The sequence below is a fragment of the Peromyscus maniculatus genome, chromosome 18 (genome assembly GCF_049852395.1).
Source record: "Peromyscus maniculatus bairdii isolate BWxNUB_F1_BW_parent chromosome 18, HU_Pman_BW_mat_3.1, whole genome shotgun sequence".
Taxonomy (NCBI): Eukaryota; Metazoa; Chordata; class Mammalia; order Rodentia; family Cricetidae; genus Peromyscus; species Peromyscus maniculatus.
The window spans coordinates 52,331,028-52,475,206 of record NC_134869.1 but is presented as its reverse complement, the minus strand read 5'-3'; the positions used below and the strand labels follow the sequence as shown (position 1 = coordinate 52,475,206).

General features: G+C 45.9%; 1 protein-coding gene and 1 non-coding gene across 5 annotated transcripts; both read left to right on the top strand.

Annotated features, from left to right (window-relative positions):
* Positions 1 to 65,243: 65,243 nt before the first annotated feature.
* Positions 65,244 to 65,444, top strand: LOC121823858 (small nucleolar RNA SNORA73 family). The gene has a single exon (XR_006065495.1). It is a non-coding gene; the product is annotated as a small nucleolar RNA SNORA73 family (small nucleolar RNA).
* A 26,444-nt stretch (positions 65,445 to 91,888) lies between these two features.
* Positions 91,889 to 121,680, top strand: Mdm1 (Mdm1 nuclear protein). 4 transcript variants are annotated; one of them, XM_042263211.2, is made up of 15 exons: positions 91,889 to 92,199; positions 93,344 to 93,458; positions 96,759 to 97,129; positions 98,175 to 98,309; positions 100,450 to 100,614; positions 102,167 to 102,261; positions 102,340 to 102,439; positions 107,719 to 107,748; positions 108,074 to 108,249; positions 109,436 to 109,735; positions 110,609 to 110,718; positions 110,802 to 110,911; positions 117,271 to 117,523; positions 119,340 to 119,399; positions 120,838 to 121,680. In XM_042263211.2, the coding sequence occupies exons 1-15, from the start codon at positions 91,906 to 91,908 to the stop codon at positions 120,948 to 120,950; spliced, it is 2,427 nt and encodes an 808-aa protein (XP_042119145.2). In that variant the 5' UTR covers positions 91,889 to 91,905; the 3' UTR covers positions 120,951 to 121,680. The 4 variants fall into 4 exon arrangements, with proteins under 4 accessions (XP_042119145.2, XP_076410307.1, XP_006973421.1 ...); XM_006973358.4 differs by lacking the exon at positions 91,889 to 92,199 and adding an exon at positions 92,237 to 92,425; XM_076554192.1 differs by lacking the exon at positions 107,719 to 107,748 and having other exon boundaries at positions 91,909 to 92,199.
* The last annotated feature ends 22,499 nt before the right edge of the window (positions 121,681 to 144,179 follow it).

Below are 144,179 nucleotides of genomic sequence, written 5' to 3'. Positions count from 1 at the left end.
TTTTGGATGGGAATACCAGCTGTTTCAGTCTGTCCAGGCAGCTCCATCAGCACGTCAGAGCAGTCAGCTGACGAACAACAGAACTTCATTTCCCCATCTTTCTGGAGGCTAGAAGTCCCAGGATGAAGGATTTACAGACACACATCTGGTGCTCCCCCAGTCTCCAGCCACGGACGAACTACCTTCAGCTCTCTGGGGTTGCATTTATCAGGACCAGCACGTTCAGGACGGCCCTGTCTCGAGAACTTATCACCTTCCAGAGGTCTCACCTTCGAATCCCACCACACGCTGGCAAATAGGTGTTGATGTGCGGGTTTTGACTTCACAAACACTCTGCTAAGGGTGGGTAAATTGACCAAGTTCGTATAGTTCATAATTTGCAGAGCTAGGGTTTGATTTCATGTCCAGTGGTTTTTCAATATGTCTGTTAGTTCGTCCTGTTTCTCCCTGCTGTAATACTTCTGCTGGGAATCTAAAAGTATTCAAAATAAAGCTAAACATATTCTTTTTGTTTTTTTTTTCCCCCAAGACAGGGTTTCTCTGTGTAGCTTTGCGCCTTTCCTGGAACTCACTTGGTAGCCCAGGCTGGCCTCAAACTCACAGAGATCTGCTTGGCTCTGCCTTCCGAGTACTGGGATTAAAGGCGTGTGCCACCACCGCCTGGCTCTAAATATATTCTTTAGAAAACAAAATATCACCTGTTCAGAAGATTTAGGATGCACACACACACACACACACACACACACACACACACACACACGATATTTACATATAATATTTATTTAGGATACGTTCAGTCAGTATCATAGGAAGTATATACCTGCGCCATTATAGACTCCCAAAAGATTTATGGAGAGATCGTGCTTGCTGAGAGATTAATCAACTCAACTTTCTCGTCTCATTGATAAGAAAAGGAGTCCAACAGATGTCTGTATTGTCAAGCAGTACTGAAGTTACTCTGTGCAGATAATGAGGTTTAGATCCAAACCAATTTAGCTTAGTCACAAGACAGGTGGGACTGGTAAGTTTACACAGCTCAATTAAGCCTCCAGGTTTCCTATAATAACGCATCCATCTGCCTCTCTCGGGTCGAGTTTAGACAGTTTGAACGGCTTGTCTGTCTTTACAGCTTACGGAGAAGGAACACCACCTCCTTTGTGAAACACAGAGCGTCATTCACACTTCAACCTAATGACACTTTTCCCATGCAAATGTAGAGCATTTTAGTTGTCTGTTGAAAAAAAAAACTAATCTAGTTAAAGGCATTTCAAACTGTTATTTGGAAACCCGAAGCCACCTTACAAGCAAGCTGAAACACTTGGAGGTGAGTGAGAGGGGTGTCATATGTGACCCTGGGAGTATTTTCACAGTTAGAAATAATGCCAGCCCTGGGCTTCAGAAATGAACACACTGTGTGAAAGATGGTTGGGTGGTGGGGATGTTGTCTTTAACTAACTGGGAGAGTGGTTGGGGGGGGGGGGTCCAAAACAATGGGCTTGTTAGGTTCAGTTCGGGGGTTTTTCCACAGTGGAACTCAACGCAGCACATTTTGCTTTTGTTTTTCAAGATAGTGTTTCTCTGTATAGCCCTGGCCTTTCTGGAACTCACTCTGTAGACCAGCTTGACCTCGAACTCACAGAGATCCAGCTGCCTCTGCCTCCCGAGTGCTGGGATTAAAAGGTGTGCACCACCACGCCATGATAACACTGCAAATATTGATCAAAAGTTTCCTGTGTGTGACCTTGAAGAATAAAGCTGCCCTGCAGTAATTTGTAAGGGATTAGTTTCTGGACCCTTCAAGAATCCCCAAATCTATACACGCACAAGACCCTTATATAAAATGATATTTCTATCTAGTCTGTGCACATTTCTCCTACAGTATAAATCATCCCTCAATTAAGTATAATACATAATACATTGGAAATACTGTGTAACTAGGTGCTATGTGATAGTTCGGGGAGTGATAACAAAGGAAAAATCTGAACATGGTTAGTATAATTTTTTTCAAATAATTAAAATTAAAATAAATTAAAATTTTTCAAATTTTTTTTCATTCCATAGTTTTTTTTTTCTTTTGTGTCTTCTTATGCCCTCTGAAGCATCCTAGGCCAAAATGTTTAAGCTGTTATTAAGTGTGTTATTCTCCATTTACCCTTATCAACGCATTTGGTGTCTGTTTGGGTCCAGCCCTGGCTGCTGGAGACTTCCCCTATAGACTATGATCATCACTTCACAACCTTTGCAGTTTACGGATTGGATCTGACTCGAGCGAGGGGGCGGGGCTCCAACAGAAATGCTGAGGATGCAAGGGAGGGCTGGTACCTAAGCTCCACGGACTCCTTCCCTCCCTGGGTGCCTACTAGGAGATGGCTGCGTTCCTTTTAGATCTAGGACTCATTGTGGGGTCTTCCTTCCAAAACGGCAGTCTCCACAGTGCTTCTGTGGATCAGCCCAGTCCTCGGCTTGAGGACACGGTCCCAGGAGCTCCTTCAGCCGCGCATCCTTTGCCTGCCACACAGCTCTTTCATTTAACTTCCTTCTATGAAACTCTTCCAATGTGCAATCTGCTTCTACTCAGGACCCTTGACAAACTCAACCCGAATCTAATCAGTCCTGTCTTTTAACCAGACACCCAAACTAGAAAAACAAGTTAAAGAATGCCTTGGGGATTAAAGTCAGCCGGTCAAGAAGTTGGGACTTTTTTTTTTTTTTGGGGGGGGGGGGTGTCAGTGTAATGTTTTCAAAGATCATCATTTTAAAAAAGAAAACTCTTCTCGATTAAAATAAGCTAAGGGATACAGGCGTTAGAGTCACCATGGAAACACTCGAAGGTGTTTCCAGAAAGGCTTTACAGAGTGGGGAAGGCTCATCCCAGATGAGGTTGGCTCTGTCCCACGGGCTGGGGGCCCAGACTGAGTCAAAAGGAGGAAGCTAACAGAGCGTCAGCTTTCACCTCTGCTTCCTGACAGAAGACACAGTGTGACCAGTGGCCTTAGCTTCTTGCTACTGTGACTTCCTCCCACGATGGACTGTACCCTCAAACTATGTGCCCAAATAAACTCTTCCTTTCTTAAGTTGCCTTTGGCAAGGATTTGATTACATCTGCTGGAAAAATAACCAATGCGCGCGCGCGCGCACCCCCCCCCCCCCCCACCCCTTATTTGGAAAAACCCAGTGCGCTCTCTCTCTCTCTCTCTCTCTCTCTCTCTCTCTCTCTCTCTCTCTCTCTCTCTCTCCCTCTCTCAATATATATTACTGTGGTGGGAGAAATGCTAGGAAAGTTTAATATTGACTAGATTTTAGATTATGTTACATTTTTAAAGATCTGATAAACACATTGTGATGTTAGGCAAATGTCCTTTTTATTTATTTATTTATTTTAAATTTATTTATTTATTTATTTTGTTTTTTTGAGACAGTGTTTCTCTGTGTAGCTTTGGAGCCTGTCCTGGAGCTCGCTCTGTAGCTCAGGCTGGCCTCGAACTCACAGAGATCCACCTGCCTCTGCCTCCCGAGTGCTGGGATCAAAGGCGTGCGCCACCACCGCCCTACCCTTTTTTTTAAATATAATTTATTTCTATCTTATGTGTATTGGTGTTTTGCCTGCATGAGGGTGTCAGGTCCGCTGGAACTGGAGTTACAGACAGGTGTGAGCTGCCATGTGGGTTCTGGGAATTGAACCCGGGAACCCCTGGAAGAGCAGTGAGTACGCTCAACTGCTGAGCCATCTCTCCAGCCCCGCCAATGTCCTTTTTAAAGAGGTACATATCAAAGGCATCCAAGTGTGACTCCACCTCCCTTTGAAGTGTCTAGCAAAGGGGCTGGAGAGATGGCTCAGCGGTTGAGAGCAGGGGCCGCTCTTCCAGAGGACTGGAATTCTATTTGCAGTGTCCACACGGCAGCTCAAAACTGTAACTCCACTTCCAGGGGACCCAACATCTTCTTTGAGCCCCAAACCCTGGGTTGCCCAGACGTGCATGTAGGTCGAACACCCGTCCACATAGACTAGAATAAAAACAGGTAGTAAAATATTTAGAAGGCTAATGTGGTGGGCTTAGCAGGTGTTTAATGTAACTGACAGGGATATGTCATTTATTGTGTTAGCCTTTCAGCTTTTGTGTGGTCATCCTAAAATTAAATGGTAGAAAGCATTAATAAAGAAAAGAAACTTCAGACATACCCGAGGATGACGTCTCTGTTCCCCGAATGACTGTTGTTTTCCCTCAGGCCCTGTTTATCTGCTCCTCCCGTGTGCATCTCTGGACAGCGGTTGCTCAGGGCAACAGCAGCCAAGCCTGGACTCTGAAGTATCTTTTATGGCTATAAAATCTTGCATAAATTTTTTTTTTGGATATTTAAGCTTGCTTAGCTCTTCGTGCTGAACATAGGCATATGTGGGCAAAAGGTTTATTCTCATTGATGGAAGAGAAAGGTCTGTGAAGCCAGGGTACAGAGAAGGGCGATTTAGATGCCATCTTGAAGTGATCAGAGCCGTCTTGAGGTTCCTTCCTGTGAGCAAGCCAGTGTGGACAGATGGCCTGGGCTCCAACACTTCTCGGTACCCTGCTAACTGCGTGACCTGGGCTCCCCTCACAGAGCAGTGCCCCCAAGAAAAAGCCTGAGATACATTTGCGCTCACAGACAGAATCCTTGCTGGAGAGAAGATCAGGTTAAGCCTGGATGGAGAAAAATTAATTCTGAGTCAACCGCTTCATGAGCCCCGGACTTGTATTTAGCTTAATTTAAACAGTACACGAACACATAAAAATTAAAATAATTTTCTTCCTGGATAACATTTAATCCTTTTCAATATTTTATCATTTGAAGAAAGGCAAGGAAAAAGTCTGTACATATTTCATACAAATTGCTTTTCTGAATGTTTTTAATTTGTGTTTTTTTTTTTTTTTTTTTTGTGGAGAATTTTCAAACATGAGTACTCTGTTACTTCATTTTCCCCTTTTTCTCTCTGTACCTGTGACTCCTTGTACCGTTTCTGATGTTTTTGTTCCTCAGGTGAGGGTGCCTTACAGAGAGCTCAGCTGTCATAACCCACTCAGTTTAGGAGCCCGCCAGGACATCCAGAAGGCTCTACGCAGAAAGGCTATCTCCTACCGGTCTCTAGCTAAGGGTACATGACAGTCAGGCATCACATGCTCGTATACTTCAGGGACCCTGCCATTCTAGCCATTTGACAGCCTGCAGCTGAAGCATTACCACGAGACACAATCAGGCCAAGGCGGCAGGAGTATGTGGCAGTCTGTGAGGCTTTGAGAAAAATCTCTTCTTGGGCTAGAGGGATGGCTCAGTGGTTAAGAGCACTGGTTGCTCTTCGAGAGACCCTGGGTTCAGTTCCCAGCACCCACACTGTGGCTCCCAACAGTTCTGCAACTCCAGTTCCAGGGGATTCGACACCCTCACACAGACACACATGCAGGCAAAACACCAGTGCACATAAAATAAAAGATGTTTGAGAAAATCTCTTTCCGTCTCTGGATGTTATCGTGCCGAGATGCCAGTCAACAGTGGCCTGCCGGAGACCCGCTTCTCCGAACCCCAAGCCCCAAAGCCCCGACTGCGTTTGCCTGTTTCCATTCCTGTGGTGTCTCCTCTCTCACTATGGCCAAGAACACCTGACTGGCCAGACTCCGGAGTTAGGCAATTGCTCTTAGGATCCCGTGGAGACATCCCAGCCCACGGCGGCTCTATTAGGACTCTTGTGCTCCCTCTCTGAAGAGTAGGCAACCCGGAAGAGCAGAGCTAGAAAGGGAAAGCCGAGGGTTCTTCATCACACCTGCAAGCTGCAGAATTAACCAAACCTGGAGTCTTTGTACCTCTGGCTTCCTTATTTTAAATACATAAATAAATAAATAAATAAATAAATAAATAAATAAATAAATAAATAAATAAATAAATAAATACACTTTCTGTTGAAAGTGGGTGGAGTTTGTGTGAGGGGAAATCTGGACTTGGTTTTGCTTATTCGGAATCCGTGAGTTCCCACATAGGGGAGGAAGGGAAATCTCTACACAAGGACCAAACGGGACACTGGGAAATGGAAATATTCCATTGTTGGTCAGGAAGAGAGGAGTGGCAGCATGGGAGCCCGAAGTACCATCCGGGTCGGAAGAGGACTCTGTCCCGTCCCCGAGAGGAACAGGATGGTGGCTGGGGGCCAGCTGGACTGCTGCTGCCCTTGCCAAGGAGGCTGAAGTTCAGGGCGGTGCTCCAGCAGGAACGGGCGCTGGCCTGACCGTGCGTGGGTCAGGAAGCCAGGCAGAAGCCAAGGCGTGGGGGAAGACTGCTCCTCGGCTTGGGCTACGAGGCCCAGCACAGAAGTTCCAGAGCGAGGGGCTCATGGGAGAAAGAGGAAGTACGGAGAGAGGCAAGAATGCATCTCCAGAGGTCCAGATTAGGTAGGGAACAAGGACACGGCTCCCAGGATCCTATAAGGCAGAGGTAGAATTGACTCAGACGGAGACTGTTGAAAGTTTTCAGGAACCACAGATCTGGCTGAGAAATGAAGGAGACATTCTTTGCGGAAGCAGCCTTAGCCCATTTCTTGGTAGTGTTTATAGAATTACTTAGTTTTCTATCTAAGCCTTTAACAGAAGCGCTGCTCCCCCCGCCCCCCACCGCATCTGTATTGCGTCAGTCTCCAGTGTCCATAAATGCCCTGATGCTCGAGCCTCTGAAATGGGCTCCCTCCTCCCTCGTTCCGGAAAGGTTTCTTGCTTGTCTGAGGCAGAATCAGTCTGGGTCTCATGTGGACGATCCTTCACTTGCAGTGTGCCTTCTATTACTCATTGTGCCCTGTCTTTATTTTCTTTCCTCGTGTGTTGACCAGGTCATCTGGAGGCTGACTCGTTGGACTCTTAGAATTGGATTGTCTGGAGGAGGCAGCTTCAGAGAGAAGAAAAACTGATGTGGCAGCCGCACTCTCTGGGGGGCCTCAGAACATTCATTTCTCTGATTCAGCCAGGAAGCCAACCAGCAGGAAGCCTGTCTTCCTTCGGACTCTGTGACTGCTGAAGTCAGGAAGAATGAGTTTAATTCGTGCAGGGGGCTGAGGTCTGTGGCGGTACCAGCACCAGAGAGGAGTGAGTGCTGATGTCAAAGAGGAGAAGAAAGCTCAAAGTGAAGTCCTCCGAGGTCGCGCTTCATCCCTCCCTGTCTAATAAAGCTTGGCTGGTTTCGCTAGCACCCTGATTCGGTGTGATGTTCCAGAAAGTGAAGAGGGGGAATGCTTTTCTGCAATGCAAACAGAAACACGGGCTGGAGAGATGATGCAGTTGCTCAGGGTGTTTCCTGCTCTGGTAGAGGATCCTGTTTTGGTTCTCAGCATCCACATCAGTGGGCTCACAACCACCTGATACTTCCGTTGCAGGGGACCTGACACCCTCTTTTGGCCTCTGTGGACACGCACACATATGTGCAGTTCACGAACACGCAAACACAAACACACACAAATAATAAAGTATGTTGTTTTTTTTAAGTACCATTACAAAGTCGTAAGAAAATATTCACAGTTCATTTAATGAACAAGGTCTCATCTCCTTTATGTATAGAATGTTCTCATAAATCAATAAGAAAAAGACCACCAGCCCAAAGAAAAATGTGTAAAATAAAATTCACAGAAAGAGGATGTATTTGTTAAGCATATTAAAAGATAGCTAGCTTTATAATACTGTAGATAAGAATTGAGTTGCTACAGAGAGCCATTTTTAAGGCTGTAGGGCAATCAGCGGTTCTCAACCTTCCTAATGCTACAGCCCTTTAATATAGCTCCTCATATTGTGGTGACCCCCAATCATAAAATTATTTTCATTGTTACTTCATAATTAATTTTGCTGCTGTGATAAATCATAATGTAAATATCTGATATGCGATCTCTGTAAAAGGGTCAGTTGGCTCCCAAAGGGGATGTGACCCACATGTTGAGAACCATCTTTGTTGGGTGATAAGGAAGTCAAGAGTGCACAAATGTGAGAAGGATCCTCTCACACATTACCAGTGGGACAATGCGTTTGTATAACTTTATGAAGGTTTATTTGGAAATGTCCTTCAAAATTGCAAATCATCTTCAGCGCTTTACCTTATGAAAGCCAATGGTAAGGATTTATTCTATTGATTTATTTATGTAAGATTGAAATGCTCATGGTGTTACAGTAAGAGCAGAAGACTAGAACCGATGTAAATATTTGTCAACAGGGATTAATTAACTAAATTATGGCACCTATACAATGAAGTATGATGTAGCCATAAAAATGACAGCACTCTTTATGTATACATATCTAAAGATCACTAAGATATTTTATTAAGTTAAAAAAAAAAAACAAACAAACCAGGGGTTTGGGATTTAGCTCAGTGGTAGAGCGCTTGCCTAGCAAGCATAAGGCCCTGGGTTTGGTCCTCAGCTGGGGTTGGGGGAGACACATACACACACGACAGACAGACATGGGATGACAAAAACAACAACAACAACAACAAAAAACAGGGTGCAGAAAAAGAGATAGCAAAAGGAAAGAATGGATTTATTTCTATACGTGTAATGGTCAAGGAAGATGGCCAAGAGATTGATACTATTTGACACCTTGGTGGAGAGGAATTTTGTGTCTGGGACTTAGGATAGGAAAGCGGAGTCTATGCCCCCGACCCAGGGGTGCACTGCCAATTCAAATCAGTCAACAGTTTTTTCAAAAGATCCAAATTCATTCTATCTGTACAATGCCTCACTTTCCCTTTTCTGCCTGTTTTATTGTTGACTTTAGTGACTGTATCTCCTCTTTCTTTAGGCTGCACTGTTTCTATTTCTAACCTTGTTCTCCCTCTTGACCATTCTGTAGGTGTGCGGTAGCAACCCTTCCATCTTCCTGTGACCACCCTGGTTGGTCAGGTTGGAGGTGTTCAATCCCTGATTCAGCAGTCATCCCTAGGAGCAGAAAAGGGTCGTGGTTGAAAGTTGGGTGGGCAGCTCATTATCTATTTGCAGGTGTGGGAATCTGAATGTATTTGCCCCCTGTCTCTCATAGGGAGTGGCACTATCAGGAGGTGTGGCTTTGTTGGAGTGGGTGTGGCCTTGTTAGAGGAAGTGTGTCACTGTGGGGGTGGGCTTTGATTTTCCTTATGCTCAAGATACCGCCCAGTTGGCTTCCTGTTGCCTCTGAGTCAAGATGTTGGACTCTCAGCTCCAGAGTTACATCTGCCTGCATGCCGCCATGCTCCCCTTCATGATCATCATGGATTGAACCTGTGAAACTGCAAGCGAGCCACCCTCAATTAAACGTTTTCTTTATAAGAGTTGCCGTGGTCATGGTATATCTTCACAGCAATAAAACCCCAAAGACAGGAGGGTCTGAGCAGGCTTTAGCAACCTGTGACACGCATGTTGACAATGGTGTCCAACATCATTTTAGGACTGGAATTGTGAGGAAGGGGGGCACATACATGGAGCAATGAGAAGAACTAATGAGTTGGCTTCACACCTTTGCTCTACAACTTACTGGGCATGTGATTTAGGCAAGTTTTCCTAGTGTAGCCTCTCTATAAGACGGGCTCCATGACAGTAGCTGTGGCTCACTTTCCTCTTGTGGCACTACATATGGAGTTAGGCACATGGCCACTGACATTTCCTAGTCATTCTTGCTGCCGTGTGTTGCCAGATGTGAGCAGAAGTCTTGTGTGTCAGTAACATTTGGCTCTGAGACACGAGACTCTTCCATGGTCCTTCCTTTGACTATGACTTAGGACTGAAAACAGCACACACCCGACCATGGAGACGAGGGCTGGACCACTGGGTTAGCACAGCAATCAATGGGAAGGAGCAGGGGTCTAAATGCACGCAAAGAGCAGCATGACATGCCTGATCACCCACCCACTCCTGAACACCCACCCACTCCTGAACACCCACCCACTGATGAACACCCACCCACTCCTGAACACCCACCCTCAGTTCCACAAAAGAGGAATGAAGTCTGACCTTGTGTACTTATGGCTGGATGTCACTGTTGTGGCTGCCTAGCCTTACCAGAGCCTAGAGAGCTTGGGTAATAAAACCTCACTGTGATTGAGATGTGATTTGCTCCCTCAGGGTCTTTGTGCTGGGAGCATGGTCTTCCGTGTGGTGATGTGCGAGGTAGTGGGACCTTTAAGAGGTGGAGACTTTTGGGAGGTTATTAGGTCATAGAGGCATGTGTCCTTGGAAGGGATTAATAGTTCTCATAGGATCCCAGTGTCTTTTTAGCTTCCCATTTCTCCATGTGACCTCTGCCTCATGCTTATGACACTGTGAAAAGGATTCACCAGAGCTGAGCCAGTACTAGAACTACACATGCTGTTGAACTTCCCAAGCAGTGAGCTAAATGAACCTTTGTTCTTTTTAAGACACCTAGCCTCAGGTGTGCTGTTACAGTCACAGAAAATGGGCATGCTATATGCCAAACTCACAGCCAGGGCATGGAGAAGCAATATTACTTTCAGCTCCCATGTAAGAGAAAATTCAAGGATCAAGAGAAAAACTTCAGGGTCACTCGATTCCATGTTTAGTGACATCTTCAAAGAATCCGTTTCTCCTTAACCCTTTGCTTTGCCCTTCATGAAGTTAGCTTTAACCTAAAGCCGCTTCAACCCTAAAGGTGAAAAAATGGCTGGGCATTTCCTGGCTTGCTGGTGCAGCTTGCCGCACCTTCGAGGAGAGTGAGGGAGAGTTGGTTCCGTTACCCCCAGGACACTGATTGGACCCGTTCTCCTTTAGTTCTTTTAATTGTGACCAGAAAATGGGCTTACATTGAGCAGTTTTAACCCAAGGCGTGTATCCTACCCCAGCACAAAATCAGAGTAGCTCTTACAGATCGTGTGTGTGTGTGTGTGTGTGTGTGTGTGTGTGTGTGTGTGTGTGTAGGAAGATGTGGGCGTTTTTTAATAAAAACTGGAATGGATGTCAGAAAAGCGTACCCTATCCAGGGGATGAGGGGATTGTCTGAAGGATTCAGTGGAATTAAATAACATATAAACAGGCTCTGCACAATGCTGGCATGTCGCAGGTAGCAATCATTGCTAATCTGTTCTTTCTTGTTGGATGTCGTCAGCTGAGCTACATTGTGCTGTGGTGCCAGAGAGCTCTCCTCTAGCTGTCTCAAGGCTCTGTCTTTGCAGGATGAGTAAAACAGGATTGAGATGTGAACACAGAAGCCACCTCTCAATTTCACGATTCGTCTCACCCGCAGCAATCGTTGGTGCGAGTGGCCCACGGAGGACTCGGCACCTTACACTCCGCTTCCAGGAGAACAGCTGAAAGAAGACTCGACCCCAGCTTACCAAAGGCTCCCTTCCTTAGTCATAGAGCCCTGTGAGCCAGTTACTGTTTAAACACTCCAAGTTTAGAGGTCCAGAAGGGGTTGCCTGCGAGGGATCTATGTTTCCCAGGTGGCTTCATACACGATGTTTGCAGTCACGAGGTGTGCTGGCTCGGCTGCGTCCAGTCACTTGCTAGAAGCTGTAAAAATGCAATGAAAAAGTTCTGCCTTTGAGCCTGAGCCCACACATTACTGTCATTATGATCTTACACAGATGATTTAATTCTTATATAGGTATCTGTGAAAATGTGTGTATGGCAGGTATATATGCTTGAGTGTGTAAACATGTGCGCACAGACGCACAAGTGTGTACACGAGTGTGAAGGCCAGGGGTCAACATCAGGTGTTTTCCTCTATGACTTCTGAACCTTACCTTTTGAGACAAGGTCTCTCCTTGAGGCCGGAGCACACCAAATGGCTAGACTGGGTGGCTAGGGGGCTCTGAGGTTCCACCCGTCTCTGTTGCTGCCCCCTCTCCCACCACTAGACTTCTAGACCCTTGTCGCCACTCCTGGCCTTTTAGGTGGGTGCTGGGTATCAGAACTCATAGCCTCCCGCTTTCACTGGCAGACATTTCCCCACTATTCTGTCTTCCCAGACCCAGGAATTTAATTGTTTATACATCAAGCTCTTTATCTGTAAAACAGGTCTTGAGTCTGCTACCAACCATTTTAGCATCCTTCGAAGTACTTTGGGAATGGAAAATAAACTTGAACTAAAAGGGGTTCGCTGACAGAAGAACGCAAGTGGGTCGAGTCTCTCCACGTTTCATTTGGGGTATATGAGACAAGACCGACCAAGAGAGCAAGGTCATGTGGATGCTTCTTGTTTATGACAGAACACATATCTAGCTTTTGTAAGCGATTATGTACCGATGGCCCATGGGCATTAGTTCCTGGTACTTTAAGGCAGCTAATTTGATTCTTTTAATCAGCCGATGAAATTTATGATGTTGGCTTGACAATTGACGAAACCGAGCAGGAGAATGAATGAACAGTCAAGCAGCTGGACCCACGCCGTGCGTTGAAGAAGTGACTGGCCGGGATTTGACCATCATAGCCATTCACCCTCAAGGCAGTGGAAGCCCAGGAGGTGATTCAGTAAAGCGGTGACCACCCAGGATGGAGCAGCTCGTAGGACGAGGAACCCTTCACCCAGGAGCTTGTAACAACTCTTTCATTTGCCTATTCATCCTTCTAATCCGCACGTATCCACAGAGTGCCTCTCGTATAACAGGAACCATACCTGGTGTAGAATAAGACAATAAGTGGAGCAGAGTCCCCGCAGGGCTTAGGAAATAACTGTATATGGCAGAGTGGCTTGTCAGACATCTCGTTTGTCCTCAGCTAAATCCCGTTAGGAAAATGGCCCCTATTGCTTGGCCACTATTAAGGTTTTAAACATTATTGTTCTGCAGAAATGATCTGCTTACACAGCTTCCTGCCAGAGAATGGCACGGGTCCATAATAGCCGACGATCATCTACCCGACGATTTCATTTCAGCAGCAACCACACAGTGACTCTGAAACAGCAATAATTGCCAATTGCTCCGGGGATTATCTTATTGTCTGGCTACCGCAATGGAGACGGCGGGGCTTTAAGAGGCCATTCAGTAAGAGTGGCAGACGAACTAATTTTTATTTTTCTCTGAATGGCTCTCAAAGTGAGCATCTCATTCAGAGCCCATAAAGGTCCGAAAGAACCTCTGTGATAAAAATCTACGCCTTTAATGCTAAAGAGAGATGGAGTTAAGGAACAATTCGGGAGGGGCAAAGGTGGGGTGCCTGCTGAAGTGGGGTTGTGCGTGTGTTTAGGCGATGAGCGTCATGAGACCTAAAATGTAAACAGCCACTGAAATGCCACTTGCACCTGAATTTAAACAAGCCGTACCTCTTTGCCTTGCCAAGTATTGTGAAAATAACTATTTGAACATTGCACTCTTCTATACCAATGTTGTTTGATCTAAGTTTCTCCTGGGGGGATGGGGGTGGTTGTTGGGGGGGGGCACACTTGGTTAAGAACCTGCTAAAGATCAGACAAACTGTCTGCTTTGTTCATGCAACAGGAGCCAAGACCTTCCGCGTGAAGCTGGGTTTTCTTCAGTTTGCAAAGCTTTTCTCTCTCTTCATATACAGCTGTTTTCAAAGGCGCTACCCTGCGCCAGGTGTGCTGTGAGTGCTAAGATACAGCAATGAGCAAACATGTAAACGTCTCTGACCCGTGGAAACAGTGTGTGTGTGTGTGTGTGTGTGTGTGTGTGTGTGTGTGTGTGTGTGTGTGTGTGTGTGTGTGGTGGCGGCTAGTGTTGTTATCTCGGCAGATTCTAGAACCATCTTGGGACACGGGCCTTTGGACATCCCTGTGAGAGATTGTCTTTTTTTTTTTTTTTTTTTTGGTTTTTCGAGACAGGGTTTCTCTGTGTAGCTTTGTGCCTTTCCTGGAGAGATTGTCTTATGAGGATAATTACAAGTGGGACCATCTTAATTATAGGTGGGGCCCTTCCCAGGACAGGGGATCCTGGACTGGACGAAGTGGAAAAGGCAAGCAGAGCACTAACATGCCTCCATTCCCTGCTCCCTTTCCCCTGACTGCGGATGCAATGTGACCAGCCTCTTCAAGCTTTTGCTGTGACGTCCTCACCCTAAACATCTGCACCTTGAACTGTGGAGACAAAATAACCCCTTTTTCCCCCTCTTATGTTGTTTTTGTCAGGGTATTTTCTCACAGCAACAGGAGAGGAACCAAGCGAGGTGGGGATGGCACTAAACCAACAACCATAGCATGCTATAGTTTGGAGATGGGCCAGGGACTCAGTAATGGGAGTAAGGGGGATGAGTCTATGCTGATAACAACGGACATTTAATTATGGGATTGTTTCTTTGTGCCAGGAATGGGGTGTGGTTTAACTAATGTCTCTGCTTCAAGTTTTCTCAAGAAGTTGCATTTGGTGTGGAAGAGTTGGCAGGATCCAGTCGTGGCTGACTGTTGGGTAAAGAGAACTCAACACCTTCTTGACTATTGATTGGTTGGGTGCTTTCACCATCTCTAGCCATGCTGATCTCTATATGGCCACATGGTGTGATAGTTGGTGTCCCTCAGAGTCAGAAAGCAAGGGAAAAGAAGAAAGAATGTGCCTAAGGTGGAAAACACAGCATTCTTGAAACCTAATTTACAAAGCGGCGCTCCATCACGGTTGCCTCCTTTATTTACTAGAAGCAACCCACTCAGCTTGCATTCAAGAGTTGGGGACTGCATGATGGTGTGAGAACCAGGAGGGAGGGGCTGTTGGGGATCATCTGAGATGAAGTCCTACTGTAGTCAGTAAGCTCTTTGATGAGACGACATTTAGCCAGAAGCCTAAAAGGAAAAAAAGGGAGTATGAAGACTGTGGGCAGCCAAGGATGCAGCCAATTCAAAGACTAAAGGGAGCCCAGCCCAGGAGGTGGTCAAAGAGGCAGCTCTGGATGAGGCTGGGTGGATGTGGGTCAGCGTGGGCATTTGGATATTTTACTTTTGGTGAGATGTGAGGGCTCTGGAAGGTTGTTAGTAGAAGCATGGTCTGACTCGACTTTTGCTTTGAGAGGAGAATGGATTGAAGGAGTGCAAGCTAGCAGAAGCAATGGGAGTTGGGAGTCTTCTTGCGGCAATCCGTCTGAGGGACGACCAGAAAGGGCCAAAGTAGCAGAAGAGAAGAGGAGTGGATGGACTTTGGAACTATTTCCTCCAAGAGCTGACAGGCTGTGTGATGGTTTCTGTGTGGATTGTATAGCTACCAATAAGTCGCTGATGATACTTGGGTTCAGGGACTTAGCAAGCAGAACAACACATTGGCCCTTATTAGACTGGGAGATACCTGCTGGAGGACAAAGTTTCGAGAAGATACAGATGAGAGGTTTTATATGTGTGAGTCTTCTCAGTAGATGTTGTTGGTCATGACGTCTTGGTTTCCCAAGCCTTTCGGCTCCTAGAGATGGCGGGCCTCTTCTTCCCTGTCTGCTTGGGTGTCGAGTCAGCTGGCTGTCTATTCCCCGGAGCAACAGCTCCCTGTTGAGGAGGATCTGGAGACTGCTCCCTTCCAGCCCTTGGCTTCAGTTCTAGGAACAGAAGATCAGTAGTGTGGGAGGAACAGGAGCATCAGAAATGTAAACCTCCTGTCCCTGTGAACTACGCAGAAGAAAGACCTCACAGGGCTTAGGAGGCATTTGTCCTTCTCTTCTCTGCCCCCTTTTCTTTTCTTTCATATCTTTTGTAAGATGTATGGATGGATACTTGCGCCTTCTCTGCTGAAATAGCTACCATTTCTTACAAGCTCTGACTTTACCCCATGGACCATTACCTCCTGTACCTTGCATCCCCGGGGGATCCCGATGTCAATGGAGAGTCTCTCTGCTGAGGGATTTTGGTCTGAACAGGGAGTGGGATGGAGTAGGATCTAATCTCATTAGCAAAGGTACCAATTCCAATCTTCTCTGCATGGAGTCTGGCTCCTGCTTGCTCCCTAGTGTACTTAAGTGGCAAGAGAAATTGGCCATGCTTTGCTTGATAGGCTAACAAAGAATGGATTGGAGCTATACGCCAATTACTCTCATGTGTATATATACATTACCAGTTGTGGCTAAGGAATGTAAAATAAGGAAAAGGCTGATGAGACATATTGTGAAAATATTGCCTGTGACCCTCCTTGTGGGTGTATGTCTAAATACAAATTCTCCAAAATGACCGCAACGGGCCAAAGCTCTGTTTTAACCAGATAACTAGCTAACAAAAATAAACATAAGTTGGAAACCTACCCCTCCCCCACAAACCCAGCAGTTCCCAGGCAGACGACATTAGCAGTTGTTCACCGGCCTAAAATCATATCCATGAAACAAACAAACAAACAAACAAACAACAACTACTACAACAACAACAAAAAACGTGAGGGAGAGAAAGGCGGAAGGGTTTCTTTGTGTTCGGTGAAGACAGACCAGCATCCGGGAAGTCCCAGCATCAGAAGATTAGGAGGGCACAGACAAGAGCAGGGTACCCCACAAAGATGTCTTCCGGAGAGCTGCAAGTGGCCAGCCGAGCAGAACCGCTCAGGTCATCATGTTGGGTGTGGGAACTGGTGGCCCAAGCCTGCGGGTGATGGGTGGGAGTGTTGAAGTGGGAGCCACTTGTGGACAGGTGTGCATCCTTGTTTAGAGGAGGTGTGCATGTAGACTGAAAGGCAGTCTGTAATTCACCATCTTTCTCCCAACTTTGGGCCATTTCTCCCCCCCCCCCCCCCATAACACTTGTTCCTCCTTCCTTTGGGAAACTTTCCAGGAAGATCTATGATCTCTGAGGTTGATCTTAGTGTACCATGTAACAGCGGATGGTATCAGTGGGTAGTTTGTACACACACACACACACACACACACACACACACACACACACACACACACCGTTTCAAAGAACAACAAGCAACAACAAACTCTTACATGGGCCCAGGTTGGCCTTGAATTCATGATCCTCCTATTTCATTGTCTTGAGTGCTGGGGTGATGGGTGACCACTGCAAGCTTTAGTTTGCACTATGAACTGCATGTCTGCTTTACATTCACCGTAGTTTAGATCTGAAATCTCTGACATAGGTGTGTGTCTGAAGGGCTCGGTTCTCAGCCCGGTGTTTTCGGTAGGAAGTAGAACCTTTAAGAGGCGAGGCCTAGCGGGGTGGGGTTTCCCAAGTCGCTGTGAGTGGGTACTTGAAGGGGATTGTGGGAATCCAGCACCCCACCCTCTCTTTGTCTATCTCAGAGGATCTTGCTGTGTAGCCCAGGTTGGCGCTAGAACCCTTGTTCTTCCTGCCTCAGTTTCCTCCGTGCTGCAAGCACCGTGCTCAGCTTTTCTCCCCCTCCCGTTTGCTTGCCGGCTGGGACTTCTGCCACGTGCTCCTGCCGCGATGGCCGGCGTCGCCCTAGGCCAAGGAGCAACAGGGCCGATCTGTCACGGACTATAAACTATAAACCCAAACGAACCTTCTCTCTCTGTAAGGTGATCGTCGGAGGTCTTTGTTACAGGATGGGACGCTGACTGACACGGTGTTGGAACCAGGTGACGCCTCCATGCAACGTGCAGATTCGTGCAAACACGGCGTCACTTAACCTGGGGGCTTATCGGCCCTCGCCAGGCAGGACTCGGATGCTGGCGCCACCCAGTGAAGAGCTGAGAGATCTCGGAGGGATTTCTTCTCTTGATAATTATTCAGTGCACGTGTTGATCTCAAGTGAGTTCAATCGGTTTCTTTTTCTTTCCTTTTCTTTCTTTCTTTCTTTTTTTTTTTTTTTTTTGTTTGTTTGTTTGTTTGTTTTTTTCAAGATAGGGTTTCTCTGTGTAGCTTTGCGCCTTTCCTGGAACTCGCTTGGTAGTCCAGGCTGGCCTCGAACTCACAGAGATCCGCCTGTCTCTGCCTCCCGAGTGCTGGGATACGTGATTAAAAAGCAACCTCGGACAAGCTACGGTACAGAGGGCAAAAGTACTTGCTGTACAGTCTGACTACCAGGGTTCAATCCCAGAACCTCCGACGGAAGGAGAGATCTGACTCCTTAATGTGTCTTCCGATCTACACAGATGCCCCGTGGCACACCCCTGCCACTCCAGTATCGTACACACACATATTCCCCACCTGCCAGCAGCAGCAGCAACAACAACAAATTGACAATTAAAAAAAAAAAAGAGCGAAAAATGCTCCACAAATTCAGCCAGATGTAGTGGCTTACACTTAATAATGGTAAAACCTAGCTGTTGGAAGTCTGATGCAAGGGGATCAACACCAATTCAAGGCCAACCTGGTCTACCTATCAAGTCCCAGGCCAGCCTGGGCTACAGAGGGAGACCATGTCCCAAAACTCCACCAAACCGGGGCTGGAGAAATGGATTAGCAGTTAAGAACACTTAATTGCTCTGACGGAGGCTCTGGGTTCAGTCCCCGGCATCCACATGGGGCTCACAACCATCTGTAACTCCAATTCCGAGGCATCCCAGTGTCCTCTTCTGGACTCCTTGAACACAAGACTCACACGTGGTGCAGAGAAACATGCAGGCAAATCACCCATCCAAATTAAAAAAAAAAAAGCCACAAAAACATAGAAAACCACAAAAATTCTAAACTTTAATTTTTTGGTTGTGAGCCTACCCTTTAACGGCTGAGCTGCCCCTCCAGCCTTAAACTTTAATTTTTTAAGTGAGGTGTGGCAACTGTTTCCCAAATGTGCTCTTTTCTCTTAAAAGCCGGCAGCAACTGGGTGTAAGGAATCCATAGCAGGTGGATCTCCACTCAAGTTCCTGTTTCTTTCTCCTCAACTACCTTGCCCTTGTCACGCTCCCACCCACCCACAACACAGTAGACACGAGCTGATTCGCCCTTGAGGGCTGAGGCAGAAGCCGGGCCCTGCTGGCTAAATGGATGTTCCCTACATTCTCCTCTAAACCTCGTCCTCGAAGCTGTTGACCTCTGCATCCCAACACTTTCTTTAGACCCTGCACCTACCCAACACTCGCGGTTTATCTCACTCAACCTGGAGCTGGTTTTCAGGCCACTGAGGGCACCCCGGTCAATGGATATCAAAGACTTCTTCTTTTTCCCCTCCCGACCCTTCCCTGGCACTAATCTCATACTTCCCATATGTTTTCCAAGATACCAGTGGCTACCCTTTGGGCAACTTCTCTGGGTATCTCCCAAGCTCAGAGTTTCCGCTGTTTGCTCCAGACAATACCGCAGGGTAGGGATGCGATGATAGGGACCAGCAGCTGGAAGCAATGCTTCCTGCTTCCCAGGGAGGGCCCCTCACTCAGCTTGCTGATGCAGACAGGGGTGCAGGCCGCAGCTGACTCTTCCATCAAGTCGCACCTTAGTTTGGAGGGCTTCTTGGTGGCGTCCCAACTTCTTAAGTATTTTTCCATCTCACGGCACCAACTTTTTTTTTTTTTTTAGATTGCAAGTCAATTATTTGCCTGTAACTGGCTAAAAAAATAGCTCCAGGCAACTTACATAATACACGAGTGTGCTTTCTATCTCTCTCTCTCTCATTGGTCAGAGAGTTATATTGTAAAGATAGGGTCTCAGGACATAGCCTCAAACTCACAAATTTTCCTTCTGCCTCAGCCTCCTGAATGCTGGGATTCTAGGCTTGTACCAACACTCTAGACTAAAATAAATGTCAGTGTTCCAGTCACCACTGATGTCCCCCGACAGAAGGAAGTGGGAAAATGATTCAGGAGAAGGATCTGGGTGGACTCTGAACATTGTCTTTATTCAGCAGTACGTGGACACGAATGCCTGCTCAAACAGCCACTGATTGGCAAGCACCACTGTATACGTGGGCATTCTGATTGGCGAGCACCACTCTATACGTGGGTGTTCTTTCAGTTGTTTCCATAGGTGACCTTTGATGCGTTCCCAAAGCAATTCCCGGAGTTAGACATTGGTTATCACTAAGCCCATTTCACAGAGGAAGATGCTAGGCTCAGAGACCGTTAGTAGCTCTTGAAAGACACAAGGTAATCAGAACACCTGGACTTGGCTCACCCGGCTCATGCTCTTCATCACTCTGCTGTCCTACTCCCCAAATTACTGGCTGTGACCTCCATAGCTGCCATCTTGGAACCAGAATATGTGAGGCCCATTCTCTCCTCTGTTTAATAGTCTTTAGCCAAGTTGTGTTACCCCTTTGGGCCTCAGTCTTCTTGTCTGCAAAAGGGGGTCTCACCTGTCTGCCGTAGTCCGAATGTCTGTGTTCCTCTCGCAGTCACCGGTGGAAGTATTTATTCCCATGGCAGTGGGAGGTCGTAATCATGGGGCCCTCAGGAGTAGGATTAACGCTCCTGTAAGAGAGCCTGGAGAAACCCCCACCCCTTCCTCCGTGTGAAGTTAGACTGAGGTGTCAGCTGCGTATGAGAACGTGGGCCCTTATCGCAGACGGCATCTGCTGCCGCCTCCGTCTTGCATGAGAAACACATTTCTGTGACTTAGAAGTTCCCCGCGCTATGGTCTATTGCTACAGCAGCTCTAGCAGCCTGAGACACCAACTCAGTAGCTCTGTAGTGAAGGCGAAAAGACGTGAGATGAGAGTGGTCTGGTCCCATTCTGCTTTGGGTCTGGGTGGCCATCCTCTAACTGCTGCCGACAGCCTTAGCTGGTCCCAAGATGGCAGCTATGGAGGTCACAGCCAGTGATTTGGGGAGGTAGGGCAGCAGAGTGATGAAGAGTATGAGCTGGGTGAGCCAAGTGCATCCCCCACCCCCCAGCTCAGTTCCATCCTTAGCTCCCAGCCTCCAGCCCCCAGCCCCCAGCCTCCAGCCCCCAGCCCCCAGCCCCCAGCCCCCAGCCTCCAGCCCCTGGCCCCCAGCTCCCAGCCCCCAGCTCCCAGCCCCCAGGCTCCAGCCCCCAGCCCCCAGCCCCCAGCCCCCAGCCTCCAGCCCCCAGCCCCCAGCCCCCAGCCCCCAGCCCCCAGCCCCCAGCCCCCAGCTCCCAGCCCCCAGCCCCCAGCCCCCAGCCCCCAGCTCCCAGCCCCCAGCCCCCAGCCCCCAGCCCCCAGCCCCCAGCCCCCAGCCCCCAGCCCCCAGCCCCCAGCCCCCAGCCCCCGGCCTCCAGCCCCTGGCCCCCAGCCCCCGGCCTCCAGCCCCTGGCCCCCAGCTCCCAGCCCCCAGCTCCCAGCCCCCAGCCTCCAGCCCCCAGCCCCCAGCCCCCAGCCCCCAGCCTCCAGCCCCCAGCCCCCAGCCCCCAGCCCCCAGCCCCAGCCCCAGGCTCCAGCCCCAGCCTCCAGCCCCCAGCCCCCAGCCCCAGCCTCTGGCCCCCAGCCCCCAGCCCCCAGCCCCCAGCCCCCAGCCCCCAGCCTCCAGCCCCAGCCTCCACAGCCAGTAGTTAAGGAAGGGCGTTAAAGACCTTTGCTCAGAGCTATTCGGCATTAGCCCTGGCTCCAGCTGGTGATAATGCCTCTGTGGTCCCAAGTAGTCTGTCTGCTGCCCTAAATCCAGCCTGGAAAGCTGTTGATAGACACTGGCACCCTGCCATCTGGGTTTTAATCCAAGCTCTGCCCTTTTTTTAACTCCCCAAGGTTTGATTGCTTATTTGTTACTTTTAAAGACTCTTATTTTTGTCTGGACTCAGACTTGCAGAAGCTCTCAGCGAGGACCGCGCTATGTGTCCTGGCAATCTGTTCCTTGTGTTTTACTTTGCCTTCCTTCATTCGCTTGCCCAAAAGTTTAGCATATTTCTGCAGCCTCCTCATTTTTTCTTAGTGTGTTGTTTGTTCAGAACAGTATGTTGGTGTTTGTGTTGCAGGACACACGGAGGGCTAAAGCCTGGATGCTTTGGTCTCGGGGCTTCTTACCTTCAGTGGTTCTCAACCTGTGGGTCACGACCCCTTCGCGGGTCAAAGGACCCTTTCACAGGGGTCGCCTAAGATCATAGGGGAAAACAGATATTTACATTATGATTCATAGCATTAGCAAAATTACAGTTATGAAGAAGCAACGAAAATAATTTTATGGGTTTTTTTGGGGGGGTCACCATAACATGAGGAACCATATTAAAGGGTCACAGCATTAGGAAGGTTGAGAATCTTAAACTTTAAGGGCTTTCTGACTGCTTTCAAAGTTTCTCATCCTGCTGGCTCTTTTGAGTCCCAACCACGGAGGCACAGTGGTATATGTCAGCTCAGGACTATCCTTCTCTCTCTTTTTTCTTCTAATAACCAAGCTGGGATTAGCATCCACAATGCAACCTTGAACAGGCTTGCACATCCCCTTTCCTCTTCTCCTTGGTCCTCCACTTTTCATCCAGAGCATCCAGCTACTTCTATGGTCATGCAATGTAGCAAGCTTTCTTACTGGACTATCTTTAGATCGCCAGTCCCAAATAATGACAAAGAGACTTACTATTAATTATGAAAGCTTAGCCTTTAGCTTAGGCTTGTTTCCAACTAGCTCTTATAGCTTAATTAACCCTATTTTATTTTATTTTTTTATTTATTATTTATTTATTTGGTTTTTTGAGACAGGGTTTCTCTGTGTAGCTTTGAGCCTTTTCCTGGAACTCACTTGGTAGTCCAGGCTGGCCTCGAACTCACAGAGATCCGCTTGGCTCTGCCTCCCGAGTGCTGGGATTAAAGGCATGTGCCACCACCACCCGGCCTAATTAACCTTATTTTAAAAATCTACATTCTACCACGTGGCTTGGTTACCCCTCCTCAGTATGACACGTCCGACTTGCTCTCAGTCTGCTGGCAAAATCCACATGCCTAGATTCCTTCTCCTCTTCCTCTCTCTTCCCGGAAGTTTTGCCTATCCTCTCCTGCCTAGCTATTGGCCATTCAGCTCTTTATTAAACCAATCAGAAGGTGCCTTAGGCAGAGATGCATCTTTACAGTGTAAGCAAATATTCCGTAACAATGTACTTCTTGCAGGAAGTGTGAGATTTGCCTCCATGTCCACTCCAATGAGTTTCTGACAGCGGATGCTGGGCAGGAGCTATTCATCCTCATCCTGGTGCAGTTGCCCTGGGGGGGGGCACGACAAAGAGCAGCTCTGCCCCTTGTTAATGACGTAGATGAGTTGCTTCATCTTTTTTTCACTTAGTCCCCATTCACAAAAATGAAGAGAATAAGAGTAGCTGTTATATATATATATTGTTGTGTTATTGTGCAGGCACCAGAAGTTTAAAATATAAACTATGGATAACAGTGAGAAGTAGCACTTGTGAACTGTGATGGAAATGACCCAGATTCCACATTATCCTGTGAATTGTAAGCGACATCATTCCATATGAATTATCAGCGCTAATCTCATCCCTGTGCAGCGGCTGTAGATCCTTCTTAGAAGGTGTCCAGTATTTCTGAGGAGCAGTCTTCATTTCAGTCAGGCAATGGGTGTGGGACCCCTGCCATTGAGCCCCTCCCCCCCAGGTGGAGCTTTGCAGTGTGTGGAGGTCTTTCATGTTGGCCCCCTTACCGTATCTCTGAAGGACACTCACTCTGGTCTTCTCAAGGTGGTGCTCTGCTGGTGTGTGTCATTCTGAGGGGTGCAGAGTCCTTGTCTAGGCCACCAGTCACTCATCATCGTTATGTTGAGCCTGTGTCCGGCCTCTCCTGCATCTTTCACGTTGCTGGTACCCTGGACTTGTCTACCAAGTTCCTAACTGCCAAAGTGTGCATTTTTAGAAGTGTCTACCCTGACATAACTTTAGAATAACTTTGTAAGCCTTTGCTCATGTAAAGTGAGTGTGGATATCTATACACTTCAGATGTGGGGGGAGTTAAAACATCTCTACATTTTTTTTTGGTAATAGCTTTATTGAGATATAATTCACACATCATACATGTCACTCATGTAGAATGTAATTGCCTTACAGAGTTGTATTACCATCACTATAATGAATTCCAGAATCTTCCCACACCACCTTTCCCCCTCAAATCTTTACTTTCTAGCAGTTGCTTCTCATTTCTCTAGCCCCATGTCCCCACAAATCTACGTTCTTCCTGTGATTGCCTACTCAGGACATCTCCTCCACAGGGACACTATGTGGCCTTTTGTAACCTACATCTTTCATTTAGCATGAGTTGAAGGTTCATCCTTGTCCTAGCCTGCGTCAGTATTTCGTTGTTTTTCAATGCCAAGTGATTTTCACACTTTTCTACTTGAATAGTTGATTCAGCGTCTCATGTCCCTATATCACAGAGCTGTCTAGAAATTCACCTTCAGCCATTCAAGTGCTCACGGATGTGGTGTCAAGGGTTTGGGCTTTCAAGTAGAGCTGCAATGTCAGAGTCAGGAAGGCAGTCATCTAATGACCATGTGGGCTAGGAGATGTCTCTGCTCCCTTTCATGAGGTTCTTCAATTGTCAACCCTCAGGCCATTTTGCTAATCTTTAGAATATGGGAACTATTGCGGTTGGAGAAGCCAGGGCTAATGTTCTACTTTTTAAAAAAAAAGTCAGGTATGGTGTCACAGGCCTCTAATGCCAGCACTTAGGAGGTACAGTGTATGTGTGTTGGTGGTGGTGGTAGGATCCTCCTGTCTTTGCCTCCCCATTACTGAGATTAGGAATACACAGTCTGTGTCCCAATGGCCAGCTTTTATGTGGGTGCAGGTGGCTGAAGTCAGGTCCTCACTCTTGTGTGGTGAACCACTTTGCCAATGGGGCATCTTTCTAGCTCCCAATGTTTCACCCCAAGGTGCAGCAGTGGCCAGCATCTCTGAGGTCCTGCTGTGTCCTCAGGACCACGAGAGAATACATGAGACCTTGGATTCCGAGTCCTCCATCAACTCTGAGTTTTATTTTAGAAAAGGGGTGTTCTTCCCTCAGGTGGAACTGGAGTCTACTGTTATTTTAGTCTTCTGAAAACAAAAGGCAGGAATTCCAATTTTCAGTTTTCCTAGAGTGAGAAGATATCGCAAGAGGGAAAAACAGATGGGGAATGATGTTAATGCAAAAAAAATTATCTTGCTTTGGAGTTCATTTCTCATCGTTCAAATCTCAACACCAGTGTGGTTTCATAATGTAGTTGAGCATTTTTATATCTATCTATCTATCTATCTATCTATCTATCTATCTATCTATCTATCTATCATCTATCTATCTATCTATCTATCTATCTATCTATCTATCTATCATCTATCTATCTATCTATCTATCTATCATCTATCTATCTATCATCTATCTATCTATCTATCTATTATTCTAGGACAGTGACTGTAACTCTTTCCTGAGTCACAAGTACTCTTAATGGCTTTAAAATTCTGGTTACTGTGTGGCTGAGCAGGCAGATTCCTACAGACACATTGAGTTTGGCCTGGCGTGATATGTTGGCTTTGTTGAAGTATATGGTGGAAATCTGGCATTACAGGGTTGTTTTGGAAAGGGCACACTGTGTTAATGACCGCCCCGTTGGGTAATTCTGTCCACTATCCAAACCTCAGCTAGAAGTAGTTTCACAAACATGAGTCCACATGTTTTTTTTTTTTTTTTTTTTTTGTAGTGACAAACCCAGCTTGTTTTTTTTTCAAGCAGACGCCTGGTAAATTAGAACTAGATTTCTCTAAAGCAAAAGAAACATTTCATGCTGCAACATAAATCACAACACAATTATTTCACCGGGAACACCTGTAATACTTCTGCATGCAGGAGAAGTGCTTTTGACACTCTCCCCAGCTAGTCACCTAAGGACATGGTAAAGAGCCATACCGGCATGCTGAGATTTAGTGACTGGTGGGTTAATGCTTCATCAGGAGCAGGCTCCAGTGAATCTGTGTGTAGGAAAACGCTCAGGTTGGTGAACAGTCCCTTTAAACTCCCCCCCTTCTCTGTCTCAGCAGGGTCTTGCTATGTAGGACTTCAAACTCATGATCTTCCTGCCTCAGCATCCGGAGGGCTGGGATCACAGAAGTGTGTTACAACACAGAAGAGTGTTACAACACAGTGCTCCCTTCCATCCTCTCCTTCTCTTCTCGCCTCTCTTCTTTTCTTTCATTCACTTACCGTGAACACAATGGTGAAAAAATACATTGACCTTTGGGTGCAGGTTGGGGTCATTGCCTTGCCTTGACTTAAGATGCTGACAATTTGACCCAGTATTACATTTCATTATCAGTGTGAATGCCCATACAGCGAGAAAGGCAAATTATGTCTTTAATGTTGTTGTGAATACTTTTGCTCTCACAGATTCCCTAAAACTGTTCCCAGGACATTGTAGACCACCTTCAGGAAGGTGAAAACAGAGGGAATGAAAGGCTCCATGTGACGAGAGTGATGCTTCCTGACATTGATAAGATGCTGTGTCCTACAAGTGTCCTGGCATGTGCCCACTGTCCTCCTCTTTTGTCTTGACCACCCACGGTGCCCCCAGAGAATGTCTTTGGGAGCCCCCAGCACTGAGAAGGCATCTTTTCTTGTTCTGCCACTGGCTCCTGTAGATGGTTCCTGTTTTTTCTTGCAACTGTAATGATTTGGTAATGAAAACACTGGTATATGCTTCAGAATGCTGAAGAAATATGGCTGACCGGAAGTAGATATGCTTCTGCTTATGGTCCAAAAGGATCTCTTCCTTAATGGGGCTGTATTAGTTACTTTGAACTGTAGCTAGAGTTTTCCTGCCTTGCCCACAGTCAGGACAAATCTCCGTCACCCGCCAATTCCACAGCTGCTCAGACCCAACCAAGTAAACAAAGAGACATATTGCTTACAAACTGTATGGCCATGACAGGCTTCTTGCTAACTGTTCTTATAGCTTAAATTAATCCATTTCCATAAATCTATACCTTGCCACGTGGCTCGCGGCTTACCGGCATCTTCACATGCTGCTTGTCATGGTGGCGGCTGGCAGTGTCTCCTCCTGCCTTCCTGTTCTTTCTTTTCTCCTCTCTGTTAGTCCCACCTGTACTTCCTGCCTAGCCACTGGCTAATCAGTGTTTTGTTTATTGACCAATCAGAGTAATTTGACATACAGACCGTCCCACAGCATTGAACCTTTTTCCTACACTTCGTTTTCTTTGACTGGGAACTGGGAAGTTGGGGGAAGTTCCTGATGTTCTAGGTTGGCCACGGAAACAGCCTGCAGGACAGCCTTCCCTTAGCCCTGCCATGGGCAAACCTGTAAGGAATCTTTGAACTGTGAGTCTAGGGGGCTCCCTTCCAAACTCCTGAGGGCTTGTTTGTACAAACACATAGCACATGTCAGCCTGAGTTGAGTGTCCAATTTCTTGTCATGCTCATCTGTTGAGGCCCAAGACTCTGTATGGTAAGAAAAACTACTTACCTTTGAGAATGGGTAACTAACAGGACTAAATATACTTGGTGAATTGTGAGTTAACCATGCTACAATAAGCCTTTATTCACATCTAAAGTTCTGTTTGGGTTCTGCAGGTTTTAGAAGAATTGTATCAGACCCATAAACTTTGGCAGGCTCCTAAGACTGTCCAAGACTGGTTGTTGTTGTCTTTAAGTTTATCTGTTTATTAACAACACTATTTACCAAGGGCCTCCAATGAGCTAGTGTTGTTCTAGACCTGGGGATGGAGCAGTGAATAAAATAGACACAGTCTCTGGATTCATGAAGCTTCTAGTCGAAAAGGAAAAAAAAAACATGATGAAAATCCAAGCATACGCACTAATTTTAGATAAGAGAATGGCTGGCAGAGAAAGCACAGTATGCTGAGACCATGACAGTGAGAAGGAGTCAGAAGAACTGGGTAGTGGATAATCTGAAGCAGAGCGGCGGTAAAGCCCAGAGACCCAAGGTGGAAAGGCTTGCCGCTGCAGTTCTGAAGAACAGAAGGAGGGTGACGTGGCATAATGGCAGTGAGTGAGAGAAAGCTAGCTGACGGTGACAACTGAAGCCATGTGTGGTCTCTTTATCTTGTTCGGACACTGTGACAAAGTAATCATAGACTAGGGTGGCTTAAGCAAAGGATTTTATTTTTCGTAGTTCTAGAGGCTGGAGGTTCAAATACAGTCTCTGAGGAGGACTTTATTCTTGCTCTGTAAATGGATGCCATTTATTGTATACACACATGGCCAATGGAGGGATAGGTTAGGGGCCAGGGAGAGGGAGAGGGGAAGGGATGGGGAGAGGAAAATTTTCACAATGATTCCTTTCTTCTCCTTCTCTTCCTTCCTCTTCTTCTTCTCTTCCTCCTCCTCCTCTACCTCCTCTTTATTTTTCTCTTTGAGATAGGGTCTCTTGCAGCCAAGGCTAGCTTCAAATTCACTATGTAGTCAAGGGTGACCTTGAACTTCTGATCTTCTTGACTCTATATCTCAAGTACTGGTATTACCTGTGCGACCCCTGCCCCCACTGGGTTTGGTGTCTCTTTGACTCCTCATTAATTCCATAACTGATGGTTTCATGCCATGACCTAATTATTAACCCCAATGTCTATCTCCAAATAGCCCCATGCTGATGTTTCAAATTCTGGGAAGAAAACATTTGATCTATAGCAGTCAGATATTTGGATTATATCTTAAACAAGACAGGAAACAGTTGGAAGGATTACAATAAATCACAACATGGCATGGTATGAGTTTCCACTTGACTCGGGGTGTGTGTGGGGGATGGATTAGAGGGAGAGAAATGGTGGTAGGAGGTGCAATTGAGAGCTATGGTGTTGGGTTGCTAGGTGGCCGGATGTCAGAAATGGAGAGAGGAAACATTTGAAGACATGGTTCAGAGGGAGAGTCAAAATTCCGGCATTGGAGATGAGACCCATTTTCCCTCCTCAGTGCTGCTGAATGGACAACAAAAGTGTAAGCTAAGTTGTCTGTGACTAGAGAATGGGTCTGAGAGATGGCGGGCAGGCCGTCCTCCGATACTCCTTGATCATGGAACTCAAAACCATTGTTTTGTATGTTGTGTCGTGGACAACAGTGTTCAGCTGTAGGGAACAAAACCGAACAAACCATATCTTACATAAGCAAGCTATTTGACTAATCAAGTCATTTTTTGCACAAAAAAAAAAAAAACAAAACAAAACAAAAAAAAACGTTCCAAAGATAGACCCAGCCAGGATGGCGGCCTGTGAACGGCACAGAGATCCCAGGCATATGACCTCTTCTCCTTGGCTATTCTTCATGTGTCTTTCACTCTCTTGAATGTGAGCAGAACGCAGCAGCACTGGGCATCAATGATGTCAGCACTCGAGGTTAAAAATGGGATAGGAGAAAGAAGGAGGGGGAACATATACGTGAGGAAAGCAAAAGCTTTTCCAGAAACTTGCAGCAGAATTCTAAAAACTCATGGACCAGAATTACACGTGTACAACTCTGGAACCAAGGGGGCTCAGGTTTTATTTGGAACACATTGGCCCTCTAGACCAAGACTGGAGCACCTTCATCAGGAAGCATTGAGTGGACATTGTCCATCCAGGCGACCAGCAGTGTCACCAAGGACTCATTGAGTTTCCTGGTGAACATTCCGATGTCATGTTAAGTGAGGTCAGAAAAACAGGCATCGGGTGTGGAGGGAGAGCAGAAGGGATGGTAAGAGCTTGGGCGTGAATTAGTTATTTCTCTCCTCACTGCCGCAAAACACCCGGCGAGGACAATGTGAGGAAAGTGTGATGGCTAATCTTCACTGTGGACTTGACAGGATTTAGAATCGCCATGGAAACCAGTCTCCGGGCATAGCCTGTAAGGAGTCGGTCAACTGAGGAGGGAAGAGCCACATTAAATGTAGGTAGCACAGCCCCACAGGTTGAGGTCCTGGACTGAATAGAGGGGAGAGTGCAAGCTGAGCACTACAGTGCATGTACCACTCTGCTTCCTGACCGTGGATGCGATGTGACCTGCGGCCTCATGCTCCTCCGCTGTGCCTTTCCCACCTTCCAATTCTGGGCCCAAATAAACCCTCTTTTCTTAAGTTGCTTCTACAGTGACAAGAACCATATGAACCAAATGAACCCAGTCTAGAAACTCCCTTCCAGACATACCAAAAGGTTTGTCTCCGAGGTCATTCCAGATCCTGTCAAGCAGACAATTTATATTAACCATCACAGGAAGTTATTAGCATGCAGCTACATTAAAATCCAAGAGGAAATATGACGTATATTAGGGAGAGAGTACAGTTTGGAACTTGTCAATTTTGGATTTATTACTGTGTCTTGCCTCAATTAATTTTATTACCTCAATAAAATTTTAATATATACTTTTCCTATGTCAGAAACTGTTTTGGACTCTCAGGGCTCTCAAAGATGTCTCTTTTTTCCCAAGAGGCTTACAGACAAAAAGAAAGCAAATTACTTTTACATGCTTTAAAAACAAAAAAACAAAAAAAAAAACAACACATCCTAAAGTTAATTCATTATTCTTGCTTCCTTTCTGTTGCTGTGATAAACACCCCCATCAAAAGCAACTTTGGGAGCAGAGGTTTATTTTCACTCACAGCTCCAGAGTACAGTCCGTTATTGAAGGAAGTCAAGATAAGAACTCAAGGCAGGGACTTGAAGGCAGGGCTGTCTGTCTGCCTTTCCATACCACATTGCCTTCAACCATGGGATTCATTTCATAGCCCGGGAGTACAGCAGGCATGGAGAATGCATTTGTTGTTTCCTTACTAGCTGGCAGGCAGGCTTATACTCAGCCAGCCTTTGTTTACAGTTCAGGAGCATCTGCCTAGGGATTGTCCCGCCCACAGTGGCCTGGGCCCTCCTGTATCAATTAAACAAGGAAGACGCTCCCCGACAGACACACACCCACTGGCCAACCTGACATAGGCAATTCCTCACTTCAGTTTCTCCTCCCAGATGTGTCTTAGGCTGTGTGAAGCTGACAGTGTGAAGCAACTGTCATTTACATAGACTTGTTACAATGTATCTGAATTATTGCGACAGCTTCCCAGCAGGTTCACTTTTTAGAGAATCTAAGTGACGTACTGTAAGCAATGCGCCTGCCTGTGTATGAGGGTATGCACATTTTCATTTGGAGATTTAGTAAGAAAAGTCCAAGTTTGAAATATAGTTAAATAATAATCTTGGTAGTAAGCTGGTCATTAAAATTAATGGAATGCATTATGGAACGTTAAATTAAGCTTAATATTTTGAGGAAAAAGAGCTGAGAATTACTTGTCATGTGACTCCAGTTTAGATTAAGGCTGAAGAATTTTTCCTGGAGTTAATTTCTACCTGTGATTTCACTTGGGAGTCCCAAGGATGCTCAACGTTCTTGTGGTCCAAACTAAGTCCTTCATCTCATCCACCTCCAGGTTCTTCCCCGGAACCACATTTTCCTGGATTCTTTTTGTAATGAGTGACACTGTTACTCCTCTAGCTTACGCAAGAACTCAAGGTGCTGTTCTGGAGAATTTTGTCACCTTCGCTTTACTTTTTATTAACGACACTTAGTGACTTCCCTTTTTGGATCTGTTCTGTCTCCTTTGTGCAGGGTCATTAGCATCTCACCTCTGTTCTCAGGCCCTGCTTCTTAAAATCCCATCCCTGTAGCTGGAGTGAGAGAGTCTCCTAAGCTGAACTGTCCAGTTCCTTATTCAGATGAAGACCTGCGGACTCTTCCAGTGTTCCAATCCCAATGATGTCCTGCAGTTGAATCTGTTTTAAGAGTCCTAGGCTGAGCTGACATACACAAGACTCTTTATTCAGGAATTCACAGAGCCTACAGTATGTAAATGTGTGCGTGCAGAGCATTGGGGTGTGGGGGGTGGTAATTTAAGATTTTCTTTCTTTCTTTCTTTTTTTTTTTCCTGGTTTTTCGAGACAGGGTTTCTCTGTGTAGCTTTGTGCCTTTCCTGGAACTCACTTGGTAGTCCAGGCTGGCCTTGAACTCACAGAGATCCGCCTGCCTCTGCCTCCCGAGTGCTGGGATTAAAGGCGTGCGCCACCACTGCCCGGCAATTTAAGATATTTCTAAACACAAGTCACAGATGAAGCTATTATTTTGAGGAATGCTAAGGAACAGCTCATGACATATCTCTATAAAGTACTTCTTAAAGACCTAGTTTGTGAAATTTGATCTGCAGAGAGGAATCGGTTGCTCACGCCATGACCTATCAGGCCTTCTATGACCCGGTCCTCACCTTCCTTAGAAACCTCAAATGACCTTTTCCCATGGTGAACTTCATGTTTCAAAACAGAAAGCCACATCCTGTTCCTTCGTGCAGTGCGCCCCTCCTCCTGATTCTTCGCGAGCTGTTTCCTCTCTAATACTTCTCTCCATCTGGGTAGCTCTGCTCATTACTCAACTCAGGCTCAAGGACCTAGAATTCCCTGTTGAGCTAAATGCACGTCTTCTGAGGTCCAGCTCCAAGGGCACAAAAATGACCATAATCTGTGTACGTGCCTTTTCACCTTATTTTACCCGCGGGGGGTGGGGGGGGGGGAAGCCCAAGCAACCCTGTGTGGTGGTGGTGGTAGTCGTGGTACTGATGGTAGCGGTGATTGCTAAGGTACTGTGGAGGAAGCAGGTGGGGCGGAGGGAGGCCGAGGGACCTGGAGGATGAGGGACACTTGGTAAGTGCTCACTGGTCTAAACGCAGTGGAGGTTCCCTGCAGTTTCCCAGAACCTCTAGCATTAAGGAAGTTGAGCATGATGTAGCAAAGAGAATCGTTGGTTGGTAAGTTTTACTTCCGGCACAACTGGGCATGTAGGAACTGGAAGTGCTGAGGGATGACGGGATCCTTTACCAAGTCAGCAAGCTTGTTCTCATTGAGGTGTGCCCCAGGGGTGGGCAACCCTTGCTGTACATCCATGTTAGCCTCTGCCGAACACAAACAAACTGGTGTTTCATGGGGACTCTCTGTCTTGCCACCTATCTTTTCATTCAAAGCCCAGTGGGACTCTCTTGTTGGAAATGAACGTGAGACGTTTTCTACCTAAAAGATACTTTCATATACAAAAGGGTATATAGGTTCGTGAGTGACATTAGCAGTCACATCAGTAAAATGTCGTGTGAGCTGAGTGCTGGTCTCTAGGCCTACAGAGGCTGATTTTCAGAGTTACCGATGAGTTCATGATCATTTCTGTACTTTAAAATATGGCTAGGCGGCTCGGGAATAATTGAAGTGTCTTCAAGTAGGTCTCTAAATTGGTATTTTTAATTAAAAAAAAAGTTCAAATATATTATTTCTGTTATGGTCTGTGAAGATATCAGAAAAAGTCATCATGACCTGATTATACTTTTGAATTATAAATGAGGGATGTGGGGTCATGATCTCCAGAAGCCTTTTCTCTGCTTCTTAATTAAAATTCTCTGATGAAAGAAAACACTGAAAACAGAGTATGGGCTTATAAATGGTATTATAAATGATAAAAAAAAATGGTAACTTCCATGGCATGTCCTAAAGGAATTTGTTCTAGAGTCTATTTTTATTAGATCAAATAATCCATTGTTTAGAATAAAGACCTGTATAGCTTTCTATTCCAAACCAAACAAACAATGGAAATTCTTGCAAGTGCGTGGATGCTTGCTGATTGTTTAAGGATGAGCAGCTGGGTCACGTGGAATCAATTATTTCATCCCCCGCCTTACAACTCTTTCAACTTAAAGGGGAATGTTCACTGGTTCCTACTTTTCTCTCTCACATACATGCAAGACATAGCCTGGGACTGTCCTTCCTTCTCGTGGGGGCCACATGCTTTCTTCACTTTGACCTGAGATGGTTCCAGACGTCACCCAAGTGGGCAAACCCAGTTATCTCCTCTTTCACTTCCTCTATTGTTGGGCTGATCTGCGAGCACTTGTTTGAACTACATCTTTAGGAAAAAACGCCCGCAGAAGTGAGCTTTCTTCATCCTTGAGCGTCTACTGTGTGAAGGATGGACATGGGCAAGAGAAAAACATTTTGATTTTTTTTTTTTTTTTTTTTTTTAAGCTCACTATGATAAAACCTTAAAGCCGAACTTGGAACGCTCGCCGAAAACGGGTTACATAACATCCACCAACTCACAGTATTTTCCGTTTAGTAGTAAACTACAGACGCCCCCAAAGGGAGTGCTCCAAGCTCCGGCAGGAAATCTGGGTGAGGTTTACAAGGCAACCGTTCCTTTTTCACTCCTCTCCAGAGTATTTTTAGGCCCCGGGTCTCTGAACCCAAGGTGATCTGCTCTGTTGTTTCCTCCGAAGGCAGTGGTCTGGCTCCTTGCCCTCCCTGCCTTGTGGGCATAGGTCCACGCAGCGGAGCAATTCTGCTCTCGGTTGAAGCTGTGCGAAGGAGCCGTCTAGTTCTGGATCCAGCTCTTGTAAGTATCTGGTTGGAAGAGGTTCTCCTCATTAGCGGGTGGACATCCCATCTGCTGACCACACTGGGTCCTCTCGTTGACCTTGGCTGTGGAAGAGAAGCGGCTTACGGAGGTTCCGCTTCCCCGCGAGTGCGTGGGTCTGACGTCCTCCTATGTGGAGCACGTGGAGCTTGGGAGGGGCGGAAGTGTGGGGCTTAGGTGAGCCGCCGCTGCCCGTTCCTGGCCCTTTGCTGACCTTTGCGATACCAAATGAGGAAGCTGAGCTAACAGGGTTCCGGTCTCTCCTAGAGCAAAGTATGACTTTGCAACAGCTTTCCGGCCAACGGACAAATGCCAAGTTCTGCTTTGGAGTGTTTAAAGGGGCTTTTTTATTTCCTGATGCAAGGGGCTGGGAGGTGTTGGCACTGTTCTCTCCACCCCCTTTAGTCCTGGACATGGCTATGCCATCTGCAGCTATGGTACTCATCCTGCACCTTTGAGACAACAGAGTCATCTGAAAATGGTAGCACACACAAACTGTGTGTGGTGGCTTATGCCTGTCATCCCGGTACTTACAAGACTGGGGCAGGAGGATCCCAAGTTCTAGGTCCAGCTGGGCTACATAAGGAGACACTTGTCTTAAAACCAGACAAAATAAAAACCCTCAAAGCAAACAACAGATAATTACAGAAGACCACTCTCTTCATATTATGGGGTCCCACACGCTCCAGGACCACTTTCCCCTTTGGTAGCTTTATTGCATTGCCACAAATAATCTGGTTCTCTCTTGTCAGAAGTGTCTTCTCTGGAACATAGGCCAGCTTTCCTGGCTTTCACTCAGCAAATAGAACCCCGTGGAAGCAACAGCCAATGAGTCCAGCGCTGGGTCTTCCCAGGTGATACAGTCTGCCTCATTCTTTTCTGTGACATGTGTCCTGGGATCCTTGATCTGACATGCTAGAAGTTAGACTACGTGGAAGCTGGAGGCTGGAGAAATGGGGGTCATGAGAGGTAGAGGGGTGATAGAGGAGCCCCGGCCATACCAGTATCCACCCCTCTGAGGCTTCCCAGTGAGAACTGCCGAATGGGCATGTGCTAGCCTGCAGAGGATGCCAATGCCGGTCTTCAGAGTGCCCCCACCAATGTGAAGGGAAACAGAAACGCTGCCTTCCTCTAAGCTCATCCCAAACTGCAGACCCATGGACAGAATAAATGTTATTTCAAGCCGTCAAGTTTCAGCGGTTGTTTGTTGTACAATAAAAGACCTGGACCCCCGACTTTTTAATGCCACAGTTCATTGGATGTTTTTGTTACTTGCGGTCCGAAGCATCCCTACCTGGACTATTTAGCAGAGATGAAAAGAAATAACTTCACTGGCCCATTTGAGTCCTGTGTGCTGATTGTCTATCCTGTCCCCCTCATCCTGGATGAAGGGACCGGTATTCGGCATAAGACACCCCAAGACCAAGTTCTCAGCACAAAGGAGATTTATTTGCCCCAGAGGGACAGAGGGTGGGGAATAAGAGGCAAAGCCAGGAGACAGAGCACAAGAGAGGGAGGAAGGATCTTTGTCCCAGAGGGGTACAAAGGACTGCCTCTGAATAGAGAGGAGACAGATGTGGCCCACAGGTAAGTAGTGGTTTATAAAGGTAAAAGGGGAAACCCCTTGTTAGGATGAGGTGTTTATTTTGATTGGACAGGTTAATTAGGGTATCCACAAGGGGGGCTTTTGATTGCTAGACTTCAATACTTTTAGCTGGACCTTGGAAGTCAGGCTCAGGGGGAGGAAGGGGTCAGATAGGGAGCAGACCCTGGTGGCTAGCTTTAGGGATGTCATCTAATGTTTTTAGGAAGGAAGAAAAAATGGGCAGAAGGGCAAGGTCTGCCAGAGCCATGTTTGCCATGCTCGGGCCAGCTAGGATCCCTTCACCAGTTATGTGAATCAGCTTTGCCATAGGACCGATATTCCAATTCCCCACCGAAGATGACACTAATTCAGTTACATAAACGTTTTATTTATAATAGGTCTGGGCTGCCAAGGATGTGGTGATCTTTAATCTCAGCACTCGGGAGGCAGAGGCAAGCAGATCTCTGATTTCAAAGCCAGCTTGGTCTACCTAGTGAGTTCCAGGCTAGCCAGGAACAGCGTGATGAGATCTGTCCAGATATAAAATAAAATAAAAGTAAAAATCAAGGCAAGAATTCATGAGCACCGTACTCTTTCTGACTGACCCCTTTGGTATTTTAGTAACAACAAGCTGTAATCATTACCCATAGGCAAAGTTTGGGAGTCGGCTTCTTCCGATTCACCTCAGCGTTTGAAGCCATTTCCTTTGCAAAGCCCTCCTGGCATTTGAAGGCTTTGTTCTTTCCTTGACATTTTCGGCTTTTTAAATAGATGAATATTTAATGTCGTGTTCCATAGGCCAGATTCTTTGAAGCCAAATATCATGAGTCAGTTCTCCCTTTTTAAAGAACCAATGGCCACCAGTAGGATTTATCTGAGGCCTTTGCATGTGATTTTAATAATGAAGTTTGTTGATGAGCCTAGCATTCATACACTACCAAGTCTGTTTTCGATGAAATAATAATGCCATCCTTACATGGGAGCTGCAGTATACATGAGCAATTCTTTCAAATAACATAAAGCTGCCTAGTGACGGAAATCCATGAAACAGCTGTGCAATACAGTGTGGGCAATTCTCCCCTTGTGTTGAAGTTTTAAGAATGAACAGAGCTGTGACTCCCAAGAGATAGTCCCACAAAGGGCAACTGTATTTTAGGGTGTCTATTCACTCCATGTCCACATCCTCAAATCTACACAGGGGTGGAGTAAAGTCAGTGTCTGATGATCTGGAAAGGGATGAGGATGGGGGGTGGGGGTGGAGGTCAGGTTGGGACAGAGAGGGCTCTTGCAAAGAGATGTTCCACAAATGCGATCACATGCAGAAGCCTTTGGGATTGAAAAGCAGCTGGGCAGGGAGCGTCAACCTCACTTGGATCTGACTGTCTTTAAGATCACACTTATGCTAGTCGGTGGTGGCGCACGCCTTTAATCCCAGCACTCAGGAGGTAGAGGCAGGAGGATCTCTGTGAGTTCAAGGCCAGCCTGGGCTACAGAGCGAGATCCAGGACAGGCACCAAAACTACACAGAGAAACCCTGTCTTGAAAAACAAAACAAAACAAAACACAAAACAAACAAACAAAAAAATCACACTTACATTCCTGGGTGGGCTGGGAAATCTGTTTGAGTGCACTAATTTTTAAGAGAAACCCTGCATGGTAATTTAAAAAGCCTGAGAATGTCTTTTTTTTTTTTTTTTGGTCATAAGCAAGAAGGTGCCATATGCAAAAGCTGAGCTCATGTCTCACTGAGCTGCCAAAGCAGGGCAGCTGTTCCTTGCTGGGCCTCAAATGAGGTTGCTTCCAGCAGGATTTCCTTCAATGATCAGGAAACACAAAGACACAGGAGAGACACTTGCTTTTCCACCGCAGCCGCGAGAGCTGATGAAAACAAGCGCTCATTTCTCAGCCCGTCCTTCTAGCCACCCATCTCTTTTCAGGAAACGGAATTACGGCGGCACGAGACAGCGCTCCGGTATCAATGCTACCTGATACTTTTATCTCTGTAACCCGTGGAAATAAGCTGTCCCTGCACCTCCATCTCGCTGTCAGAGACTCCTTGGGATTGGTGTCCTGCTTTGATTCGGCACCAAGTCCCCTTTCAGCTCCTGGGGAGGGGGAATTATCTCCGGCAGTCACGGAGTGTTGTAGTGGTGGTGGAGGAAGGGATGAGCGTTAACTAAGTTCAGAAACAACAGATACATGTGCCTAGGACGACTCTATTCCCGAGCCTCCGTATCGGTCCAATATCACTTGAGGACATCATGGGCTCTGGATCTGACTTGGGGACATTCTTTGAATTAGAGCTCTTATCCTTAGTCTGAGCCTTCCTGATGCACGCTCTCCCCTCTTTTCCCTCTCTCCCCCTCCTTCCCCTCGTTCTTTCCTCTCCATTTCTCCTCTCTTCTTCTTCCTTCTCCTCTCTCTCCTTCTCCTCTCTCTCTCTCTCTCTCTCTCTCTCTCTCTCTCTCTCTCTCTCTCTCTCTCTCTTTCTCTCTCTCTCTCTCTCCCCCTCCCTCCTCCCTCCCTTTCTCCCTCCCTCCCTCTCAGCTGATGCACATACAGGAGGAGTTCAGAGAGCCATCTAATTTTATTCCTAAAACATGTAAGTTTAGGGTTCCCTTTTAGGCATGAAAATTCCTTTTCACACTCACAGTCGGAAGCCTTAGAAAAAGGTCCACCCATTCTAGCTACTTGAACATCACTGGACCCTTCATCTTGCATTAATCTCAAAACGAATGCAACTGTGATTCCCACCCGAAAGCCAAGGCCGAAAGCACTACCCTCAACTTTAGCAAGCCTTCTCCACACACAGCAAGGGCTGTATCGGCATGTGCGCACTGTTGAGCTCTCCCATTTCTCTGTCCACGAGTTTCCTCTTCCTGTTCACAGGGCCCGTTCTTACACCCATTCCCGCTATCTTCTGAGTTTCCGGGAACTCCAGGCCTCTGCTGAGCATGGGCTCTCATTGAGGATGCTATTTTCCCTTTGTCCTCACAAAAGCCAGCTTCCCCTAATCACTTTTCACAGACCCAGGTGGTAAGGGACACAGTAAAGATGGGGGTGGCAAACGTTTTCTGTAACCATCTTAACCGCGGGTTATGGATGTAACCAACTGTTTTATTAAATAAGAAACACAGAAATAATGCAAAAGAGAAAGCCGAGAGGTCAGAGCTCAGAGCCAAAATCTCACCCTTCCGCCTGCGGTGTCCCAGCTTCCCGAATGAGAGCTTCTTTTCCTGTCTGTTAGTCTATTTAAAGAGACAGAACAAGCCACAGCTATCTCACCTCACCAGTTCCTCAGCTGGTCTTGTTTCCTCAGACTGGAAGCTTCTGTGTCCTCATCCCAATAGCTCTCAGCTGAACTGTGTTGCTCCAAAGCCTGAAAGCTTAACCAGCCAAATGCTTCTAGTTTCTGGTCCTCACGCCTTATATACCTTTTTGCTTTCTACCACCACTCCCTGGGATTAAAGGCTGGCTTTCTGGGATTAAAGGCGTGTGCCACCACCGCCACACTCTTGCTATGGCTCTAATAGCTCTGACCCCCGGACAACTTTATTTATTAACATACAATCAAAATCATATTTCAGTATAATTAGATTACCACCACATTTCCCCTTTTCTATTTTAATAAAAAAAAGCAAAAGGTTATGACTAACAAAAGAAAAACTATACACAAAAGTACAATAACTATATACAATATATACAAATAATAAATACCTAAACAGGTATTTGACAAGTCAGAGAAAATAATTCCATTATCTATCCTATTTTGGTAATTCCAAGATGTATCTAATGCACTTTCTATCCTAATTAATTTTTCAACTATAAGTAACTAATCTTCAACCATAACTAACTAATCTTCAACTCCCTCAGAGACCCAAGAAGGAAATAATATTAGCTAACAAAAATAAAAAACAGGAAGTGCATACAAGCAACTTCCAAAAAATTTGTAAGTTGACAGAAACAGCCAGCTGCCTGGGCAGTCACCTGAGGTTTCTCCACAGTGTTGGGGCATCATCTTCAGCCTATAGGCTTAGTGTATCTGACAGACTCATTTGTGAAGTAGGTTGTACACAAGGTCAACAGTTCAATCTCACATTGGGTGAGAGCAGTCCATGTACCAGAAACACCTGAATTCCACTAGTGTCCTGTCATGATTCAGGATTTTAATTTCTGGAAATTGTTGACAGTTTTTTAATTCAGCTGTCCATTCTTCTTGGCTGTGTATATATGGCTTCATCTCAGCATCCTCTTCTTCTCCACATCCCTCTATTAAATGCCAGTCTACTTTTGAGAGGCATGAGCTTTCAGCTGCTGTTCCATTGTACAACAGAATCCATCGGCCCTCTGCCTGTTAAGCTGCCTTCGAAGAAAAGGGCACCGTACCTTTTCCGGATGCGAAGGCCACTTCAGGGATGGGGCCATATTGTCCTGGCCTCAGAAGATGCCTTTTGATAAAGCCATAACCACACTTGTTTTGGCAAGAATCAGTAGTCCCTTGTTTCGTGATCTGTCTGTCCATTTTGTCCTGTTGATTCGAGGATACTTTGTTGTCCAGTGGCTAACTTTTGCCAGAATGAAAGTTGACTCCATATGCAGTTTCTTCAATGCCCATATTTTCTCTAAAGTAGATTGGTACTGCCAGGAGCCGACATGTCTCAAAAAAGAAAAATTTTCTAAGTTATTAAAACATTTTAAATGCCATATTCTGTAGATCTCTGAAGGGTTTGAAGATGACCTGTGTTAATTGGATAAATTAAGGGTGTCTGTGTGAAAACAGGCTTTCTTTCTACAACCTTATGATCCCAATTTGAAACAACTTCACTGTTAATTGGATAAATTAAGGGTGTCTGTGTGAAAACAGGCTTTCTTTCTACAACCTTATGATCGCAACTTGAAACAACATCTTCTAAAGTTGTTATCCTGGCACTTAAATTGACTATCTTTTTAAATATTAAAATGTGGATTAGCATAGTGATAAGGTGCATAATTCCACCAATACTAATATTATATAGTTGTTCCATTGTCAGACTGCCTAATATTTCGAACAAAAACCAATTTTCTTCCAATGTACACATAAAGCCCATTTTTTTTTTTTAAATGTGGAAAAAAATTGTCTTTTAAATAGTTTCCTTTATGACTTACCAAATCTGCGTAGAACAGTAGAAATCCCAGTGAATTAAATCTGCGTAGAACAGTAGAAATCCGAGGGGATATTCAAAACAACCACCTAGTGTCCCAGGTGTAAATCCAAAGAGAAAGAGAGAGAGAGAGAGAGAGAGAGAGAGAGAGAGAGAGAGAGAGAGAGAGAGAAAGAGAGAGAGAACAAGAAGGCGTAGCTGGCTAAAGTTTAAATGCAGCCACGTTTTCCCTCTTGTGCCGAGTCAAGGCTTGGGTCTGGCTTCCTTAAACTTTGACCACTTGCGTTGACTTTACAGGCAGGGCCCTGTTCGGCAGGGCAGGTCTGAGTTGTTTGTAGCACCGGCTTTAAGCAAGTTGCTCACAGACCTAGGCCCGGGCCAGAAGCTGCCGCTCGAACGAGGAAGCCGGCAGCTCGGACTAGGTAACCGGCAGCTCGAACTAGGAAGCCGGCCGCCCGGTCTGCCGCCCTTGCGGGAAAGCGGACCCGCCGCCAAGCCAAGTGGTTTTCAATGGATTCTTGTCACGTTGGGCGCCAGATATGGATGTAACCAACTGTTTTATTAAATAAGAAACACAGAAATAATGCAAAAGAGAAAGCCGAGAGGTCAGAGCTCAGAGCCAAAATCTCACCCTTCCGCCTGCGGTGTCCCAGCTTCCCGAATGAGAGCTTCTTTTCCTGTCTGTTAGTCTATTTAAAGAGACAGAACAAGCCACAGCTATCTCACCTCACCAGTTCCTCAGCTGGTCTTGTTTCCTCAGACTGGAAGCTTCTGTGTCCTCATCCCAATAGCTCTCAGCTGAACTGTGTTGCTCCAAAGCCTGAAAGCTTAACCAGCCAAATGCTTCTAGTTTCTGGTCCTCACGCCTTATATATCTTTTTGCTTTCTACCACCACTCCCTGGGATTAAAGGCTGGCTTTCTGGGATTAAAGGCGTGTGCCACCACCGCCACACTCTTGCTATGGCTCTAATAGCTCTGACCCCCGGACAACTTTATTTATTAACATACAATCAAAATCATATTTCAGTATAATTAGATTACCACCACAGCGGGTGACTGAATGTGGGACTCAAAAGTAAGTTGGGCAGTAGTAAAAATTTTCTGAATGAGCAACAACTGAAAACCTGATTCAGTACTAAGCGCATAATGAACCCAAGTGACTTTTGGTAGCACTCACCCAAGTCAAATAACTTAACGGCCGAGCAACCTTGCCCTTGAACTCAGAACCCTCACTTGCACACGCGTGCATGATGTCACACCGGAAACACCAAGTGCTGCCTGAGACATCTCGGCTCAGGGCCGAGACTGTTTTGTGTTATGGATTGCAGTGTTTTTGCTGCACATAAAGTTTTCTGCTCTCGCAGGAACATATTGGTTTAATTACGGAAAACAAAGACCTTAGTGTCTTTCTTACCTTCATTCCTTAGCGTATAAGATAAATGAAGGTTTGGATTGTTTGTTCGATTTTAAAAATTGCTGCGTGTGGAGTTGCTGACCCGAAATTTTATTTAAAAAGTGTTAAATGAAAAAAAAAATGGCTTTGGAATTAGGACAGATTCCCAAGAATTTTGGACCGGCCCTAAACATACTCCTGTCATTTTTTTCACTACATATTTATGTGCAGTGGCAGTGTCCTCAGTACTGGTGAAATAAAAACTCCAGCCAACCCAGAGAAACATTGCCGAGGCTCTGCGTTCCTCACTATCAATATCCAGCCAGTATTTAATTATCTATGTAAAAATGAAGAGGCACATCATCTCCCTAGCATTGCATATCTGCTTCTGACTTTAGCAAATGGTGAAATTATATGTCTGCCAAAGAATTAGTCTCACTGTCTTGGACCGTCAAGAAAGCTCAGCAGGTAAAGGCGCTTGCTCTGTAATCACGGTGACCTGAGTTCAATCCCCAGAATCCACCCACATATAGACAGAGAGAACCAACCCCACAACATTGTCCTCTGACTGCCATACATACTCTGTGGGCCCAGTCACACATATATCATACTTCCAGATGTGTACACACACACACACACACACACACACACACACACACACACACATGCACACACGCACACGCACATACACACATTTTAAAAAAGTCTTTATGATCATTATCAGTGAATGTTTGATATATGATATGTGTGTATGTGTTAATGTAAAACTTTCTCAGGAAAAAAAGAGGTCACAAATAGAAAAAGTTTAAGACACCCCAATGTAGCAGACACTAAACACCTCACCTCTGTGGGCTGTACAGTTCGTTGTTTTGACTTGGGCCTGGTGTCGGAGTGCAAATGCAACCACAGATAATGAATGGGTACCTCAGGGCATGTGTTTGAATAATACTTTATGCACATTGAACTGCGAATTTCATGTAATTTCTTGCATGTCATCAAAGAGTATTGTTTTATTGGAAAATGCCTAGTGATTTAAGAATTCAAAAACCTTTTTTTTTTTTTTTTTAATCTTTTAAGCCATTCAAGAATATGGGGCGAATTGGATTTGGCTTGGGTTGTGGTGTGGAGACTTCTGGTCTAAACTGGTGTTCTCTAACTTTACTAGATATGTACAACACCACCTGTCTGGTTAAGATGTTGTCAGCCAGGTGTGGTGACACAGATCTATTATCCTATCACTTGGGAGGCTGATACAAGACTGTGAGTCCAGGGCCATTCTGGGCTACAGAGTAAGATCCTGTATTTGACCCCCAAAAGTACATCCAAATCAAAAAAGATGCATGCTCACTTGGGGCCTCTGGGATAGAAAGCTGAGAGCTTGCATTTTGAACACGCTTCCATCGTTCTGGGTGAGGGCTCCTGCTAGTCTGGGTAGCAAGCACTACAGCTGTGAGGACCTGAACGACAGGTTAATGACATAGGAAAGTGCTCTGCTGTAACTCACGTGTGGAAAAGCCAGGCTGTGGGGAGAGCAGGTATGCAAGCCAAATAAACTCCTTCTTCCCAGAGATGTGATCAGGACATGTGTCTTAACCCTTTTCAGTTTCTGTCCGTTCAGCTGTGAAACAAGGTAATCCTCTCTGCCTCAGATGGTGATACTGGAACTTAACACAGTCACATGAGCCTTAGCAGGTGCTCAGCCTGAGCTCCGATTTTTAAATGAAAAGGCGAGACATGAACCTGTGTATGGCAAATTAAGGTAAACTTTAATTTCCAGTGCATCAGGGGATTTCCTTTCGTTCTTCCCTAGATCCTGTTTGCAAGGGTCATACCCATTCATTCATTCATTCATTCATTCATTCATTCAGGAAGCATTTGCTGAACTCTCTGCTTCAGTCAGGTAACCTGCTGCTTTGTCAGACAGGCTAAACTGAGTGAAATGTAAGCTGGTGTAAGCTGGGGGTGGGGTGGGTGGTGGAAACGGAAAATCCTGACTCAGCATAGAACAAGAGGACTTGCAGAATGTTGGGGCCTTCACCCTGCTGTGAGGAGAGGCCAGAAGGATACCACATAGAAGCGGACTTAGCCAGCCTTCCAATCAGGAATGTGGGTCTGTCTGAAGGAAATGGGAGCAGTTTGCAACAGCCATGGAAAACCCAGGGGAGGCCGAGAACCTAGATCCTCAGTGTGTAGCTGTGACCAGGGCAGGGTTTCAACAAGTCAGGAAGATGGGGAGACCTTTGGGTATCAGCCCTGGGTGGACCATCATCCCTTCCTAGGAAATACCTCAACAATAACTGTAAATGATGCCACCAGGGGCTCAGAACAGACGGTGCCAGAAAACCTGAAACGGTTTCCCATTTGTATAAGGAGCCTTCCAGCTGGGCCTGGGGGTGCCACAACCTATATAATCTTGATATTCAGGAGGTTGAGACAAAGAAGGTCACAAGTTCAAGGCCAGCCTGGGGTGCAGAGTGAGTTCAAGGCCAGCCTGGTCAACAATTTCAAAATAAAAAGTACAGAGAAGGCTGGACATAGAGGTTAGCTAGAGAATATGGGCCTTAAGAGTTTAATGCCTGGTACTGTTGAAAGAAGGGAGGGAGGGAGGGAGGGAGGGAGGGAGGGAGGGAGGGAGGGAAGGAGGAAGGGAGAGAGAGACACACAGAGAGAATATATCTCTGCAACTCTGCTTGGCTCATCTGTTGCCCCCTTAGTGTTTTGTGATATAAAGCTTGCCTGAACATCAGAGGGTGGAACTAGCCACTAGTTAACCATAGAGGCCAGGCAGTGGTGACACACACCTTTGATCCCAGCACTTGGGATGCTCATGCCTTTGATCCCAGCACTTGGGAGGCTCAAGCCTTTAATCTCAGCACAATTAAGAGGTGGAGACAGGACTATAAAGTGAGTGGAGAAGGGCCTCGGACCCATTTGGTCTGAGGATTCATAGAGGTAAGAAGCTGCTGCTCAGCTTCTCCAATCTTTCAGGTTATTACCCCATATCTGACTCCTGGTTTTAAATGATAAGACTAATTAGGATCACGCTTCACCTTAGTGTCTGTTACCAGAGGGAAAAATGTGAGAATGGACTGCTCAGGCTACTGAGATAAACCTTGGCATTTGCCATGGAGTGCTTACATTCCAGTGCAAGCAATGGGTGCCCCATCATTGAACCACAGGGTTTGAAGGCAGGTGTCAACAGTCTTGTGGAACTCTATAGGAAGGCAGAACAGTGCTGGGGCGGGGGTGCGTTGCATGCTGGGATAGAAGCTGTAAAAGAGATTTATGGTGGGACTGACCTAGTACGGAAAAGGTCCTATCTGAAGGGTTCCTGGCAGCATATCTCTTCTTTCCTCCACGGCCTTGCCACTGAATGGCAGGTGTGTTGGAGATGTATTCAGAAGCAAGAGAATGGGAGAGGAGGTGTACCTCATCTGTGGCCTCCACATTGCATACTGACCTCACTCCTCTCCTAATGGTGCATTCCTTCTCACTCAGTGGTGTGGGGTGGATTTTTTCCATGTCTCATCTTTTATTATTGTTTTATTATTATTATTATTATTGTTTTATGTGGTGTTTTCTTGCCTGTATGCCTGTATACCATGTGCCTGCCTAACAACCACAGAGGTCGGAAGAGACTGTTGGATTCCCCGGAACCAGAGTTACAAGTAGTAGTTGAGCCACCCTGTGGGTGCTGGGAACAGAACCTGGGTCCTCGGCAAAAGCAGCCAGTGCCGCTTTCCTCATTCTGTGTCCCCTGACCCGACAGAGCCCCACTGAAGTGCTTGGTCCCAGCATATTAATGTATGATGTATGCTCCAAGTCTTGGAGCTGCTGAGAGGATGGGGGGGGGCATGACTGCTAGCTGTTCCCAGCTTAGCCTGGAGCCTAGCTTAGAGCTCCGTGAAGAGCGGAGCTGTCTGCACACAGACGCAGAACAGGGCTTTATTTACTGTTATACGGGTGTTTTTCTCAGAGACAAAGATCTCAAAGCAGTGCTGCTTGGGGCCCCAGGTGAGGAAGTGATACTCGGAGTGAACCCAGGCACCATTAATCACTTCCAGAACTCCCGCTACAGCTTCCGGAATATTCCATCGGCATTGGCCCAGCTCAGATCTGCCCACGGGGAGAGGGACCTTTTTCTTCGTAGAAGAGTTTGCTATCTCAACTGTCACTGTTTAGGGATCTTTGTATCTCATCCCCCGGAAAGAAAGTAGAATCCTCACAGGGCCGAGTACGATGAATCTCTTAGTTCTGCAGCGTGGACCTGTAGCCGCTGAGGCTGGAGAGTGGGAGAGGAAAAAGGCAAGAACTTAAGGAGTTTGTGGATGAACACACAACAAGTGCCCTTGGAGGCTGCCAAATGTGGGAGAAAAGATTGCTGGGGTCTCCTTGTGTGGTTTGGGGGTCTGGTGAAGGCTGAGTTATATTTGGAAACGTGCATATATTCCCATGAAATTAATGCTAAAAAAAAAAGCCCTATTTTGATCACAAAGATGTGGTAGTCATAGGATTCTGAGACTGAGTACCATATTTAGTGCACATGCGAGAGAGCAAACCTTCAATCATTTCTCCATATTTTCTAAACACCCACCCCAGTAAATAGTAGAACAGTTCGCAGTTCGCCCTCACTGAACAGGGGGGACACGGTTAGCTGGACTTGAATTTGTTTCTGTTTTGCCGTGGTTTTGTGAGTGTGTGGGTGCATATGTGTGTGTGTATATGTGTGTTTGAGTATGTGTGTTGTGGGTACATGTGCAAGTGTATATGTAAATGTGTGTGGGGGGGCAGGGGTTGATGTCTGGCATCTTTCTTAGCGGATCTCCACCTTGAGTCTTTGTAGAAAACACATCTTAGTGCAGAGGCTGTGGGTGGCCTTTTGGGGCCTTGTGGGGTCAGCACGTGGGTGTGATCTCTCTTTCAGAGACAGACTTAGCAGAGACTCCCAAAAGGCTCTGAGCGGCTTCCAGGCAGAGTTCTGTGAAGTTCATCTTCCTTAATACACGTTATTTTTTGTCCTATTATGGAAATAACACTGGCCTGTTAAAGATGGGAAGCTAGGAATTTTATGAAGGTGACGAACTGCCCGTCACCCAGACCCAGAATTGTCACTCTCTCCTGGGTTAACAACTCTCCAACTTTGCCACTCTCCACGCCAGTTGCAGAGAGCTGGGAGAGGGCTTCCTAAAGCGCAGGGCTCTGCCAAGCTTCAAAGGCTTCCTGTTATCTCTTGTGTCCAAACGGGGTCGGCTCGGCTCGTCTCTTCAGTTTCCTGTTCCTCTGAACCTCATCCTCTCTCTCCTGTGCCAAATGGAATTTCCTTTGCCTCTTCACACGGGCTTCACCTCCTCTTGTTCCTTTGATGGAGCCTTCTCTGTCTTGGTCTGGTCTCTCAGTTTCATGGTGTTATCCCCTCCACCCCCACCCCTGCCTTCACTTCCCGTCACAGTGCTTCACTATCTAGAGACGACTTTCCTTGAAAAACTGTTGCTGGAGGCCCCTTTTCTTTTTCCCAAGCGACCTGAGTTTAGAAGGCTTCCTGGGTGCCTTGGAAATCCACAGATTTCTCCCGCTGTGAGATTCACCATGCAGTATCTTAGTGGTTCTTGGAGAAGACACCTCTCCATCCTCAGCACTCAGCCCCTGGGTCACCTCACACTGATTAGGAAATGTTTGTCACATTAGAGCGAACCATTGTTTATCTGCCCGGTCCTCACTCCCTCCCAGGGTGGTATCTCAGCTCCTGTTTGTGGTTCTCACCCTGCCAGGGTAGACAACCTTGAAAGACATGTTTAATCACTCCGAGCAACTGTTTCCTCCCGCGAGAGGTCAAGGCAGCCCTGAGATTGCAGTGTTGAGTCTATTTCGAATGCTTTAGGTGGTCCAGGGCACCTCCTCCCATGATTCCCAGTCTTAGATCAACTTAGATCACTTGTATATGTGCATACACACACACACACACACACACACACACACACACACACACACACACACACACACACACCCCTACCTCCGGGTTAACATCCCCTGACATCATCTTCTCACTCACTATGACTGTCTCCTGGCTCCATGGTTCCTCTGCTCTTCCCTTTAGTTCCCTGGTCTTTACATACCTCTCTCTTTCTGTCCATCCGTCTGTCTGTCCGTCCATCCGTCCCTCCCTTCCCCTCCCTCCTTCCTTCCTTCCCTCCCTCCCTCCTTCCTTCCTTCCATCTTTCCTTCTTCCTCCCTCCCTCCCTCCCTCCCTCCTTCCTTCCTCCTTTTCTTTCTTCCTCCCTTGACTCCCCATTCCCACTTCTTGTTTCTTTACTTCCCCCCCTCTTCCACGGAACCATTTATTCAACGAAGTTATCCAGCACTTACTAGCCCAGGGATAAGTGATACACAGATGTTCGGAGGTTCCTGCTTTTGTGGACTTAACATTCAAGCAGAGAAGACAGATTAGAACAAAAAGCAAATGCTGCAGATGTGTCATAATGGATATTTTGGACTGAGAGAGAGAGGAGAGAGAGAGAGGGAGAGAGAGAGAGAGAGAGAGAGAGAGAGAGAGAGAGAGAGAGAGAGAGGGGATCATCGGGGCAGGGGCAAGTTCTTTGGATAGAGTGACTGCGCCTTCTCCTTAAATTAACTCCTCTCATACCTGACAGGCAAGCATACTGTTTCCTGGTGTCTTTGGTTATCCTCTGTCTCCCCAGGTCAGGGCTTTGCTCCTCCTGCTGTGCCCTGCGGTGCCTGTCCCAACAAGTTCAATGAGCACAATTTCTCAGGGAGCGTTTGTTGTCTGAATGTGTGAATGGAAGGTCTTGGGAGGCGTGTGTATGTGAAACTGGGCAGACAGAAAGAGTGGAAAGAGCCTGGGTCTCAGATCCAGGTGGAGGAAAATGTGCGCAGCGGTTCCCAAGTGTGGGATTGAGCAAAAAGAAGCCGGAGTGGCAGACGTGAGATGGGAACGTGCAAAAATCCCAGGTGCGGTTTGCCAGGGCCTTCAGGCCACAGCGGGAGTTTGGATTCCACGAAGGACCAGAAACTATGTCGTTCTTGGAAGGTTTGGTTGCTGCTGTTTGAAGCTTTGTCTTGACTGGGTGTGGGACTGTGACTTCCTGCAGTGGCAGGGTATGGATAAGGTGTCATTATGGAGGTGGGTGGGCCGAGGAATCTGGCACATACCGAGTTCTTGATTTCTCTCTACCCCGTGACCCGTCTTCTCTCTTTTGTGTTTCAGGGACTAAGCTCCTTTCCAACCTGTTGCTTTAGGACCTTATACTTATCAGGTAGCCTTGCTCTTAGTTGCCTACCAGAGCTGGACGATAAGACCCCGTGGTTGAACACGCCACACACAATCACAGGTCATGGAGGGACCAGTTGGAAGCTTCCTTCCTGCTCGCTAGCTTTCATAGTCCTGGGAGAGGCTATGAAGGCTGCTGAGGGAAAAAGTCACACACAGTGTCATCCAGCTGTGCGTCCTGCTAAAGGCAGTGATGACCAGCATGGCAAGCTAGCCCCGTGAGTGTGATAGTGGCATGGATGTTATGGGAGTAACCAGCTGCTTCCTGCTTGGCTTTGAGGAAACACATGCCTGGTATTAAGAACCCATGGTGTAGGAGCTCACAGGCCCCAGGGGGTGAATCTATTACTGCTATTCTGCTAAATGAACAATGTATGAAACCATCCTCTAAATTCTTATCTCCCTACTGTTAGATGAACATACTTCTCAGGCCTCATCAAAGAAGTTTGTCTGTGCAGCGCATGATGGTTAATATTAAAAACTCACAACTGATGAAAATGCAGAGAATAAGTCCATGGAGTACTCTGCCTCAAAAAGGGCACATCTGTACCCTGCCGCCACTAAGGCTCAGGGGCCACTGTGGAAGAAGGGACAGAAAGACTGGAAGGCAGAAAGCAAGCATACCACACAGCACACCCTCGTGACTTCCCTAGTCCTTGTATACAGCTTCCTCTGGGGACCATTTGGGAACTCATTCCTGAAGAGGGTCCAGAGCTGCTATGGAATCCAGAACTGCAATGGATTCAACTCAGACTCAGCAGATTGAGATCTTAACCTCACATGCGAAAGAAGTCAGGGATTCCCCTTTGGCCTGCTGATACGGATTTGGTATAGCCTGGATTATTTTTCTGCCAAGGGTCTAGAGGGGAGGCTAACGATGGGACCCAGCTTCTGAAGAGCAGCCAAAAATCCACACAAGGGAGATTTCTGAAGCACTGGCTGATGAAAAGCTGCATGGTCGGGTCCCAGGCCCTTGAGACTCAGAGGTCAGCTCTGGGAGTTCCCTTCCTTCTGCTTCTGACTCTGGCAGTTTCAGTGCCCCTCATCAGCAGCCCCTGTGAGTGACCACAGCTTCCTCTCATCCCACAGCTGTCTCTTCTGGGTTCTAACTAGTTCAGTGGAGACAGCTTCCTTCTTATTCCCCAGCCTGGACCCTCCGGTTGGCCTTGACTTCCCCACTAGTCAGGATGCTAACATTTGTCAATTCCCCTTGGCTCAGAAACTTAGTATCTGATCTGGAGGAGCCCAGTTCCTTCTGCCTAGTTCTGGGCCCTGAGAAAACGGGGAAATTCACAGGCTCTATAGAGCCAGAAGGTGTATGAGGAACACAGGCATGCTGACTACCTTTATGTCAATGACACAAGCTAGAATCATTTGGCAAGAAGTAACCGCAACTGAGAAAATGCTCCCTACTAAGAAGGGCTGGGGACAAGCTTATGGTGAATTTTCTTGGTTGATGGTTGATGGGGAAAGGCCTCGTGGGCTGGTGGTCCTGGGTTCTATAAGAAAGCAGGCTGAGCGAGCCAGGGAAAGCAAGCCTTAGTAAGCAGCACCGCTCCATGACCTCTGCACCAGCTCCTGCCTCTGGGTTCCGGCCCTGACTTCTCTGGATGATCGACAACGATGTGTTTATGTAAGCTAAAATAAACCCTTTCCCCCACATGTTGGTCATGGTGTTTTATCACAGCGATAGAAACCCAAATGAAGACATTAGGGTGAAACCAAGAGTGAAGAGGAAGGCAGCAACCCAGGAAGCTACCAGATTGATCCCCTGTTCCTGAGCCCGTGATCCAGATCTTACGTAGCCTCCATTGTTGCGTTAAAGCCACAGCAAAGTTAATCAGGCACATGTTTAATAGAACCCGGGTTGTTATTGAGTTACATGGTGATTTAGCTGACACCATGAGTGATTTACCAGCATACTAGTTCTTTGATTCAATTCAATGACACTTTGTTTTTCTCTACTCTCTTTATTTACTTTGCCGGGGTCTACAGTTGGGACCAATGGCACTCCCTCGTCATGCTGTCTGTATGTCACACGGGCACACAGTGAACTCTACAGTGACTGTTATCCTGAAGAGGGAAATGTAGAGCCCATCCATGTCACAGATGAGGGGAAGGGTCAGTGCTGTGTTCCCAGCTCCTTGTTCTTTCAAGAACAACAGACACCATTCCTCAATGACTCCCACTGAGCACAGGGAAGGTCTCAGAGTCTCACCTGGCGACAGGGAAGGAGGAGTGGCCGTGCATTCATGAAGCAAAGTGGAGAGGAGCCCTCTGAACCTAGGGATGGAGGTCTTAAGACTGGGGTAGTGATGTCATAGGCAAGGGGAGGGGCAGCTTCCTCTCTGCATGTTACAGAAAGAATCATCAACCCCTGTCGGCTGTCACCCTACGTTTTAAAGTGACACATTGATTTTTCTGGGAATCGGGGGTGCCACTACTGATTTCCACCATTACCTTCCAGGGATTGGCTTTCCCGTTGTTTCAATGGCATCTGTACTGGATAGTTTTCTGTCAACTTGACACAAGTTAAAGTCACCTGAGAGGAGGAAACGTCAATTAAGAAAATGCCTCCATAAGACCAGGCTGTAGGCAAGCCTATAGACATTTTCTCAATTGGTGATTGATGTGAGAAGACCCAGCCTATGGTGGGTGGTGCCACCCCTGGGCTGGTGGTCCCTGGGTTCTATAAGAAAACAGGCTAAGCAAGCCATGGGCAGCAAGCCTGTCAGCAGCTCCCCTCCATGGCCTCTGCATCAGCTCCTGCCTCCAGGTTCCTGCCCTGTTTGAGTTCCTGTCCTGACTTCCATTGATGATGAACAATGATATGGAAGCATAAGCCAAATAAACTCTTTCCTCCCTGACTTGCTTTTGGGCACAATGTTTCAGCACAGCAATAGAAACCCTAAGACAACATCAGAACTGATGAGCAGCCTGTGGAGAAGCAGTTTACTTCAGACAGATGAAGTGGCAGAGGAAATGTGTGCTCTCTTTGTGGCCTTTACAGGAACACTTCCTTTTTTTCTGGACACCGAACCTGTGTGTGACTGTGGAGGAAGCCACAGGGAAGTGCGAGAAGATGCTGAAGCCAGTTGAGTGGTCTGGTCTTTACAGTCTTGAAAGTCCCTAAGAAAAGCTACCTCAGAGTAGCAACATCAGAGAGATGTTGATGGTTCGTGGTTGTTATGGTAACCAGCAAACATGTTTGGCCTCCGGAAGCCCTGCCCCTGAAGAGCACACAGGCTTTCTCGTTATGAAACTTGGGGACTTCATCTGTTTCATCATTATTTATTTTCAAAGTTGTCAACCATAACAAATTCCTCATTACCCTGTGGCCTTCTGTGTTAAGGTTCTGGGCTAACCCCGCCCCTCCTGTTACCTCCCCAAAACACACACACACACACACACACACACACACACACTTCCACCTATAATGTAGCGTGTGGTTCTAACATCTCTCAGAGCCTCCACACCTTTACCGGAATCACAAGGAGTGTGGCAATGAGGTGACTGTCATGCTGTAGTGTGACTTTGATCTTTGTACCATTTAACAGGGGAATAAAAATACCCATTATGTCTATTTCAAAGAGAACACAATCATTTGCCTTTGCAACCCTCACATAGAATTCTAACTCTAGATGACAAATAGGTTTCCTTTTACATGTTAATTCTAAGTGAACGATAGCGGCTTCACCTCTGACAAGAAGGATCTGAGGTCCAGCTCTGTGGACAGGGATGAGACAGAAAGGTTTACAGTGCTGTGCATTCTAGGCAAGGTCAGGGAACCCCCACAGAAGGTGGGGGGGGAGGATGTAGCAGCCAGAGAAGTTGAGAAAACCTGGAGAACACAGCCCACAGAATCAGCTTAGGGCTCATAGGGGCTCCTAGAGACTGAACGGTCACGGACCCTGCATGGGTCTGAGCTAGATCCTCTGCCTATGTTCTGGCTGTGTAGCTTGGTGTGCTCGTGGGACTCCTAACGGTGGGAGTAGGGGCTGTCTCCGACTCTTGCCTGTGCTTGGGACCCTTTTCCTCCTACTGGATTGCCTCATCCAGCCTTGATATGAGGGTTTGTGCCCAGGCTTATTGGAACTTGTTATGCCGTGTTCAGTGGAAATCCCTGGGAGGCCTGCTCTTTTCTGAAGGGAAACGGAGGAGGAGGAGCGGCCCTGGGGAAGAGGGGAGGTTGGGGAAGGACCGGGAGGGGGGAGGGGAAACTGCAGTTGGGATGTAACATATGAGAGAAGACTAACTAACTAACTAACTAACTAACTAACTAACTAACTAACTAAACAAAGTACTGTGTATTTGCTTCCTTGATTTGGGACATTCCTCCATTGTCCCCTGCAATGGCTTTTGGGGGTTGGAATTTTTTCCTCCCTCTAGCTTATTGGACGTTAGTTTGCCAGTGCTGACCCATGGAAGACAAACTTCTTATATGCCAGGCTAAAAACTATGTTTTAATTCTTTTAAAACATTTCAGTATTTTACTGGCAGAAGTGAGATGCATTTATTCTTAGACATTTGATAAATCCTGGAGAAGAATCTAGCATAAAATAAGGATCGTCTCATCCAACATGTCATCACTCCCACATAACTTCACACAGTGGTCAGAGGTTTCGAGTCGTTTCGTCTGATTTATCTTATTTTTTAAAATGATTATTAGTTGCTGTGTAGACTGGGCTGTGGACAGCCACTGTGGATTCTGGAGACTCATTCCGGAAGCTCATGTAGAAGCCAAGTTGGGGGAGAGGCTGATACAAGGGCGGATTTGGTGTACATCTTGAATGTAGGGACCAGGAGACTTGTTCATGGATGGCTGGAAGCTATGAGGGAGGAAAGCCAGGAAAAGATAGAATCCTAGCTGCTGGTCCCACACACATCTGGTTCTAAGCAACCAGGCGCTCCACCAGTCTGCCCTCAGGGACCTAGGTGACAATCGGCCGCCAAGGTTCAACACGTTCCCACTGTCACCACAAATCTTCTGTTCTCCCCTTGTGCATGAGCTCTGTCCCCTTTATAAAATGCCAGTGCCTTCGCTCCCTGCTCTTTTCCCCTTCCATGCTTGCTCAGAGGCAGCCTCTGAATCCCCCCCCCCCAAATAAACCTCTCTCGTGAGATCTTTTGCATGGTGTGACTTTGTGGCGTTCCTTGGCTTCAACCCACCAAGATAACTTTCGCTGCTAAATCATAACACCAGTGAAGTGACCATCCATTTACTGAGGTGGGGTGCAATGAGAAAGAAGTGAGTGTGTGGTGTTTGTGCAGGTGGGGGTGGCGGAAGGCAGTGTCAATTAAATTTGGATACGAGAAACCGAGTAAGTAAAGGTTTCATGTCTGAGGGAGCATGTCTAGTAGCTGCGTGGATATATGCTGGGGGCCCAGGAGAAGAGGACGGAGAGAGAGATTTTAATCTCGGGATCATCAGCATAGCAAGGATGTAAAAGAGATGAGGTGGGCGTAGTGAGCTAAGGGTGGATGGGGAGGAGCCATAAGGACAAAGACTGGGAAGAGGAGGAGGTTAGAGCCTGGAGGGAGAAGAAGCAGCCAGGGACCAGGGAGGAGAAAGGAAGTGCTTGCCCCTCTTTTTGCACACATACGTGTGGCACGAATCCTAATTGGTCTTAATAAAAAACTGGAGCCAGATATCGGGGTCGATGCTGAAAGATCAGAGGAAACAAGCCACAGCCACTTCTCACCTCGCCAACTCCTCAGCCGAAAGGACTGAGCGTCTGCCTCCTCCCGCCTTATATTCCTCTCTCTGCCCAGCCACGTCACTTCCTGTCTCCACCTCCCTAGTGCTGGGATTAAAGGCGTGTGCCACCACTGCCTGGCCTCTATGGCTAACTGGTGGCTGGCTTTGCCCTCTGATCTTCAGGCAAGCTTTATTTGTTAGAGCATTCACAAAGTATCACCACACACACACACACACACACACACACACACACACACACACATTATATTTTCCATATGCACATGCATATTTTATGTGAGACTATGTATTTCTGCATATGATGTATTGGGCTTTCATTGGACTTTACCAGGAACACTGCTTTGGGGGGTGGGTGGGTCCTGTGTAGTTGGACTCTCTTTGGACCACCAGCTCCCAGATAATGACTTCTTATTCATTGTGAAAGTTTGGCCTTAGCTTAGGCTGGTTCCCAACTAGCTCTTATAAAAACATTAACCCCTTATAAAATAAAATTAAAAAAAAATTAACCTGTTTTTATTAATCTACATTCTGCCACGTGGCTTGTCACTGCCCCTCTTGTCACTGTATGTCCCCCCGCCCCCCCATTTCTCTCGCTCTCCCCAGAAGTCCCGCCTATCCTCTCCCGCCTAGCTATTGGACATTCAGCTCTTTATTAAACCAATCAGAAGGTGCCTTGGCAGAGACACATCTTCCCAGTGCACTGGGACTTGAAGCTTGGGCCTTGCACATGGCAGGCAAGTGATTCGTTGTTGAGCTGTCTGTCCCCTTAGGTTTTTATTTTGAGGTAGTGTCTCGCTAAGTTGTGCTTGAACTCATAATTCTAGAACTCATGTTGTAGCCCCTTCCTTCTGAGGAGCTAGGATTACAGGTTCAAGCCTGACTTTTTTTTTTTTTTTTTGAATGTCCTTCTGAGGTACTATTTTGAAAGACACCCAAGTATTCTATCCTGGTTAATATGATCTTGGGAACAACAGTCTTTAGGTGTACCTGGTGTTTCTTTAGACTAAATTCCGAAATTGGGTTTACTGGTAGACAAGAAAACCTTTAAGGCTTTTTAATATATTTTTGTTGTTGTTATTGGTGATGGTGATTTTGGAGACAGAGTCTCACTATGTAGCTCCGGTTGTCCTGGAACTTGCTCTGTAGACCAGGCTGGCCTCAAACTCACAGAGATCCGCCTGCCTCTGCCTCCTGAGTGCGGGGATTAAAGGTGTGCGCCGCCGCCGCCGCCGCCGCCGCCGCCGCCGCCGCCGCCGCCGCCACTACCACCACCGCCTGACTTTGATAAATGTTTTAAAATTGCCTGTCTAAGAAGTTTTAGCAAGGTTGTACCCTCCACCAACAATTAATTGAAACTGTGTATTCTGATCATCTCTGCCACAATTAAAATTGTGCGGGGGAGGGGAGAAGGAGGTGCTGTCTAGTTTATTTCCACTTGCATGACTTGATTAACAAAAGCTGAACGTCTTATATGCTAGGGTTCCTTGTGTGCAATGTGGGCTGCGAGCAGTTAACTCCTACACCCAACCTCCCATGAGTCATGAGTATGAAAACATGACTGTATAAACATCATGCCACTCAGTCAGGTGGAGGGCTGGTGTGAGGGGGACCAGCTCCCTCTTATTGTTATAAAAGGTGAGTGGATTGAAAGAAGAACTTCAAACAAATCAGTGTCAGGAGGGAGAGGGCAGACATCACCAGACCAACCAGGCCTGCTAGGCCAGGGTTTGGGGTTCAGGTCTCTACACCTGCTCCTCTGTCCCCCCTGCTGACTTTAAGAAAGCGGATCACAACACTCTGTAACAACTCACCCCAATGCCATACACACACACACACACACACACACACACACACACACACACACACACACACACGTGTCATTGTGCAGACATACACTCTTACAGGGACTCCCACGCACAGCTCTGCTGAATGAACATGGTTGTCTTAAGGTCAGCATAGGAGTGAGCAGAAAGTGCATGGGAGAGCAGAAAGCTGGAGGAAAAGGCCTGGAAAGCCTTGAACAGGGAGAAATGAGGAATTTGTAGATAGACGGATATATAGAGAGACAGTTAGAAACACAGGACAGCCTCGGGAGGGCCTGGGTTTTCCAAACCCACCAGCCCCTTCTGGCTCTACTAAAGGGCTTTTTAAAGGAAATGCCAAGGGGTGGAGCAAAGGACCTCCCCCCAGCACAGCCAAGTGCAGACCATCCCAAACACCTGGTGACCATGAACATGGTCCAGCCATCCTCTAATGCAGCCCTGCTGGGTAAAGCAAGCTCAGATCTCACCAGGAAACCCTTGTGGGCTCCCACACTGGTGAGGAAGAAGAAAACACGTTCTGAGCTAGTCTTTTAGGTGAGGGGGTGGGACAGATCTTTGTCACCCCCACATGGTGTATTTCTCACAGCTCAGTGCCTCCTCCCACCCAGCCGGCCAGCCGACTTCCTGTGCTGCCCAGCCTAGGAAAGGGCGTGCTCACTGAGAAGCCGAGCATCTCTCAGCAGCCAGCCCCTCGGCTCACATGCCAAGGGTGGAGGATGTGTTGCCTTGTGAACCACTGTCCACATTGCCCAATTGAACAACAAACATGGGCCGGGGCCCAGGGGCAGCAGGCCCCACATTCTGCGTCCTTTCCTCACAGGATAGAGCATTTCAGCTCCTGAGAATGCGCCATACTGTCTTGCTGGGCATCCGCCCAGCAGAAGGGGAAAGACTGTGTTGTGAAACTGTAGGAAGGATGACAGAGCATCTCTGCTGGTCTGCAGCCTGTCAAGGGGCGGTGGCATCCTGTTGGTAGGATGTGATGTGGAAATCCCAGATGCCAAGGAGATAGGAATCTTAAGAATGTGTGGGACACAAAGATAGGCCCCCAAATGGGGGACTCTGACCATCTTTTATGCAATATTTCTTATTTCATAACTGTATCGGTTGGAACAAGAAACCTTAAAAATGCAACCCAGAGTTGTCGGGACAGCACAGACATCTGAGACGGTTTCTGTGAGAACCAAGAATGATTCCCAAGAAGACAAGGCGCTCAGGCAATCCAGGTTCCAAATCTGAGGAAACCATTCTGTGAGAAGTGAAACAAAAATGGAGGACGTTCAATAGAAACCACATCGTTGTACAGTGTGTGTGTGTGTGTGTGTGTGTGCATATGCATATGCATGTGTGTGTGTGTATGTGTGTGCGTGCATGTGTGTGCTTGTATGCGTGTGTGTATGCGTGTGTGTGTGTGTGTGTGTGTGTGTGTGTGTGTGTGTGTGTGTGTTATTTTGAGACAGGGTCATGCGGTGTAGCTCTGACTATTCTGGAACTCACTATGTAGATCAGGCTGGCCTTGAATTCAGAGACCTTCCTGCCTCTGTCTTCTCTGCCGAGATTAAAGGCGTGCACCACCACACCTGGAGCCCTTTTTAAATTATAAAATAGTGTACTGTCATGTAAAATTTGTCCTACTTACAGGAGTGAGAGCTCAGCCAGGTGAAGCAAAAGCTAGTTTCCCCCATTTCCTTACCTCACTACCACCCTCTAGTAATTGAGTGTGTATTTTCTAGAGATTTTACTATGCAATTAAAATATTTGTAATTATAATTTATGAATATTATACATTATTATATATGTGATATAGGTAATAATAGTACTTATAATTGTAGTTCATAGATGGTATTCAATAAATTCAAACGTACTTTTGCTTTGATTTACTTATTTTTTCGCATTAATTAGTTTATTGTGTGCGTGAGAAAGAGACTGTGTGTGCCACAGTTCTTGGTTGGTGGCCAGAGGACAGCTTGCAGGGGTCAGGTCTCTTCTTTGACCACGTGGTTCTGGTGATGTAACCCAGGCTCGCAGGTCTGTGGCAACTCCTTTACCTGTTAAGCTGTCTCTCTGGCCCCAAACGTGATTTTTAAAATTTGAGAGATAATGTTTTGGAAATTCTGCAGCTGTTTCACTATTTTTTTTCCTCTTAGTTTTGCTTCATCTGTCCTTAGTGAAGAACAAAAAACAAAACGAAAAAAACACCACCACCACCACCACCAAACAATAACAACAAAACCTCCAACCACCAATAAACAAACAAGCAAAAAAAAAAAAAAAAAGGCAAGGAAAAGAAAAACTTCTTTGAACCAAAGTTATCATATGGCTCCCCCCTCACCAGTTTTGCCTCGGGCATCATCTGAAGTGCTGGCAGTGAAGGAAACCCATCCTGCCTCATGCAATCAACACTTTAGTGGAAGGAGGTGGACGATCACCACGTGTAACGCACAGTAAGCATGGCTGGCTTGGCAGGATGGATTGGAACAGCCCCGTTGAAAAAGCCACTTTTGAGCTGTGACCTGGAAGGGAGAGAGGAGGGTAGCATCACATGACTGTCTGAGGGAGGGCACCCCAGGGAAAGAGAGTAGAAAGCCCAGTCATCCCGAGGAAAGGAAACGTATCGGCTCAGGGTCCCCAAGACCAAGTTCTCAGCACCAAGGAGATTTATTTGCTTCAGAGGGGACAGAGGGTCGGGAATAAGGGACAAAAAAAGACAGGAGATGGAGGATGAGGGAGAAGGGGAAGGGAGCAAGAGAGAGGGGGCAGGGGTATTTATCCCAGAAGACAAAGGACTGCCTCTGGATAGAGAGGAGACAGATGTGGTCCGTAGGAAAATGGCGGTTTATAAAGGTAAAAGGGAAAGCCTGTGTTAGGATGAGGTGTTTAATTTTAAATTGGGAATGTTAATTAGGTGAGCCAAAGGGGGCTTCTGATTGCTGGACTTCAATACTTTGATACCTGGACCTTGGCAGTCAGCCTCAGGAGGAGGAAGTGGCCAAATAAGGGAATGGACCTTGGTGGCTGGCTTTAGGGATGTTATCTAAGGGTGGTTAGCAAAGCAGAGGGAATGGGGAGAAGGGCAAAGCCCGCCAGAACCATGCTTGTCGCGCTAGAGCTGGTCAGAGTACCTTCAGAAGTGTCCCGCTTAGAAGAGGGGAAGAAGGGGGTGTGGCTGGGGACGGTGAGAGCAAGGAGTCAGGGAAGATGGGAGGAAAGATCTGTAGGCTCTGTGGGACATTTGTGACGCGGAGTGGGAGAGGGTTTCCCCGAGGGGGTGGAGGGCCGAGGACCTCATTGTCTGGTGTGTGATTTAACCCCAGCGCTCTGGATTCTGTTGAGAATAGACTCCAGGAGGCGAATGAGGGAGCTGGTACCAAAGAGATCATGGCAATGAGCCAGGGAAGTCGTGGTGAAATCGGCAGGGTGTGGCAGCGGGGGCCATGACATGGCTGGATTCTGGGTACGCCTCCCAGGCAGGGACAAGAGGATCTGCGAATGGGTCAGATACCGGGTGGGGGACAAAGAGTAAAGTTGACAGTGACTTAGCAATGTGAAGCAACACAGGGAATTCTCACTGAGAGATTTATTAGTCAATCTGAGAAACATAAGAGAAGATGGGTGACCACCGATATCATCGCTAGGGGACCAGTACAGGCTCCTTGTCCACCACGGATGTGACTCTTCTGGTCCTTCTCAAGCCATACCCCGAGCAACCACCAGAGTCGAAAGAAAACAGCTTACAATTTCCTGCTGTGTCAGATTCCATGGTGCCTCCCATGACAAACAAGTCATTGCAGCAAAAGCCTTGAATATATATTTTAACACTAATGTTGGATTCTACTCCAAAGTCTGCCTGCCTGTCCATCCACCCATCCACCCATCTATCCATCCACCCACCCATTCATCCATCCACCCACCCATCCACCCACCCATTCATCCACCCACCCACCCATTCATCCATCTACCCACACATTCATCCATCCACCCACCCACCCAACTACCCACCGATCCACTCATTTATCCATCCATCCATCCATCCATCCATCCATCCATCCATCCATCCATCCACACTTCTACCCACCCATCCATCCACCCATCCACTCACCCATCCACCCATCCACCCATCTACACACACACACACACACACACACACACACACACACACACACACACATCCATCCATCCAACCCCCACACCCATCCATCCATCCATCCATCCATCCATCCATCCATCCATCCATCCAGATGGCTTGTAACTGACATGGATGATGAATCTGACAGACACCAAGACTTACTAAGGAGTGATAAAAGGTTTCTTTTCTTTTTTTTTCTTTTTGTTTGTTTTTTGCTTTTTTTTTTTTTTTTTTTTTTTTCCGAGACAGGGTTTCTCTGTGTAGCTTTGCGCCTTTCCTGGAACTCACTTGGTAGCCCAGGCTGGCCTCGAACTCACAGAGATCCTTCTGGCTCTGCCTCCTGAGTGCTGGGATTAAAGGTGTGTGCCACCACCGCCCGGCGATAAAAGGTTTCGAGACACTCTGGCCTGTGCCAGTCCCATGCTGGGGGTGGCTGCTTTTGATTCATAGCTAGCTGGTCCCCAAAACCTTTATTTCATCTGAGGATCATGCTGACCTTTTCCATCTCTGCACCATCGTGCAGACACTTCCTCACAAAGTGGAAGGAACATACATGCTTCCTTCTTCCTACCGCAGAGCATTCTTCCCGTCCCGGTTTTTAACCTTTTCTAAGAGTTCCTCAAATTCTGCCTTCCATGCATGGATGTTTTATGGTACTGCTCAGTGGTGAGTCTTTTCAGATCATGCTTACAGCATTAATTTTCAGTGGGAAGTGTGATATATCCTGAGAAAGTCTATATTTTAGAGTCAGGAGAGCAGAGCCCTGAAATCAGACTCTGGCATTATCTATCTGTTCATGTGATTCTATGCAACCTCCCTAATGTCTGAGTCTATAAAATGGAGTTAAGAGCAGGTCTGGCAGGATGATTGAGTGAGCAGGAAAGGTGTCCTGCTCTACGTACAGGCACTTGATAAATGTTAGTTTCCTTCTGCTCCCACTTCTGATTTTGTCACTTTCAATATCTTGCCTTGCCTGATTCTACCTTTTGAGTTGTTATGTATTCCATCTCTCCAACTAGACAATAAACTCTCATGGGTTAGAAGCCACCTCTTATATTTCTTGGCATGCTTCGAAGAATTTATCATGGTACCTTGAATGTGGGAGATGATTAATAAATGCTTCCTGATAGACTGATGGATTCTCTGGCAAGGTTAAAACTGAAGGGCATACTGCTCCCTAGAGTTGGGCACACAGCAATGAGCTTCAGAGAGGAAAACGTGTCTCGGTGTTCACAGGGGAAGGCCATTGCTTAGTGAGACACACCACTGATGGATGAGGATGCTGGACCACTCTGCTGCCTGGCTGCAGATTCTGCTGAGCAGCTTTGGAAATGGTTGCTCAGCCAGATGGTGAGGTCCTGATAACCCCTCCACGATCAAATTCATTTAGCCAAGCGTTTTAACAGTCCATCACCATAGCACGTGGGTGGCTTGATTGATTGTACAGCTGTTATTGTGTGTGTACAAGGGAAATTAGGAGTAATTCATGGCTGGGGATTGGGAAAAGTCCTATGTGGAAAGGGATGATTTAATTTTCTTCCTAAGTGAAGAGGTAAGTATAAAGATTTCACATAGCCGTTATAAAATACAGAAATGAACAAACCATGCAGTTTCTTGGCTTATGTAAAGGGTTGATTTTTTTAACTTCTGTATACTTGTTGAAAAGACAGTGCTTGCACTGGTAACTTGGACAGTGTGAACAGAACAACATAATGGTTTTGCTTCAGTGGCGACTGTGTTGGCAGTCAGTATCTTAGATGGTTTTCTAACATCTCCCTCCTTCCTTCCCTCTCCCTGTCTCTGTCTCTGTGCCTGTGTTTCTCTCCGCCTCAGTCTCTGTCTCTCTGTCTCCCTCTCTCTGTGCACATGTACGTATGCATCCATAAGCTGAAAGCTGTTTTAAGTATCTAAACACTGCCGGGCGGTGGTGGCGCACGCCTTTGATCCCAGCACTTGTGAGGCAGAGCCAGGCGGATCTCTGTGAGTTCGAGGCCAGCCGGGGCTACAGAGGGAGATCCAGGAAAGGTGCAAAATTACATAGAGAAACACTCTCAAAAAACCAAAAAAAAAAAAAAAAGAATCCAAACACTGTCTACCTGCTCTATGTTGCTCACCCCTATATCTCTAGTGGGTAACCTAACCCTAGCAGCCCCAAACTGTTGGCTAACAATTATTGGATTGATTGAGTAGATCTGCCTTAGTCCCTGACTAATTAGAATTGTCCTATCAGTCTTCAAATGATTGCATTAGCCCCATACGTTCCTATTGTATACGAGCAGAAGACATCCAATTAGACAAGGCTAGGGAACAGAGAACCTGGACTAACTTTACTATATTGGTACGATGACTTAAAACCATGGATGCAGAAACTCTGTTTGAATATCTGCGCAGCCTGGAGGAGCTCTTTAGAAAACATATGTCACCTGAACTGAAATAAGAGCTAGTTTGTCAGCAGCTAAGAAGATAGAACATGCCAGAAGGCACGTGCAAGTTAATCAAAGCTGGAACTCTATGGAGGTTACCTACTGTTAAAATAGTCTCTTTGAGTTCATAAGCCACATATTACTGTGGCTGCTACGAATCTGTGATTATCGACATTGTGCCCGCTATCGCTGGTCTACCAGAACCACCATGTATATTTCATTTAATGGCATAGCATCATTGCTGGGTAGATATTGTTATTACCTGCAGCTCTCAACCCCTTTGGAGTTCAGCAACACTTTCCCAGGGGTCACCCAAGACCATCAGAAATATCAAATATTTACATTATGATTACTAAAAATTACAGTTATGAAGTAGCAACAAAAATAATTTTATGGTTGGGGGTCACCACAACATGAGTAACTGTATTAAAGGGTCACAGCATTAGGAAGGTTGAGAACCACTATGGATCATGAAAATGAAACACATGACCCTGTTCTGACTTGCTTACATCCTCAAAGCTAATCAAATGGTGTAGCGGGGGTCGAGGACCATTGTGACCAGAGATCATCCATTTGGTAGGTCACAGTCCACCCCATTTTGTCCGAAGAGGATCATCCTTACTATGATCTTTCCTACCTGTTTGCCAAATTTAGCTCCAAATAGCCTTTCGTTTTACAAACAAATAGAGTCCACTTTAAAAATAAATGATATTTTTATTAGCCTTGTAACTTTTCAAAGTGTATGTGTCAGATATTAAAACCAATTAAAATGGGGACAGTACCAAAATGGTTTGCATCACCAAAATGAGTGATCAGTGCCTGCACTGAAAGAGGTGATGTCCTTTTGTATGGAACCATATGTTTGTTTAAAAAGAAATCTGTTCTTAGCCAGGTGTGACGGTATTCACCTAGATCCCAACACCTTGCTTGGTGACTGAACCACAGGGACATTGCCATATGTTTGAGGGCAGTTTGGGATACCCATGGAGTTTCAGGCCACTGTGGGTTACAGTCGAGCCTTGTCACGAGAAGAAAACCACACGAACAAACTCACCCTTCTGTTTACTGTCACATCTCCTGCATCTTCTTTCTTTAAGTAAAAGGGTAGCTGAGAAATTTCCTATTCAAATATTTGGGGTTTTTTTTTGCATGCATATCTGTAGGGTGTGTGTTTGCATGTGGGGGTGCACATTTGTGTGCAGTTATGTGGAGGCAAAAGATTCATAGTGCAAGTTTTCCTTGACCACTTCCTTCCTTATTCACTAAAGCAGAAACTCTCACTGAACCCAGAGCTCCCAGATAGGGCTAACAAGTTAGCCATCTTGCTCCAGGGATACCCTATCTCTGCCGCAGAGGTGCCAACACTCTAGGCAGGGTAGCACATCTGCCCAATATTGGTCCGGTTGCTGTGGATCCGATGTAGGGTCCTCACCTTTGCTTTTCAAAGACTTCACCCATGGAGTCATCTCCCCAGGCCCTCCTTTTAGAGTTATTGATCAGCAATACCAAGAGCCTGCATTTCTTTACATTTTTATCACCAGAGATTTATGGCGCAGATAACCCAAGGCACATCTGTACACGATGCAAGAAAATACCTTGCCGCATTTACTTCTTTTGGGTCCTCTTTCAATTGTTTCTCCAACCGCTCCAGATTCCCATTTTAAAATGCCCGGAGTCCAGTATAGATACCCCAGCAACTCCCTTTCCCCGGGCGCTGTCCGAGTGGCATATGGGAACATATCACTGTCTCATCATGTGTAGTTCTTTCCCATAACATTGCAGATGAGGCTGGGCTTTGAGTCCACACTTGCATAGCCTAAGATTTCTCAGCATCTTGAGGACAGAGGCCGAGGAGAAAAACCATGCAGCACACAGATCTAGATCACTCAGTGTGGATAGAAGTTAGTTCAGTGTGCTTAAGCAGGAATTGCTTTAGTTTGCTTTGCTTATTCGTAATGAAACTCCTTGTGTTGCAGAAAAAGAGGAGAAGGGGGAGGAGGAGGAGGAGGAAAGAAAACAAAAAAGAAAAATGTCGAGAGTTTTGTGAGCTTTATTGGCTCATTGTACTCAGTGTCCTCAAGTTCAACAACCCATTCCTGTCCTGTACTTTCCAAATGCTCCACAATAATCCATCCCTACCCACCCCAAGCCCTATTTGTCTTGAGTTTTGTCCACTAAGGTCTTGCTGTGTATCCCCGACTGGCTTGGAACTCACTCTGTAGCCCAGGCTTATCTTGAACTCAGCAATCCTCCTGCTACAGCTCTGAGGCAGTGGGTTCTAAACCCATAGGTCAAGGCCCACTTGGGGGGGGGTTGAATGATCCTTTCACGGGGGGGTCTCATGTTAGATCTCCTGCACATCAGATTTTTACATTACAATTCATAACAGCAGCAAAATTACAATAATGATGTAGCAGCAGAAATAATTTTGTGGATGGGGGGTCACCACAACATGAGGAATTATATTAAAGGGTCACAGCATTAGGAAGGTTGAGAACCACTGCTCTAAGGGCTGAGGTTACAGGTGTCCCTCACCGTGCTTGAGCCCCAAACCCCTTCTGTATAGGGTGACCCAATGCATGGAACTTTAGGTGAAGAGAATAAAACAGAAAGAAAGAAAGAAAGAAAGAAAGAAAGAAAGAAAGAAAGAAAGAGAGAGAGAAAGAAACCCATGTAAGCTTCAAATCACAAGTAGCTTAATATAGAGTACTAAAAGTATCACTGATGTTTAGAAGAGATGCCAAGGTCAGATAGTTTTTTTTTTTGGTCTGGGTACCATTTTTGTCCTTCAAATATAATAGACCCTACATAGGGACCTTCTTGTTATAGTTCAACTAACACTAGTCTTACATCTAGGACCGGATGCTATCCTTTTTACACGATCTACTTTAGCTTTCAGGAGTATTATAAGGGGCATTTATTTTGATTAGCAAAAGAGATGGTTGCTTATAGGCACTTGAGAGGGGGAGACAAAGGTCTCTTGATGAGACTCTCTGCTGTGCCTTTGAGAAGAAGCACACTGAATTTATCACTCTAGAGAGGAGTGTGTGTTGGGGTCAGGGCAGGGTGCAGGGTGGTGATGGTGTGGCTTTCCTGGATGCCCTTTATCTTTACCAGGGAGAAACTGAAAACCTTCAATAGTCTTCATCCGGCCTACACTTTCAGAGCCTCTGGTGGGAAGGCTGCCGCAGGTTCCCTGGCCAATTCTTCTACCAGTTTCAAAGTTAAATAGTATTTGGGGCATGCCACCTAGTGGTGACAGCTTTTGGCTTATTGCTCACTGGAAGGGAGTGAATCAAGCTCCAAGTAAATCAAAGTCTCCTTGAAAGTCACAGGAGAGAGAGAGAGAGAGAGAGAGAGAGAGAGAGAGAGAGAGAGAGAGAGAGAGAGAGAGAGAGAGAGAGACCCGCTCTATCGTCCTCCAGCTTTTGCATAAGCCGGGGTGTAAATCAACCCTTCTGTGGATCTGAGACAGAAGGGCAGGGTGGTTCAATGCCTCCTGAGCTCAGAAGCCTATCAGCTCACCCATGAACTTTGATTGCCTGTGGCCTGCCTGGTCCAGCCATGGCCTGGCTTCCTTTAGTCCCAGAAACACGTGCTGGGAGAGGACAGGTTCTTTCCCAAGGAGTCCTAGCTCTGACTTAAAGCTTGTCCTCTCTCTGACCCCGATCCCCCCGCATCCCACCCCCCACCGATCCTTCCTTTGTGCCTGGTCCCTGCTGTGCTTGGAGCTCTGCATCCTTTGTAATCTTTAGTCAGTTAAGACTCACCAGACCGTACTTTTTATTATTACCATAGCTGCCTTTAAATTTTCATATTTAGTTTCTGACCCCAAGTAGAAAAAGATCCATGTTTCATGCAGAATGTGGAAACTAGAGAATCACTCTTTCTCTCTTTCTCCCCCTTTACACAGCCAAAAGTGACAGATAATCATGGTTAACATTTTGCCAAAATCCCAGCAGACCTTTTCCCTATAGTTTTATGAACGTGTATAGTTTGAAAAAAGAGTAACGCGGATGTAAAAAACTTTCCACTAAATAAAAGATCAGGAACATTTTGTCATGTCAACGAAGGCTCTTCTAGCCCATGATTTTAGTAAATGGCCTCGGAGGATCCACCAATCATAAAGCTGCCATTAAATTCTAGGAAAGTGAGGCTGGCAGGCAACGTTTAGCTCACGTTCGTGTTCTGTTGATACTTTATTGAGCATGTATTGCGCACTGTACTCCTGTTTAGGGCAGTTTTCACATACATTAGCAGTGTAACAAGCGCAGGTCCCTGTGAGGTGGGCATTTGCCGTGACATTTTACAGAAGCAAAGTTGAGGTGTGAGCTGAACAACTTTGCCCAAGGCTGACGGGCTTGGACTGCGGAAACAGAAACTTTGGCCTTGAGTCTGTAGCCCCTTAGCTACTTCCCGAGGTCCTCACCAAGGCTGGGCATGAACAAATATTCCGAATATTCTTCCTCATTACCCCCAAGATGGGAACAGAGAGGACAGCCTAGCTAGTACCGTAAATTTCGGATCCAGAGTGGGAACTACGGGAGAGGATGTGAGCTGAGGGAGGAGCTTGTGGATTTTCACACTCTTAACAAGAATTCTGGCTGAACACTTGATGTATATTACCTAGTTTTATCCTCATACGAGCTCTAAGAAAACCATACTCATATAATCTCATTTTACAGATGGAGACAGTTAAGGTTAGAGAACTAGGTGGTGCCTGGCCACCCTGCCGGAAGATGGGAGGCAGGCTTACAGCCCAGCGTGTCCAATGCCTCCTCAGACTTCTTCACAGCTGTTAGTGTCCTGCTGGGGCCTGTCTGGTGACAGTCACAGGTCCTCCCGCTGGCTGTGAGGGTGTGTTTGAAGGAGAGTTGTGAGATGTTGAATGGAAGAGGAACGATGAAAGAATGAATGTGGCACATTGCTCATAAAAAAAGGACTCCCACAGAGCGTCATTCACAATAAAAACAACACATAAGCAAAACAGGCCCGCAGTTTTTGATGCGAAAAAATTGGAGAACAGCGCTGAGCTGTTGATAAAATGGGATTTTTTTTTTTTTTTTGCTTTTTTACTTTCATGTAAGTAAAGGAGAAACAGAAGTCACTTTGTTAGAAACAAGTTTTTTTCCCCCTCTAGTGTCCCAATAGAGAATGATAATACATTTTCCAAAGAGAATCTGCTCAAAATTCTCATCATGAGCACCAATAAAACAGTGTTCATGTAGATTATCCTATAAGTTTATACTTTCAGAATGAAGCAGTCTTTTGGACATAATGTCTTTTTAGATTGGTCCCATTTGGGTTCCTAAATCTCAAACAAAATGAACAATATTCCATCCTTCAAAAGAACTATGAATATGAATGCATAAACACCAAGAACCTGGGGAGGTCTGGAGGGCTGATGTTAGTAGATATCACTGTCATAACCTCACTCCTCACACCATCATGCTCTGATGATGACAGTCTAGTCATCACCATGGAAACCAGTGACCTATGCCACCTCTTTCTCTGGGTCCTCCCTTCCCCCTAGACAGCCCCAAGAACTGTCACCCAGGTGACTAAGTCCTGCTCTAACCATCTTTAGGCTTCTTTACCGCCTGGCTGATGCTTCCACTATTAGGCGTTTCCAGGAACATGCCCCTAGCCCTGCCCACAACATATACCCTCCATTCACTCAGCCTTGTAGCTGCAGGTCTGGACCTCATGGCTTGCTATCCCTTGGTTTTCTCCTGCCTGGGTCTTCTTTCCACCTTGCATGTGGGTCCAGTCTTTGCTACTTTAACATGCTATTCCTCATCCATACTAATATCAGCAGGGAGAAGCCAGGCCAACTTAATGCTGCCAGCTCACTGCTACTAATCACCCAGGTTTCAGCGTCTCTGCTTCGATTACGAGGAGACTGCCGTAAGTGCCTTGTTCTAAGTTCCTGAAGACATGTAACATCAAGTCCAGAGCGCCAGCTTCTACTCTACAGAGATTCAGATGGATATTATACCGAGTTTCCTTTTAATACTTGTTTTTGTTTGTTTGTTTGTTGAGAAAGGGCCTCCTATGTAGCCCAGGCTGGCCTTGAACTTACCACCCCACCCTGCCCAAATGTCTTGAGTGCTAGGATTACAGGTGTGTACTACCATACCTCTAGGTTATTTCTAGAATAAACATTTTATATATGGATTGAATTTGAAGAAGCAATCTGTTATTCTTTGTCCTCTTGAGAGATGATTTGGCGTGTGAAGACAATGTATCCTTTATATGGCACTTAATCTGGAGCCACGGGGCATGTTAATTAGCTAATGAGTATTTTAAGTGAATTTCCCCAGTTATATCAAGTAGTGTTCAGCTAATTCATGAAGACCTGCCCTGCGGCGATGGAAGTCAGTTACATTGCCATGAGGCCACCCAGAACTGGTTCTCTGGTAGCTGTTAGTGCTTATTATGTTAGTGGTGAATTGTCTCCACCCTTTTCCTGCACACTCCTGAGTCACTTAGCAAGAGAAGCTGGGCCAGGGTACGGGATTTAATGGATCCCCCCCGACCCCCATCCTTCAAATAATCCCCTTGTAAAGCGTGTGCTGTCACTTAGCTTCTCTCTCCTAGCAGGAGGCGATGTAGTTAAGTGCCCATCTCCTCACATGCCTGGGAATGTTCAAGAAGAAAGAAACCGTCGTCGATATCGATGCTACCCCGAAGCCTCTTTAACAAAGAAAGAGCGACAAGTGTAGCTGTGAAGTGGGTCTCTGAGGACAAGGGCCCTTGTCTTTAGAATGTCTGTGCTCGGGGTGGTTCAAGCTGGATTTTAAGCCCCAGCATGAGTGATTCTAAAGACTGCCTGGATGTCAGCTGGCCTCCAGCTCAAGGGCCTGGGGCTTCTGCTGGGTACCACCTTTCATCGTGTTGGCTGCTCTGGGCCTGGAAGCGGAAACCTTTGAGCTGACATCTCTCTTTAGGTAAGCTCCTGGTGTTCCTGTGCATATCCCGCCCCCCCCCCCCCCATGGTTACTACTGCAAATGCCCATCTGGAGCTAAAAAAAAAATCACTGGGCTCTGCTGTACCCAGCCTTTGTAGAGTACAGATGACCCAAACCAGGCTGGATGACCTCATTTAGTTCTTGAGGTTTTATAAGAACTAGAAGGAGTTGAATCCAAAGCTAAAACTAGTCGAGTGTTGTGACACTCACCCGTAATCTTAGTCCCCCAGAGACGGAGACAGGAGAGTTGCTTTAAACTGCTACATAGAGAGAACCTGTCTCCAACAAAAGACAACAAAACAAGACAAAACACCACTCAAACTAACCAACCAAACAAAAAAACGAACTGGATTATAGTAAAGCGTCTACTCGGTGGCCTCTGTGATAATCTTATTTTCAAGAATGAAGGACAGAGGAGTGGCCATGGCGACCAGGCCTGACAGTAGCCCGGCTCCCTTTTAGCTTTGTCTACATCCCCCTTCTGCTTCTCACTGACATGAACCTTGCCAACGTCCGAGCCAGCCTGACATAGGCATCTGCATGGAAAAATAAAGATGTCTCTGTTCTTTGTTTATGCTGTGAACTCATCATCATCATCATCATCATTATTATTACATACGCCTGCATGATTTTCACACCTTCCAGTGATGAAGGTTAAGAAAGGAAGGGAGAGGCTAGAGAGACGGCTCAGTGGTTAGGAGTGTGTGCCGGCAACCATGGTCCGCTGAGTTCAGACCAGCACTTCTGTCATGTGTCAAGTGTGGTCTCATGTGGGCCTGTCACCACAGCACTTGGGAGAGAGGGGGTGGAAACAGGGAGGCCACTGGGGCTTGTGGGATGCTAACCTAGCCAGAAAGCAAGAGCTCCAGATTCAGGGAGAGACCCTGCCTCAAGAGAGTGTGATAGAAAGTGATAAAGGAGAAACCTTCTGGCCTCTATAAGGACATACAGGTGCATGCACTCACACACACAATATGCGCGCGCGCACACACACATACTCACACACACACACACTCACACATACTCACACACACAATATGCACACACACACACATACTCACACACACACTCACACACACAATATGCACACACACACTCACACACACACACCACACATATACACACACAGACAGGCAGACACATAGATATGAGACAGACAGACAAACATACAGACACACACAGAGAGGAGACAGACAGACACACAAGACAAACAGAGAGAGAGAAAGAGAGACAGACAGACACACATAGAGAGAGGGTAGGAAAGAGAGACAGACACATACAGAGAAGGACAGAGAGAGAGACAGACAGACAGAGAGGGAGGAAAGAGAGAGACAGACACACAGACAGACACACACATGGCAGGGGAGAGAGAGACAGACAGAAAGACAGACACACACGTGGGGTGGGGGGAGGAGAGAGAGGGACAAGACACATACACACAGAGACAGAGAGACAGAAAGGAAGCTTTACGGATTGGTCTGAACAAAACACCAGAAACAAGCTGGATAAACGCCAGCTCCATTGGACCGTTGTGACGCTACACATGTGGCCATCAGCCCCAACGATAGGAACACCATCATTACAGTCACTGTCCTTGGATTCTTTGCAGACGATTCAACATAATCCCGTAATTACTTTTGCAGACCGGGTGCTGTGCTTGGGGCCTGAGAAATCTATTTTATGGCTTATTTATTAAGCAGGCATTTGACAGTCTAAGGAGTTTGTTCCAGCTTGGCGGAAACTCCAGGCTAGGACTAAAGCAAGTGTTTTCTTCTCTTTTCAAAAATAGAATAACTTTTAATTAGTCTTTGGAATTTTCATAGAGATAAACAATGCAAACATCAAGAGAACACGCACACGTAGGCTGTTGGACTGCAATTCTGTATTTTTTTTTGCAAACAATAACCAAGTGCTCGATAGAATTTAAGAAAAGGACATCAGCGTGGCTGAGGTCACATCTGAGGCCAGTGCAAAAGGATGGCCGACCACACATCAAGAGGAGAATGCCACCAAAGTCAGCAAAGTTCCCTGGGAGAGATTGTGTCCTAGTGTGTGGATTTGATGACTATGGCCATGTGAAATTGTTTCAATTGTACTTCATTGTAGACTTCAATCTCCTCAGAAACATCTCTTGAACATAACAGTGGTCTGTAGAATATAATAATGATAATATCTAGCACCTACAATTAGCCAACTACTATTTAACTATTTTACTTACATTAGCTAAGTGCATTCTTACACTTATCTCACAAGGTAGGTACTATTTACATGTGCGCATGCGCGTGTGCATATATGTGTGTGTGTGCGTGTGTGTGTATTAACGTGGGTACATATGCACATTTGGGGGTGTGGAGGTCAACTTTAGATGTCTTCTTTGGTCACCTCTAACTTATTATTTTCGAGTCTGAGTCGCTCAGTGAATTTGGAGCTCATCAGTTGGGCTAGGCTGGCCGGCCAATGGGTTTTAGGGTTTTGCCTGTTTCTGTTCCCCTTAGCCAGTATTGGGGTTACAGAGACATGCCACAACATGTGGCTTTTATGCAGGGCCTAGAGACTTGATTTTGAGTTCTCACGCTTGTGTGGCAGGCACCTTACTGACCGAGCATCTCCCCAGCCCACAGGTACTATCTTTAGGCCCATGTTACAAACGAGGAGACATTCAGGTGGGAATTAGTGAACTTTCCCAAGACCCAACAGGAAGCATAGCAGAGCCAGATTCCAAGCCGGGCAGAAGGCTCTTGCTGTGGGATGTTCTGTAGGTCCTGTGGGAGCCCATTCTCAGGTTCTTTGTGGCGTTACCCAGCAGGTCCATATAGAGGATGATTAGGACCATGGGCCTGAGTGCAGGTGTTTGAGATGGTCTGCACTTGGCTGTGCTGGGGGATGGTCTGTATGCTCTGATTGGTTAATAAATAAAACCTGATCGGCCGTGGCTAGGCAGGAAAGATAGGTGGGACTAACAGAGAGGAGATATAAAAGGACAGAAAGGCACAAGGAGACGCTGCAGCCGCCGCCATGACCAGAGAGGCTGTAGCCGTCGCCATGACCAGAGAGGCTGCAGCCGCCGCCATGACCAGCAGCATGTGAAGACGCCAGTAAGCCACCAGCCACATGGCAAGGTACAGATGTATGGAAATGGATCAATTTAAGATAAAAGCACAGTTAGCAAGATAAGGACAGTTAGCAGGAAGCCTGCCACGGCCATGCGGTTTGAAAGCAATATAAGTGTCTGTGTTTACTTGGTTGGGTCTGAGCGGCTGTGGGACTGGTGGGTGACAGAGGTTTGTCCTGACTGTGGGCGAGGCGAAAAAATCAAGCTACAGGCTCTAGCATGTGCTTCTGTCCTGCTAAAGCACATGGCTCAGCAAAGACTGTTCTAGCTACATACCAGTGGGGGGAGAGTACCCGAACTCCGAGTCACAGTTCAACATGTGAGTGGATGCCACTCCTGCTTCCCAGCAGGAATCTACAGGGAAAAAACGAAGATTTCTCCACTCTTCGTTCATGCGGTGGATAGATTGTGACTTCGCATGTGACTAAATGATTCCAACTCCCGTCAGGTTATGAAGCTTAAGAAAGGACGTTACCTATTAGGGGAAGACTTGGATCTTATATGTTTAACCTGAATAAAAGACCTGAAATAAGATGGGTAAACACCAGCTTAATTCAGGTCATATTTGAACGTTCTGGAAGGCCCTGTTACCTCCTACTTGATACTTTCAGTGAAAGGAAAGCCAATGGGCTCTTTCATGGGTTGACAGCGGTGGACTTGTAGAAATAAGACCGCCCAGTGCCGTTCTTCCCATCTTTTGACTCGCTGCTCATTGTGAGACACGTTTCAGTGAAACAGGTGGACTCATTGAGAGAGGTGACAATCACCTATTACCTCACCCCCTAGGGATGAAGCAGGTGACAGGATGCAGGCAGGAAAATGAGCCTGAGAACAAAAGATGGTGTCATTACTTGGAGCCACCACCGGCTCCTGTTTCCCAGGCAGGCCACTGTGGGGACGATTCTGCCCACTCCATTTCCTTTGGAGGTCCTGAGCTCCCCATCGGGGTTGCTCTACATGTTGGTGCTTTCTGAGATTTGTTTTTACCTCCTTGAGCTAATGCCTGCTCTATAAAACCCGAGAGGGAAAACATGTAGCGCCATGCGGTAATTTAATACAATGATACAGTTCAGGAGACAAAATGTTGCTCCGTCCCCCTGTATCTGTGTCATTTGGCCAAGAAAGGAATATGACTCACGGTGCAGTCCTCTGGGAGCAATGAGAGTCTTGATTACACCTTGGTTCCTGACTGTCTTGTGGAACAAACACTTGGGTATTCAGACACCTGGGGGGACTGTAATGATTACATGTAACGATCTCAGGTTCCAGGACGGGACTTGAGTATTGGCCTTTATGAGAGAGAACACTCCTGGGTCAGGCCAGTGGTCGACAGTCTTTTCCGCTCTTCCAAGGTAAATATAAGATGCGGTTCCACTCTACTGTGTGAAAGTTAGTCCCAAAGAAATCAGATAGTGATGGTTATCTTTATGGCAGCCAGCTGAATGGCAGCCATTGAAAGAAAATGACAGCCGAAATGGTAGTTCTCAGGACTAAGAAAAAGGTGAGACGTGAAAGAAACTTCAGTGTGTTAAATCACCCGTCCGTGTGCCACAGCCAGTCCAGGGGTGAATGATGAGGGAAATGATTGGGAGTGATATTTGACAAGGTTCATTAGGCTAAGTGTATAAATCAAGCTTCTGGGCTTCAATTTCAGCGATGCTTTCTGTTCTGGAAAGCCGCGAAGTCAGAGGTGCTTGATAAGAAAGTGCCAGAATGAGCCCATCTGTTAGCGCTTATCGGGTTTCTTTTGAACATACTGTACAAGCCGCGCACAGGTATAGAGAGTGTATCTGCGGAGATTAAAAACCATGGTTACCTTAGCACACAGCTGTCTCTGGGGGCGCCTCGGTTCTTTTCTTTCTGTGGTCTGCATCTGCTTCCTGGGGCTGTTTTGCTTAACTGGACGGCTGCCTTTGGAGTGTGTGGTGTCTTGAGTCTCTTGGGAGCGCTGGAGGATGGAGGGTGGAAGCTGTGGAGACAGAAGAAATTGCTGGAGGCCAGTCTGGAGCGCATGTGGCAGCTCAGACATCCCTTTGCACAGATAATTTGCTGGTGGTAGACTGATAGATAGGTGACTTCTGTTAAAATCGTCCTACTTGCCTTTCAAACTCCAGTCTGCAGCCTTCCACCCATATGGAATCCATCTGAACCTACAAAAACATCCAAACACCAATGACTTGGGGATAATATTTTTAAAGGAGCAATGTTTCTTGATTTCTCATTTCATTTTAGAAGAATCACCGCAGCTACCAGAGATAACCCCTCTGGAGACTTTGAAACTAGGTTTTTCCAAACTTCCATGAAGCTAGAAGGAAGCAGGATGGGCACCCAGAGGGCTGGCTTCTTTCTCCCTGGGCAGCATTTTCTGAGGTAGCAAACCCCTGCTTTCCCCCTTCTTCTTCAACAAAAAGTGAAGAGATGAACATCCCTGCTTGGGTCACGGGAAAACGATAGAATGATTCGACCCTGTGATTCACCGGCACAGCCTGTATCCTCTTCTTCACAGGCAGGGGGTGATGAGTGTGGGAGCCCAGCTTTGGGCTGTCACCTTGGGTATCAGGAAATGGGCAGCTCAGGCAGTATGCAGGGGTCACTCAGACCCTGGGGTTCAGGTAGGTGCGGACAGGCTGCCACTTGAGGGAACATCTGACTCTCTTTACCAAGGGCACAGGTTAACATGGAGAGTCGTTATCTGTACATATTCAAAACTGTTCCTGGTGACAGAAATGAGGATGTGCTTGAGCCCCGGAGAACATGGCATCTCACATGTGTCTTCTCTTAGGGCACGGCAGTTGCCAATTGAAAGGCTTACTTATTCCATAGTAATCGGAGAGTGACCCTAGTTACTTCATCTACGAAGTAGGGGGAGCTAACTAGTTAGTTCCCTCCAGTTTTCTTCTGACTTATTTAGAACCAGGGGTATAAAGGGAGGACAGAGCGCATCTTAAAACAGCACAATCTCCTTATGCCGTCCATTTTCCAACACAGAAAGAGCTATTTCACAGGGCTGGGAGAAAGAACGAATCCTTGAACCTCTTTTCAGTGCGTTTTCATCCTGCAGCCTCTCTGGACTCCGTCTGGCTTTACCTCCCCATATCTCAGTCTGTGAGGATCACTTCCGGTCAGTGGTTAATCATGGGCAACTTGCTTTACCTCTCTGGACCTCAGTTTTCTTAGTCATAAAATGTGGATAGTAGTGTTTTTACTTTGTGGAATTATTGTGAGAACAAAGCAGGTTAATAGATATAAAATTCCTTAGAACAGAATTAAATATTGTAACAGTATCATTAGTACTGTTAAAGTATTTTGAGTCTTCCCCAATATTTTAAATTAAAATTTTATTATTATTTTATGTGTATGGGTGTATTGCCTGCATGTCTGTCTGTCCACCATGCAGGTGCTTGGTGCCCAAGGAAACCAGAAGAGGGTGTCTGATCTCCTGAAACTGCAGTTACAGATGGTTGTGAACTGCCATTTGGGTACTGGGAATTGAACCTGGGTCCTCTTGAAGAACAGCCAGTGCTCTTAAGCTCTGAGCTACCTCTCTAGCTCCTTTCTCTATGATACTCATGGGTTTTCCAGGCACAGTGTAACAGAGATTGAAGAGGGGCTGTGAAATGTAGGATTATATGATAATGCTCAGTCGCAACTCCATTGTGAAACTCAGGGCAGTGATGTGTAACCAGGGCAGCGGTTGGTTTCAGGTAATGTAGTCATGGGAAGAACGAGACAAGTGGACTTCTGCACCTTTGGAGCAAACAGAGGTTGAGGGGAGACTGAGATGGAGGAAGATGGTGAGGAGGGCGATTCAGACATGAACATGTGAGAAGACAGGTAAGTCAGAAGTTAGAGCACAAATAAAATTTATCTGGGGATCAGAGGACAGAGCCAGCCACTAGATTAGACATAGAGGTCAGGCAGTGGTGGCACACACCTTTAATCCTAGCACTTGAGATCTTACATCTTTGCTTGGGAAGGACACACGCCTTTAATCCCAGGAAGTGATGGCAGGAAACACAAAGGTATATAAGGCATGAGGACCAGGAACTAGAAAGGTTTTGAGAAGTTCAAATCAGAGGTAAGGACTCAGAGGCTTTCAGTCTGAGGATTCGTGGAAACAGGATTGGCTTAGGAGTTGGTGAGGTGAGGTGGCTGTGACTTGTTCTGCTTCTCTGATCTTCCAGCATTCACCCCAATATCTGGCTCTGTTTTTTTTTTATTATTATTAATAAGACCTTTTAAGATTTGTGTTTCACAGGGTGATAAAATGGGGGCTATTTTTTAAAATTATTATTATTATTACTATTACTACTCAATAGCGTGGATTAAACACAGGGTCTCACACATGCCCAGCAAGCACAAGACTACTGGGCTATATCCTTAAGCCTTTAAAGATATTTTATTTTTTATTCTGAGACGGTGTCAAATTAAGTTGACAAGGCAGGTCTTGAGTTTGCCCAGGCAAGCCTTGAACTTGAAATGCTTCTGCTGCAGCCTCTGAAACAATTGGGAACACAGGCTTTGCCCCCCCCCCCCATCTGAGGCAATGAACCGCAAACACTGAAGAGTCGGGAGTAGAGGTCTGAGCCTCTGGAGACTGCCTGTCTGCCCGCCTCACGCTCTCAACCACTTGTTGTCACTCTAGCTGTCCTAGGAGATTTGGAAGCACTCGGCCAAGCAGAGGGGGTGAAAACTGAAGGGAAAAGAGTAACAGTTCAAAGGGACCCCCCCCCCAAAACCAGGCCCGCCCCCAAAACAACAGTAAGAAAGAGCAAGGCCTGTCTGCCAACTGATTGGACAGTGGACTTGAAGTAGAGGCCAGGTCAGAGGTCACTCCGCACGTCCAGGTCTGTGGGTTTGGGAATTAGAGACAATGGGAAAGGGGCTGAGAACTGACTCAGGAAAGAAGGAAATGAGACCTCGCTTTTGGGGAAACCGAGTCTGCGACAACAGCGCGATCCCCTCTAACAACGGCGAGCTGGTATTATTTACTGTGCCCCCCCCCCCCTCCCCGGGGCCACTGTTTTATCCCGAGTGCATTTCTTCCTCTCGGAACTCACAGGCAGGCAGCGGGTGCTACTTACTGTTGCTCCTGTGACGCAAAGGACGAGTTCACAGCCGACTTGACACTCAAGCCGGCCTGGATCCAGACCTTCTGCGGCTCCTTGGCTTCCCTTGCCACCCCTTAGGACAGCCCGACCCTGGCAGGAAGTGACGCCAATGGTTACTACATAAGGTGGCCCTACAGCCCGCAGGGTTCACAGCAACTACGGAATGAAGGAGCGGTTATTTTTTGCAGGGGGAAGGTGCACACAGGTGGGACGCTGTGAGAAGTCATATGTTGGGAATGGTGCAGAGCTCCGGGAAGCTGAAGGAGACGTAAGCAGCCAAAAGGATGCGTTAGATCGGAAGGGACTACTGGCTTGTGAAGCGGATGGAGAGGGACGTCCGAGCTGAGGAGGTAAACTTCCTCCAGGATGGCAAGGACCAGCGGCTGTGTGGTCATCGAAATGAAAAAGAAAGGACTGGGTGGCTAACTGAAGGACTGCTTTGCCAAGTCTCCCATCACTTACACAAGACAGACCTTAGTGCTGAGTCCAGTGTGGTCCAGGCGTGAGCCTGACCTGAACTTGCTATGGAGCTGAGGATGACTGAGCTGCTGCATCTCCTGCCTCAGACTCTCAAGGGCTGGGAGTGAAGGCGTGCGCCACCACTGTGCCGAGTTCCCGCGGCTGTTTTGGGATTGAACTCCGGGCTTCCTGCCTGCTAGGCAAGCAATCTACCTATTGAGTTTTGTCCTAGCACGTGTTCCCATTCCCGACCAAGCCAAGGATGTGCTCATCTCAGGACCCCTCTCACATGCTGTTCTACATCGCGATTCACTTCTCCAATAAATGTTTGCTGAATGCTTAGTATGCAGCCAGGCCTGTTTGCAAATAAATGGACCCTACCCCCCAATGTAGCCTTTCGGTTTTTAAATTATCATCCTATCAGCGTCTCTCACTTCTCTCTGCTGAGACATTGATTTATTAGAGACGCCTCTTGGGACAGACAACCTCATTGACAACACTGGTCCTTGCCGCTCACCTCGCCGTCCCGTATTTGCTTTGCTTGGGTTATTTTATGTAGTAGAACAGCGGTTCTCAGCCTGGGGGTCGAAAGACCCTTTCCCAGGGGTTGCCCAAGACTACTAGAAAGCACAGGCATTTACATTACGATTCATGACAGAAGCAAAATTACAGTTATGAAGTGCCAACGAAATGATTTTATGGTTGGGGGTCAGCACAGCACCAGGCACTGTATTCGAGGGTCGCAGCGTTAGGAAGGTCGAGGACCTCTGTGGGAGGGTCACCTGACACTTCCTGTTGTATCTTTTTCTTTGTCTCTGTCTAGTCCCAACACAACACAAGCTCTGTAGTAGAGAGTTTGTTTTAGTCTCTGCCGTGGTTCCAGAACAGGACCCTGCACATAGTAGGTGATTTCAAATACAGAGGAATGAACTAAGGCATGTATTCAGGGGACGCTTTTAATTTGGAAACTCATGTCTTTATTCTAGGACAACTGCCTGTGTTATTTCTCTGGTCATTTCCTTCGTATCCTGTTTTCTTTCCAAACTCCTATCACGGTCTCAGATTCTGGACACTCTCAAGTGCCTGCTGACTTTTAGTAAGTTCACACTTGGATTTTTTTTTTTTTTTTTTAAGATAAATTCTTGCTATCTTTTCCTGGGCTGGTTCCAAACTCCAGGGCTCAAACAGTCTTCCTGCCTCAGTCTCCCAAGAAGTTGGGACTGCAGGCATAAGCCAGTGCACCTGGCTATCTTAAAAAACTCGTACCCACTGATTTTAAGTTCCACTGACATGCATTTGATTTCTAAGAGTGCTTTTGTGTTCCTCCTTACATTGGCACAGTCATTTTACGAGCTAGACTGAGTAGGATAAAACAGACCCAGCATGCTCTCTGTTCTTTCCCGTCTCTCCCTGTTAAATCCCATTCCTGGCTACGGAGCCTCATCATCTCATCTAGACCTCAGACATGTTAGTTGGTCTTATAAGAAAAACAAAAAGCCATTGGTCACTTTTTGGGACAAGGCAATGACTTCTAAAGTTCCCAGACAATGTGAAGCTCTAATTCAAGCCCAAGCCCCTCTTTCTTTCCCAAGACTCAGTCCTGATGACCGTGCCCACTCAGGGCTCAGTTTCCTGAAGCTGGGAGACACATGTAGCTTGACTTCTCTATACCTTTGCTTCTCCCCCCCCCTTTTTTTCTGTCCACTTTCTAAATCAAGGCTTCTCAAACTTTTCCACTCATGACTTCTTTTTGACTGAGAAATTTTTACATAACCCTGGGTATGCAAGTATGTAAGATAAGTGTACAAATCAAACATTTACTACTACTACTAATAAATCATAATGGAATTAGCTTTTAAATAATCCTTTGGTATGCACAAATCTTACTGTTTATTAAAAAGTAAAGTAAATTTGCATGCTAATGAGATAGAGGTTCTCTATATATACATAACTAAATCTTGGCTGAATACTGGGTACTGCGGGGCATAGAGCATCTTGAATGTTTTCAGTTGATTGGCATTTTAATCCTCTAATCCCCAGTACAGAGAATGTCACTTTGCACAAATGAGTACTACAAAATGGAAGTGTGTTTAGGGTTGTTTTAAAAATTGTTGGAAATTCTGCCCTAATTCCAAGCCAAAATTTACCCAACTCAAAAAAAAAAAAAAAAAAAAGAAAGAAAGAAAGAAAGAAATTCAAATTAATAACGGAAGCAGAAAAATTTAAAGTCAAACACCGTGATACAATTCAATCCAGAGGCACCAATTTGATAATTATATGTTGAGGGATGTAGACAGGATAACAAATCAAAGCCTTTGCTTTCTGTCTTCCAACTATGGTGTTCTACAAGAACAGAAAACTTTCTGTGTACAGTTAAAGCCTTGCAGTTCATAACATAGAATAGCTTTGACCCTGAGCCAGGGCTTTTCAGGCACCAACACACACAGTATGGCAGCTTGTAGAATGCAAAGGTGCACATGCTCTGTCTTCAGATAGGAGGCCACTGTGAAGTCCTGGGGTGAGGCTGGGCCAGCTCAGCCTGAAACACCTTGGGGTCATCATGCTTTGATTTTGGGTTACCTTTTGATTGCTGCTTGTTCTCAAATCTCTTATTGTTGTCAAAATCTTCATGATTTCCACCTTCTGTCAGGTGTCCACGGTTTAAGAAGCTGGGTTCTAGATGCCAGGCCCCACATTTGGTTAGGTGCCCCTCCCCCTACAGACAGTTTAAGGAGCTGGGTTAAGATGCCTTTCCAGAGCCAGACCCAGAGCGAGAGGGCCCTTTGTGGCTCCTCCGACTTGTAACTTGATGATTTCCTTTGAGGTGGCAGGTGCACAATTGCCTTTTCCCTGGAGGGATGCTTTGGAAGTCCGCTCACCGAGGACCTCACTGAAGAAGGTGTGGGTGGGACTGGACCTCAGGACTGGACCCTTCTCTCAATGTCTGGACTTCTGGCAACGCGCTCTGGGTCATAGTTCGCTATTCTGCAATACTATTAGTTAGGCTCCAATGCGACTCCAGGTTCTCTCCTGCGGTCCGAATTTGCACCTACAGAAACACGTTTGCTGTTTGGTGGGCTAAAGAGGATCGATTCCGACTGTGTCACTTCCGCTGTCTTCCAGGAAGCCCGCTCCCACAGCCGCAGTCTTTCCATGCTCCCTTCCCACAGCAGAACTAGCTGATGACTACTCATTCTCAAAAGACCAGGGCCACAGATCAACCTTTCCCGAGGGTCCCTTCGGAGCCTGAATGGTGCCAGCATCTCTAGATTCCCTCCAACTACCAGGCTGTGGACCAGATCCAGGCACAGAACAGCATCACAGGGTAAAGCCTGGGAAGGGAAAAAGTGGGATTCAGAGCTAGTGCTGGGTCCCTGGGAGCTTGGACTAGAGCTAAGGGAACATAGAAAAGGACAGGGACTCTTTCTCAGTCCTGGTGGTGGGGGTCGGGGTGAGGCGACATTTGATTGAAGTTTATGCACAGCAGAAAAGCAGCCAGTGCTGACAAGACCCCTCCACCCCTGCATGTGCTGGGACTAACATGCTAACTGCTGCATTGAGATCAGTTCCCAAACACAACAGAGGCTTTTAATTTTTTGGGTCTGTGGCAGTGGTTCTCAACCTGTGGGTCGTGACTCCTCTGGGGCGACTGACCCTTTTTGCAGGGGACCAGTATCAGACATTCTGCATATTACATAGTTACATTATGATTCATGACAGTAGCAAAATTACAGTTATGAAGTAGCCATGGAAATAATTTTAGGGCGGGGAGGGGTCACTACCACGTGAGGAACTGCATTAAAGGGTCACAGTGTTAGGGAGGTTGAGACCCACTGGTCTATGGCTTCAAATATGTGCTGCTTGTTAAGAACACTGGCTGCTCCACTGGGACGTACTGGTGATGACACACTGTCCATGTCCTACGTCAGGGAAGGATATGTTCTGCTACTTTCTGGGAGAATTCGCTGCTGTCAGCTCCTGTGAAGGATGACCTCCTCCTGAGAGAGGAGAAACACCTTGTCCAAAGCCATGGCTTCCCGAGGCATCCCGTTTTGGTTCCCGGAGGGCAATTGTATTAAGCCACCTTGGTCCAGGACTCTTTCTCTGGCTGGCTGAGGCTGGCATCAGGCCTGGCTTAAGCTTGCCTCTGTCTACCCCCTTCTTCTCTCTTGCCCTCTCTTCCACAGTGTTGATCCAAGGCTCTAGATGACCAACATCAGCTTACCATCCACTTCTCTGAGAACTCAGTCTACAGCAGACTCTGCCCTCCAGCATGTGCTGATACCTCTGCTTCTCCAGTGTCTCCGTTACCAATCCTTTTGACTTTCCTAGTTTAAACATGATTTATTAACTTGTCATCGTATTGTGCCATTTCAAGAGGGAGTGGAGAGAAGAGCATATATCTGCCATTGTATTGGTTAGAAATAAATTGAAGAGGAAATAATTTATTCTACCTTTTTGCACCAGAAAAAGACACCTTCGGGGAACTCAGGGGTGAGGTCTTGCCATTGGAAGGTGAGGAACTCAGAAGAACAAGAGAGCAAACCTTGCTGAGGCCAGCTGGGACCAGACAGTTCCAACTATGCCGTCAGTGGACCACAGATTCATGAACGTAGATTAAGCGGGTTCAGTCAAGCATCAGAAATGGCCGGCTGACCCACAGATCCATGAGCAGTAGATACAAGGTCACAAGTTTAAGCCTTCGGAGGGGTTTGTTATAGGAATACACGGTTATAAGTTAAGCCACTGCCTTTGGAGGGGTTTGTTATTTTACAGCAATGGGTGATTGACAGAAGAGACAGACATAATCATTAGGTGGAAAGAATCATTAGGAGAATTGAAGGAACTAGTCTCCAGGACCACATCGCAGGACCCCCATGAGAAAAGCTACATTTGGGAAGTTATGGAACCAGAAAGCCAATTGAGAAACCATCGCTACAAGACCTAGCTCCAGACCTGTTATGAACAGGAAGCCACCCGCTCCAGCGCCACACCATGGTCACTGCCGATATGGCTCACACCAGCAGATGCCTGAGTTCTGCTTTGCTTCATTGCTCAGTGTGTGCGAGCACTTCTGATCAGCAGGGTGTGGGTTATTCCTGTGCGTCTACATCACAGTAATCTAAAATCACAAGGTCAAAGGGATGCTCAGTTTCCCAGACACTGCAGTTGTAATGGGCTTGGACTCAGTCAGTTTCACTGTTTGCCACATCTACCATTAGCTAAGATGAACATGACTTCTAAAACTTATTTCATAGCCAGTGCTCAATGATACCAAAGCAATTTCTTTGAATTTATAGGTGTAGTGTTTTACAATGGGGTATTTTACTCTGTACTGTCACATACCATTGGCTCACATTGAGAGACTGGAGGGCTAACCAACATAGTATTGTGATTTTCTGAACTCACTGCTCCAGCAAAACATATAAATCTGTTAAGACCATCAACAATGAAAAAACAAAGGAGAAGAAACTGCCTGGATGTCCTGGAAAATTCTTGATCACTTATTGACACTTTTGAGAGCATGGCCAATAGGAATAGACAAGATCTCAGAAGGGGCAAGAATACAATCTAGCCTTGACCTACAGTTACTAAGTGCAAATACATTAACTATGTGACAAAGAAGTATTTCAAGGTTTATTTTGGCCTAAGAGTAGAAATTAAGAACCTAAAGGTTCTTAAGGGGATTGTTGGATTGTACCCTGTGATAACAATGCCTTAAGTGATAGCATCTGGGGACTGGTGGGATGATTCAATGGTTAAGGGTACTCATTACTCACAGAGGAGGTGGATTTGGTTCCCAGCACCTACATGGTAGCTAACAACCATCTGTAACTCCATTTCCAGAGGACCCAACCTCCTCTTCTGGTCTCCTCAGCACTGCATGCACATGGTGCATAGACATACAAGTTACGAAAGCACTAATACATCTAAAATAAAAATAAATAAATCTTTAAAAACAGATTAACCAAAGAAATGGCATCTGGGCCCTCCACCCATGGGTATCCGGGGAAACAACTGGATTCATGGGTTGTTAAACTAAAAAGGGGTTGGGGTGGGGAGGTGGGAGTGGAGCTGGGAGGAGCTGGGGGAGGAGCAAGAGGCAGGTGGTGGATGTGATCAAAATACATTGTATAAAATTCTCAGATGATTAATAAAAACATTACACACACACACACACACACACACACACACACACACACACACACACACACACGAGATGTCATTTGTTTTTATATAGTCAGAGAGTGAATGCTTCCAAATTCTGGAGAAACATTTATGCTCCTGTGGGTGCTTTGTTAAGGGTTGGTGATTTAGAACAATGAGTAATTAGGGAAGAGAAAGGGACTGATTCTCAGATAGCAAAGTCATCAGCAATGTAGGTGTTAAAATGAAAGGAATTTGCACCCCTGAATTTTGTTCCCATATCTATGCAGCCGAGGAGCATTTTTATTTTGGTATGTTTGCTTGTGGTGGTTTCTGCCCTGCTAAGAATTACTTTTCTCAGCCATGGCTTTGTATGGTGAGGAGTCCCTCAACCTCACTGAAAGGGAAAAGTCCTTGTCAAGCGAGCCTGGAGTTCCTCCAAAAGTCCCCCAACGTTACCCCACTGGTACAAAAGCTATACACACCCCCTGTCAACAAACGCATCATACAGTTAAAAACCTAGAGGGCAAATCCAACTTGACTCATTAGTAAATCTTAATCATAGATGTGTTTATTCAGTTCTGACTGACATTGATGTCAAGGATCAGCAACTGCTTCCAGGCGGAGAGCGCTGATTCGATTGTTCAGTTTCTTTTCATTGGTGTGAGGAAACGGAAAAATCAGTTAATACCTATAGAAAAATGCCGGGGAGCACATGAGTCAGAGCTGTTCCTTTTTGGAAGTTGCAGAGCTCCAGTTTTACTAAGGAAAATCCAAGGACGTGGCAGGGCTGAAGAGTGGGGAGCCGGAAGAGGTAGAACTCCAGTCACTTTATAAGGAATTAAAAACAAGGTTGAATGTATGGACAGGCAGGAGGCTGCTACTCTGTCGACGCCCTGGGTTTCCACACCAGCTTCAGTCTGATTTCTGAAGTAGCAAGGAATGGAGGACAGGGATATGGATATACAGACAGCAATTTGCATTTCTGGGAGCAAATGTTAGTTACATCTTCCCAAAGAAGGGCTGGCCCGGATTCGCCACTCAGGCCAGAACAAAGAGAGAGTGAAAGGTCCCTAGATCAGGTGTTTCTGAGGACGGCATTTAAAAGCAGCTTCTTTGTCCTGCTTGCTCTTCAGTCTCCTCTAGATGGAACTTTCTGGCAGTCGGTTTAAAAGCATCCTTAGCATAGCCAGGTGCTCATAGGCAGCCCCTGCTGGGTTCTCCCCTTTCCTTTTATTTCCTGCGTCCTTTGTGTGAGCATCCTCCCCCCCCCCGCCCCCCCCCCCTCCGTGGGTGATTGCAATCAGCTTTGACAGCAGGGCTGTGTCTTAGTCATCCGCGTAACACCATTTCCCACCCCTAGCCTGGCGGTATTTTACTTGTGTGGAATTTTGTGTTGTTAAAGGAAAGCAAAGACCTCTAGAGGCCAATGCAAGCTCTCCCATATCTCTGCTGCTGCCACGAGAAGAAGGATGCGTTTGTAAGGCAGTCAGCTCCTGCGTTTAACCGAATGACAGACGAGTCATTCCAAGTGCAAATAAAAGTCGCCTTAAAGGATTTTTTTTTTGTTATTGCTTTAGTGTTAAAGGAAACTGGCAATGTTATTGTAGTGTATGCAAATTAGATGACCCTAGAAAGGACCAGTGGAAGAAGTTAATTTATATAAGGAAAACAGCCCCAAAGGTAACTATTAATATTGACTCCAAAAGCTGGCCCTTGACCTCCACATATACGCCACAGCACACACGCGCGCGCTCCATCCATAATTTGCATATCCTTATAAGCTGAATAAAATACTTCTCTCTAGCTGCTGCTAATGGGGTTAGATTCACCCCGTGAATGTCATCATGCCCTATCAGGTGACACATCTTCTCTTCTGATATTCTTCCTCTCTCTGCACTGTTGGCAGGTCATATGCATACTCGGCTTTTTCTTTTATCTCTGAGAGTCTAGCTTGCTAACTCACAGAGATGCCATGCCGCTGTCTCTTTAAGGGATACACGGGTGGGTGGGAGCCCCGCCACCTGTCAGTTCCTGTCACCTCACTTCAGACTCTGCAAACCACAAGGCCGGCAGCACCCTGTTAGGTTTTCTAAGAACCCCAGAGAGAGGCTGGAACGCTCGCTCTGGGTGGAACCGCTGTCTCTCTCAATTGTACCCAAACAAGTGACTTCATACCCCATGGTGGCAGTCCACTGCAGGGTCTAGCTTCCATTTTCCTTTTTTCCTCATTTGGCCTTGTCAGAGGCAGCCTCATGCTGTTCCCTCAGAACACTGGCACCACCTGGACGGTGACATGGTCTCAGAGGCCAGTTCCATAGGCTTCTCCTGTGAACCTCTACTCTCTAGGAACATTGGCATTCTCCCTTTGCGCTCCCAGCCACAGGGTGTGGACTGCTTTCTACAGTTACTGTTCCCGCTTTCTCCTTTTTGCTTTAAAAGTCCTCCAGTAGCCGGGCGGTGGTGGTGGTGGTGGCGACGGCGGCGGCAGCGGCGGCGCATGCCTTTAATCCCAGCACTCGGGAGGCAGAGCCAGGAGTCTGTAATGGCTCAGGTATATACTTCCTACGATATGGACTAAAAGTATCCTAAATAAATATTATATGTAAATAACATATATATGTGTGTATATATTATATATATATGTATATATATATATGTATATCCTAAATCTTCTGAACAGGTGATATTTTGTTTTCTAAAGAATATATTTAGCACTGGGCAGTGGTGAAGCACATCTTTAATCCTAGCACTTGGGAGGCAGAGGCAGGTGGATCTCTGTGAGTTCCAGGCCAGCCTGATCTACAGAGCGAGATCCAGGACAGGCACTAAAGCTATAAAGAAAAACCTTGTTTCGAACAACAAACAAAACAACAACAACAACAAAAAACAAGTTCTCCAGTAAGCAAGAAACCAAAGCCCATGAATTTCTTTGCAGAAACACCTATTCAGTTTCTGTTTTCCTGACTGGACTCTAGCAGGTACAGCATTCAGTACCAGAAGGCCCAACACACTTGGGGCTGCTGCAGCCGAGTCCCTAAGTGGCAGAGCACCTGACATTTCTGTATCTGCTAAAAAGTTTGTTCTTTCCCTGGGCCGTAGATGAACTATGACACCTTTAGCTTGTCCTCTTTGATGGACGGTTAGATCGTCTCCTATTGTATGAGTTACTTTTCTCATTGCCATAAGCAGACAACGCTCTACTGTACACACCCCTTCACTGTTGACAGACGCAACTTAAAGAAGGAAGGGACTAATAAGGAACACACAGTTTAGCAAGGGATGTAGTCTATCATGGCGGGAAGACATGGCCTTGGGAACAGGAGGCAGCCGCTCACATCATGTTCACATGCAAGAAGCAGAGAGATGAACGCTGATGTCCATGCTTTTCTTCCCCCTGCCTCTTCCCCACTTTCCCGAAGTCCCAGCTATAGATGCTGCTTGCCCATGCTCAGGGTGAGTCTTTCCTTCCTTTCTCTGGAAACCCTTTCAGAGACACACTGAGAGGTACACTTCCTAGGTGGTTTCCAACCCAATGGGGTAAACAATGTTACCGTCATACCTACCTTTTATTATCAGCAACAATGCATCAAACAATCTCAAAGGAATGTGTATATATATATATATATATATACATATACATATACATATATATATGTCTGTAAGTTTGTAGAAGAGGAACTGATGTGTCAAAAGGATTGTCAAATTGTTCTCATTTCGGGTTATAGTAATTCTGCTTGTAGGAGAAACAGAGACTCTTACACGGGGAGGCAGGAAGCAGGCATGGTACCCTTGTCCCATCCATTGTGAGGGGCTCCTACCGGAGGAGAGAAGCATAACATGAAGCCTGTCTTAAGAGGAATCACTTTCTGGCCTGGTTTCCCACGGACTTCATGCTGAGACCTCTGGAGATGAGAAAGGCCAAAACAAAACAACAGCTCTCTTAGATGCGTCACTATTCATCTGCCAAATGAAAGAGGGTGGCATGTCATTTACACCCAGGCTGGACGGTTTAAAGTGTAGTTGTCCAGTGGAGACTTAGTACCCAGCTAATGTGGTGGTAGCCAGCAATAATAGTTCTTCTATAGACGCGTGGCTACTGGGAGAGAGGAAGTGCTGCTGGGTGTACTGGGTATAGCTGTGAGTCCCCGTGAGGAAGTTCCTTTGAGTCCTGAAAACTACGTGTGGAATATTGGAAGCCATTCCACTCGTGTGCTTTTTTTTTTTTTTTTTTTTTTTTTTTTTTTTTACTGGCAAAGATGGTAAGAGTTGGTAACACACAGACTACACAATTCTTTCGCAGAGTTCATACCTATTTTATTCCAGGTCTTTGATTCATTTCTGGGGCGTTGATTTTTTTGCTTAACAGTGGCACAGTAAACTGTGCTTCCCTGAGTCCTTGCAATACATCTCTAGCATACCTGGGATGTCACCAGGTCACTTTTATTCCTGCCACTTATGCCCCGCCCCGCAGAGCTTTATCACAATTCTCATCGTCCCTGTTTAAGCGGACAGCCTATGTCCTTTCAGTTCTTCACGCCCACTTCCCCTTGGCATTGTGTGGTGACAAGGCTTGGTGTATAATCAGAGCCGGGTCTCTTCCACCCTGCAAGGTCTGGGCTGCTTTCCGGCAGGGGACTCTTGTTTCGTGTCCCACCGTGCCGCGCTTGTGACATTCTTAATTCACAGGGCTGAGGCTCTGTCGTCACCAATTAACATTAAAGAAAGGCCTCCTGGATGTGTGGCTGCACAGGGACTTATTTAACATTCTCTTTGTTTTAGATATCAGGTGGCTGCCTCAAATGAAATTTTAAGCATCTCAGTGATGATGAAGATGGACAGAGACATCAATTAGGGATCAGGAAGGCAAGTCCACAGGAAGTGAATGCTTAAAGGAGAGTATGAAGAGTTGATGTGAACATGCCAACATTTAAAAGAGGTGTTTTTTTTCCCCAGTCAACAACTGACAAAAATAACAGGTAAATTCATTATTCCTGGAAGAACCCTGGCAGCCTTCTAGCCAGACACCGGCCTTGATCATCTTATTTTCCTCTTCTTGCAGTTGCAGTTTTCAAGGCCAAGTCTGAAATTTCCCCCTGAGTTTTTGCTAATCATCTCGACCCCTGGGGATGACTCTCTGCTTCAAACTTTTCGTTCCTGCTTCTCGTTTGGAAAGTGAGCCTGGGACACACTATACTGTTATTGAATAAATCTATGTACATCCTTCCCAAGCATGTCTGGGCAATTTCTTTCCCGACTTTTAGAGTTAGCACTCTTAGGAAATATTTATGATGATGGGCAAAATAGCCTATCAAAATCAGATGGACTGCAGTTTTTTTTTTTTCTTTAGTTTTTACTCTTTGGTCTTTGCTCTTTTGGGGGGCCTACCACCCAGCTCCCAAATAACCACACACAGAGTCTTATTCTTACTTATGAATGCCCAGCCTCAGCTTGGCTTGTTTCTAGCCAGCTTTTCTTAAATTATTCTGTTTATCTTTTGCTGCTGAGCTTTTTTTTTCTCTTTATTTCCGTATATCTTTTCTTTCCTTCTTACTCTGTCTGTGTAGCTGGGTGGCTGGCTCCTTCTCTTCTCCATCCTTGATCTTGCTCCTGGTCCCAGATTTCTCCTTCTATTTATTCTGTCTGCCAGCCCCGCCTGTCCTTTTTCCTGCCTCGCTATTGGCCGTTCAGCTCTTTATTAGACCATCAGGTGTTCTGGACAGGCACAGTAACACAGCTTCAGAGTTAAACAAATGCTACATAAAAGAATGCAAGACATCTTTGTGTCATTAAACAAATGTTCCACAACACAAACAAATGTAACACATCTTAAAATAATACTTTTAAAATTATTTAGTTATTTTGTTATTTATTTTGAGTTAGGATTTCTCTGTGTATCCCTGGCCATCCTCGAACTCTTAGACCAGGCTGGCCTTGAACTGAGAGATCAGTCTGTCATGCCTCCCAGCACTCCCCAAGCAGAGGCAGAAGGATCTAGGTGAGTTCAAAGCCAGCCTGTTCTATAGATAGAATTTTATTATTAAAATGGAGAGTTTGAGGCCAGCCTGGGCTACCAAGTGAGTTCCAGGAAAGGCGCAAAGCTACACAGAGAAACCCTGTCACGAAAAACAAAACAAAACAAAACAAAACAACAAAACAAAACAAAAATGGATAAGAGAAAAAACAAGGCTGAAGGGTTGATAGTTGAGATTCAAACATAGTTTTTTTTTCTTTTCTTTTTTTCCCTTTAAGCCCCAACATGAGCCTTTCCCATCCCCCTCCAAGGGGTCAGAAGGAGAAAGAACACCATCAAAAGATGGTGTTTGTGGTCTTAATAAAATTTATTTGAATCTGCCTGAGTACATCCTATGTAGTTTTGGGCCTATCCTTTATGACCGGAGGCTACTGCAACGCGGCTGTCGGTAGGAACTGGTTTTCAGCATGGTATATACTCCCTGACAATTTCCTTTCCGGAAAAAGCCACTCTGGGTTCGGGTCGTGCGTTCTGGAACGCCGGGCACAGCTCTCCCGTTCTGTGATGTCAGGGAGCTGGAACCTGAAAGGTGGGCTCCTGCGGAGTTCGGCTGACGCGCAGCCCGGATGGTTGTCACGGTGCTGCGGTGCGGTGCGGTGCGGTGCGGTGCGAGCATCGGTCCCACACCCGGAGCCTCGGTCCCCGCAGCCGCCTCCTCCTCCGGGGACAAAGCTCCCGCAGCGAGCCCCGCCCACCGCAGTGCCCGCATCCTCATTGGCTGGTTCACCGCCCGCCATCCCTCCCCCGGGGAGCGGGGCGGCGCCCTGGCGAGCGCTGGTTGGTCTAATCGTAATGACGGTAAGGGCTGCCATTGGTCTGCAGGCTCCAGGAGTGGGCGGAGCAAGGCCGGGCGGCGGGGCGGGAGGGCGGCGAGCAGTGCGCCGGCGCGTCGTCGGGGACGCCGGGGCAGCCTCTTGCTAGGGAACCGGTGTTGTCGCCCCGCCCCCTCGGGGGGCTTGTCGTCCCGTTAACTGTCGGCGGGGCCGGTGCGGTAGAGCAGGGCGACATGCCGGTGCGCTTCAAGGTGAGATCCGGGGGTGCTCGGGGGGCTGGTGGCGGGGACCCCCGCCGGGTGAGGGCGGTGCGCGCTTCGGCCTCCCGGAGGCTCCTGGCTTGGAGCCTGTGCTGGGGCGGGGTGGGGGGCGAGGATGCTCCGGGCCGTGGTCCAGCGCCGAGGTGCGGGTGTGGGAGAGTTCGATGCGGTCCTGATGGAAGTCCTTCTGGGCGCGGGCGCCAGGAGCGGAGGCGAAAGGCTGCATTCAGGGTAGGACGCCTGTGGTCCCTCTGACGTTTGCATCCAGCCCCCCCCCCCGCCCCATTTCCCCGCAAAACTTTTAAAAGTGTGCGTGTGTGTCTTCGAGTTGGGAAACGGGCTCTTAATAAGAGGAGAGCGTGTGTGGGTCTGCAGCTTGCCTGGCTGTGCGTTTGTTTTAGGGGTTGCTAACATTTCCAGGTAGCTAGCTGTCTGTGCCTCGCACCCTTCCACGCAACAGGTGGCCATAGCGTTCCAGAAAACCCCCACTCTAATTCTTAAGGGCTTGTCGACGGAGTGAGAGGGGGACTTGTCTCTCTCCAGTTGCCTTCTATTAGAAGGAACTAGGAGGAATCCATGCTCTTATGCACTTGGTGGGAATTTAGGGTAAATCCCTAGTACACTTTATCAGATGAGCTCACCCTTGAGAACCAGCTAGAGGGCAGCCTCTCTGAGCATCAGACTCCTGCTTCCATCCCCCTCAGGTGGTTGGGAGGATTAAAGAGCTACTTAACCAGGGCTGGGTAAATATTAGCCGTTATTAAGGAGCTTGTCTGGGTTTAATTATCATTCTTAGACCGTTTAACACTTCGGAGGTTGAGATTTTTCTTTCTTTCTTTTCCCTTTCTGACGCTGGCTTTTAAAACCCTGTTTATCACACGGTGCTGAAATTGTGCTTTGCAATTACAGGGGCTGAGTGAATACCAGAGAAACTTTCTATGGAAAAAGTCCTATTTGTCAGAGTCCTACAACCCCTCAGTGGGGCAAAAGCACTCATGGGCCGGACTTAAATCGGATCAGTTGGGTAAGTTGAGCAAATCAGTAGCTGTTATGACCTGAATAAACCTTGGGTTTTGCTTACAAAACAATTAAAATCTGCTTGTCACAGCAGACTCATTCATCTGGTTGGCAAATATTTATTGATGCTATACTGTGATCTTAAACTCCTTTATGTATAGAAAAGAAGCTCATTAAAGAAGGCATTTCAGGTTGTATATGAAATAGCATGGTAGCAAACAGGTTGAAGAGCAGACTTAACGGGACTGCCCTTGAGCTTTGTTGTTTTGAAAAAGGCTCTTCTGAAGATGTCTGAGCTGGAACCTGCAAACTGAGAGGGTGGAGCATGGGGAAGAAGGGAAGAAGACTCCCAAAGTCTGGATGAGCGGAAGTGTAGGTAGAGCAGCTTGCCCAGGTTCAGTTAGTGTCAGAGGCAGGACCTGAACTGGTCTGTTTTGGCCGGGGCCCATGAGTTCAGAGCTATGCTCTTCTTATTAATTTCCTTCTTCTCCAGACCTCAGAGAATGTGAGCCCTGGGCTCTACTCTCCCAAGTAGGCCTTAGGAAGCAACGCCGTACAGGATTGTTGGGGAGGGCCAAGGGCGACGTGGCTTGGTAAGGGTTTTTTTACGTACACAGGCCAATACTTAGTGTGGTATGGATGGTGTGCGCAAAGGCCTGATGGGTAAGGCATCAAACGTGAGGCATTTGAAGCCAGGGAAAAGTTAGACTTACAGTGAGGGCACCAAGCCGGGAAGGCAGGAAAATAAGGCATGTGCTTAGATTAAGTTTGGAGACCCGAAGGAAGTGTGGGTAGCTCTTTAGCGTTCCTCACAGCACAGAGATTCTTAGCCCAGGGCCTGATCTCAGAGGCCCGATTCTCAGGCAGCCTGCTGGGAAACCTCTCTACTCCTATGTCCTGTACTTTGGAGGGTTTGTTCAATCAGGAATGCAAACTGGTCTTCATGTATAGCCATCTCATTGAAGGCCCGAGGGGTCTGACTGGACACTGGACAGTTGGCTAACTTGCTTAGTTGTCCTTTAGCATTTTAGCTGAGATCAGCTGCATCCAAGGGTCCCATGATGAGAGGAGACCTTGCAGGTGGAAACCACTTCAGAGCAGGGGACACTGTGAAGGAAGTGATGGTTCAGAGGTGGGGGGTGTAGGAATTTTAGGTAAGCACAAGGACCAGCGTGAGGATTTCAGGCCACTCGGAAATGGAAGTTGGAGGCTACCAAGGAGCAGCAGGCTTACCCAGGACTCACTGTCCGGCCTCTGAGTACAATTCATCCCTCACCACCAAGGGGCCTTTGCTGGAGCTGGGAAGACAGAGGGCAGCTGATCGGAGGATCTTCCACTTTGCTCATTCCCCAGATCCCACCCCTCTGTTCCAGCAGAAGTCTAAGGCAGTGGTCTTCCGTGCCTTTGTTTTGTTTTCATGCTTCCTATCATAATTAGAGGGGCCTGGGAAATGGCTCTGAGGCTAAGGGCACCGGTGCCCCTGCAGGGGACCCGGGTTTGGTTTCTGGCACCTGCGTGGCAGCTCACAACTGTCAGTAACTCTAGTTCTAGGAGATCCAACCCCTTCCGGCCCCTCGGGGCACCAATCATGTATGCCTTATACACACATAGATACAGGCAGGCAAAACACTCCGGCACATAAAATAAGGATAAAAAAAGGGATTTAGAGGGTAGCAGAGTGTAGTTCAGTGGCAGAGCACATGCTTAACATATGCGAGGCCCTGGGCTTGATCCCCAGGAGCGCCCCCAAAGTTAAGAAAATCTTATTGACCTCCCTCCCGTTTTAAAATTGATCTTTAATTTCTTTCTAAGCTTCAGAGGATGCATATTTTGGTGCTGCCACCTCAGCTCAATTCAGTTTATAGGAAATATAATTTGCAAAGCCACCCTCTTGGGCGACCTGACTTGCCAAATTAGAGCGACTTCCTGTGAGAAAAGTCGAACTGTAGGCTTTGGTTCAAAGTGCATTCATGCACTTCCCAAGCGAGCTCTCCACACCTGAAGTGTATGGCGGTTGGAAAAGCGCGAAATCAAGGGCTGCTCCTTGGTTATCTCCAGCCTTTGCTTTCCTGTGAGATAGTGTCCCTTAGGAGGGCCTGTGCACTCTTGTCCCTTTGTCTCCCTAGCCCTGAGTTCTTGTGGTGTGTCACGGTGGCCCACCACAGGTAGCATCAGGCTGCTTGAGATGTGCTCCCGTCTCCTGGGAAGTGGCCGCGGGACCCAGGTAGGCTGTAGCGAATAGAAACACAGAAGGCAGGCAGAGCAGGGTCACCCGTGGAACTCGGGATCTAGAGAGTGCTCCTTTCTGCTCACCCCACCCTATGAGAGATGTCTTTCTATGCCTCTCCACTGATGCCTTTCTAGTCCAGGGAAGCCCATGAGCGCGGGACCCTCGCTTCAGTGGCAGAGCAGCTCAGAGAGAGGTTTGGGAGCGGAGGGTTTACCTCATGTCAGCCTTCCTGTTGCCTTTCCTTCTGCTCTGGTCCTACTCTTCCTCAGGTGGAGCAGCCCTCTTCCTATTTAAGGAAAGGCCCCGCGAACTAGGGCATTCGCTCAGCGCTGTCACGGACTCCACCTACCTAAGTAGAAGGCGGAGGTCCAGTTTGGTCTCTGCACCCGCTGGACAGTGATGGAGAGAAACTGTATCGAGCTCTTGTGACGGGGTCACTCTTTAGTTCTCAGGAAATCAAGGCGAAGGCGAACCAGGAGCGAGCCTGGTGACATCTCATCCTCCTCGTCTCGGTCGGTTCTGCACAGGAGAAGCTTTGTGAAAGGTTCCGGATCTGACAGACCAGGGCTTGTTGTTCTAAGTAGAACAGGAAAGTAACCAGAAACGGAGGCAGCACACTTCCTGGCATGCCAGGTCGCTCACCTTGTGATGCCCGTGACTTGTCCAAGGACAGCTGGGACACTGTGACCTCAGTGTTCAGCTTTAATACTGCTTTAAAGCAGAACCAATAGTTGATGTCGAAAACTATACTTAGTTTTTTAAAGTCCTACAATCTGGAGGAATTTGTGTGTGTGTGTGTGTGTGTGTGTGTGTGTGTGTGTGTGTGTACACACACCACAGGGCATGTGTAGAGGTCACAGAATGGCTTGTGGGAGTTGGTTCTCCTTTATACCGTGTGTGTCCTGCGGCTTGAATTCAGGTCGTCAGGCTTGGTGGCAGGTGCCATCTTGTTCTCTCTCAACTGAATTTTAAGCTTCAGTTCTCTCCTCACAGGTTTTATTAATCACAAATTTTAGTAAGAGCTCTTCCCGACTGTGAATTTTGGAAGTAGCAACTTTTCTGTGCTATGTTTTGTAGGGATCACGAAAGAACCAAGTTTTATTTCAAAACGAAGGGTTCCCTACCATGACCCTCAGATTTCAAAATCCTTGGAGTGGAATGGAGCCATCACAGAGAAGGATATGGTTGTCCCACCAGAACCTCAGACCCTCCAGACACCAAAACCACAAGAGGCAGAGCCAGAAGAAGATGCTAACCAAGAAAGAGCTCTCTCCTTAGAGGCTTCCAGGGTTCCCAAGAGAACTCGATCTCATTCTGCAGACTCCAGAGCGGAAGGGGCTTCCGATGCCGTGGGACAGCACCAGGATGCAATAAGAAACCACGTACTGGATGATGAAGTGAAGCTGGAACCGCCCCCCCAACCTCTGGCAGAGAGTGTAGATCCCAGGGTAGGAACATCCGTCATATTTCTTTAGAAAGTGACAGCTTCTATAGGTTTTGCCATCATTTCATAGTACTACATTGTGTATTTACATTTTTTTCTTGTCATTATTTCCTTGCCTCGTGTCTCTGGTCTAGATGCCAGCAGGCTGCTGAGAGTTACTGAGAATGGCTGTTTTCTTAACACTCCCTGTTTTGTGCTGGTTGTCTAAGTCACGCCTTCCCGGGATGAACACTCTGCCTCGGGATTTTATTCTCCCGGGACTCGCGCCCGAGTCCTAAGGGCTGAGGTCAAGCTGCAGCAGAAGGGGAGAAGGCCATTTCCCTGGCTGGGGTGCTCAGCTGACTTCTGCCTATCCTCATTTCACTTTCTTACTGTGTACCGGGAGGCGACAAACAGAAGCTCGGTTGACGGGAGGGGAAGGAAGGAGCCTTCTGGCTGGCTCTCAAAGGCCTCGCAGTTCTGTCCTCTTATGTCACAGCTGGCCTGCAGCAGGGCCCCGGCAGGCACATAAGCAGAGGCGGCAGGGTGGCTGTGGGAATCTCACGGCCTCCTACATCTCATTCTTCAGGCTGTTGCTCTTTCCCTAGCTTTCTCCAGCCACCGACTGGAACCCTGGAGCCATTTAGGGGTGCTAGAGGAGGATCTGTGGCTTGTTGAGAGAGCCGGGGGATGTGGGGGGACCATGGAAGGTGATGCGTGAGCTTGGTGGTCCGAGGGAAGGGTGCCCACAGAAGTGTGTGGGTAGGGCAAGGTGCTGTGATCTTTTTGATATTAGATTTAATTGTGAATGATTGGAAGGAAGGATCTGAGCAATACTATTTTTTTTTAGATGCAAAATAGTTCCTTGACACTATTATTAAGAAAGGAATTTTAAATATTTTGACACTTGAAAAGTGATTAGAAGTTAAGAGTTTACTATACTGTATGTATATAGTTAGCAATACTGTATGACACAATGAAAACCTAAGGGGATAAATTTCATGTTACATGCTTTATAGTTTGTGGAGCAAATTTTAATAGTTTTGGATGGGTTTTCTTCTCCCCAACAGTTGGATAGGCATCTCCGTAAGAAAGCTGGATTGTCCGTTGTTCCCTTGCACAATGCCTTGAGAAACTCTGAGTACCAAAGGCAGTTTGTCTGGAAGACCCGTAAAGAAACTGCGCCCGTGTTTGCAGCCAGTCAGGTAGTTTAACAGTGCGATACGTTTCTGAGCGTTCTAACCTGCTTCAGTATCACAGACTTATGTGGAACTAAGAGCTGAGAGAAAGTAGAAGCTGACCGAGGCCTGGTTCTAGGTTCTGGAAGACAGAGGCGAGTTTTGCTGGACTTTGGCTCTCTCCCCCTTACGATTTCTATAATAATGTACCGTCCTGTGCTACTGATGATCCCCATTGCCAGAGCCACTAGGCAGGGGACAGGACAGTGAAAACCCTAGGGAGCGGTAAGTGTCCACGTGCCAAAAGATCTTTTTAGCTTACTTTTTAAACCATTCAATTGGTTATATTCTGAACTGCTATTTATTTGACTAGTGTTTCGGCATGATGTGTATTTTTTTAAGAAAGATAACTGCTTTGAATATTTAATAAATGTAAAGTATGTTGAAAGTAGCACTTGATATAATTGTTGCCTTGAATCAGCTGAACGATGACGGGGATTGAATTTAGTTCTGTTTGTTTCTCATTATATTTAGATTAGATTAGATTTCATTATATTCTCGTGCAGTTTTAGCATTTTATTACCTTGCTAATAAACATTCTGTTAACTGCTGCTGTCCTCGGGAGACTTGTTAGGCTCTGAATTCTTATGTTCTTAACTGCCAGGTCCATGTGTAATAGCTCCAGAAGTCCATGACACCTTCACTTTTGTTTCTGATCGTGGTATTTTTCTTTGATAAGGCTGTGTACCTTTACATGCCCTTGATCCATTTTGCCCGTATTTCAGTGCTCAGTGTTTACTCTGCTTCTAAAAACTGAGAGGATGATAGATAACAGCAGGGTAATAACATGTGTGATCTTCCATGGTCATATGCACACCACTGATGATGTACATCATGGCAGCTTTGTTTAGTTGTTATATATTTTAGGATCATATGAGGTGTAACACAAAATGATGTGTTCTCTTTTTAGGACCTCATAAATAGGTGCAGTATTTCGTCTGCTTACTTGCTTGCAAGTGTTCTTCGATATTAAGTGTCCCTAAGAGATACCTCTGACTTGAAAGTGATGATTCGTTCTCATAGAGCATTTGACCTATAAGCTAGAGCTGATTCAAGTCAGAGATTTCTCCACAAATTTTTCATGCCAGTGAAAGCATTTTGCAGAAGTGTTTTTTTCATAGGATCAGAAGTACAACGTAAAATAAACCGCCAGCGGTGTCTTCATTAGTGATTCCATTGCTTTCATTAGCAAGGCTTTCAAAGGGTTTCTTTGGGAAGCAAACGCTCTTTGGAAGTTCAAAGCGCCTTGGCTTTGAGGTCTGGAGGAGCTCACTGATAAGCTTCCGGCGCTCTCTAAAGGATCCATCGGCTTTTAATCAGGGGCCTTTTCTTAATAAGGTTGTCCTACTAATCCTGAAAGGAGTTGGAATAGTTTGGGCTGGAAAGCCCGTGAGGTTGTAATGGTCCTGAGGAGATGGTTTGGATTGGGTCTGTGTGAAGATGTGCTGTTCAGTGGTACAAGGCAGCAGTGGTGTATGTCCTGCCCTGCACCCTCCCAGAATTTCACTGTCATCCATGGTGATACACCAGCACGTGGAAACCATATTGAATAGTATGGATGAAAGAAAACATTTAAAAGAGAAATATAGTAGTTCTTGGATGTTCTCTCTTGCCTTAATGACAGTGCAAAACCTAAGCAAGAAACAGGCAAGAAAAAAAAATTGCGATTGAACAAATCAGGCACCATTTTAATGTTTTAGAAAAAGGGGAATTCTGGCAGGAGAAACATAATTTGTAGAGCTGACAACAGTTACTTTAATAAAGCTAATGTCTGTTCATATTATGAAAATATGTTTATTTCATTATCTCACTACAAACTGGTGGGAGGAAGTTGGAAGGGAAAATCAGACAAAGGAGTATGGTTTATTTTTGCTTAAGTAACATTTTGCTGATAATTTGACTATTTATTAAAAACATAGTTACAAGTATAGAAATTTGCCCTTTGGCTACTAAGGACACATGTGAAATGAAATCGCAGTCATATACAATTTTGCCTTTTTGTGCACTGTAATTCAACTTCTTAGGAGTTTCTAAGAGCAATTAAACACCTAAGTTCTGTGTCACTTGGAACCAACCAAAAACTGAACTTCTTTTTGTTTGTTTTCAGGTTTTCCGTAATAGAAGCCAAATTGTCCCACAATTCCAAGGCAGTACATTCATCCACGAGACTGAATACAAGCGGAACTTTAAGGGTCTATCTCCAGCGAAGGAGCCAAAGCTAAGAGAGGGTTTGAAAGGAAACGGTGGTCTTGAGACGTTGTCTCCAGAGAAGGTATCTGCTAACTCCCAGCATCTTCACAAAGGCTTCCCACTCCTCCTGGCTTCTTTTGTTACCACCTGAGCTCTCTTTCTTCTGCCAGTATTAACTCATTTGTTCATTAAAGGCCAGATGTTCGTTGAGTGCTTATGAGGAGCCAGGTCCTGTGTAGGTATGAGAGCGCAGGATGCAGATGCAGCAAGGCTGTGCAGCGCTTAGGCTGCTGCGAGAAAGATACATGACTAACCTTAATAGAGCATGACCATACTTAGCAGTAAGCAGGTAAGTCTTCCGTGTTAGTGCCAAATGATTGGCCGTGTGGTGACGGGAGCTGCAGGGCAGTAGGAAAGCTGGGAATGTGCATTTGAAAGTCGTAGCTATTAAACAGAACACACATTTATTTTAAGATCAACTTTTTATTATGCTAAGTTGTAGCTAGTATAATTAATATCATTTACTTCGGTGAATATGATGAACACCTGGGTGTAGCTAGAGTTTTCCTGCCTGGCCCAGAGTCAGGACAAATCTTTGTCACCTGCCAGTCCCACAGACGCTCAGACCCAACCAAGTAAACACAGAGACTTACATTGCTTACAAACTGTATGGCCGTGGCAGGCTTCCTGCTAACTGTTCTTATAGTTTAAATTAATCCATTTCCATAAATCTATGCCTTGCCATGTGGCTGGTGGCTTACCGGCGTCTTCACATGCTGCTGGTCATGGCGGCGGCTGGCAGTGTCTCTCCGCCTCAGCCTTCTGCTTCCCAGAATTCTCCTCTCTCCTTGTCCCACCTACTTCCTGCCTGGCCACTGGCCAATCAGTGTTTTATTTATTGACCAATCAGAGCAATTTGCCATACAGACCATCCCACAGCACCTGGGTTTGTATGTGAACTTATAGGTATTCTAAGTTATGACATCAGGATAAAAATCACTGTGCAGATTATAGGAAAATGAAATATAAAATATTGTTTTTTGTCTCTTGTAGTAATGTTATGTGATACTTTGTGGTTAGAAAGTATTATGACTAAAAGTATATTATTATTAGAAAGTATATGACTAAAAGTAAAATTATATACCTGTGTATGTGAGTGTGGATACAAATGCTTGCACACATGCACACATATATGCATACATGTGTACTCAAGCATGCCCCCACACATGCATGTTCACTAAGCACACACATATACATTCTTATGACCTATGACCTTCGTAGGGGTGGAAAGTGTTATTCCGTAAAGCACTGTGGTAACTTAATTAGCAAAACTTTAATTACTGAACACTTGAACGTAAAGTTAAGGACGAAGTAAAAATCTGTTCACTATATAGTAGCTTTGTTTGCTTAATATTTAGATGGCATTTGTTAATCTTTAAAAAACAAAACAACAAAACCCTAGTCAGGGATCTCAATTTGTTGATTTTTTTCTTGTTTTCTTTAGTAGCTAAAACATCTAAAAGCAAAACTGTAATAGGATCTCCAAGCCTGCCTTCATAACATCTATGTTTTTATTCTATTGTATGACTCTCTAAGCATAAACGCTTAAATTATTTCCATTTCAATATAACAAGGCAGACGAGCCTTTAGAATTAGAAGTAGAGATGGGATCAGAAGACTCAGATCAGCCTAAAAAGAAGCTTGCTCCGTGGAGACACCAAAGGCTTGGGTATGTATTCTATAAGGAGACTGTCATTTTTGGGTGGTCAACATGCTAAAGTACTTACTTCCATTCTGTCTCTCTTAGCAAGGTGAATTCTGAATATAGAGCAAAATTTCTGAGCCCAGCCCAGTATTTCTATAAAGCTGGAGCTTGGACCCGCGCGAAGGAGAACGTGCCAAGCCAGGTGAGCCTGTGATTCACATTTCTTCCAGCCTGTCCAACAGTTTTACAATGAGTTTCATTCACAATTTCAAGATGAACGATACAGTAATAGCGCTCCAATTTCAACCGTCTTAAAATTGTAGGTAGTAATTAACAACTTAACCAGTATGTTCACTGTTTTTATACCAGTGGTTTCCTTAGAGATTGATATTTATTATTAAAGTCATTCTTTACCATCCAATAGCTGAGGGTTTTAATCAGTTCAGTTTGCATTATGGATTTGTTTCTCATGACATTCAGACCTCCAGTCTTCAACTGAGGGTCACCGTCCAATCAATAATGTATAGACAGCAAGGCTGCTGACTGTTTGTACCATTGCAGTGTGTAGGAAAGGGTGGGCATAGCCTGAGCTCATTCCGTTTCCAGTTCTACTCTCGGGGTGCCCTGGCATAGGGGAGACACTGGGGATCTAGACAGGCCGGAGGAAAGGGCCGTTATTTCCCAGTGCTGAGAGGTGGGGCTGCTAGCATAAATGGTGGAACAATAGGATTGTCATAGAATTAGTATCTTAAGAGTGTATCCTGACAGTTTTCGACCTTTTCCATGTGCACAAGCTAAATTAAAACATTCCTTAGTTGGTTTATATAATAATAGACATTCTTTTCCATCCATCTTTCCAAAGAGGGTTCATTGGATGGGGAATGCGTTTGTCTAGCTCAGTGCTTAGCACCATGGCTGGCAATTGCGTGCCAGCCTCCGGGGTCAGGTGTTGGCCCCTTTGAGTCACTGGTTCTTTGAGCTGGCCTCTCCCAGACAAATGGCTGCCTCTCCTGCCTCAGCGTTCTGTTTCAGTAGGTTTCTGGATTTTTTTCACTGCAGCTACTCTTGGTACCTGTCTCCCTGAGCCTCGTGCAGGCTACATGGGACAGAAGTAGAGTGCCAGCCCCCATTTCGTCTGGGCCATTTGCCTATTCACTCCGGTGAAATCAAATAAAAAAAAAAAAATTGAGCATCAGAAGCAGTAAAGGCTGGAGAGAGGATGGGGACCCCCAAGTCTTAGATGGTTTATCAGTATTCCAGGTCTTGACAGAGAGAGTGTGTCTGGGGAAGTGGGCAGGGCAGGAGGAATCGGAGGACGCAGAACAGAGTGGCTGCCGAAGGCTGGTGGACAGGGGTGAGGCCATGAGAAAGTCTTGTGTTAGATCCCTGGCTAGCGTGCGACTCCTTAATAAGGTGAGTTGGTGTTTAGGCCTCAGCTCGAATGTTTAGTGTTTTCAGAGACTGGAGAGATGCTGAAGTCAGGAGCCGTTCATTACATTGCCCTAATGGAGGAGAATGTGTTTTGTCAGTTTTACCTAATATGACATCTTGATGCTGTAATCTCTTGTTACTAGAAGTGATAGGTGTATAAACTAGGGGTGAAGTTTGCCTCAACCTCTTTTATCAAAAAACTGAAACTTAAATTGGCGATAGAAAGAATAATGATTCTCTAAAAATCAGTCAGCAGTTTTTATTAACCAAGTTACAGACATCTAATATGGGCCATATTTTGCTGAAATACTAGATTTTTTTTTCTGACAGTTATTTGTGGTCAATTTTATGTGACTGATGATAACGAAGTGTCAGTACTCTGTCATCCCCTCCCTCTGGCATTTTTTTGGTGTGTGTGCTATGTGTGTGGGTGTATGCAGTGTGCGTACATGGCTGTGCACGTGGAGGCCAGAGATTGGTGTCACTCACCACATTACTTTTTGAGAGAGCATCTTCACTGAACTCAGAGCTCACTGATGGGCTAGACTGGCTGCCATTGAGCTCCCAGGATCCTCCTTTACCTCCCAGTGTTGGAATTATACTGCATAAGTGGGCAAGCACTCTAACCACTGGGCCATCTCTCCAGCTTTCAATCCTTACATTAACTCACCTTTTGGCTTATAATCTTCTAGTTCAGACACAGTCCTCCTTTTATATTTTTAGAATGCTGCATTTTTGGAATCCATTTTAAGCAAAACTGTTGGGCATTCTATCCTAAGTCCCATGTGCTTATTCATTGAATGTCTGTGTAGTTGGTTTTGAATGTGGTTGTGTATTCCACATCTGTGCAACGTTATCATCACGTTGCTGCTTTGTAACGCTCTTAAGAGAACACCCTGTGCCTTTAATAACTGAGTCTGTTTTAAGTTCATTTGTTTTTGGTTTTTGGAAGAGGATCTGTCCTTGGGCTCATAGCAAACCTCCTGCCTCAGTCTCTCCCATGTAGATATTACAGACATATGTCACGATGTCTGGCTGGCTATTGATGTGACTCTCAGGACATTTGGGACTTTGATTCTAGATAAAGATCCACATTGGAGATTTCCTGTAATTCAACAGATGCTGTAAGAACTATCTAAAAGATGACTCCTCATTTGGGGGGCACGATTTTTGAGAAAAAAAAATCTTTTAGTTTTTCTGAATTTGATACTTCTGCATGTAAATTTTAAATGATTTAGTTCAATTTGGGAAAAATATTCGGTAATGAGAACATTCTATTTATGGTGTTCAGATTGTGTGTGTCTGTTGTCTGTCTGTCTGTGTGTATTTGTGTAGGCCAGAAGAGGGTGTTGTGTTACCTGGAACTGGAGTTTTAAGTGGTTGTAAGCTACTTGATGTGGGTTCTGGGAACTGAACTCTGGTACTATACAAGAGCAGCAAGTGCTTTTAACCTCTGAGCCATCTCTACCCACTGCTTAAAATATTTATGTCCTGTCATTGGGTGGCATTACTGTGTGGACTGTTTAGTTGGGAATAATTTATTACCATCCTTTATAGTGGTCCTGGCCATTGCTCTTAGGGGTTATTTCTGGAGTCCACACTCAATTTCCCCCTCTTGCCCATAGAACATCTTACTTTGAGAGATGTCGGTCTCTTCAATTTCCATCTTAGTTTAGAATTATAGATATTTAAATGTAAAACTGAAATGTTAGTGCTGACATTATTAGGAAGGATGGCTAATGAAGAACTGTGAAAGCCTTGGATTTGTATATCATAAGTAGATAGAACTGAATGGTTATACTGAATTTCCATAAAGTGCCTGCTCTCCACCCTTTCTAAATAATTGGTATCAAAAGTGGATCACTGGATGAAGGGTGGTTCTTCATCCCCCCTCTCATGTGTGAAGCATTTGGGGCCTCCATGTGAGTAGGATGTAGTCTCCTTGACTGTTCCTTCCCACGGCTCAACATTCAAGGCTGTGCTGATCAGAGCCCCCTTAGGGCCTGTCCTTCAGTTTGTACCTCACTTGTCTATTAGGGTGCAGATTGTGATTAGGTGGTAATGTAGATCCAGGCCTGCTTCCTTGGTCATTGTGAGCCCACTGAGTCTGAGAGTTCCTCGGCTCTGGTCACTCTTTACCTCTGCTGCTCAGTCCACACTCTGTATAGTGCAGAATTCCTGCTTCAAAGCTGCACTGCCCCTTCCTGCCACAGGTGCCCAGGTTCATGGAGAGAGACTCTGAGGATACAGGAAGTGATCCTAAGGCTTGCAGCTGTTAGGTAGGCGATGAAACATTTGATACATGGGCACTTACATGAGGCACCTCATAACCGGTTTCCTAGTCATCCGGAATGCCCTGCTAGTCAGTCACTCAGCCGTTTAAACCAGACGACTTAGTTCTGCTGTTGGTGTAAAAACTCCACTGCCCATTTCCCTGGAAGTCTAGGAGTTGATAGAACTGATCTGTGCACATAGTTTACTTTTGGCAGTGAAGAAGAGTAGGGTTTCAGATCATCCCTCGGGATATTTTCAAGTTTGTCTGCGTAAGAGCGGTCTGCTGGGTCTGCATGGTCTCCTATGCTTTCGTAGGTGCTCACTTTGAGATGGGTCTTCCCTAGACATGCAATGCTCTCCATCCCTTGTTTCCAACTGTCTTCTAAGGAGCCCTGGGTAGTTTCCCCAATGGCTTTTGCATCGTGGGTTTCATCGTTTATTTTCCTCTGTTGCCTTTAAGTTAGCAAGCGGTGCTAGTGCTCAGTCTCCAGTAGTCCGAGAGTCTTACCTTAATGGTAGAAAACGAACACACTTTCGGGCTGGAGAGATGGCGTGGCAGGGGAAGAGCTTGCTGCCAGCCCTGCCAGCCTGAGTTTGGAGAGCTGACTCCCTAAGGTCGGTTGTCCTCTGACCACACACACATGCACACACACACACACACACACAGACACAGACACGTGCACACACACACACACACATACACACGCGCCTGCACACATGCACAAGTGTAACAGTACTGCTACTAAAGAATAAGGCAGTGATGATAATGCATAAACAGCTTTTCCCCCATGAAGATTAAAAAAATGACACCATTAACAGTCATACCCAAAATAAATCGTCAAGAAATAAAGGAGTTTACAAAAATATGGAATTATCAGTGACAGTCAAAGTTGTTAAATATAAAAACAACCAAGATTTTAAAAGCTGAATTTTAACAACTTAGCTTTTTGCGTTGTGGTTTCTACACTGTACATTTGCATTTAGAGAAGCCAGCCAGCAGGTGGCGGTATGATGTGTAAAATAAAAGGGTTTCTGATGGGTAGTGAGGTCCTTTTCATAGGAAAGGATGCTATTTACAGATTAGGGCATGCCAAGTATTCTATAGTTCATCATAATGTTTAAAAACATCTTGTTGTTGAATATACAACCATTATTTGGTAGGGATTTCTATTCAATTATATATTTAGTTAACACTTTTTTTTTTGAAGTAGAGGTTTTGCTGACTCCAAGGAACCTGAGGGATTTGGAGAGGGACTCTCATAACTTCAGTGTATCTTCTGTCACAGGAGCAGCTGGGCACAAAGCTGGGAGAGTAGGCCAGGCTGGGAGTTACTGATGTAAGCATTCTCAGAGGCGGGGAGGTAGGAATAGCAATCAATTATCTGTTACAACATCACCCCAGCCAGGGATGGGGAGCTAGGAATAGCAATCAATTACCTGTTACAACACCATCCCAGCCAGAGATGGGGAGCTAGGAATAGCAATCAATTACCTGTTACAACACCATCCCAGCCAGGGATGGGGAGCTAGGAATAGCAATCAATTACCTGTTACAACACCATCCCAGCCAAGCAAGAATGTGGCTGATCCTTGAGGCGGTGTTAAGATGCCTTGGTTACTGAGTTAAATGTTACTAAGAATACAAGAAATATTGATTGACAAGTTTATATATATTTAGAAGGAGGAATAATAAGGTACAGCATCTCATTGATTCCCATTAATACTATTTTATGGCATTAACCTGTCATTAAGTGTGTCTCTGTATTCCTCCCCTAGGGTTCTCTAAATGCCATGTGGTATGCAGAGGTTGGTTGCTTTTGAGTTCTTAAACACTATAATAATGCGTAGACTACCTGTGTAATTTCATTTGCAATAAAAAAGTATATGTCAATATTTTTCTTAGTTGCCACAAATGTCTCCTTGCCTGCTAGTCTGAAGTAAATTAACTGCATTGTGCTTTAGCCCAGTTGTCTTAATTTCTGCTTACATGCATAGTGTATGTGGCTCTTATTTTTGCCTTCCTTTCTCATTGGACTTTGACTGTATTTGTGCATTGACTTTAATATGTCCTTGTTGATATCTGTAAAGGAGCCTTGACAGTAACAGGTGGCATCTGTGCTCTTTGGTGTAGGTTAAGGAGCTCCGAGAAAAGGCCGAGTCTTACAGGAAGCGAGTTCAGGGAACACATTTTTCTCGGGACCATCTGAACCAGATTCTGTCCGATAGCAACTGCTGTTGGGATGTCTCCTCCACCACGAGCTCAGAAGGGACCGTTAGTAGCAACATCCGAGCACTGGATCTTGCCGGGTGAGGCGCTCTTTGTGGATGGTGAGAAGAGTGTGTTGTAGCTTATGCTCATTGTAGAATGACAAAGGGAAAATGACCTGACTACCCACAATCTGCCTATTACTCAAATGGTTTTCTTATTATTTAAAGCTTATTCTCTGTGACACATACAGCTATATTATACTTGATCTTTGTTTCTGTGTGGATAATACATTGTTATGGAAGGCTAAATTTTGCAATATTTTGTTAACAACCACAGAACTAGAATGAATAAAGATTAGACGTAGAAAGGACTTTAAGAAGTTAAAAAAGCAACCATAAAAACTCATGTGAGTATAAGCTAGTGGTATATACCCATTATCATTCACAAATACAAGCTAGTGGTATATATCCATTATCATCCATGAGTATAAGCTAGTGGTATATGTCCATTATCATCCATGAATACAAGCTATAGTGGTATATATCCATTATCATCCATGAATACAAGCTAGTGTTATATATCCATTATCACTCATGAATACATTTTTGTGGCTAATGTGGAACCTGGTTTCTAGCTGTAGAGAATTCTCTGCTGTTTTGAACTTTAAAGTGAACATAGTTTAACTGTTTGTAAGAGAAATTACACATTGATTGGTAGCAAATAAAATAATTTTAAGCTAGAGCATACTTAATGTAGTCACATATACCAAATTCATCTATAAATTCTATAGATGACCTTGCCATAGAAGTTCAGAAAATACTGTCTTTAGTAATGTTTTGGAAAGATGAATCTAAAATCTAAAAATTTGAATCTTCATACTTGTATCCTTGAGTGTGTGCGTGGATATGAATTTAGTTACAACCGATTAGCTGAGTTGGGGTATTAGTCTTTTTCATTTGAGGGTAAATAGTGGCTTTTGCCACCAGAAGTAGAAGCATATATGTGTGAAAGGAGGTAAATATATTAATTTTTGAAATACTTTAGTGGAGACTCAGACGAAACTTTCACTTACTGTATTCTACAATAACTTCAATACCTAGACAAGGCCATCAGTGTGGAAAACAAGAGAAGGAACATGATGAACTCACTAAGCCAGTATAAACTAAAACACTCAAAGGCAGACTTACAATAAAACTTTCTTTGTTATGCAGTGATCAGGGATGTGTTTCATTCTTTTATGTTGCATTTGTTTTTTTTTTTGTTTTTTTTTTTTCTGTTATGCAGTGATCCTGCAAGTCACAAGACTCCCCAGAAACATCCTCCTCCCAAGCTAGAAGCAAAGAAAGCTGCCCTGGAAGAGCAGCCCCCGAAAAATACCACCGAGAAACTGGCCCTGCCAGAGGCGGCCACCATGCCTGTCAGGAGGAAGCTAGCCTGGGATGCGGAGAGCACCAGTGAGGACCTGCAGGAGCAGCCCACAGGAGACGGGGAGGAGGAAAGTGGGAAGGACAAGCCGACCTCTGTGGGAGAGCTAGAGAAACTGGACACACAGGACAAGTCCAAGGCAGACAGAGGGAGAGAAGGGTGAGGCTCACACTTCTCAGTTTCTAGAACATTCTAGTCTATGACTAACATGCATTTGCTTCGTCGCCAGGTCTAGGGGTTTACACCTGCAGCTTTGTGACTGATAAAGAACAGGTTGGCTTTAACCTGGTGAAGTAGGCACAGTTTCGTGGTGTGTGCTGTAAGTTGAGTCACCACTGATGCTGATGGGGCGCTGAAACACTGTGCTCCTGGAGGGGGAAATAGATTGTTCTCATTTACAGCCTGGTGGCGAGGACTCCCAGATTCGCTATGTGCCTGGAAGAATGACTCCATGGCACAAACCAGTATTCGTTAATATCTGATGGTTCTGTCCAGACGTGAAGGCCACTGTTTTGTAGTAGAGTGGCTTCTGAAAATAGCTGATAACTGGTTGTATGTGTAGACAGCTTTGGGGGAGCTCTTCGCTGCTGCTGCTGGTACATCTTGGCTGTAGTTAACCCTTTATTCATTCATGGGTGTTGTAGCTAATGTGGAACTCGGTGCCGACCGAATGGAAGTCTTCTCAGCTATGGATTGCTGATTTATAGTGATCTTGCCTCCTTCCTAGTATTCAGTTCTCTTAACTGCATACAGATTAAGAACTTTTAAAAGGGTTGTTTTTAAGGCAGGGATTTCCCTGAATACTCGAGGCTGCTTTAGAACTCATGACTCTCCCGTACACTTCTCCCATGCCCTAAACACTGGGATCTTAGGCAGGTGTCACCACAGGCTTCCTGCAATATGAACCTTATTTTTTTTCCCCAGAAACAAAGGAGACTTCTCTTGGGCAGTTTATGCTTTATTATTGTGCTACATAATTGTGATGACATAGTTTTGATCACATTTTCCTGATAGACTGTTTTCATTTTTTAGGTCGGAGCCGTCTTCTGTTTCCTCAGGAAATGGGGGAAGGCTTCCTACTCCGAAGCTGAGACAACTCGGCATCCAGCGGACTCACCATGATCTCACGACTCCCGCTGTGGGTAAGGGTCAGACCCTGCAACCCACAGTCTGCCTGTGTAGAAGGTTGGTGTGATTGACACGTAGTTTCTGTGGGATTTTCCAGGTGGGGCGGTCTTAGTGTCGCCATCGAAAGTGAAGCCTTCAGCCCCAGAGCAGAGGAAGAGAGCATCCTCCCAGGATGGCTTAGACACTCTGAAGAAAGACCTTACTAAGGTAGACATTTGTGTTGCAGGGGAAGACCTCTCTTCTTGGGTTCGCAGTCTCATGTAGTAAATGACATGTAGGCTTGAGACTTCAGAAAGTCCCGCCCACTGTATATAGAAATATTTCTAGTAACCTTTTGGTAACACCAGGCAAAGGCACTGGGATTTACTGACTTATTTATTTGGTCGTGATGTTGTATTGCTGCTGATAAGCTTCCACGTATTCATTGTAATGACTCATCGGGAAGGAAAGAAGAAAAACACAGTCTGTTGTCTGTGTTCCAACCATGTTTCAGGCACTGTTTATCATTGGAGATAAAAACTAGACAGAAGTCCGGGGGGTCACTAGGCTTACCGTCCAGTGGAGGGCGGGGCCGAAGTCACGATAGCGAAGGTAAAAGACAGATAGGCGTCAGTGCTCTGGGAAAACTGAGGTAGGGGGATGAGTAGGAAGTGGTCCAGGAGGTCCTCACCAGCAAGGTGGTGTGGAAGCAGAGTCTGAAGAAGGTGGAGGACTGGTCTGGGCCTATCTGCGAAGACGTCAAAGAGAAGAGAAGTGAAGAGACTCTGAGGCGAGAGGCCATCGAATTCATTAATTCGTGTGCTCTTGTGACTGAACAGAGAATAGCCTGGGTGATGGGTTTTGAGACAGAATGCCGTGCCAAGTTGTGTGAGGCTTTGTGGGTCATAGAAGAGGCACACACGTTGTTTTCAGTGAGCTGTGAGGTAGGAAGTGTTGGAAGGACAGAGGAGCAACACCATCCGACGTGGACTGTCCCAGAGTCACTCTCGCCATGGCATTGAGAATGGACACTGGGGACTGGACACGTGTGTGAAAGCAGTCAGTCACTAGGTCCAGGAAGACATCCTGGTGACTTGGATTGTGGTGGGAGGCAGCAAGGCCATCCGAAGAAGTCCAGCTCTGGATGCGCACTGAAGATGTGTGTGCAAGAGTTGCTGCGAGTTGATATATGGTGTGGGAGGAAGAGAAGAATCAAGGATGACAGAAATTTTTGGCCTGGGCAAAAGGAATGGAGTTGCTTTTTAACTGAGATAGGAAAGATGGATAGGAAAAGGTTTGTCAGAAGATAGCAAGAGTTCTCTTAGATTTGAGATGATTATGAGCTGTATGAACAGACATGCGGATGGGAGCTGACTATGCATTTGAAAAGCTGGACTGAGGAGAGATACTAGATGCTCTGTATAATATATGTATATGTATGTATATATATGTATGTATATGTATGTATCAGTGTAGCTCAGGGTAGTGTATTTGTCTAGCATGCATGAGATCCTGGTTCAATCCCCGGTACTGCTAATAAATGAATGAATGTTATTCTGGCCTGGAGAGATGGCTCAGTGACCAAGCATGTTTGATGCACATCCAGAGGACCTGAATTTGGTTCCTAGCACCCACATCAAGTGGCTAATAACAGCATGTATGTCTGTCTGTACACTACGCACATGCCTAGTGCCCCTAGAGTCCGAAAGAAGGCCTTAGGTCTCCCCGTTACTGGAGTTACAGATGGCTGGGCACCTCCCTGTGGGTGCTGGGAATAGAGCCAGGGTCCTCTGGAAGAGCAGCTGAGCCATCTCTCCAGCCCCTGTTTCTGTAGGCACACACTGACCATCCTGCCTCAGCCTCCTGAGTGAGTTGTGGGGATTGTAGGTGAGCATCACACTTGCCTCAGCTCTTACAGATGATGTGAAGAACCCAGCGTGGACCAGCCTGGTTTATCTTGTAGATGCATCTTACCCATATGTGCATGTGCCGGATGCTGTGGCCCTGACAGTAGACCTGGTAGAAGCTACAGCCTTGGGAGGAATACATGTTAATCAGCCAGACAAAGTAAAACGCAAAATTGAGAACTAATGAGGTTTCAAAGATGAATTACTCAGTGCTTTCCTATGAGGAATTAACCTAGGTGTGACAGTTGAGTCTGTCTTGAGGCTGGGGATATAGCCCAGTGGTCGGGCTCTTGCTTAGCAGAGGAAACTTCTTTGAAGTCAAGGATGTCCTTAGAAGTCATAATTCACCTGTGATGAAAGGCATCGGATGCTCTAACCTGGTAAAAGGATGGAAGAGAGGAACATGGCTCACGGCTTGTACAAAACTCCCAGGCAGAAAGAACAATTTTCTGTTCTGCATGGGAAACACCCCGCCAGGTTCTCTGCCAGAGCACCTCTCTGCTGAAGCATTAGCCACTCCACGCACCCATCCCTTGGAGTCACCTGAAGTTTAATTCACAGCCCTTCCTTCTTCCTACCAGCACAGGGCATGGCAAGAGTCACGGTGTAGCACCAAGCTAGCAATGATAGTAACTGAGACTTTCCCATGTGGATGTAACAGTCTTATTAAATAAGAAACACAGAGCCAAATGCAGAGTTAAAAGCCCAAGAGGTCAGAGCAGTAGCGAAGAGCTGAGACTAAAACCAACTGCCTTCTTACCCTTCGCCTCTGCTGCCGTCCTTCCCCCAGAAAGAGACCTACTTCCTGTGTAGGTCTTTTTATTGACTTTCTGTTCTGCCTTCTCATTGGTTGTAAACCCAACCACATGGCCTCCTCGTCATTGCCCGTCTATACAGACCTCCAGGTCTTCTATGGTTGGTATTAAGATTAAAGGCGTGTGTCTCCATGCTGGCTGTGTCCTTGAACACACAGAGATCTGCCTGTCATGTGATCGGGATTAAGGGTGTGTGCCACCACTGCCAGACTTCTGCTATGGCTTGCTATTAGCTCTGACCCCCAGGCAACTTTATTTATTAACATACAAATAAAATCACATTTCAGCACAAATAAAATATCACCATATACCCATTATCTCAGAAGCATGGGAACCCACTGAACAGTATGGTAGGCACGCTGCCACTAAGGGACATACTTTGACTTAAGTAGTTTCAGTGTGATTTCTGTGTCTACTGAAGGAAGAGCAGACCGAAAGGGACAGCGTCCCAGTTCAGAAAGGGGACATTGGCACCATGGACCAATGGGGAGCATAGGTAGAAGTGGCCGACACCAGAGGACTGTGTAAGGGAAGCGTGTCCTCCCCTGGTGCTGGGTCGGATAATGGGGAGGGGATTGTGAGTGGCTGTGGTTTTCTGTCTTTGCAGCAGGATTGAGGGTATATATTGAGTAAGAACTCATAGGCTTATTTTGGAGAGGAACATGAGGATTTTTATTTTTGTCTGCTTCCTTCATATTTAATGTGGCTCCTACTGTGTGCCAGGTGCTATCCTAACATCTGGGGACACAACTCCCTGACTTTGTGGAACTTTCCTTTTTACTGGGAGAAATAGACAAAGGATTCTTTTTAAAAAGTAATTTCAGGTAGGAGGAAGGACTGTGAATTAAACTTCAGGTGACTCCGAGGGATGGGTGAGGCCTTGTGGTTGGGGCCGTGCTGTGGGATGTTCTGTATGTCCTGTGGGAGCCCTTCTTGGGTTCTTTGTGGCGTTACCCAGCAGGTCCGTATAGAGGATGATTAGGACCATGGGCCTGAGTGCAGGTGTTTGAGATGGTCTGCACTTGGCTGTGCTGGGGGATGGTCTGTATGTCAAGTTGCTCTGATTGGTTAATAAATAAAACCTGATCAGCCGTGGCTAGGCAAGATAAAAGGACAGAAAGGCATAAGGAGACGCTGCAGCCGCCGCAATGACCAGAGAGGCTGCAGCCGCCGCCATGACCAGAGACACTGCAGCCGCTGCCATGACCAGCAGCATGTGAAGACGCCAGTAAGCCACCAGCCACATGGCAAGGTATAGATGTATGGAAATGGATCAATTTAAGATAAAAGCACAGTTAGCAAGATAAGGACAGTTGGCAAGAGGCCTGCCACGGCCATACAGTTTGCAAGCAATATAAGTGTCTGTGTTTATTTGGTTGGGTCTGAGCGGCTGTGGGACTGGCGGGTGACAGAGATTTGTCCTGACTGTGGGCAAGGCGGAAAAAAAAAAGCTACAGGGCCAAGTGGATGGGTGTGTGGAGTGGCTAACGCTTCAGCTGAGACCTGACTAAGGAGGGAGGTGCTCTGGCAGAGAACCTGGCAGGGCGTTCCCCAAGCAGAACAGAAAGTGCCACATTGTTCTTTCCCGGGGCTGAGCTGTTCATTTTATCTCATTTTTATTCATGGTATTAATTATATATATAATAACGTGTTCTATTATGATATTTCACACACATGCTGTGCATTTTTATCATGGTTGCTTCTCATTACCTTCTCTTATTCTTTTCTTTCTTTCTTTCTCTATTTTTTAGATAGCATTTCTCTGTGTAGTCTTGGTGCCTGTCCTGGAACTCACTCTGTAGCCCAGGCTGGCCTCGAACTCACAGAGATCCACCTGCCTCTGCCTCCCAAGTGCTGGGATCAAAGGCATGCGCCACCACGGCCTGGCCTCATTACCTTCTCTTGTTCACCTCACCACCCATTCTCATAATCCCCTTCCTCCCATCTAGTCCTTCTAGTCTCTCCTTCTCTTTCTTTCCTTCCCTCTTCTCTTCCTCCCACCTCTATTTTTTTGTTTTTGCTTTTGGTGTGACCCCCACTGTGTTAGGTTTTTTTTTGTTGTTGATGTTATTATTTTTTATTTTTTAACAGAGTCCCAAGTGAGTAGTTATTTACAGGAGCATGGGCTGCCCACCAGTAGTCACACTGCTGAAAAAAATGTCTCTCCCTTCCTAGAGACCATAGCTGCTTAATCATACTCAAGAAGGGGGGACCCCACCCCCACAGAAACCACCATGGACCTGTGAGTCCCCAAGGAAGAGTGCCGAGTTTGGAAGAGAGAGGGGAAGTGGGAGGTGGATCTAGAGGGAAGACAGGGTAGGAAATGAGGTTGGAAAGGAGGGGACGGGGAGGGGCTTGGATGTTGGTCCTCCAGGCATTGGGGAGCCCCTGGAGATCTGAAGTGGGGAACAAGTAGGGGTTTGACTCGGGGTCCGTCAAGTCACTGCAGTGGGGAACTGTTATCTGCAGGGACAGTGTGGGCAGTGAGCCAGCAGAGCGGCCCGAGGCTCAAAACCATGTCAGTCCGGTTCACTAAGCCCGGGGATCCGTTCAATTAAAATAGTGTGTAGGTTCCATTCAGCTCTTTTTAGCAGCAGCAAAAGCAAGGTGAGCAGGGCTGCCGGGCTGCACAGGAAGAAAAGACTGTCCCTTTCGTGTGACTTGTCACTTTCTAAGTGGACAGGAGACAGGGGAGGCGGATGGGAGGTTATCTTCTTTTACTGGAGTTGAAGTGCTCGAAAATGATACCCCAGGTTGGAAATGTGGAAATGTCACATCCGTGGGCTCAGATGAGGGGGTGAGGGGAGTTCACGGCATGACTGAGACTGTTGCGCCTGTGTTTGCCGTCTGTGGGACTCTTAGGATTAAGCTACATTGTCACTGTGGAAATGGAAAATACTGACGAGTAAGCAAAGGATGGCTTTCTGCCCGCTCTCTCTGGTGATGGCCAGTGTTAAGTTTGGAGGTGCTTAGTTATAGTGTCTAAATAATTGGTGTCCTACAGGCAAGGTTTCAGAATCTATTTTTTTTTATATGCTAGTTTTGTTTCAGATTGTATACATCGTTTACTGATTAATATATTTTCTTACTTAGCTCTGCTGCGAATATATATTTGCATTCTTAGGCATCATTTATTTTAGTGGCAACATGGATGCTATTTGTAATTAAAAAATTTTAAACCAGATGCTAATGTTCAAATAGAATTTTCAGATTTGTAGCATTTTATTTTTTATTTAAAAAGTAATATAAAGAAATCCATCTGTCAACTACATTTTGGTTTATATCGCTGTTAACCTCTCATGTCATTATTTCTCAAGTATTAGTACAGCATTAAAGCAGACACAGTTGTAGAGTTCTTGCTGGGCTCTCACAGAGTGAGCTCCAGGAAGTCTGTAGAAGGGTCCCGTGTTTCTACATCCGGGTCACCTCTGTAATATTATATTCAATTTAATTTTCACAATTTGGTAAGTGAACAGTTAGTACTTCACTGCTTTTATTTTGTGATTAAAAATTTCTAGCGAGGTAGACCGTTCACTATACTTACATCTATCTGAATTTTTGACATATGCCTTGTTCTGCTTTGTAATAAAAGTTACCTCTTCCTGCTACGAAGGAGACACTTCCGTAGCTTGATAGCAATTCATTGTGGATCCTGTCTTCCCACGTTCATCCTTTCAATGCATTTGTAACGCACATTGTGTTGTCCTATTAGCAGCTGTTTCTCATGTTGGTTGGTCACGCACACAGCCTTCTCTCCATGGACACGCCGCCACTTCCCCCATGTCTTCTGTGACTTGTGACTCTCCGGCATTTGAATGTTGGTTCCCACGTGTGTGCATCCCTCCCCCCCTTTTCTGTCATCTAGAAAGGAACCCACCGTACGGTGTCTCTCCTGACCTCTCCTGCTGCTGGCATCAAAACAGTTGACCCCCTGCCTTTGCGGGAGGATTGTGAAGTCCATGTTCCCAGATTGGCTGAGGCTGCTCTCCCAGGTTCGAAAGTTCTAGAACACCAGACACACACCCCTGGACAGCCTTCTGCTTCGTGTGCCCTGCCTTACTGGCATCCCTCCAGCAGGATCCAAGGCTGTCTGCGAGACCCTGAATTCCAGCACAAAGGTGAGTATTTTTGGTTTAATTTCTTGTCTTTTTAAAACAAAAGTGTTATACTGACAGATAAGTACAATAAAAAGCACCACATGCTGACAAAATTCCATTGTTTAGGTGCTTTTCCTTTCTTCTTCTTCTTTTAATAATTTATGCTGGCTCCCCTTCTCCCTCCATCTCTTCCTCAGACCCTCTCTCCCTCCCTCTTTCCCCTCCTTTCTCCTTCTTTATTTTTTAATTGCTCTCACGGGGTGGCCCAGGGTCTCACGGGCTAGCCCAGGCTAATGGATTTTTGTGAATGGGTAAATCTCTTTGTGGATACTGGATTTTGCTGCTTCACATTTTATAAAAGGAAAGGTGTCTCTCACATTCTTACCAAGGCATGTAGAGAGACCACCTAGCTGCCGGTAGCTCCTCCTCTTCAGGCAGGACAACAGAAACTGTCTCTAGACATTGTCTAGTGGTGCTCCGATGTGGAGTCCCAGATCTGGTTTTCCTTGGGTTTTGGTAGACATTACCCAGTTTGTGTCCTTCCTCCATCACTGTTGGGAATTCCCAGCAGTTTTCACTCCGGAGCTTGTGTGTGTGGTGTTTTCTTTCTGGTGGCTTTGGGATTGTCTGTTCATGCCCGATGCTACCGATATTTTACAACCATGCATCTTGAAGTGGGTGGCTCCCCATTCATTTTCCCAGTACCCCGTCGACCTTTCTGAAAAGGCAATTTCTTCCTGTCCTCTGCTGCCCTGCTGCTCCTGTTCGGTAGCTGTAGGGCGCATGGCCACCGTAGCACTGATAAACCGCCAGAGACAAGTCTTTAGTCCACTCCTGGGAGACGCAGTAATTCAGCAGTGTAAGTGTAAAGAAGTATGTGACCTAACTGTTGCATAAAACGGTCTCCAGAGTCCTCTGCTTCGTCCCAACCCCCATGTCACTCACCCGGGGACAGACAGACAAGCGGACAGATACCTGGTGACTCACTGCCTCTTAGCTTCTCTGCTCTGCCCACTTGAGACTTCTGCTCTCGTGGTGAATCACATTACTTAGCTCCTCCGGTTCTTCCCATTCTCCTAACTTGGTTGCTGTTTCCTTATCTTTTCGTTTTCTTTTTTCTGTGGCTTCGGCTCTCTCTCCAAATGTGTACAGTGAGTTTGCCATCTCTCTGTGGAGGCCCACTATGTTTCTGTGAAGTTATGTCAATATTGTCATTGAGAAGAATTGTAGGGGCTTTATTCATAGTTTATGTACTTGCCAACCGCATTAAAATTACCCAGTGGCCCTTTGATGTCGTAGTTTCTATCAATATACACAATTAATTGACAAGTATGGCTCTAGAACAGTGGTTCTCAATCTGTGGGTCACGACCCCTTCGGAGTCAAATGACCTTTTCACAGGGGTCACATATTAGCTACCCTGCATAGTAGATATTTACATTACAATTCATAACAGCAAAATTATAGTTATGACGTAGGAATGAAATGGTCTTATGGTTGGGGGTCAGCACAGTGTGAGGAACTGTGTTAAAGGGCCGCAGTGTTAAGAAGGTTGTGAACCCCTGTTGCAGCAGGTGGGAAGTGCATGAAGGAGGGGCTAGCATCCAGGGAGGTCTCCTGATACATCATCTCCTGGCAGGAAGGCGAGAGAAGGAAGGGCAGACTGTCCCTGATACTGCCTTAGGGCACACCTTCTAAAGGGCCTGCCGCCTAAAGCCGTCCCAACAGCAATTCAGTTTCAGCATGAATTTTGGAGGGGACAAAAGTTCAAACAGTTCCATTAATATATGATGTCTGGGAGCTAAAGGATAATGTCTTCTGCCTTTTTTTTCTTTAAGTGGGAAAACCAAGGATGAGCAATTTGCAGTTACCTCCACGTGAAGCCTTTAACGATGAAGGTATTTTAGTAGTTGCTTAAGATCAACCTCAGCTCTTTTGTAAGGTGGTTTGTAGTATGATGACCTTACATTTGACTAGCACTTCAAAGACCTCGGAGTTCCTCTATAGCTATTTCTACACTAGGTCTTTGAGACCTTATGCTAGGGATGGAATTGTCCCCGTCTTACACAGGAGTCCCAGGGACTGTGTGCTGAGGAGTTTTTCCCCACAACCATGTGCCTCACCTCAGCAGGGGCCATGGCTCTGTTTGCGTCCATCTTTCTGTCTCAGAAATTTGGCCTGATGTTAATCCATATTTTTCTCAAATGCCTATGTATTCTTATCGCTTTTCATTTCTATAAATGTATGTAATTAATGAAAATGGATGCTTTTCCTCCTGTATAGTCTTCATCCTGTTAAATTTTTCGATTCTAATAAAAGCAGGAGGAATTTTGAAAACTTGAGGTGAACATTCAAAATGACCATTGTGCCATTCTGAGAGGCATGGCTGTAACCTGTAAAGTGCCAATAAGTTTCTGAATGTATTAACTTTGAGTTGGGAAATAAATTTGAACTTAATGCTCTTTACATTGGCAGCTAAGTATAGTAGAAGAACTCTGTTAGTAAGTCTGCAGCTCTTTATTCAGTGAATGCATGTTGTGTTTTAAATGCAAATCTGGCTACCTTGAATCTAGTTTTGCCTTTTGTCTTGTTGATAGCAGTGTTTGTTAATGTGATTGATTTGCTCAATCAGAATGTGGGATTCAGTACCTAGAAAGAGTAGCTTATTTATTGTCAAACAGTTTTTTTTTTTTTTAACATTTAGTGAGACTTTGAAAAAGTGTTATAATACCATGTTAAAATACAGCATTTTAAAAAGACTTATTTGTGTTATTCTTGATAATGTGTGTGAGCATGTGCACATGTATACTGGTACCCTTGAGGCCAGAGGCATGGCAATCCCCTGGAGTTAGAGCTGCAGGTGATTGTCAGCTGCCCGATGTGGGTGCTAGGAATTGAACTCAGGCCCTCTGGAAGAGCAATATGTGCTCTTAGCTTCTGAGCTGGCTCCCCAGCCCCGCATTTTATTTTCTTAGTTGAAAACTTTTTTGCTCCAAATAGTTGTTCTTTTAAACTAGGATAAGACATCTCAAGATGAGTTGTTTCCTGATAATACTGAAATCATAAGCTACGCTTAACTGCTGACCTTGTGGGATTTCAACGATGTAAGAAGGGTTCTGGTCACACTGGCATGTTTGACCTCTGATAAACTTAGAAAACTGCCATGAGCTATGAGGAGTTAAACTCTGCATTTACCAGCTCCCTTGTTTCCTGATCGATCCAGTATTGCTATCAATAGGATGATGGTTTTGATTTTCTGTTCCTAGTACATTAAGCATACTGTTGTTCTGTGGAGATTTCCACCGGGAATGTAATCCTGGGATTCTCTCGTTACAGATGCAGACAGACTGTCTGAGATCTCTGCCCGCTCTGCGGCTTCCAGTCTCCGGGCTTTTCAGACTCTAGCGCGAGCTCAGAAAAGAAAGGAGAATTTCTGGGGCAAAACATAAACCTGCTCCTCTTATCTAGAGAAACACTGGCATCCTCTTTCCTTATTGCTTACCATGTTAAGATTTTCGGAGTGTTTGATTTCCTCTTGACACTTTCAACTTAAACTATTTGATTTTTCAGTAGCTCATCCTACCCAGAAAATTTTAATGCAAGTGTATCTAAATTTAACTCTTTGTGAATCCCTTGTTACTTATCTGACTATGAAGACATAGATTATGTAGTTCTTCACACGTTCTGCCTTTTGTATCAGGTGTCGGGGGTGGCTGGTAGAAGTGTGAATGTCATCTGTCCAGAGGATATGCTAAAGGGATAACATGATGTCAAAATTAAGATCTCCCAAATTATATTCCCTCCCAGATTGTTCTAGGCATTTCCATAGCCGTAGAGATCATCAAAGGAATCTGCCATTCCTTGACTTTTGCTTCAGTGTTTTATTAGCACCCCCTGTACAGAGTTGCAGTGTTGAGGGAATTATACTTTGAAAATCCGGCTGTATATATTTTTCTTATTTATGTAACAAAATTTGCTTGAGAGAATATGTATATTTTTGATCTTTTTATGTATTCTATTTGTACAATAACTGGCATACATTTGAATAATGTCTAGATTTTAAGAAATTATTTGTGTAATGGAGAATTAAAACTTTGTAGACATTTGAAAATGAAAATTAAGTGTGCTTGGCTCCTCCAAAAGGTTATCATGTGGAATAAATGCCTTCTTGAAACAGTCTCCTAGAACTGGTTAATCAAAAATTATGCTATGTGTGCAAACTGTCAAATTTGGTGAAACTGAGTCTACAGTATTTTTTTTTTAAATACAAATGCAGGGTTTTAAAAGCAGATTCATTAAAAAATTTCACAGCAACTTTGTGAGTCTGGTTTTCCCTTCTAGGACATATTTAACAGTTGTTTACAAATCAGGATAACTTTACGTTACTAATAAGAATGGGTTTTATAAACATGTTGTACAAATCTCTATAATAGTACATGTAAACTATTTGTTATGGTTTGGGTTTTTTGTTTTCTTGTTCTATCGGGAAGATCTCTCTAGTTTCTAAGGCTGGCCTCAAACCTACGATCCTCCTATATAAGCTTCCTGAGTGCTGAGGTTACAGGCATGTGCCATCTTGCGGTGACATCCCCTGAATGTCATGTGTTGGAAGTTTGGAGCCCATTTGATGGCACTGTTGGGAGATGATGGCGACTCCAGCAGGTGGGGCCTAGTTGGAGGAATTAGCTCACTGGGAGTGTGCCTGTGAAGGGTATATTTTGTCCCCAGGAGTCAACCTTTGCCAACCTAGGCAGGTCTGCCTGGGAGACCTGGGATTTCTTAAAGAATGAGACTGACTATGGTCTCCTGCTGCAGACAACTTCAGTTTTGGTGCACCTGTATACATGGATGTAACAGAGAAAGCAATGATCCAAGGAGGGTTGTTGGAGTTCAGAAAAACATGTAAACAAACGCCAGTCAGCACATACTAAGTATTAATGGAGCAACCCTTTCCAAGAGCAGAGCAACTTAAACACAATTGCCTGGCACATCCTACAGGTCATCTCTGGGAAAGCGTGAGAGCAAGGCAGAAGCCATATCCAGATCCAGGGCACACTGAGGACAGCACTCAGCATATTCCTGTACCAGCCCCGGTTCTATGGCCATGTTCCGACATCCGACAAGAATAGACAAGTCTTATAAATTGAATGTAAATGTTTAACACAGGAGGCATGGAATCACGTCCAAGAACAAACTTGGGAACAAAATGCACTTGAGGTAAAAGTTCCTCTGCCTTTTTTCCTGGAGTCACTCATAGTTCAACCCTAGGGCATTGTTCACCACGTGTCATTCTTCTGACCATGTTCTGACACCCAGGCCCTGGCTTCCATAGCCTGTGCTCCCTGGCTGCCGTGAGCTGAGTTCTTTGCTCCGTCATGCCTGCACCTCCACGATGCTCTGCCTGGCCGTGGGCCCACAGCAGAGGAGCCAGCCTACCATGGACTGTAACTGTGAGCCAAAACCGGTCTTTGCTCTTCTTTTTCAGGTATTTTGTCCCAATGACAGAGTTGACAATAAAATAGTGTAGGTAAAATATTCAGAATATCAATGCTCTTGGGTTAGAAATCAAGTTCTGAGATACTTGGTTTGATGTCAGCTACGTTTGTAGATCATTGGTTTGCAATAAATTGTCTAAGATATTAGGTTGTTAAAAACTTGTGAAGGGCTATAAGCATATGGATATTTGCCCACATTCCACTGACTTTTAAAAGACCTGGTCATGAAAATTTCCTGAGGCATGAGATACAGAAGGAATAAGGGCTTAGAATCTGGCACAACCTGGCTTCCAGTGCACAGATTAGCATCTGTACAGGTGTCCTCTCAGGCTTGTGTGTTCTAAGTTTGAGGCTCACTGTCTCCGGAAGTTCAAAGGTTTATTTTCTTCCTCAAAGGTCGATCCATTTTGTCGGTTAGGAAAGTTCTCAATGGCTAACAGTGGATCTGTAGTGCAGTACAGACTGAAATCTTTGGTAAGCCCATCACAGTGAATCAGGCCATATGACTTCGATCTATGTACTATCAATTGATTAGATTAGGGATGGTTCTCATGGGCCTAGATCATGACTCTACTCTCTTGTGATGCTCTTGATCTGCACTATGTTACTGTCTGCCTCTGTTTTAAAAACTTCTTCTGCAGCTCCAGGGAGATAATAGTTTTAGGAATCATCATCGTTTCAGCACTAGAGCAGCTACTTGAAGTGCATGAATTTGAATTATAAGTGTGTTGTCTTGATAATGAGAACAGGCCATGAAGTTTCCCAGTACTTAGAAGGAGCTGTTGTTGGGAATTTATTTAAAATCGATTTTATTTAGGCATATTTTAATAAAATGATATTATTACAATTATGTCTTGTAGAGTTTGGACAGGTAAACACACCTGGAAAAAGTGCAGCCATCAAGATGTTTGTCTATCCCGTGTGTCCTGATTTTCCTCTATTGTCAAGTCTGTCCCACGGTTGGTCCTCAAGACAGCCATGAATCTTAGTTGGGAAAACGTTAGTCTGGGTTTCACTTGTATTTTTGAGATCATGTTTTGCGTGTTTCCTTTTTAATTTATTCACCTACTGGCAAACTTTGGATTTCTTGCTGTTTGAGGCCATACTGAACATGTCTGCTGTTCACATTGTGAGCCCTTGTGTGGAACTAAGCTTCCCGCTGTCTTCAGAAACACTCAGCGAATCCTGCTTTTATTTATCTTTGGTGTATTCTACCCCCACCCCTGAGACAGGGTCTCCCTATGTTGTCTTGGCTGTTCTGGAACTCACAGACATGCACCTGCCTCTCTGCCTTGGATTAAAAACAAGTGCCACAATATCCGGCCTAAGTATACCTTTTTTTTTTTGAGCATATGTGTTAGAGATACAGTAGAGCCAAATGGGTATTATAACCTGGTGACTTGGTATTTTTGTCTAAATTGACATTTCATGAGCCATATTCAGGAGTGAACATTTAGGTCACTGTATAAGTTTTTCCCCAAAGCTATTCCCCCCTTGTTAGCCCCATATTCGCTCCAGGAGCTGACATTCTCCTTGCTCCGCAGTTGAGGACCCAGTACAAATGCATGCATGTGCATATGTATCCGACAGAGTTCACATGCTAATTTTTAGTCTCACCTCTGGATTCCTTGGGAGTCTGAATCCCAAGTTAAGTACACTTGAAGACTGATGAAGAACATGATAAGAATGTTTGCTATGTTGTTAGGAAAGGTTATGTAATTTAAGCAGAATCATGCTCACTTTCTAGATAAAACAACTTGAATGACTTGATCCAAGACCCCATTGGCTAGTGAGTTAAATCTAGATTTGACTTGAACTCCGCCCACATACTCTTCTCTGAAGCATTTCTGCTCAAATGTAATATCTGCTATGAGTCAGCTATTTCTGGCTGATTCATTTGGGAGTTCATTTTTCTCTTTGCCTTCTTGGAAGAGAAAGTGTCTTCCTTTTTCGAGTCAGGAAGAGAAGAGAATGTGGGCAGTGGATTATCATCCAGATGGACTCAACCAGAATGGAAGTCAGCTAAGACAAAGCCAGCTGCCCTGTAACACCATGGCAAGGCTAGCCTTCCCAGAGGCTAAAGGACACGCTATGCACCTTTACTGTGGCGCTGCATAATTATAGTAGACATTACCATAGTTTCAAAAGATACTGATCTCTCTGGATGTTTACCAAAGGAACGAATAGTCTGAAATGGTGGATGATCATAGAGTTGTTCATATTGGATCCAGGAGTATGTTTTGGGTGCTTCTCCGTGTGCTGGGCCATCCGTATTCTGAAGGTATAGTTAGGGCCTGGTATTTGTTAGGCTGCTGTACTATAACCGTTCAATTATAATGGAAGTATAATTAAAGTAATTGAAGGAAACAGCACAGCCCCAGCTCCTGGACATCGAGGGCTTGTGCCCCTGGCGCCTCATAGCTTGACCCTCCAGTTCACCCTGCAGATAAAAGCAGGCCAACAGGCTCTCCAGCTTTATACGGATGGGCTTGCGTGGTCATGCTGACCAAGGCTAGAGATACCTTTTTTCTAGGTGGCGGATACGCACGGAAAGACCCAGCCACCACTCTCACATTCAGAAGCAAGCATCCTCAGTCCCGTTTCATATATCTCTCCACTCTGGTGCTCTGGAGCAGGGGGTGGCACCTCAGTCCTAATAGCCCTGACACAGCATGTGGAAGCAAGCAGCTGCCCTCAGGTGGCATCCCTTTTCTTTTCGTGAAGGGCTCACCCCCCATTCTAATTCATTTCACTTTGTGATACCCCAGGCTCCATCAGAGCATTTCCATGGAAACAGTGAGAGATGAGGACTTAGCAGGGTCCGGGGGGGGGGGGGGTGTGTGCCCGCGACCCTCAACTACCTTGACAGCCAGGTCCTGATGCCGATAGGTGGAGTGATGCTGGAAGACTTCGCAGCAAGTCAAACAATGAAATACTCCGATTATGCTGTGAAATTTCTCCCTACATTCCATGTCTGATAGTAGGCTGGGGCCAGCTTACAGACCCGTTGTTACGTACTCTGTAAATCTGTGAAGAGCTGCTAAAGCATCAGTAGTTTGAGACTGCCCACATCAGCAAGCCGTGTAAATCAGAGCATTTCTATCTCCCTCCCAGAGAGGCAGTGTACAAATCCCCCCTGCCGTGTTCTGCCCATCCGTGCTGAACCTTCTCTGTCATTAGCCAGATGGAAAAACATCAATCCCAGGAGATGAGCAGCAGCCGTAATGTTGATTGCACCACACACCCCTTGGCATATGCGAATAAATACCTGCTTTAGTTATCTTTCTGGTGAAATCCATCTAGAAAATATAACAAACCACAGGTGGCCGCCAGTGGACTTCCAGAGGGACATCCATGATAGACTATGGACCAGCCCAGAGATGGGCCCAAGGTTCTGGATGTACAACCGTCTAGACCAGTGGTTCTCACACTTCCTAAGGCTGCGACCCTTTAATAACACAGTTCCTCATGTTGTGGTGACCCTCAACCATAAAATTATTCTCGTTACCACTTCATAACCAATTTTGCCACTGTTATGAATTATAAATATTTGTGCTTTCTGGTGGTCCCTCCCCCACGGTGTTCGGTGACCCCTGTGAAAGGGTCACTTGGTCCTCCTCAAAGGGGTCACAACCCACAGGATGAGAACCACTGTTCTAGAAGGTCCTGAGGCTAAGATCCTTTGGGAACCCCTGGCTTTGGGTTTAAAATAGCCCATATAATTCTTCCCTGAGTAAGTCTATTCAGCTCTGAGCCTGGGTTCTTCATTGTGCCAATGAGCATAAGTTTAGTCAGCAAGTTAAACGGTATGCTTTTTAAATGTTCAGCACAAAATATCTTGTTGGCAAATTTTTATTAAAACAGTAGAAGAAAAGGGGGCTCATTCCAGAGACACCCGGGATTAATCTAGCCAGCAGGAGACACAGCACCCTGAAACGAAACTGTGGCACAGCCCAGCACAGACCTATCTTTTCTGACCTACATTCAGCTCACACGGAGAGGCAGTTTTGGGGAGAGATGCTGAAATGATTTATCTATTTCCGTTATGTGGTAAAGACAAAAAAAAAAAAAAAAAAAATTCTGACTACAGTATTGTGACTCAGCGATTGTAGAAGGTGGAATCAATTACCTGGTGTACTTGAGCCAGATTAGTGTAACCGTGAATTGGAGATGTTATCAGGCCTGAGTCAGGAAATGCAGAGATACAGGAGTCCTGGTGCTTACTGATGAGAGGAAAGATTGGCAGCCTTGGTCCATGAATGAGTTGTGTGGTCAATATCAGAGGCTTCCTATACGTGTTGCAAGGTGACTTCTAAGATGAACCAAACCAAAACTAAGCTCTGTAATTCCAAGAAGAAAATAAAAGCTAACCTCAGGGCCATACATTATGGGAAAATGTAGATGAATGTTTTCTTTCAGACTTCAGTGAGAGTTGGGGTTCTGGACCCTTTCTACACTCAGGAAAAATTGCCCACAATGACTACCTTAGCGTGTGATGTTCCCATTAGAAATGTATTTGGGTCAAAACAGATGACGGGAAAACCAACACAGAATTGAAAATAGGTTGAGCAACGATGCTAAGTCTGGTTCTGTGAAGGGCCCGTCGTCCTAGAGAGTTTGCCTTGTGATTTTTTGCGAAGAGGGAGCTGCCCAAGTGCGTTAGCAGTAGAGAACATCTATTTAAGATAAACACCTTTCAAACTGACCCTGTGAATTATGTCTGAGACTGGAGATAAACCTTGGATCCATGTTCTAAGAACATGCCAGTCTCTATGATCACTCACAACCCAAGTGTGGAGACCAAGGAAACATTTTGTCCACTTTTATTTTATAATTTGGAGCAGTGGAAGCACAGAGAAACGGAGACAGAATATTTACTTTACAACTCATAGTGATAAGGGTGCTAAAACAGCAATGGTGAGTGGCTTTGATTGAGAAAGCTTTCAGAGAGACTAGATATCATCCTCAAGTAGATTTAGTGGAGGTTTTCATTCATTCACTTGTTCATTCACTCACTCAAAGTGCATGCAAAAATGCCACGGGTCATTTCCAGTGTGTGCAGCAGATAAACCACAGCGGCAAGGTGAAGATTTCTCATCTGTTCTGTCTAAGGAGAAAGACCGCTTTCCACTCAGGCTTCACGGGGTTTTGGTGACAGGAAATTTCCATTTGCTCCCTCTCCCTGAAGGTCGGCAAAGTCAGCAAGCCTTACATTTTCCCCTGTCCCGTTCCCCTTGGTAAATGGCTTCCGACCTGCCGATGACAGAAAGTCCATCCAAGCCGCAGTCACATAGGGTGGCGTGGGTGCGTGAGAACGTGTTTGCATGTGTGTTAGTGACTCACAACGCACTCTCCTCTTGTCACCACAATTGCTTTGTCTGAGATCTCCACACAAAAGTAAGACAGAAACACAAGAAATCTTGAGCGCCTTTTCCTCCGGCAGTACAACATGCTTTAAAGGGCACGTGCCTTGCCTTTGTCCCATTTTCCATGCTAAACCAGGGACATGTTTCCTTCTGGGTCTCAAGGTCTCAGTTGCTTTAGGATTCTGGAAATGACCTTTCCTCAGCTCCTGAAGGGACCCAAAAACCCAGGAATGGCGAAGGCACACAGTCAAATGGATTTAGAAATGTATTGACTTGCCATCTCCTTCTCTGGGTGAATGATTCACTCTCCACACTTTCTACAGTACAGCATTTCACAACCTGTGGGTCATGACTGCTTTGGGAGGGTCACATATAGATCTCCTGCATATAGATATTTACATTACCACTCATAACAGTAGCAAGATTACAGTTATGAAGCAGCAATGAAATAATTTTATGGTTGGGGGTCACCACAGCATGAGGAGCTGTGTTAAAGGGTCACAGCATTAGGAAGGTTGAAAACCAATGCTATAGCAAGTTTTCTTCAACTCTCTGAACAGACCACAAGAGACTGGAAAAAAACGAGAACCCAGAAACAATCATAATCAGACAATGGTGTGTGAATCTTACTTCTGCCACTTGTTAGCTGTGCAACCCTGGGAAAGTTACTTGACTTCTCTGAGCTCTTGCCGCTGAGTGTGCTACATATAGGTTTCATAATCCTAAGCCATCTCAGAAAACATCAGTCAACGTGATGGTGAATCCTTGCTGTCACTTGACCCAAGCATCTGGGCACACTTGTGAAGGATTTTCTTGGTTTGATCATTTGAGGGGAGAAGACCCACCCTAAATCTAGGCCATGCCCACTGGTGGCAATCTGTATAAAAAGACTTGGAAGAAGGAAACCCTTAGTTTTTTGGCCTGTTTGTCCCTGAGTCGTTTCAGTACAGGTGTTGGGATCAACTTAATTAACCTTTCATTGTCTCCCAAACCCCGGGTGACTTTCCTTGAGGGAGATGCCAGGCAAGACAATATTGATGCCCCCTCAGGACCCACCAATAGACCTCTAGACCCATAACCAGATGTCGTGAATTATTAACTAGGCAAAGATGTGTTACATTCATTTATGCTGCAGAGTATGACTTTGACTGTGGAAAGGTGTGTTGCTTTTGTTTATGCTGAATTTGTTTCATTACAAAAATGTGTTGCTGTTTCACCTTGACTGCTTAAGGCACCTGATTGGTCTAATAAAGAGCCGAATGGCCAATAGCTAGGCAGGGAAAGGGTAGGTGGGGCTGGCAGGCAGAGAGAAGAAATAGGAGGAGGAATTGAGGCTTGAGAGGAAGAAGGAAAGGAGGAACGAGAGGAGGAGGAGGAAGAGGAGGAGGAGGAGGAAGAGGAGGAGGAGGAGGAAGAGGAGGAGGAGGAGGAGGAGGAGGAGGAAGAGAGAATGATGGAGACACCTGGGGCCAGAAGCCAGGCAGCTGCCAGCCAGCAGACATGAGAAGTGAAAGTAAGAAAGAAAGTAAAAAGCAAAAGGCAGATGATAAACAGGTTAAGTTAAAAGAGCTAGCCAGAAATGAGCCTAAGCTAGGCCGAGCATTCATCACTAATAACAAGTCTCCGTGTCATGATTTGTGAGCTAGCTGGATGGTGCCCAAGAGAAAAAGGCTTGGCACAGCCAGACTTAAGGCTGAGCAGTCTCCTAGAAGAGAGATAGAAAGTGTCGTCCATAAGGAGGTGCACTACATTGATGAAGAGCTTAATGGGTTTGCTAATTCATTCAAGCCAAAGCCTGGGGAATGTGTGTGTGTGTGTGTGAATGGTTTTTAAGGGTGTGGGATAATGGTTGGAGGAACATAAAGCTGGATCAGGCGGAGCTTATCAGTATAGACCCACTGAGTGGAGATTCTGGGTTTAATATGGAAGCTCACACACTTCAAAAGGGTGTCAAAGGTTTGTTTGAACGGTTGGCTGAAGCATTTGTCAAAAGATGGCCCACTGAAAAAGGAGCTGGAGATGCCTGATATCCCCTGGCTTACTGTGGATGAAGGAATTTTCTGGCTCAGGGAAATCACAATATTAGGGTGGGTATGATGTGTAAAACCTAATCCTTCATCATGGGAAGGCTTGGAAGACATGCCCTTTACTAATCCTATAAGACACAAAACAGCAAGGGGTCCATGCATTTAAAGAGCTTTGTCATTAACTCTTTTCCTTGTGTCAACACTTAGGGTTGGAGATGCTGCTGCTCAGCTGGATGGATTAAAGTGTGTGTGTGTGTGTGTGTGTGTGTGTGTGTGTGTGTGTGTGTGTGTGTGTGTTTAATCGGCCCCCGAGGTAACAGGAGCCAGGTGGTAACACCGATTCACCAAAGGTGAGGTGACCACAGTTATTTTCATGGGCAGCATGTGGAAGCCATGTCCGTAATGGCTTGAACCACAATGTTCAGCATAGGCAGCATGATTTCTATGGTGGCATGATTTGAATGGACCTTTGGTATCGGTTAATCAGTCATGATGTTTCCAGGAATGAAATAGATAAGAAGCCGACTGCCATTTGTGTTTGAGCTGAATAAGCAGAAACATTTTCAAACAAATGAAAGGCTGTGTTGGATCACGACAAAAGGGAATCATGACCTATGCACCAATTTCCAGACTTAAGAATGAAGGGACTTGAGGAAGGACCTTGATGAAATGCCTGAGAGTTTTAGTGTTAGCCTTCTTCAGTCCTTCACCAGAGGGTCCCATAATGTTTTACAAGGGTAACTGTACACCAGGGAAAAGGAAACCATCAGACTTTCCAAGGTCTATTAGATTTTAGTTCTGAACTGACACTGATTCCAGGAAGCTCCAAGAAACATTGTGGCCCTCCAGTTAAAGTATGAGGGCTTATGAGGCCAGGTGATCAATGGAGTTTTGCTGAAGTCTGATTCACAGTGGGTCCTCAAACTCCTGGGGTTATTTTCCCAGTTCTGGAATGCATAATTGTCATAGATATGCTTAGAAATTGGAAGAATTTCCACACTCATTCCCTGGACCTGTGGGGCGAGGCCTATTATGGTTGGAAAGGACACGTGGAAGTCATTGGAGTTGCCTCTATCAGGGAAAACAGTGAACCAAAGACATTATCACATCCCTGGAGGAACTGCAGAAATTAGTGCCACCATCAAGGGCTTGAAAGATGCAGAGGTGGTTGTTCCTATCACATCCCTTTAACTCTCCTATCTGATCAGTGCAGAAGACAGACAGATGGTGGAGAATGATAGTTCACTATTGGAAACTTAAGCAGGGACTCTGAATGCAGCTGTGAGACCAGACGTGACATCCTTACTGGAGCAGATTTACACACCTTCTGGTACACAGTATTGTAGCTGGAGAGTTTTCTCTCCGGTCCCGCCAAGCCCTGATAGTCCCTTAGCCCACTTATAAAATAAACACACAGATGCTTATATTATTTACAAACTGTATGGCCGTGGCAGGCTTCTTGCTAACTGTTCTTATATCTTAAATTAACCCATTTCTATAAATCTATACCTTGCCTCATGGCTCGTGGCATCTTCACATGCTGCTTGTCATCAAGGCGGCTGGCAGTGTCTCCTTCACTCAGCCTTCTATCCAGAATTCTCCTCTCTCCTTGTCCCACCTATACTTCCTGCTTGGCCACGGCCAATCAGTGTTTTATTTATACAGAACTATATCTACAGCACAGTATGCAGTGACTGATCTAGCAAATACAGTTCTCTCCATACCTGTCCATAGTGACCACTGGAAGCAATCTGCTTTTAGTTGGGAAGGTCAGCAGTGCATATCTTTACAGTTTTACCTCAAGGGTATACTAGCTCTCCATCCCTGAACTTAGTTCAAAGGAATCCTGATCATATGTTTCTTCCACAAAATATCACACTATATTGATGACATTTTGCTGACTGGACCAAGGGAAGAGGAAGTAGCAACCACTTTGGACTTGTTGGTAACACATATGTCTATCAGAGGATGAGAAATAAATCCAACCAAAATCCAAGGGTTTTCTACCTCAGTGAAATTCTTAGGAATCCAGTGGTGTAAGACATGCAGGAATATTCCTTCTAAGGTGAAGGATAAGTTCTTGATTCTGGCCCCATCTACCACCAAGAAAGAAACACAATGCTTAGTGGGCCTATTTGAATTCTGGAGACAGGACTTTTCTTTCTTGGGTATCTTACTCTGGCCCATATAACAGGCTGGAAAGCTGCTAGCTTTGTGTAGGGCCTGGAGCAGGAGGAGGCTCTTCAGCAGGTCCCGACCACATGACCCAGCAGACCCGACGGAACTTGAGGTGTCAGAGGCAGAGAGGGGTGCTGTTTGGAGCCTTTGGTAGGCACCTATCGGTGAATCACAGAAGAGACCTTTGGGATTTTGGAACAAGGCTCTACCATCATCTGTAGACAACTATTCTCTCTTTGAAAGACAGCTCTTGGTCTGCTATTGGGCTTTAGTGGAAACTGAATGTTTGATGATGGGCCACCAAGTTACCATGAGACCTGAGCTGGTCATCATGAGTTGGGTGTTATCTGACCCACCAAGTCATAAAACATGGTGTGCACAGCAACAAACCATTATCAATTGGAAGCGGTATATGCATGATCAGGCCCAAGCAGGTACTGAGGGCACAAACAAGCTACATGGAGAAGTTGCTATGAGATACCTATGGTTTCTACTCCTGTTACAATGTCGTTTGCTGCTAAGCGTGAACCTAGAACCTCATGGGGTGTTCCCTGTGATTGGTTGACTGAGGAGGAGAAGACTAGGGCTAGGCTTACTGATGGTTCTGCAGGCACCACCCAGAAGTGGACAGCTGTAGCATTACAACCCCTTTCTGAGACAACCCTGAAAAATACTGGTGAAGGGAAATCTTCACACTGGACAGAATTTCAGGCAGTACAGATGGTTGTTCATTTTGGTTGGGAGGAAAATTAGCCAGATCTGCAATTGTTCACTGATTCATGGGCTATAGCTAATGGATTGGCTGAGTGGTCAGGAATTTGAAAAGAGCATAATTGGAAAGTTGGTGAGAAAGACATTTGAGAAGAAGTGTATAGCTAGATCGCTTTGAATGGGCGAAGGTTGTGAAGGTTTGTGTCTCCCATGTATTTGCTCATCAAAAGGTGGCTTCAGCAGAGGAGGAGTTGAATAGTCGAATAGACAGGTTGATCCATCCTTTGGACTGTCAACCTCTTTTCCCAGCCATCCTTGTCATTGCCCAGTGTGGCTGTGGACAAAGAGGCCATGGTGGCAGAGATGGACTGTCATCCACCAAGGCTGACTTGGCTACAGCTACTGATGAGTGCCAGATCTGCCAGCAGCAGAGACCAACACTGAGGCCCGATATGACACCATTCCCATTCCCAGAGTGACCAGCCAGTGACCTAATGTCAGGTTGACTTCATTGGACCACTTCCTTCATAGAAAGAGCAACACTTTGTCCTTTATGGAGTAGATACTTGTAGTCATAATGTTTTCTCCGGTCCCACCTGGCTCTGTGGTCCCACAGCTGCTTATAAAATAATCATTCAGAGGCCCAATATTATTTACAAACTATATGGCCTATAGCAGCCCTCTTGCTAGCTAGCTCTTATATCTTAGATTAACCCATTTCTATTAATCTATGTTTTGCCATGTGTTCCATGGCTTCACCGGTCTGTTGCATGTTGCTCCTTGGGTGGCAGGCTGGTGTCTCTCCTGCCTCTCCTTTCTTCTTCCCTGTCTCTCTCCTTGGATTTCCTGCCTGCCTCTCAGCTGCCTTGCCATAGGCCAAAGCAGCTTATTTATTAACCAACGGGAACAACATATATTCACAATGTACAGAAAGATATCCCTGGGCAGATACTGGCTATGGACTTACCTTTCCCTGCATGTAATGCTTCTGCCAAAACTACCATTTGTGAACTTACAGAATGCCTTAACACCATCATGTTATTCCACACAGCATCACTTCACAGCCAGAGGAGTGGAACAGTGGGCGACACTCATGGAACCCACTGGTCTTGCCGTGTTCCTCGTCATCCTGAAGCAACTGGCCTGACGGAGTGATGTAATGGCCTCCTGAAGACACAATTGCAGTGCTAAGTGGGTGGGGTAGCCAGGAGCGCTGGAGCAGGGCTCTCCAGAAGGCAGTGTGTGCTTTGAATCAGCATCCAATATATGGTATGGTTTCTCCCATGGTCAGGATGCATGGATTGAAAATGGGAATGGTTCTAATCACTATCATCCTTAGCGACCCACTAGCCCCCTGTTCCCACATCCTTAAGTTCTGTTAGCCTAAAAGTTTTGGTTCCAGATGTTGGAGCCCTTCTGTGTCCAGGAGACACAACAAGCATCCCATTGAACTGGAGGCTCAGACACCCCCTGCCTGGCCACTTTGGACTCTAATGCCCTTAAACCAACAGGCTAAGAAAGGAATAACAGTACTAAGAGGGGTGATTGATTCAGACAACCAGGGAGAAATTGGATTTCTCCTCCACAATGGAGGTAAGCAAGAATATGGAGATACTTTAGGGCCTCCTTTGCTACCATAGCCTGTGATTAATGTCAAGGAGAAACTACAACAGCTTAGTCCAGGTAGGATGCTAAGGGACCTAGACTCTGTTCTATTTTGTTAAGAATGTGTTTGTGCATATATAGACATACATACAGCAATGTCTGTGCTTTCTTTCTTCAATTTCTTTATCACGTAGCATCAATTGAGACAATATCAGTGGTCATCGTATTTAAGTTATAAGACAGCAAAAAGAAAGTTCCTCAAGGGACATTGCCACCTATTCTGAAATCTATAATGCATTTGTGGTTATACATGGATAGCTATATCACATAGGTATAGGTATAATTATAGCTGTAGGTAGAATTATGACTGGGTTATTGCTTTCATCTGGAAATTAAGCATGGTATAGAAACATGGTTGTGAGTCAGGTTGACAAGGAGTGGACTTCTGATGGCTAATCTTGGTTGTCACTTGGCCACATCTGGACTCAACTAACACACATGCATCTGGGTACACCTGTGGCAGATTTTCTTGGTTGGATCACTTGAGGTGAAAGACACGTCCTAAATTTGGGCCACGCATTCTGGTGGCAGCGTGCAATAGAAGGACTTGGAAGAAGGAAGCTTTTGCTTTTTGCCTGCTTGTCCTCGCTCTCACTGGCAAGTTTGTCTGTCCTGTTCCGGAGTCTTTCCTCCACTAGTGTTACAACCTGCTTCTTTGGGATTCCAACCTAGACTGAACACCGTCAGCTCTCTAGGACTTCCCTGAGATGCCAGCACCAGATTGTGACTGCTGAGAGAGCCAGTCTCCTGGACTGAACAATTTCCACATCCTTGGCCTTTCAGTCAGGAGATAGCTGTTGTTGGACTACTCATGCCACAGCCTGTATGTAAGCCATGCTAATAAATGCCCTTTGAATATACTCATATATTGTCATTCTATAAGTTCTGTTCCTTTAGATGACCCTGACTAATATAGCTAATCTTGCAAATCTGAAGTACTTAATACTTCAAGTGCATGTATAAGGCACTCAGTAATCATACGGCATTATTTTCTTATTTCCTGGAGATAGCTCTATTTCACAGAAGGTGAGAGATGCTGAGGGAAATAAAAATTACTTCAATTTTGTATTTTTAAGAATTTCACTAATGAGAAGTACAGGGCAGTGATGGGGGTGGGTATTATAAACCTCAAGGTGTACAAAAGAGTGTGCTGGCATCTTTTGTCTGTTCCTGAGCACACATTCTCATCCGCTGAAGCACGTGGCAGTCTATATCACACACACACACACACACACACACACACACACACACACACACACACCACACAAATACACATATGTACACAAAATTATAAAGTAACAGACTATTCATATGGTTTATTTAAAAAAACATCTCCATGTGTGGTGCAGATTTTAGGCTGTGGGCTTAGACGCATTGGGTTCCTACCTCTGCTTTGATACATGATGAAATTTTAGGCCCGTTACTATGCATCTCTAAGCCCACAAAGCGTCAAGACTGACCGAGCAGGTCCAGATAGGGTTCTTCCACAGTCATCCATACACAGAAGATGCTCGGTAACGACTACTCTTAGAAATGAGCGAGAGCCAGCCACATCGTGGGCGACTTGTCCTCTGCCTACACGATGCAGTTCAGTTTTCTGAATGATCTTGTAGGTACTGTCCCTCTTTTACCAGTAAGGAGATCTAGGCTGCGATAACTCAGGTCTTATAAGTTTAAAGCCTTAGAAGTACCTCTTCATTGCCATGGAGATAGGGATGATGGACACCCCCAACTCCTTTCAGATAGGCTGCTCACTAAGAGATGCCAGGGGAGTGGCAGACAATTTTGACCATAAATTCTTCAGGAGCTAGCTACATAGGATCTTTTCACTACTGTTTGAGGTATAATTAAAATTGCAAGTGTTTTTGTTAGAGAATAACCAAGAAAACAAAGTCAATTCTTAATAGGTAAAGTTAGCTACTAGCCAGGTGTGGTGGCACACGCCTTTAAGCCCAGCACTGGGGAGTCAGTGGCAGACAGATCTCTGTGAGTTTGAGGCCAGCCTGATCTATAAAGCGAGTTCCAAGAGAGCCAAGGCTACACAGGTCAACCCTGTCTCAGAAAACAAAACAAACAAAAACAAAGTTAGCTATTTATTTCCATGTAAGATGGTGTTACAATGGATGCCTGTATAGCACTCAAAGTTTTACACCATGTTCTTACTATGCAAGAAGTGCTGGGCAGAACAATTGCACGGTGTATCTGATGCATGTTTATTCTAGCGATTGTGTTAGCTCTCTGTAAGACCGACAAAAATACCAGGGAAAACCGAATTAAAGGAAGGAAAGTCACATCCCTCCCCCCATCACCAGCCTCCAAAGTCAGTGGTCACTAGGCCCTGCTGCTTTGTGTCTCTGATGTGGCAGTGCATCCACCTGATAGACTCACATCCCACCTTCCCTTCAGATAGGAAGGCGACTTTTGATCTATTGCTATGGTGGAGGACCCGTGAAGAGGTCAGTCCTACAGTGAGAAAGCCTTGTCCACTAGTCTTGTGGCCACACTTCCTTGCATGGGAAAAGGGACTCAGTAAGTTGTCTCTAGGACATTCTGCCTGGTTTGAGAGAGTGGCCTGAGGCTGTGACTTAGATATGTCTCAATAGAGGGAGGTGACAGGATTGTGGGGTGCTTTTAAAAAGCCTTTACGTCACGCTCAGTGCCAACAACTTATTTCTTTAAATATTTAAATTAACTTTTAAAAGCAAACAACATGTTCACATGGCCCAAAATCAGAACAGTATAAAGTTATGAACACACACATACACACTATATTTCCACCTTTGTTCCCATCCACTCTGATTCTAAATTAATAAACATTTTTGTTAGTTTCTCATGTGGTGTGATCATTTCCATGCTTTGAAAATGCAAATATAGGCAAAATACGATTATATCTGTGCTCCCTTCTCTTACAATAAGTCCATACTCTGCGCCTCTTCCTCCCAATTACTGAAGAGTAAAATCCTGGTGGCGTTTCTGTACCAGCACATAGACAGCATCTACTATCCTCTTTACATCTGCACAGTACTGCACTGTGTAGCTAGAGTAGTCTTTATCCAAGAGTTCCCATCAACAGACACTTCAGTTGCTTTCAATCTTTTAGCCAACAGTACTGCAAAAGACATCTGGGAGCTGGAGGGATGGCTCAATGGTTAAGAGCAGTTGCTGTTTGTTTGTTTGAGGACCAGAGTTCAGTTCCCAGCACCCATGGCATCGGGCTCACAATTGCCCTTAACTCCAGCTCCACAGGCATGGGTACTCATGTGCAAACACACACACACACACACACACACACACACACACACACACACACACATGAATACTCATAGAATTAAAAATAAATCTGGGGGAAAAAGATAAACCTGTATAAATGACTGTCTTAGGGTTTCTATTGTTGTGAAGAGACGCCATGACCATGGCAGCTCTTATAAGGAAAACATTTAACTGAGGGGGCTCGCTTACAGTTCAGAGGTTTGGTCCATTATCATCATGACAGGGAGCATGGCAGCATGCAGGCAGATGTGGTGCTGGAGAAGTAGCTGAGAGACCTACATCTTGCAGGCAACAGGAAGTTGACTGAGATACTGGGCGGTATCCTGAGCATAGGAAACTTCAAAGACCACCCCCCACAGTGATCCACTTCCTCCAACAAGGCCACACCCACTCCAACAGAGCCACACCTCCTAATAGTGCCACTCCCCATGGGATGATGGGGGCCAATGACATTCAAACCTCCACAATGACTTTTTTTTTCCTTCTTAGGCAGTTATAGAATAAACCCTAGAAGTGAGATTCTGGATTGGAAGGTATATGGTAAAAGCAACGGTTGTTCATAGACCTTGACAAGCAACTCTAGATGCATGCACCTTCATCTGCCTTGCTCACACAGTAGAGTGCTGGATTCTTGCCAATCTGATGGGCAGGAAATGTCTCTATGCTGCTCTGATTTACAGTTTTGTTTTTAACTGAGGTTCGGAATTTTCATGTGCTGAAGGGCAGTTTTATTCCTTTTATGAAATGTGTTCTGGGGAGAGTACCTGAGATGAGGTAAACACATTTTTACAGGTGGTCCCTTATTTGCTGACTTACGCTTCGTGTGTTGTTTTTTGCTGTTGTTTTTCTACAGAGAGCATTTTCTTTATGCAATTGGTGCACAGTTTTCTCTCATGATCTTTACTCTTTGAACCATAGTTAGAAAGGCCTCCACAACTCTGGTGTGACAAAGGAGTTTATATGTGTTTTATCATATTTTTTTTTATAGTTTATCTTCATGCTGAAGCCTTTTGTTTATTGGAGTGTCCTGGTGCACATTATTTTAGATATGGATCCTAGTCTGCCTTTTTTTACCTGATTCCTCCATTACCCCCACATGGTTTTAATTGAAGAGTCTACCTTGATACCAACTGATTAAGACACTACCTTTATTGTGTATCAAATCCCTGTAGCCATTTGGTTCTAGTTCTGACTTTCTATTCTTTTCAATTGACCTATTTGTGAATGCATCCAGTAGCACTACATTGTTTCAAATATTGAAACAGCCATATTTTAATAGTTTATGAGGGTTTTGATTTGAGACAGTGACTCCCATTGTATCCTAGACTGGAACTGGAACTGACTGTGGTCCAGGCTGCTCCGTAGCTCATACAACACCCATGTCTTAGTCTCGTGAGTGCTAGAGTCACATATGTGAGTCACCATGCTTGTCAAATTTATAGTATTTTATGGGGAAGATGAGAAGCCCTTCTCTCGGGACTTCCAATGAGAAAGAAGTTTGTCCTGTCAATCATCTTACGTACAAAACCCACACCTTTCTTTAGGTGTTCATACACAGTAGTACCAGGGTTTTACTATCACCGGTAACCTTGTTAGACTAATAGCAACGGCTGTTAAATGTCTGGAGAGTGACGTGATGGATGACACTCCCTTTCCCTCTCAACTTTCTGGGCAGAGTGAAGAGAGGTAGGGTGTGCATGAGGCCAGATGGTCTTTGCTTTCTGCAGATATTTGCAACAATTCCCAGAAAGGAGCCAGATGAGGGGTGTGTATGTTAAGATTCTCTACTTCCTACCAAATGATATCCAGGTTGAAAGTCTCAAGATTCATGGCTGTCTTAGAATTCTAAAACTCTTCACTGACTTTTTTTTTTTTTTTTTTTTTTTTTTTAAATGCAGTGTAAGTCTGGGAAAGAAAAGTGAGGGACCCCTGAACTTTACCTAATGAGCTCCCAAAAACAATTTCTTCCTGTCCACTAAGTTCTCAAGAAATGACCACTGTGTGGGACATTCGCTGGCCTCAGCAGCAGCAACAGGACATGGGCAGAAGCAATAATTCCCATTTCTAGACATGGCTGTAGGATGAAGCCTACTTAAAAGGAACATAAAAAAGTGGCTGGAGAGATGGCTCAGCGGTTAAGAGCACTTGTTGATCTTACAGAGGACCGGGGGTTCAATTCCCAGCACGCACCGATCTTACAGAGGACTGGGGTTCAATTCCCAGCACCCACATGGTGGCTCACAGCCATCCGCCATCGTGTGACTACCCTAGGTACCAGGCACCCAAGCGGCACACATAGGCATGCAAGCAAAACACTCATACCCATAAGACAAAATGAACAAAATCCTTTTTTAATGAATTTGGGAACGTCCCCGAGGTGTACACAACCCCGGGTTGCCTCCTCCCCACCCCACCCCCCACCGCCCCCGCACTACTGTAGTGGCTCTGCGAGGCTGCTGCTGTGTCTGGCTCATCTCGGTGTGTCCATCCCTCATCTCGGTGTGCCACGCCATCGCCTCCTCAAATGCGCTGATGAGGTCAGCACAGAGGGGCCTCAGTGATTTCCAAACTGAGCATGCAGCAGGAGCGAGGCTGCCCGGTGCGTGCTTGAGGGAGTGCGAGCCGGGCTGGGAGGTGGAGGAGGCAGGAAACCCTCTCTTTCTTGATATTACAAATCTCAGAGTCACTTTCTTTCTCGGTAGGGACATGGCTTATTAATCGCCAGATTATCTGTGGTTTGTTTTTGGTGCCCGTTAGCCCCCGACAGTGGGAATACTTCCGGATTTTTTCTCACTGTCTTCGGTTTCTCCCCCACTTCGCTGTGGGAAACCTCTCTTCACCCTCCTGCATGTGTCTGGTGTTTGGGGGTCGTCTAATCTCCTCATTAGACACGTTCTTCAACCCACTTCTAACAGCAATGGAATTTTCCCTAAAAATGGTTGTTTTCCTCTTCACAGGGGTAATGCATTCGTACAGTAAAATGAAATAAAACAAAATAAAAATGTGCTGGCGAATTAAATATCCCTTGCAGAGAAAAACCACTTTAACTGTTGACCTAGTGACTCTCCATATTTTTAATGGCGGTTAACTACTTTTATTCTACAAAATGGGGGTTAACCTCTCGACACCATTTTTGTGTGTTGCTTTCTTTACTTGGGAAGCCTCCCCATCCCCTCCTTACTGTGTTCCCTATTGTAACGGTGTGGAAAATGCTTTGGCTCCCCGTTGCTTCCAATCATCACCTAGCTTTGCCCACGTGATACAGAAGAAGGGATGCCTGAGTAGGAGCCCGGAGTCCTGAGGGTCCAGCATTATCCTGCCACCAGCTGGCCGTGTGACTGAGACCCAGAACTAAACCTTTTTGGCCTCAAGTTTGCTTTGTCAATTAAATCATTGGTTGGTGGCTTTGAAAGTCCCCCCCTGGTTCTCTCAGGCTGATTGAGACCAGGTATGGATTAGAATGTGTTTCAGGCACTCATCTAGGAGCCCGGTGACTAACACAAGAGAAAGAGGCTTCAACTCCGTCAGAGCCTCCATGTCCACGTGGAATATATTCCCCTATGAGTAGCACAGCTGGACTTCCTAAAACAACTGTCTTCTGTCCCTCTGTCTCTCTCTCCTCAGCAGCCTCCAACCATAGCAACTGAGCTCTTGTCCCATCCATTCCCATGAAGGACATCTAACAGGTGCTGACACAGGCCTTCAGTGGGTGGTGTCCACCCCATTCTACCGGGTCTTCATTTTGGGAAACGCAACATTGTTATTTGTTTTGTCCTTTTGCTAAGAGTCAGTCCCCCGGAACTGATGTGTCCCGAGAATGCCTACTCTTTTCTTTGAATGTCTATACAGTCAACTCGTTATTTGTGATTCCGAGTACAAACTCAGCTCTGCTAACATTTATTTGTAACTCTACAGTCAGCACGGCTGGGCCTTTGGGGGTTATTTGTAGGAGCGGGCAGGGCCCAGAGAACTGTGCGCATTCCCAGCCGAGGCTGTTATGTTTCTTTCTGTTTTGACTGAATGTCCCGACGGAAGCGACTTAAGTGAGGGAGGGCTTGCTCGGGCTCACAGTCGAAGGCACCTTGCTTGGCAAGAAAGTCCAGACACGGGGACTCGAAGCAGCTGCTTACGTCAGATCCACAGTCAGGAAGCTGAGAGCAGCGGATGCCTTCAGCTTGCTCCATTCCCGAGGATCCCAGCCAGGGCGTGCCCCACCCACAGGCATACCCAGAAGCCCACGTCCCGGGTCACTGTCAAATTCTATTAACTTGACAACACCACCATCATGGTCTCTGCCTTTTTGTTTCAACTGTCCCACCGTGAACAAAAAGTTTTTTTTTTCTTTCTTTCTTAATTGCACTCTGTTTTGGGGATGTGTTTCACATTTTGATGCTTTTTGGTGGCTGATTATGATTTTATTATTTTAAATGGTCCCCAGGTAATGGTTGGAAGGACTAAGTGTAAGAAGCTGTCCTGTGTCTTATGGAGAAGATGTGTCCCAACTCTTGCCTGCAGTCAGGACTTCTGCTGTCTCCTACTATGAGGCTAGAGAAGACATGCCAGGAACACATTAGGGAACATGGACTTCACACAACCGTGGTCCAGACCTTGTGCTAGAGATCAGCACATTTTGTAACACAGTATGCACAGTTATACCCACTAGAAAGGAGACTCCAAGGAGACGGGTACTCATGGGTGATGAAATCCTAGCTCCTAGGCTCTGGGTCAGCAGACCCTTTCTGATTCAGTCTCCGGCTACCCTGCCAGCTTCATGTCTTGATTCCCCAGACGCCTTGCATTTCTGCTCACCTCCATAGCACTCTCTGGGTGCTCTCTGCTTGCCATCTTATTCTTTTGCCTTCCTGGTGGGCACTTACTCGACTGACCACACTCGGCTTATACATCATCTCCTTGAAGAAAACTCACAGAACTTTCCAAGTAAAGCTGACCACACCCTGCCTGTTGCCCTCCCTCTAGAAGCTTCTATCAAAGCACCGCTTTACCACATTTGTTGTGTAAATATCTCCCTTTCGCTCTAGACCTTCTCTTTACACGCAACATGAGCTCATCCTTACTCAGGGCTCTCTGACCATCAGTATGATGAGTCCCTGAGTCAGTGCGGTAGGTCCCCGACCCCTGCTTCACCCCTGTTCTTGTTCCTTTTTGCCGGAATGACCTAACTTAGTGATTTCTCTCCTTACTCTGTTCTCCCACCAGAGGTCCAGCGAAGGAAACCCCATCAACCTACTTGTTCAAGCCAGGAAGTTTGGAGATGTCGACTTTCCCTCCTTCCCTCCTCCTCCTAGCCCACCCATCTTCCAATCTGTTTAGCTCTCAGGTGATCCTGTCCATCCTCGGCATTCTTTCCATCCCAGTGATCCACCTCAGGCCACTCTCTTACCCCTATCTCAGCAGCCTGCTGACTTGTGTTTCTGCCTCCTCCTCCTTTACCAGAGATCTCTTCCTCATTCTCATCAGAATTCTGGCTCAAGGGGGCCTCGCTCCTCGGTGGTTCACACCGCCGTCCTCCTTTGCCATCTGGCTAGCTCCTGTAAGATGAAGTGTAAGCCCTGAGAGTGACTGATCCCTCTGTGTTTTTACTCTCAAATCTCATCTTTCTCTACTGCCGGCCACCCCCGCAATGTAGCGCAGGCCTTCAGCTTTGCCCATCTACTCATAGCTCATCAAAGCTGGATTTGTGACTGTTGGTTCCTCTGAGGATGAGCGAGATGCATTTTTTCCCCCTCCACGGCTTGGCCCAGCAGATCTTTAGTTCTGAGTGTCTTCCCCCATCTTCAGAAAATTTCATCTCTGATAGTCACATTATATACTTCAGATACCTGGAAGGTAGGAGCTGTGTACCACCCTAACTAAGAACACAGCTCAGTGGCCAGCATGGTAGAGATAAGGTATAGCAATTTGCTGAATGAAGAAATGCCATTACCTAGCCCTTTTGACCGCAATGG

Coding starts and splice junctions, on each gene's coding strand:
- Mdm1 (XM_042263211.2), top strand. CDS start 91,906: ATGTCAGGGAGCTGGAACCTGAAAGGTGGGCTCCTGCGGAGTTCGGCT. Junction 92,200..93,343: donor TTGGTCTAATCGTAATGACG/GTAAGGGCTGCC, acceptor TTGCAATTACAG/GGGCTGAGTGAATACCAGAG. Junction 107,749..108,073: donor ATGCCATGTGGTATGCAGAG/GTTGGTTGCTTT, acceptor TCTTTGGTGTAG/GTTAAGGAGCTCCGAGAAAA.